The following is a 128,094-nucleotide window of genomic DNA, read 5'->3' on the forward strand; positions in this document are numbered from 1 at the left end:
TTGAATAGTTGAACTTTAGTAGCTTAAAATGACACTTACTGATAGCACTTTGTAGTTTGGCTTTCTTGAAGAAAATTGTACTTTCTTGATTGTTGTTGTTCTGGGTTTTGTACTCTCATGGTTGAAATGCACTTATTGTAAGTCGCTTTGGATAAAAGCGTCAGCTAAATGAAATGTGATGTAATGTGGTGGACTGGTGGGAGCAATGTGATACACAGTTGCAGCAGTACCTTCTGAATGATGGCGTCCTGCATCTCTTCCAGGTCCACAGAAGAGTCTGATTTTGTTAGCATCACCTTCACCACTTGCTTCGTCACAGGACCTAATGTGATAGTAATTTCATAAAGATGATCTGTTTATGTATCCATCAGCAGGGTTTGTGTATTTTGATATTTTAGAATTTAAGATTATAACTCACCACTGCAGACAAAAGCATATTTGTTGCTACAAAGTTGTGTTTTCCATTCACTGTGAGTTGTAGTCACACAGGAATGTCTGATTTCTTTTGGCTCACGTTTTTTCCAGTTGCTGAAGGAGGTCATGTGCATGAGCGTGCCATCAGACCACTTCCATGCTGCTCTGTACAGGCCGAACCATGTATAGCTATCTACTATCTTCCTGATTTCGTCATTCTCATAGTTGTTCCTCACACTGGGAAGGTCGATGTAGCGCTCCCTGCAGTAGCTCTGAGCGTTGGTCCAGTTCATGAGTGTACTCACGTAGATGTATCCAGGCTGTGGCAATTCTTTAAAACAAAAGTCATGGTGCATCTGAAGAAACTACACACATACATGTCCAACAATAGTGTCTAAAGCTAAACAGTAACATACTAGTATGCTCAAAGTGTTGTACTAATTTTTAGCTAGTGTAATGTATACCAAATTAGTCTACACTAAACAATTTGGTAAAGTTTAGGGAAAGATCAGGGTTTGGGTCAGCAGAAGACATTTATTGTCATGGTTACAATAATGCAATAATAAAGATGCGGTTGAGGTTTTGGAACTGTTAATTTTCGGTTTAAAAGTTTTGGAAATGAGCAGCTCTCTTCTTTCACCCCAACCTCCTCTGTTGTCTTTGTGGCTCCACAAATGTCACCTCATCGTCTCCTTTTCTCCATTACTACTGTGGCCACTAGTGGGTGATGTCACCATGAAACATGGCCTGACTTATGAGGTCATTTTTATGGTACAACTGTCTCACACAAGGGTTAGGTAATCTAACTACTACCAAGCGGGTTTACAGTCAGACTGTAGACAGTGACTTATTAAAGCAGTGATATCTCCTATGCTGTCTAATTTCTGTACTGAAAAAGAGAACGTGCATGATCAGGTGGCAATCCACCCATTGGTTGTGAAATGCTGCTCCGAAGCCTCCATTATGGCATTTTGCCAGGCACCACCTCGGTTTTTATGGAGCCAGAATCGATTTAGATACTGGAAATCTGACTGCTCCCTCGGCATGTCGATCAAACTTAACATACCTGCAAACATACCGCTCTTGGAGGGCTAATATCTAATTGTTTATAGAGTTATTTTCAGAAGGATCACCAGAACATTGATCAGAAGGAGGGAATTTAGCAAATGACACCATAATGACTAAAAAAATGTTGTGACTGTGTATTTCATGATAAGACGGTGATCCTCGAATTGGGGGCCTATTGGAGCCGGAATCTTTTTGGAGACAGCCTCCAGTGGTCCCCAGTGCTATTGCACTTCCTCTTTGGCTTTACTTTTCACAACCTGGACACTAGGTCTATTGTTATATATAGTGTTTGTGCATGAAAATGTTCACGAAGTAATCATGCACGCATATGTTAACATGAACAAATATGTGGTTCATTTAAAGACTTGAGCCTACATAGTTAATAGAACTGGTGACAGTATGAAGATAAATTATGGTTTGACAGAAAGCTATCACACTGTCATTTCCTATTTTTTTTTCAGTATTATACATTTCACATAGCAAAAAACAGATTTCTCTCCAACAAAGAAATTGCTTTTGGATGCTTGTTTCCATACTACAGTATATTTGATGAAAATAAGGTGACAGTAATGATCATACATGCTTGGCTTGTTGTTTTTCTCTTACCATTGTAGCAGACAAACGGGCGTTCGATGTAGCACCAAGAGTCATACCATCTCCCAGTACTATCTATTTCGGCACAGGAAAAGGTTCTATCGTAGATATTGGGCTCAGAACCGTACCACATTCTGAAGTCAGCCTGGCCTCCGTCGTAAAATCCCTCCCTTTCCAGAGACCACTTCCAGTTGTTGAAATCACCATACAGACCGATCCAAAATTCATCATCATCATCTTCATCCCACAATATGTGACTGAGCCTGACCATTTCCTCCATGCTATCTATGGTAACCAGGTCTGTGTACTTCTCCCGGCAGTAACTCTGGGCTTCAGACCAGGTCTTGGCATCTTTCACAACATGGTAAACTTGAAAGCATGAGGGGAGGATGCAGAGTCCTGTGGTCATGAAAGTGATATTGAATTTCATGAAATAGTTAGTAACCTGAACATATGTGTTAAAGGAAGCATTCTCAGTTCATATATGTATTGTTCTATTCACATTTATCCATTTCTATTTGAGTAGCCTTTGTCAAAGCTACATCAGCAGATATAGTGCAGTCTATAAATTGAACAGCAACATGTTGTTTTTTAGTGTTGGCTCTGTACTCGAGTTCATAGCATTTAAAATTACATGATCGCAGCTCTTTTTGTGTCTCCATCCGCTGCAAAAAATATGTCTGGCTCATTAGCTGCTAAATACAGTCAGTAATTATGTTTGGATTCATCACTGTGAGCGACCCCTTTGCCATTAGTACATTTTACAATAAACTAGTCATTTGTTAATGTGAATATATAAATCATAGTACTTCTAAAGTTTAAGATTTCCTAATTCTTAAACTATTTTGCACATAAATGTAAATGTGTCTCTCTCTATCTGTCCCTGGTCTCCTGCCTGCCTTCACACCTTTCTCATGTTCCCATCCGTTCTCCAATCTGCCCCACCAGACACCCCTCTGCCATCAACTCACTGTGTATATCTACTCCCATTTTGCCACAATTATTTTTTGCTTTAAAAGTATTCGTCATAAACATTCCTCACTTGGAGTTTAAACCTTCATTTCCCTTGACTTCTGTTTATTTTTCTAGCTTTTAGTCAATGCCTCCACTTTTTATACATTGCCCCTCTTTCATATATTTGTATTCATATGTTTGCAAAACGTTGGACCAGTTTGACCCTGCCAACACTCTGGAGGGGCTGCAGCAGTCAGTGCCACCACCATTGTTGATGTAACTGGAATAGAGTTTACATGGCAAACTTCTTAACTATTCAGATCAAATCTGTTCATATGAGCAGTTTACGAAATGTCAAATCCAACATGTTGACGTGCAGAGTAAAAATAGGAAAATGTGCCAACTACATTTACAGGGCCAATATGGAAAAGGAAAGAAAAATGCATATGTTTCAAACCCTGCCATAGACATGTAAATTAGTTTTCATGCATGAAATGGTTAATTCATACAAGTGAAACATTCACACTTGACAATCTAAAAATAAATCAGGCCACAGCTGCTAAAGTAGCACATTGTAAATCTAGATTAAATCTTTGGTTAAAATCCTATGAAGTAACAAAAAAACAAGTCAACAAAATCCTCACACTTACCAAATAAGACCATGAATATAACTGTGTTCCCCTCCATGGTATATAATGTTAGCAGCTTCTCAACAAAAGCAGACAATACCTGATTAGAAAGCCAGAAAAAAAAAAGTGTTTAATTGTCTTCGGAACCAAAGATTTAAGGATATGTTAGCTTTTTGTTTTGTGATAAAACAAGACAAAAAATTATGTATTTACAATGAACTTTAATGTGAATATTATCATAACCAGAGAAACATAAATGTGACATTAAAATAATATTTTACATGTTAAAGTGGTGATGTCTTACCTTGTAAAAAGTGGAATTTATCCTTCTCTCACTCCAGTGTGTTGACAGCTAGGATTAAGTGTCATATATATATATAATATATCTAAATAGTCAGTGCAATTCTTCAGTCAGGTTCATTCAGAACTTTACTGTGAAAGCATGTGTAGAGGTTATATGAGCAAACAATGCTTACTTGTGGCTCTGAAGCAATTTGACTAATGTAGTCATGTTTTAAGAAATGACAGAAAAGTATAACAGGTGGTTGTGTTGATGCTGTGTGATAAAGCAAAACAAGAGTATGTTATTCCAAGGAAATTTCACGCCTCATTTCACGCCAAAGTCGTCACCAAATGTTGTGCCCGGCACCTGATAGTCCGGGCTGTGGGGCACATGCCCAGTGGGTGATCCATCCTCAGACTGTGGCTGCTTCCTCAAACATGAATGTATTAAAGTTAATAAATTAACCAAAACTTGCAAAAAGGACATAAAAAGATGTCCTCCTTTGTATTTTTAGAATGTTTATCAATAGTTATATTTGTTGTACTGGAAAATTTGTTTAAGGATTTGCATGTTATTTACGATAGAATTTCTCTTATTTGATTAAAAACAAAGCTGCCCAAATGTTTCTAAACATAAAGGCTGTTTCCACTTTGCATCAACATGACTCCTGGCGAGACCGAATTACAAGTGGCCAGCTTTAAGCCGTGTACAGTGAACCCTCGCTATAACGCGGTTCACCTTTCACGGTCTCGCTGCTTCACGGATTTGCATCGTGCATTGAAATCACATTACGACTATATGTAACGTAGATATATTTAATGTCCAGTTCTATCTATTTCAATTGTAAAATAAAGGTTACTACTTCACGGATTTCACCTATCACGGTTTCTATTTGGAACGTAACCCCCGCGAAAAACGAGGGTTCACTGTATTCCCAAAATGTCCAGCCTAAATTAGTGTTTCGGTCCACCCCTGGTCCCAACTTCATTAGATTTTTCATAGACAGGTAAACATTAAGCATTGAAGAAGCTTCAATTATTACTAATGTAAAGTTTAGCCTGTGCCCCAGCCATCGCCTGCAGCCTCAACTACCCCTGGTATTCTGCAGTTCCTCAGTTCCTTCCACCCAGCCTCCTCTTCTACGTGCAGCTACTACCTATAAGGTACAATTCAAATTGTCCCCTAAAATCACAGTGAATTCAAAGCAAAAACCCAAATATGTAATTTTACTTAATTTTATTTTTTTTGCTTATCTTTGGTATTCTGGGGACCTGAATACCAGCATCCGGGCAGAGGCTTTATGAACTGACCTCAGTCCCAGCTGTCTCCTGCTCCCTCCGGCCTCTGCAGCTATCATCAGTCAACTGGAGCCCCCGCAGGTCACCTGCAGCTTCTGGCAGCCAGTACGGCTGCAACCCACACCTTCTGTAAGCCTTCTGCATGCAGGACATGTGGCAAACTAGCGCAACCCTAACCTCGATTCAAATACTTGCAGTTTATTTGAGTGGGACGCTGAGGTTTCGTGCCTCCATACGTTTGTACATGATGATAAGACAACTCCAAGCAACACCCAACACACGCGGCCACTGGTCTGTCCGTGGGGTGAGGGCGCCCTCTGGCGGCCAACTGCCATCCTCGCAGACTCCTCCCCCCTCCCCCCTCCCCCTCCTCCGCCGTTGCCATGACATCAGACGGCCAGAGGAGGCGGTCGACGCGGCTGCTGCGGTCACAAAGCGCGGCGCTGCTCACGTTCCCGGTCGGGCTCAGAGAAAGAACCAGGAGGAACCAGGAGGAACCAGGGAGGGAACCAGAGAGGGAACCAGCACAATTAACAACAGCACGAACACGGGGAGGCGACGAGCAACGAAAACAAAGCAGTTTTTGTTCCAAGGAGCACCTGAGTTGCCTTTTTTTGTTGTTGTTGTTTTCTTGACAAATCGGGAGGAACAAGTGAAAAACCGTTTGCGAGGTATTATTCTGTTTTATTTTAACGCTGTGAATTAATTATGTGCAAACATATATATATATATATATATATATATCCGGGCGGCTCTCCTCAGGTGGACCGAGCCTGCGGGAGGTTTGATGAAGTCGGGCATGTTTCAGTAGCGAGGAGCCGCTGCCAGGCCCGGATCACGCTAAGCTAAGGTAGCTAACTAACGTTCCCAACATCACGGAATTAAAGTAGATTTATTTATTTTTGTTGTTGTAAATCTAATTGCTCCAGTTTTATCTACTTAAAATGAAGGTTTGAGCGGCCGGGGGGGGAGAGAGGTTTGTAAGCACTAAGGCCGGCCGAGGCCCGCCGTGTGTCGGCACCGTGATTTAAACACGACAGGCCACGTTGGCCCGCAAACAAGTCAGCTGTCTGATAAATGAGGAATAAATGAATAAATAAATAAACACGTCTGACTGAACGAGGCTCGGTCGTAACGCGCTGCTCCGCGTTTCGGTGTCTTGTGTTTGTCAGACTTTGGTTGTTCTCGGGAAGTGAAACATGTCGTTAGCATCCTCTCAGACCATCACAAACCGGGCACGGTGAGCTGCGGACGGGCGGTGCTCGCTGTCGGAGGAGAGCTTGTAGGTTTGGTGTCTTTTTTTTATTTTATTTTTTTCTTAACTCCTGCTCGTCTCCCACGTTTAGTATTTTAGTAGTTTAGACAGCGACGTTTAAGTTCAGCAGAAAACAAGCTGAGTGACACTCGGTGGATGAGTTAGCTGACCGGGCTCGTCGCGGCTCCAGCTGACTCTCTGGATGTTTGAGGGTCCTCGACGCGGGTTGTTTCTTCTTCTGGAGGGTCCTTCTCCTCTGGAGGGTCTCTCCCCTCTGGCTGGTGTCTCCTCCTGGACAGTCCGCACCGATCTGGGGCTTTCTTTCCGTATTTGCGGGCTTTGTTGTGCAGAAGTGAGGGCCGCAGCAGCAGCTCTGACGTGTATTGATCGGCCCGACATTTGCTTCACACACGCGGGACCTGATTATCAGCGGCTTGTTTTCGTGGGGTTAGCGGTGACCTGCTGGGTTTGAACCGGACATATGTGTTGGCCTTCCTACGTGCGTCACCGACGCTGAAGCCGGTCAGGACCGGGGAGCCGGTTCTGCTGCCTGCTGGAGACGTTTAACGAGCATTAACCGGGGGAGAGGCGGATTTGTCCACCTGGTGAAGTTGAGGTGTTTCTATAGGTGAATAAACATGCAAGCAAGAACAAGTCAGGTGCTGGGGTCCCCTGTAAACCCCGTTTTACATTTCAGCTCAGTCAAACATGACTCTAAATGTATATGTGTATGTATAGGTATATATATCTCGACTGCACCTCCGACGTGGCTGCAGCCTGGTTTATATTCCTGGCCGCAGCATTTCTTTCTAAATGTGGACTCCCTGCCAATACATAAGAGGAAGAGGTGTGTGACTGCTCCAGGGCTTGTGTGCACAGTTTACAGGATCCCAGCTGGACAACAGGTCGGTGTCATACTGTTAGACCCGGTGCTTGATTTGTACCTTTAAGTCACCGAATGACTCGTGCTGATCTGCAGACTACTGTAACCAGTGAAGTACAGCATGCTTAATGATGATATTTGTTTAAAATTATTGTTATTATTATGACACTCGGACATGTTTTTATTGGTATGTTTTTTTTCTTTCTTGGACTCATGGTTATTTATTGAGTGGTTAGGAAACTTTGGCTTTTACCCTGCAGTGAATGCAAGGTGGTTGGGTGGGACAGGGAGTTGTGCAGATAAGGGTCTTTGTTAAAGAAGAGTTATCCAGCAGTTCAATAAGAGCAGCAGTGAGATATGGTTGTTGCATCACACGCACACTCGTCGTGCGGTTCACTTCATCTGGGCTTTGAGATGTTTGTTAACCTCAAATTTGTCACTTGATAAAAATGTGTTTAATGTGTTAGTCACTGTACAGGGAGTGGGTCATACAAAGGTCTGAGGCGATGTCATGGTGCAAGTAGGCCTATGTCATAGTAAACATTGCATGGTTAATCATTTACTGACAATGACCAGCATATTGTACCGCTGTTCAATGAAGCAAAAAAGTTCTGATGCCGACACGTCACTCAAACCATATAAAAAACACACTTTACCTTTCTGCAAGTGCCTGGTGTAACTATATTACTGTTAACTGCTAGCAATGGACTCTACAGTGGGGCTTAACAAACACGTTGGTATCAGGATCAGCTACCCTGCTGACGTTTAGAGGGAAAACTCTGTTTTATGGAGCTGTTAACAACTCCGAGACATCTGAAAGGTGACCCCGACTATACTAAAAGCTAAACTAAAGACGTCAAATAAATGTAGTGGAGTAGAAAGAACAATATTTCCCTCTGAAGTGGAGTGGAGTGGGATTGTAAAGTAACATCAAATGGTAATACCCAAGTAGAGTTGAAGTAGCTGAAAGTTGTAGTAAATAAACTGTACTTAGTGACTTTTCTCCACTGCCTGCTGCTGCAGATTGTTTTACAGCATGAACTTATGGGGCTTTTCATTACTTGGAGTGAACCTGTCCTCAAACCAGCTCTCCCCCAGATGACCACACCGGTCGCACCCGGTCAACAAACATGGGATTTATTTTCCATTTCTTTCCTCAGGTGGACAGTCCGTTGCCTGGTTGCCCGTGGTAACGCTCCGCCATGCCTTTCCCCTTTGGCAAGTCCCACAAGTCGCCGGCGGACATCGTCAAGAACCTTAAGGACAGCATGACAGTGCTCGAGAAGCATGACATCTCTGACAAGAAGGCAGAGAAGGTGAAGGAAATCTCACACTTGTTCTCTGTGGGATGTTTCCCCTCAGAGGTTACTCCATGACAAGCTCTGTTTCTGGGGTAAAGAAGAGTTTGAGGGCATTTTCTGAAGCTTGAAATACTGTGATGAGTGCTTTATTGTGCGTGTGTGCCTGCGTTGCGCTTATATATAATGGTGTGTTTAGGCGACCGAGGAGGTGTCAAAGAGCCTGGTGGCCATGAAGGAGATCCTGTATGGGACGAACGAAAAAGAGCCCCAGACAGAAGCGGTGGCCCAGCTCGCCCAGGAGCTCTACAACAGTGGCTTACTGAGCACCCTGGTAGCAGACCTGCAGCTCATCGACTTTGAGGTGAGACTTCTCGTCTTAGAGTAGAAAAATGTTGCCTGAATGAGACTGAGAGAAGAGGAAATAGAAGGGTAAACATTTAACACTAAGAGGACACGCTGTGTTCTTAGTTTATCTTCGCTGTGTATACACAGCAAGGATCTGTCCGGTGTCAAAAAGTTCTGCATATATTTAGAAAATGTACACTTTGGAAGTGAGAACATTGAGCTGCTCGTAACAGACCTGCCAGTGTTGATACGTGGGCAAACTGGTGTGTCCCTGCAATATGTCAGACTGGTGCCGTGTGCTAACTACTGCTGCAGGCTTCTCTGACTCACCCTATCACAGCATGACTCATTGTGTTGTGTGATATCTCTCCTTCTTTTACCTTCGCTCATCCTCCCTCCCTGTCCAAAAAAAAGGAAAGAAAAAAGGCTAATTAACCCTCTGAACCCCAAAACCTGCTAGAGGGTTTGAAAGGCATGTTTTCTTTAATAATAATTTAAAAAAAAAAAAAAAAATGCCAAAATTGATCACAGCCAGTAAATGTGAAAATAGAAATTATCGTTCTATCTTTCTTCAAACTAATGCTAACATCAGGAAAAATAACCAAATCTAACCTTAAAATAGTGATTTCTTTAAATTCACTTTACTCTACACATCTCATTTAAAGTTTTTCCATAAATCATTTACATGATATAGATTCTGTAAAAAACATGTGTGCGCATGTGTGTGTGTGTGTGTGTGTGTGTGTGTGTGTGTACATATTCGATCTTTTTAAAAAAAAAAAAAAATGGTAAAACTTATCTTTTTCCTTGTTTTATGATTCATGACATTATAACCGTGTTAAATTGCACAGAAGACATTATTGCGTCATCCCGACTCTACCCATGATTGTGCTGTTTCCATAGAGGTGCAGGACTTGCTGGTGCTTTGAGTTCAAATGTGGCAGGAGTTTAAAAACCAATAAAAATCCTTCTACTTGGAGTTCAGAGGGTTAAGAACTGCAAATCACAAGAGAGCAAAATAAAACTGTAAGCGATTCAACGTTTGAGACCGTTCTGTGCACATTCAGTGCATGCTGCTGAATTTTGGTCAGCATATGATGACATCTTTCTTTGAAACTTTATTTTGTGCATCTTAAAAGAACATCTATCTTTCCTCTCTGTACGTTGAAACACTTCAAATGAATTTATTGTTGCAGCATACATTAGTGTTTTAAGACATTAATTGGCTGGTTTTTACAAATCTGTCATGAGATGATGGCAACTTTAGTAAAAACACCACATCAGAGCTGATCTAATGTGGGCATGAAATTCTGCTTTATCAAACCTATATGTTTGTTTATATGTTTTTCTTTTTCTTTTGCCACCAGGGCAAAAAAGATGTGGCTCAGATCTTCAACAACATCTTGAGGCGTCAGATTGGCACTCGGACCCCCACGGTAGAGTACCTCTGCACCCAGCAGAATATCCTCTTCATGCTACTTAAAGGGTAAGAGCACATACACACGCACGCACAGACACACGCACACACACACACACACGCACACACACGCACGCACGCACGCACAGACACACACACACACACACACACACAGACACACACGCACACACAGACACACATACACAGACAGACAGACGCACGCACACACACACGCACACACATACACACACATACACGGTCCCAATGATCATTTAATTGTTTAATTATGACTATTGTTAAAAGAGGGACAAAAACAGGAAAGGCAATTGTAAACACACGTGTATCTACTTCAGTTAGAAGGAAAACACTGAAACACAACAGCCAGTGGTGACTAGGACTGCCGAGGTGTGTTGAGGAGGATGTATGAGCCTGCGCCAGCGTCATTTTCAACAACTGCTCTTTCACATGCCTGTTTCCTGAAAAACAAAACACATTGGTGAGCCTCAGTCATCACAGACGAGGGCATCAAGATGGGATGCACCGCTGTCACGTCCTCACATTTTAATGCTCCAGACTAGCAGCAACTTTATCACATGTACTCCTCAGACTGCCACATCTGGGCTATGACACACACAGACACAACGTTACACAACCAGTGGGGTTTTTTTTTTTTCTCGTTCTTTGTGTTTGTTCAGTAAAACCTAAAAGATTGCATTTAAAAATCTGTAACACACAAGTGTTCTGAGAAAACCTACAAATGTGCGTATGGTCCCGTTGTGATCGGACTAATGGGGATTTCCCTTGCTGTGCGTGGTACAGAGGATTTGATCTTTGTCTTGGCCTTTTTTGTTAAGCCAGCATTCGAGCCTAGGCTGCCTTCGTGTCACTGTTGTAAACACCATCAGATCACTACTCCTCATGATTCTTGACTGATGACTGAAGTATCCAACGATGGATTTTTGGTGGATTTCCCGCAACAGCCAAAAACATTTGAAGTCTGTTTTTAATCTCTGTGTTAACTACATTAATAATAATAAATAATACATTAATAAAGTAAATACCTACCCTACCCTACATTACGGCTAATTGAGGTGCTAAGTTAAAAATAAAACGGTGTCATAGGGCTGCCCCCTAAAATTCAATGAGTTGAATGATCGGCCGAAGACCCCTTGAGCAATTGCGTTGTTGTTTTTTTTAGTTTGTTTTTAAGTTCAGGGCTTTTATTGACACACACACACACACTGAACCCTGCATCCGTTTGAGTTGTTGCAATGCGGAGACAAAAGAGCATGCGGAGGAGTTTTTGATTGGCTCAGAGTATATATATAAAAAAAAGAAGAAGAATGAATAGTCAACTCTTATTATTAAACATTCAAATTCAGCTGAGACAGTGCTGAGTCGGGTACAGCACTTTTGTTTTATTTAGATTAGGCAGAGTGATAACCGACCACAGCACCTCACACTCAGCTCGTGTCACTGATAGAAATCGTTATCCTCCTATCGACTTGATTCTTCTCTTTAGACGACGTGGGTGTTTGAAGCATCACGAGATGTGTCATGAAAAACAAACGGGTTTTTATGGAAATACTGTATTTACTAAATAATTAGTTTGTTTCCTTTATTCATGACCCGACTAACACAACTGATGTGTGTGATACTGTAAACTTGATCCTTGTGTCAAGAAACCATCCGTTCTGAAATGCTGTTTGCTGTCAAGAGATGAGCGTGTGTGTGTGTGTGTAGTGTGTAGTGTGTGTGTATGTGGGTGTACAAAATGCTAAATGCTTCTCTTTGTATTTGTGCAGGTACGAGTCTCCAGAGATCGCCCTGAACTGCGGTATCATGCTGAGGGAGTGCATCAGACACGAACCGCTGGCCAAAATCACTCTGTGGTCGGAACAGTTCTACGACTTCTTCAGATACGTGGAGATGTCTACGTTTGACATCGCCTCGGACGCATTTGCCACTTTCAAAGTGAGTTGTCAGTTCGAGGTGTCTTTTTTTATTTTTTATTTTTATTATTGTTGCGAGTAATGCTTTGACGCATCTGCGACTCCTTTACAGAGGAATCCCGACGTGTCATTTCAGAAGTAACTGAATGACCAAACTGATGAGCTGGGAAGACGTCTCGTTTGAGTGTCCTCATTTTCTACTCGCTGCTGCTTGTTGGTGGCTTTCTTACATTGTATAATAACATTACAACAACGTTAACAGCTCAGACAGCCAGTACGTGCCGGCTTGAACAAGTCATCCTACGCGTATGACAAATCCGACCCACAGGAGTGTTTCCTAATGCTTCTGCTCCTGGTCAGGCTGACGTACAAAAAAAATACTCTGTTGGTTCGGTTGAAATTGATCACTTGAAACATGTTGCGTTAAAGTTAGTACTTCCTGTCATTTTATGCAACCTTCCTCATTACGGCAACGGTAAACACCGTTTTAAAAACCTGCCCTGACTTGTGGTTGGAAACAGGAAGTGAACAGCGGCCTCCCGCAAACAAGGATAAGCTCACATTTGATCAACCTTTTATAGTCACTGCTTCTACAACAAAGGATCCTCATTTCATTTCCGTTGGCACCGTTTCCGTTACTAACACATTATGTGCCGCCACCGCGTAATGCAGCGTTAAGAGATCGGCATCATTTTACGGAAGGTCGAAGGTCATTTGATCATGTGACGCCTCGCTGTCATCATTTCTACGGTTGCTAACTGCTTAACTTCAAAATGAAACCGGTAGCGTTGTTTTTCCCGGTGGAGGACGGCACACGTCAACAAAGACGGGTTTGGAGATTCGGCCGGGAAAGACAGAAGAACAGTTGTGTTGTAAATTAGGGACCTAAATGCACAACTTCATGAATCTGCCTTTAATTTTCAAAACAGAAAGTCATATTTGCTACACAAAGTCATGCTACGTTTCATATTTAATGTTGGCATTTACACCACTAGCAGCAGTGTGCTGATTGTTGGGGCGTCGGAGGAGCTCCGGGTTGAACCAGTGTTTCGGGGCAGCTGTGTTCCTCCTGATGGGCAGGGAGGCACCATGCATGGATGAAAGAAGGGCAAATCTGTAAAATGCTTAAGTCGAACTAACTGTGCAGTCCATTTACAGTGTTTGAATCTGTACAAAAGTAAATCTTGTGCCATGCAAACAAATGTTCACACCACTTCTTTAAAATACTAGTAATCAGATTTTTGTCTTGCCATTAAAGGGAAGATTTCTCTCACGACATTACCGTTTTTACTCCGTCCAACAAAGAGATTACTTTGCTGTTGCAGCAATAAACCCGACGTCTTATGTCTTTGAAAAGGATTATCGCTAATCACACTGCTGCCAAAAACATTTGTCTTTCTAATTTTAGGTTGAGGATTTGTATTTGTTCTGTTGAATTCCATTCCTGAGGATTAGCCTCTTTGTGCTTGTGCCGAGTAAAGAGCGAGTAAAAGGAGACCAGCGGGACCGGGCTGGGCATTAACCATTGACATCGTGGGCTTTGTCTGTTTCCAGGACCTCCTCACGAGACACAAGCTACTGAGTGCAGAGTTTCTGGAGCAACATTATGACAGAGTAAGTCCTCACTCAACCAAACCCACTAATAATTCATAGAGAGTGGATTCACCCACAGTGAGATAGACGAGCTTTATAATGCGTGTTAAATGCAGCCATGTCTCTTTACTACTGACCATTGATTGGCAGCTGAAAGAGGTATTCATTTACCTTTTTTTTCATTTACACTACACAGTAAAGTAAATGAATTGAACAACAAATTCATTAATTCCTGTATATATACTAATATTTGCAGTATATACCGTGTTTGTACACCTTAGGCAATTTATTAGTATTCAACACGTTTTACATTTCTATAACTCACAACTTCAGATGAACAGAAACATTTTCTTTTGACATGCCAATTAAAGCTCTCAGTGGCAACATGCTGAACAGCCAGATTGGCGGTGTCTTTCCTACCAACATCACACCAGCCATTTAGGACATCATTTACAGACTGAGGACACAAAGCAGTTGTCAGTCTCCGATGGGGAAATCTCTCATTTTCCTGTCACTCTGTTTTCATACAAGACACAAATGCGATTGTGAAATAAAACGCTACTAGACTCATGTAGAAGCACACACACACACACACACACACACACACACACACACACACACACACACACACACACACACACACACACACACACACACACACACACACACACACACACACACACACACACACGCACAACCTCACTCACTCGCTCTTTCTCTCTCACCCTAGTTCTTTATTGAATACGAGAAGCTGCTCCACTCAGAAAACTACGTGACTAAAAGGCAATCCCTGAAGGTAAGGACTCCCGGCTGAGGCAGTAAACAGGTCATATTTAGTGGTGCAAGTCAGTTCAGAGCTATTTACAGACGGGGTCTAGTCACGAGTGTTGGGTTTCTCTGAATCCCTCCGTCCCCATCACCGTGTCTAGACTGCCATCTCGTGGTGGGACCATAAAAAAGTATTTTAAGACCTCTTAATATCTTGTGTTTTCTTCACATGCTTCATGATTTCACTTTACATTTAGACCCTAATTTGACTTCACTATGAATATTAAGTCATTTATTTCTGCAGCCACAATCTGTAATCCAAATTATTACCTGATATCACCGTTGAGCCACAGATATTTGAATGACCTTATGATTATTATTTTCATATATTTGTATTATTGCATTGAACACTTCAACAGTTAAACACTTCTATCTATTCAATTATAGTCGTTTAAGAAACAGAAATTCAGTTTTAGGGTCTAATTCTGCATCACATTCATTAAAGGAAATCATGAACTGGGACACTCTGTCGACTCAAACTATGTTATTGAAATGAATCTTTATTCCTCTCTGTCTCTAAAACTGTGTAGTTATTGGGGGAGTTGCTTCTCGACCGGCACAATTTCACCATTATGACGAAATACATCAGCAAGCCAGAGAATCTCAAGCTAATGATGAATCTGCTACGGGACAAGAGCCGCAACATCCAGTTTGAGGCTTTCCATGTTTTTAAGGTAAAGTTAAAGATATTTGAAGGTTTGTGTCCATTTGGTGTTTCTAACAAAAGAAAGTGCTGAAAGTCAAAGGGAGGATAAGACAACTGCTCTCTGAGGTGCTGAGACGTCCACATGCATAAGCATAGTACAGCCACAAGAAATGCTGAGTTCATGCTCCTGTATTTACTTTACTAGACTTTCAACTTTATTATTTTTTCCATGTTGGTCAATAACAGGGTTCTGATAGCCGGTTTCATTTTGGATCCAGTCCCAAGTTGGTAAAAGAAGCGGGTTTATTACCCTCATTCACTCTTTCACTCTTTTCTAATTATCCAGCCTCCCTCTTGGACATTAGAGGCACCAGTAAAGGGAAATAGAAAGGGAAAAAAAACAATGTGAAGTACCTTAACTGTTTCAAAGTACTTTAAAATGCTGTGGGAGGGCACTCATGACGGAGAAGGACAAGTATTTTGTTTACATATCAGAGCCAGACTGATGCTTCGCTTTTAAGGCCGATGATGATATAATAATTCTATATAAACACGCATCTTTTGCAAAGTTTGCAAATTTAACCAACAAACTGCTTTAAAAGATTTAAAAAGAAAAGTAATAAGATTCAAATAGGATTCAGCTTCAGTTAAAAAAAACAAAACCACTGTTGAACTACAGAAAACCAAAGCCGAGTTGAACACATGTTCTTGTAGTTGTATCAAAGATGTGGTCAACATCTGCACATATACACATTCTTGTCCTCTCCCTGCCAGGTGTTTGTGGCCAACCCCAACAAGACGCAGCCCATCCTGGACATCCTGCTGAAGAACCAGACCAAACTCATCGAGTTTCTCAGCAAGTTCCAGAACGACAGAACAGAGGACGAACAGTTCAACGACGAAAAGACTTACCTGATCAAACAGATCAAGGACCTGAAGAGGCCTGCCCCACAAGAGGCCTGAGAAAAGAGGGCAGAGGTGCAGGGAGGAGCCACCAGGACCACGTCTGGACCACGTCCGGACCGCGTCTGCTTAACGGACCCATCGGCAGCAGCTGTTCTGGTTTCTGAACAAAAAATTGAGGAAACAAAAAGCAAACGTAACCATATCAACTCATCAGGAAGTTGCCTGCTCCTCTGCTCCTCAGAACATTTGATATTTTGTTTTCTTTTTTCAGTCTTTTTCCCTCAAAAGAAATAAGAGAAAATAATAGTTGCTGCTGCTTTCTTGCACATTGAGACATTTAAGGTATATTATAATGACGCAACAGTCCATCAAACATAGTGACGGAAAATGTCTGTGCATTTAAAGTAAGGCAGACATCCTGATACACACACACACACACACACACACACACACACACACACACACACACACACACACACACACACACACACACACACAAAGCATCAAAAGTAGACACGTTTACACACATGTATCACATCAGAAAACCCCCAAACATGCGTACATACATGCTGCAAGAATGTCAGCAAAAACCTTGTGACTGAAATGGTACAGGCAAGTTGAACATTGGTGTGTTTGCTGCATGCCTTGAAAGTGTGACAGATCCACGGCTGTACCCGACACCGGCTCTGCGATGGCCCAGCCCAGCTCAGCTCAGCTCAGCTCAGCCCAGCTCAGCTCAGCCCAGCCCAGGCACCCGTTCAGTGCCGCAGACTTGGAAGATTCATGCACATCATGAGCAACCGCTTCAGTTCGCTATCTATGCCTTCATCCGACAAAAGCAACAGTGGTTCATGTTTTTACCAGGGACGAGCTCTCAGATGCCATCACACAGAACCATTTACCTCCCGTGTGCTTTGTTACGACACGGCACTCGAAGCACATGGAGAAAGGAGGGAGCGATGCGAGGTGTGAATTCGGTAAGGCCCGAGAAATGGGTCTTTTTCTTGTGTTTTGGGACAGGGTGAACGTGTACATAATGCCTTTTTTTTTTTTTTTTTTTTTTTTTTTTTTGCTTTGTAGATTTTTGTTTAACCTTGACATATGAATATATATTATATATATATTACCTTAAACATGATGTTTTTGGTTAATTGTAATCAAATTACTTTCTAAACCACAAAAATACAAAACAAATTAAGTGACATTGTTTTTGCATTTCATTTTACTGCTGAAATGGTTGCTGGTGGGTTTCTTTGTACATAACTTAAAGGGCCAGCTCACATTTAGCTAACCTATAGGATATTAACAATTTGTACAGCGGAGGAATGTCACGGTATTAGCTCTGGATCTGTTAATCCTCTTTTTAATTCTCCATTTACATTTTGAGTATCTCTCAGACTGCTGCAAACGCGCAGGGGTGTGAGCAGTGCCGAAGGGGAGGGACGGGAACAGCGGAGCGTTAACTGAAACATTAAAGCCTGCGTGTTTGTGCACTTGGTGAGGTGCAGGACGATCAGTGTTACCCAACCAGAGTCGAGGGCGGTGAGGATATCCCCCGATCCTTCATTAACTTGTTTTTATTTTCCCCACCTCTTTTCTCACCATTTGGCGTGTGGCCTGGGAGTGCTGTGTGGCCCCACAGTGAGTGCTTCAGGGGTGACCTCGTTACGACCCGAGCAGCTCGCCGCATCATTCTGTCATTCTTACTTCCCCACTCGTCCTCTCATTCGAGCCTTTCACTTCAGAGGGTTTATAATTCCAGTACAATGATGAGTGTAAAGCATTGTGGGTAGCAGAGTACTTTGGGCATGTTGGATCGCCTCATCCAAAACTGATGAAACCACAGATTCTCCTCATTTGCAGTGAACGGCAGATTAATGGGACATAAACATTCAAACGGGCGGATGTTCAGTGCAGACAACAGCGCTACTCAAGAGCCCACCGTTCCTCCATGCGCATTGAACAAGCATGTTGCTCCACTGGCTGTGCATGATGCTGTACTAAAGATGTTGTACTGGAATTGTTTCTTATTTCTGAGTACTTAACAACATTGAAATGTCAAATTGAACTCCTGGCTGTACGCTGACTTCAGTTCCAGCATAGAGCGTGTGGGTGCTTTCAGAAGTGTCAAAGGCCTGGGCCCTACAATCGAAATAAAGAAAAAAACAACAACATTTGGAATAAAACACTGCTGTCGGTCATTTTCTTCCTGCGCACCAAAATCACAACTCATCTCAGATGTGTGTCAACAACGGCGTTTGTACATCATCTTGGTATATAAAGTAGAGCCTACTCCAGCAAACAGCAATATCATAATGTAAAAATACTATTGTAAGAAAAGCAATGCATTCATAACCTAAAATATAGGTACTTAACAGTCAAAATTGGAAAAGCATGTAGAATAGCTATTTACCAACAACAACATAATAAATTAATATTTAGAATTTGATCAAATTGATGTTTTATCTTATCAAGCTGGAACGAACCAGCATTTTAGAAAATCCCTTTGTTCTACAAAAGTCTCAGTTTATGTTTTGTATGAAATATATGAATCTGTAAAGTAAGTAACTTTAGAGTAAAGTACAATAAACCCTTTAGCCTTGTAGCGGAGTACTAAATATAATGTGAATACAAAGCAAAGCACTAAATGCACTGATTTATATTCCAACACTGCTTCGCCCTATTTTAATTTTAATACAGCGGCTGTAATCATTTCAATGGAAAGATCATGTTAAAACAAAGCAAAACATTCAGGATATTGTAAGAGGCCTGTTATTGCTAAATGTATGGAAGCTCAACTCTGCCAAAACAAAAATAACTCGATTTTTCTTTTACATGTAATTATTGACATATTAAGATTTTCGATCATGAAATAGCATCGTTACATTCTTCATTTACATCCATCATACACTCATACTGTAGTAACTCCACTATTGAGTTTCCCATAAATGTTTGCGCAATGGACTCATATGTTTGAATTATTTTTTTTTTTAGCTTCAATTAATAGACAAGCTTTTATATAAGACTTGAAACAAAGATATGTAGCCTAATGGAGGCAGGATATTTGACAGTTTATTGTCCTCACTGACATCAGTGCACTAAAACAGCAAACTTCACTGGGAATTTGGTAAATATAAACAACTATATATTAAAAAAAAATTAAAAAAAAAATTCCAATTTAGTCCAAGCATTTCCTGGATTTAAAAAAAAAAAAAAAAAAAAAAAATCACATCAGGACATATTGACCAACATATACGCTGATACATCTGTAATAGACCAATATTGTCTGATAAAATTAGACAGCTGATGGCTCTGTCATATCTGCATCGGACAGGTCCTCTTCCATGTTTCTACAGTAGTAGTTTAAACAGTTTGGTTCTCGTATAGCTGATAGAAGCAGCTTTATTAGAATAATTAAGTGGTTGAATGACCAGCATGCAGAAACGGTGAATATCAATCATTTTGTTTTGTTTTAATAGGGTCTACTAGACAGAAATCAGCTGACTGGTCCTTTAAGGGCCAACACAATAAAAAAAATAAAAAAAAAATCTAAAACATCACACTTCCGGTGGATAGAGACAAAAACAGACCAGCAGCCCAGCGGTGGGAGCAGACAACAGGGCGGCCCGTCGACGAGTAGAGAGGATTTGTTTGAGAAAGGCTTCCGCTGGCAGACGAAGAGTGAAACACCTGCAGCAGACAGACGACCTGCGCACCATGGTGAAGATCAGTTTCCAGTCTGTCACGGGACAGAAAGTGGAAAAGGAGGGCGATGGCGACAAGACCGAAATTCTCATTCCTCATCCGCTGGTGGGTAACGCGTCGCTTCCTCTTATTTATCGTGCTTTGCAAACACCGTTGTGTGAAAACGGTACTTATGTAAGGCGATGCCTGCTGTGTCCAGGCTCTCCAGCCGGCTCGCTCCGTCGGGCAGCCTGCACCTGCGCGCTCTTGAACACCGGGGGGGGGGGGGTTGACAGCACCCTTCGCCATTTGGTTGGAAACCAAACATGTCATTGCTGTGATGGTTTCCTCTGCGCCAGTGCGCTCGTTGCAGGCTTGATGCAAGTTTCTAGAATGTGCCAAAGCATTCTGTTTGTCCAGGACTGCACTGTGGATAACCATGCATTTTAACAATGAGAAGCAATCTGAGGTCGTTGTTATTAGTGATATGGCCTCTGCTGATTTTTTTTTTCCTTCAGTGCCAGTTTGAAACCTCCAGCTTTCATAAAGGTAGAATGCAAGAAATGCAGAGCTTTGGCTGGCAAAATGGCAGATACCCATCTGTGGTTTGCAGGCAGCGCATGCAAGATTATTTGTCACGGCTCTAAAAGGAGGCGAGAGCGGTGAAGTCCTGAACTTGGCCGTGGCAGCATCCCGACGTCGCCCTTTTATAGAAGATGCGTGGCAGAGCCACGATGACGACGAGCCACGGTGGAATAAAGACGGGACACCAGGCTGCCGTGTGAAGTGAATATTGCACAAAGCTGCAGTTGCTTGTGTGTGACTTTGAAGTGTGTTCGTCCCAATGTTACTGAGCAGGAGACAGACAGGCCTCATGGGGTGTCATGCTCTCAGATGGTGTGAAAGAGCCTCTATCTCTCAGTGGGATGGAAGAACACAAAGAGCTCGTGTGTGTGTGTGTGTGTGTGTGTGTGTGTGTGTGTGTGTGTGTGTGTGTGTGTGTGTGTGTGTGTGTGTGTGTGTGTGTGTGTGCGCGCGCGTACACGGTCGTCTCCTTGTCCTTATGCGCCCTCTGTCACCGAACGCTGCCACAAAGAACAGCATGAAACATGAAGTTCTGCTTAGATAGCACAGACACTGCTGATTTTCAGCACTCCGGTAATATTATAAAACAAAAGCCCTGCTTTCAAGGTTGTTGTTTTTTTTTTTGGTGACATGTCCACACAGGGTCGTCATCAATTTTCCTTGACGTTTCCTCCTAAAAGCCATTTCCCCGGCACACAAATGTAAATTTTTCACAGCTACGGATTGCATCCTTTTGTTGTTTGTTTTCACAGAGCCGGCTTTTCACGAGATCATTTTTACCTGCCTCGAATCACTCAGCGGTCGAGCCACAGAACGCGCAGAGCCACTTCTCCGCTGGTCATTATTATTGTAAATGGCAGCACACGCTGAGCAGATACTATCTATGTGTAGTGCCACCCTGCCAACACGGGTTGCGCGTGTGGCGCCGACAGATGGGCTGCGAGACCGGAGGCGTCTGGAAAGATTACTCATCATCTCAGTCAAGTTTTCATTACCAGGCTTGTCCGTCATCTCTTCCTCCAGCCAGACTCGGCGCTGCTAAATCCTGCTGGGAAATGTAGCCCTTTTATGTGAGCTGCTATTTTAGCAGAATTCGGATCATTTTCAGCCGCTCGTCACCGGGACGATGAGTAAGCTGGATTGAAGCTGCCAGGAAATGCTTTTCTGTTCCCTTTTTATGAATTAATACGTGCGTGCGTGTTTTCCAGGATGAGGAGGAGCTGGTCCTGCCGCTGCGCCCCAAGAAGTCTCCCCTCAACGGCCTCTGCTGCCTGACGTTCGGCCTGGTAGTCTTCATGGCTGGTCTGGTCCTGGCCTCCATTTACGTCTACCGCTACTACTTTATACCTCATGTAAGCCCTTACTATACTGTGCAGTGTGTCTCCGCTTTAAAGACGCATCGTTACTTTGTTCTACTCCAATCATTGCTGTGTCAAAAGGATGTTTTTTTTGCTGCAGACTTGTTGCTGAACTGGTGTTTTTAACCAAGTGTTGATGTGTGTGTGCAGATCCCAGAGGAGAACCTGTTCCACTGCAGGGTGCTCTATGAAGACTCGGTGTACGCTCCGCTGCGTGGGCGCCAGGAGCTGGAGGAAAATGTTGGCATCTACTTGGCCGACAACTATGAGAAGATCACTGTGCCCGTACCTCACTTTGGAGGCAGCGACCCCGCTGATATCATCCACGACTTCCACAGGGTGAGCACACGCGGAGACAAACGCGCAGCTTCTCCATGTACAGGTTGAAGACGGAACACAAAATGCAATACACGGTTAAATCCTTACAACAAATAACTCCAATTTAAATTCAGCCTACATGGCACCAAATCAAAAAACAAGGGTTACACTCTCCCCCCCTCTAAACTGCAGGATGTGTGATGTCATTTTATTTTTCTTAAAATGTATTTTATAAAATTGGTATTGGAAAAAAAAAGTACTGGTATCAAAGTCAAGTTATTGGTGTTGAAAATGTCTGAACTATACTCGTTGCAAACGGCGAGCATGCTACCGTGTTCTGTTGGTCGACACCAAAATGGTGCACAGACCACCTTGGCCATCTCTTACAGCCCTGCTGGCTGCAACTCATAGCAAACAATGAGAATTGAAACATTTGCACACACTCAAAAAAAAACCCAACAACAACTAACCACTCGCTTTGAGTTAAACATTTCGCTGCTTTATTTCCCAGGGACTAACCGCCTACCATGATATTGCTCTGGACAAGTGCTACGTCATCGAGCTCAACACCACCATTGTGATGCCGCCGCGCAACCTCTGGGAGCTTCTCATCAACGTGAAGGTAACACGGCTCCAACCTAGTGTCTTCACGGGCACCATTTATTCAAGAACCCCTCCTGAAGCAGCGACTTTGCTTTAAACTTTCGCTGTTACCAAATGCTGTGAACTGGTTCAGATGTTCGCGTTTGACTTGCTAATATATGCAGTTAGTATAACGAGGGGAACAAAACAAACCTGAGCACTAGTCTTAGGAATGAAGACCGAGTCACAACAGAAAGAAGCACAGCAACATGTACAATTTATTGAATTAGGGGGAGAAACCCAGTAGCTTGCCGTTTCAATAGACTGTATATTAAAAAAAAAGGGACATGGCCACTGTGACGTCACCCACGTATGTCCTGAAAAACCGTTTTGAAGCTCAGTGTCAGGTGGCTCTGACCCGTGCCATTTTGTCCGAGCCCATCTCAGCCTTACTCCGGCTAATCCAAAAATTAGTGACCATTTAAAGAACCGCAGTTTTTGGCACTTCTGTGTTGGTTTAATGTTTCACTCCCGGATGTTGCCGCTTGGCTGCTGTACAGCTTGGTCACTAACGGGAAGAAAAAAAAAAAAAAAAAAAAAACAATCCCTCGTTTGATTCATAAGATTTGGGTAAACACCGCAGACTTCAGCCTCAGAACTGGGTCTAAAGTACGTCTCCGCGGCGCCAGAGGGGACCAAGCTAACGTGCTAACAAAGCTGTCTCCGACTTGCGTTTCCCATTTATTCCCGACGGTCTGCCGTTGGTCGATGGGGCGTATCGTGTCAAATTTCACCAAGGTTGAAGTCGATTGAAAAAAAAAAAAAAATATGCACAGATTTACTTTTTTACACTCGCCAGAACAAATCCGCTGATTTGCAACATTTCCGTTGAAGAGTTCATTTTGCAGCAGTGTCTCGTCTTTACCGCCGGTGTGACCACGCGTCAACGTGTTTGCGTGTGAAGATGCTGAGTGACCGGCAGCCCTTCTTCTATCCCCGCTGAAAAATAACGCGTCCCGGTGAGCTCGTTGTTTTTGTGTGTCTTTCTACCTCGCAGAAGGGAACGTACTTGCCTCAGACCTACATCATCCACGAAGAGATGGTGGTGACTGGCAAAGTGCACAACATGCGTCAGCTGGGACCTTTCATCTACCGCCTGTGCAACGGGAAGGACACGTACCGCCTGAACCGCCGCGTCACCCGCAGACGTAAGTTGCCGGCTGATTTAAAGCGTCGACGGAAACATCTCTCGGAGCTGACGGGTGGTGGCACCGTGTTCGTTTTTTGTTTCGGGGATAGAAGGAGCTTTATTGTTTAAACTGCGATGTCGTTTTCAAGTTCAGCACGCACCAAACAAAGTACCCCCCCCCCCCTCTTCTCTGTGTCTCGCCCCGTTTCCCTCACAGGCATCAACAAGCGTGAGACGAAGGACTGCCACCACATCCGCCACTTTGAGAATACATTTGTAGTGGACACGGTTATCTGCGATGAAGCGTGAACACGACCGCCGTCCCGACCGCTCAAAGGCACATCTCCTTTCACTACACTGTAGCACCCTCCTGTGGATCCGATTACGTCTGAGTTGCACTTTACTTGTGATTTTGGTTTCATGTCCTTTTGTAAAAGGTTTATTTTGTATTTCATTACCTGGCTGTTTTTTCTGTTTTCTATTTCCCACAGGTAATATTTACCCTGATGTGTGATGCAAGACGAAGCTGTTGGTTCTATCACAGGATTTTCCATGTAGCAAAGTCCTTAAGCCAATAATAAATGATCCTTTCAAGACCTCTCCTCTTTCACTGTGGGGATTTGTATAATGGTTGCTGTTGTCAGGGAGATAACTGTCTCCCCATGTGTTGTCAAGGTGACTCCACTTTGTGGGTTTTTTTTGTTTTTTTTCCTGGTGCCCTCAAGATAACTTTGTGTCTCTTAGTTCTCCTCACAGTCATCTGTGCAAAGCATGACGTCTTGCTTTCCTGAGCGAACACTATCCACAGATTTCAGTTATTTATGTTTTTCTAATGTTCTCTGTAATGTAAACATGTAACTGCTGATGACTAGTTGCTTGCTTGCATCTTTATCCTCTTGCTTGCCTGTCGCTTCCTTGCTCCCCTTTCTGCCTTTCACCTTGTTACAAAGCACCAGTAGAACTTAGACGAGGCTGCTTTGGGCATACATAAAAAAAACAAAAAAACAAACAAATACATATATATATATATATATATATATATGTATTTTTTTTAAATATATATATATTTCACCACTGAAATGTGAAGATCCATATATCTTTTCGATGCTCTCGTTTTATCATTTCTCTTTTCACGTGCTGTTTTGTTTTTTTCCCTTACTGCTTTTTTGAATCATTTTACAATAATCTTTGTTTTCCTTGCATGTGTTTATCTATAAGAGAAAAAAGGCACTCTTAGAATGTTTTGTAAAACAACGTTAAAGCCTTAGTCCTGTCAGAGACGGGACTAAAGTCAAAACAAATAAAAGGGAGCATATTCTATGATATGTTAGCAAAACAAAGCCAACTTTGATCTGTATATTTTGTCTGCCAATGAAATCTGTCTGAATAAAGTAGTAAAAATGAATCGGGTATGTGTTGATGGTTCACTTCTGGATCATTATGCTGCAGCTGACATGTTTTATAGATGAAGTTAAACTTTTTTTTATAATGTAATGTTTAGACCTGGGAGCAACAAACAAGTTGCTGTAAATGACATTATGTGATTAAGGTTTGGATTATTGTAAATATTTCCATGAAAAATGTGCTTGCAGCTACATGATAAGAGCCTGCAGCGCCACCAGCTGGACATCGTAACATCAGCAGACTTGATTTTGTGTTTTCCAGCATCAACTTGGCCTGGTGATCACAGTGAAGGCTGAAGCTGGGAGTGAATGAAGAGGTTCATTTTACTGCATTAATCATATGAGTATGTGATTTATTTTTTGTCCTCCACATCTTTTAAATGAGCTATTCAAGTATAACAATTGAGTTTGCTATGATGGTTATTGGGATTAGGTTTCACATAATCAATTTAAGAATTGTAACAACTATTCAAATTTGGCAAACACATGAGCCATGTAATAGCTTTTTCAACCACATCTCACAGTCTTTGTCAGTAAATGGAACAACATAAGCATGAAGCTTTGTCAATGTGAAAGCAGAATATTAATGGTGCAGGGTGTTAGATATAATTGGCCTCCTCCTGACTCTGAAGAGTCAACATGACATTTGAGGAAACTAATAGATACCTTTAGATCATGTCGAGAGCTCCACAAAAAACTAATTAGTGGACCTTGACTGAGGATGGGGGTTGAAGATTGTTTCGGTCAACAGTTTTCCACACCCAGCTTTATATTTTTCTCTCTGTGTTCAAAGGCATCATTTCATTTGAGCAACTCGTTTCTTTCTGACATTGTTAAGTCTCCACGTACTACGACTTAAAAAAAAAAAAAAAAAAGCAGACAACGGATCCTCTTGAGCCTGCAGATAAAGATCAAACATGCATTCAACAAAGATAATCATTCTTCAAGGTCCACGTGATTTCTTTTTTCCTGAGGTTTTAACTACATAGTACAGTCATCATCATCATTAACAAAAAGAGCTGGTTTAGGTGTCATCACATAAGACTTTTAGTAGTAAATCGACCTTTAAGTTTAGATTATTTGTTATCACACAGAAACAAGCTGTTTGTGTCGCCTTCTACACAGTTTTGATTATTCTGAAAGAAGGTTTCTTCAGTGTTTTTAATTGTTTTGAGGTACCTGAACAAACTAATGAATTCATTTCACAGCTTGTTCTCATATGTCTCGTCCGTCAACACAACAGTCTCCCTCTGATCATTTGTGCTGTGAAATTGTTTGCTTCTCGCTTTAGTATTGCATCAAGTATAATTTGAACTTGTTTTCTGTGATGTTATCAGTATCGAGCTCTTGCATCATACCCACCTGTTCTACTAAACCAAGAATAACTGTTATTTTTGGATTTCCTCTCTTCATGCTTCTATGGTTAAATTCGATGACAAAATGTGTCATGTTCTATCAGCATCTGCAGCTGAACAGGTAGTGTGTGGAATAGTGAGTTAATATTAAGACAGCCAGAAATGAAGGCCAGTATAAATTCTGCTTCCCCTTAATGTCTAATTGCATTTGCAGTGATTACTTCTGGATCCTTTTAAATCTGCAGATGAGGTAATCTAGATCCTCACAGTCTGCTGGAGGTTTATAGGGATGCCCGTCCATCTGGTGGTGGCCTGGGACTCGAGCTGTTGGCTTCCTCTCTCACAAATAACACAAAAGACTGAGTCACATAAAAGGATTTATAACAGGAATACACCGGAGAGTCAACTGGTATTATTATGTAAAGCAATCAAAGGATATTATTAGAAAAAGATGTAAAAATGAATATATTGAAATAGGAGTTATTTACTTTTTTTTTCTCACCTAGAAGCATTTCTTTATCAAAATAATCTAAATGCATGCTTTACATTTTTGTGGAAAACATTCTTGACATGAAAACACAAATCTTTCGGGCTTCAGGGCATTTTGGGAAATCTGCCATTTTTTTAATATATTTTTTTTAATGCCAAGAGTGAAATGAGGAGATTTATATTATTCTAATTCTGTATCTGTCCAACATGAAGCTAGAACAAGGCAACACTTATCTTAGTTTACCATACTGCTACCCAGACTAACAAGTAACATAAAAAAAAAAACACATATTAGTAATTAACACATTATCTCTTGTTTGTTTGGTCCGTACAAATGTAAAAATGCTAAGTTGTGACTGTGCCATGATTGGTGTCTGGCTATTTCTGCAGCAGTGACTTCCTTACTGTAACAATGAGCTTTTTTTTGTTTTAATCAACTTTTGACAGAGACTAGCTGTTTCCCCATCTGACAAGAAAGTGAACTAAATGGGAATTTTAAGCTCTGTTTTCCAACCCCTTCTGGCACCCTGTGTTTCTCAAATGCATGATAACCAGAGAGGGGCTTTCCCCTGGCTGCAGGCCTTTCCCTCAGTCAGCTGTAAAATGGCAGAGCATATACTAAGCAGTCAAAAGATCGTTTGACATTTTGGGAAGTGCCCTTTTGTGCTGAGAGTCAGATGAGAAGATTAATGCCGTTGTCACTCTCGGGCTGATGCAGGGACAAACAACTAGGCTGGTTCAAAGAAAAAAAAAAAAAAAAAAAAAATCTGCCTGCCAACATCTTTAAAGTTCACTAAAAATATATTGGTATTGACGAAAAGTTGCAGTTTTCTGGTAATGTTGGGCCCTTCTCGTGGGGCCAGGCAAAGTGTTTCTCCCCGTTTCACTTGTGCCTTTGTACCAAACTAACTAACCATCAACCGTCAAACTTAGAGCAAAATGATCAACTTGTAGGCCAGCAAGCGGTGTTGCTGAAAAATACAAAATCCACAATGTCAAATGGGAAATCTGACACCATCTCATGAAAATAGTCTTTTGTCTACTGTCCTCTTGTCAGATCCAAGTCCTCTTTTTTCTTCCAGAAGGCATCGAAAGAAAAGTAATACAACAGTGGATCCAGACAGCAGTTCAGGGTGGCGAGACATACAAGTGGTAGCACATCAGAAGTTCTCTTTGTAGGTACACGCACTGACACAGGCAGGAAACAAATAGTGAACATGACCAAATTCATGGCAAAAATCAGCATCACCTTCACCTTGTTGTGGACCCTCGCAGAGTCACTGACACGCCTGTGCAAAGTCCAAAACACCATAACAGTGCATGCGATGTTGACTGCCAGCATGGTGACCACTAAGGCAAGTTGAAAATAAACTACAGCTGATCTCAACGCTGACTTTGAGTTAGCGGATTTAAAACAGGAAGATACATTTAGTTTTTTTGATTGTCTTACAAACTCCACACTCTCTGGGATATTCACCATCACCACAATCAGCCAGACGAGTGCAGCACCTTTCCAGGCGATGGACGAGGTTCGAAGATGGCGCGACCTCAGAGGATAAACCACAGCCAGCAGCCGGTCCACGCTGATGAAGGTGATGAACATGGAGCTGGAGCGGATATTGCTGCGAAAGAGCATGGTGGCCCAGAGGCAGGCCATGTTGCTGAGAGGCCAGGTGCCTGTGGCATAATAGTAGACCCTCGTGGGCAAGGAGATGATGAGCAGCAGGTCTGAGATTGCAAGGTTGACCAAGAAGATGGTGTTGGGCGATTTGAGGCTGTGGTGGCGAAGCAGAATCCACAGAGACACTGCATTGAGCGGCAGACCGAGCACCAAAATGCTGCCAAAGATCAAAGCATAAACCGGCTCCGGCTCGAGTACATCTTCCGTAGAGCTGTTCATGTCGACCTGACGAGGAAAAGCCATGTGTGTGTGTCACTGAACACTGCAGCCGATCACATTGCTCAGTGGTTTCCTTTTCTGCTTCTTTTGTAAGAAAAACTATGCGGGGTGAGATATGAAGGAACACAACAGGAAACCCAAGAGTTGTGGTCGCTGACACGTACATGAGTCAACCAAAGTACATTTAAAAAAAAATGTTTTATGCTATTTCTAAATGTAACATGTAACAACCTAAATAAGCATATATTTTAAGGATGTGTAATGTAGATAGTTTAGAAAGAATTGACACTTGTTTTTTTTTAATAGAGTAATTCCTTCAGCTTTACTGTAATATATGGAGCGTTTGTGGAAAGTCTGGTGACACAATGTTTTATAATGCTTTCTGTAAATTTATTGCAACACAGCTGTTCATATGAAAATTTGTTGAGATATTGGCGGAATGTGTGGCTGCAAAAGGAGTTTGGTTGTATGATTAAAATTTATAAAACTTATTGCCAAAAATGGCTTTCACTTAAAAAGGTATGTCAACCCATGTCGTGGTTTTGAGTAATAGTTTTCCTTAAGTACCAACATCTGATGTTGCATTGCATTTTTAGTTAAGGTAATATCACAATGCCACAGCACTGCACTGTGTGCTTCATCACATTCCCACAATACAAGTTGCCATGATTGGATATATTTGTGTTTAACTTAAAGGTGCATGAATTCATATTTTTATCTTAACGAGATCAACGTATGTCTGCATACTTAAATATAGGTCACTCTAAAAAGAAACCACCACTTCCTGTTTTGTTGGTACCAACGCTGCTCACAGAGGAAACTGCATGAAAACGTTTAATCTAACCCGAAACATAGTTGAGAGTTTGAGAATGTTTTTTCTTGTTGCATGCACTGTTTAACACACTCAATAAACACACTGATTCTTCTGTCCAGCAGCAGTTGTGATAAATAAACCCTTTTGTGCAGTGGTGTGGAACAGCTGCAGCTTCTTTAGACACCTTAATCTGAAAATTCTTTACGCCAGTAGACCCGCTCCTTCTTCTACGGAGCCAAGATGGTGACTGTTTCGGGTGAAAAGTGTCCAATGTTTCACATTTCTTTTTAGGGGACCTTTTTGACTGCATCATCCCGGTGCATGTTGCTGTACTTCACAGTGTGAACGCACTTATGCACTCAAAATAGTGAGTGTTAGTAGACAAGTACGACATTTGCAACACAGCAGTTGTGTCAACCCTTGTGCAAGAACATCTGCACTATGAACCAATACCAACACCATTTGCATTATGCACAACATGCACAATTGCACTGTTTTTAGCTGTACATATGCCTATTTGTCTTTTTCCGTGTTTGTTCATTGAGAGGAAGTTTTAACCGCAGTCAAAATTTATTGCATGTGTAAACCTACACATACCAACAGAGCTGATCTGATTCTGACTCCTCCCACCCCGTTACTGAAGCAGGACCGGATAGATAAGGCACCCGAGGTGGTTAGTTGGTTCCCAACATTAACATGTATTTTAGTATGCAGCACGGAGAGCCCAGTTAGTTTCTGTTCTCCCTTTGTAAGCTTCCACCCAGTGTGGTCACAGCCCACTCCATGCTGAGTGGAGCTTTATTTCTTTGTGCTCAGCCTCTGACTAAACTCACCTCTGCTTTATAATTTTCCTCCAGTCTCTCTTATTTTTCCTCTCTTTGCTTTTCGTCTATGAAGTCACATTTCATTAAACACCAAGTACATTTTTTTTTTAAGGTAAAACATCTGCAACTTCTCCGAACTTTGTGCCACCCTTGGTAAATATGCATCCCCTCGCATTGTTCCAATGATGCTGCATCTGATATTCACCATGTTCTGTTTCAATGCACCTGTAGTTCATCTGAGCTGATTGCTGGCTCTAGTATTACAGTCAGCACACAGGACTCATAGTGGTATCAATGTAATGTGAAGAAGCAAATTTCCCCAAATCTTAAACTTTTCATGACATTACTCAGATATGAGTTATATTTATATAACAGTTTGTCAAACAAAAAGTTAAATCAAATGTAAAGTTAGCTTATCCCCATGCTATGACTTACTGTATCCAACAATCTTTTAAATTTTACATTCATTTGTATATTATTAAATAGCTACTAAAAAAAAAATCACATCTAAGACGTGCCTCTGTGACTGTATGTATGAAATGGGTGGAATCAAATGCATAAAGTGTGTGTGTGCATGCGCACGTGTGTGTGTGTGTGTGTGTGTGTGTGTGTGTGTGTGTGTGTGTGTGTGTGTGTGTGTGTGTGTGTGTGTGTGTGTGTGTGTGTGTGTGTGTGTGTGTGTGTGTGTGTGTGTGTGTGTGTGTGTGTGTGTGTGTGTGCCTCTCACTGCTTGTACTGAGACGAGGAAAAAGACAAAAACTGCTGTTGTAACCGAAGCCCTCGAAAAAAGCCATTACAAAGCAGAGAGATCTAATTACATCACCAAGCTGACGCTTCATTCTGCTGAGCAGTTTATATGTGGCAAATACACACACACCCTCTCATCCTGTTTCACTCTCTTCCACACACACACACACACACACACACACACACACACACACACACACACACACACACACACACACACACACACACACACACACACACACACACACACACACACACACACACACACTCACTACACACACACACACTCTCTTCCACACACACACACACACACACACACACACACACACACACACACACACACACACACACACACACACACACACACACACACACACACACACACACACACACACACACACACACACACGATGTGCAGATGCAGGTCATAACAATGCACAGTTCATACCACAGTTGAGTGCAGCTCCTTCCAGGGACTATAAAGGGAGCTGTAGAATGAGTCCCACAGTGGACGTACATGAAGTTTAGTTTAAGTTTTCCTGATTAAGTGATGAAGATGCTTTTCTCTCTGGCCCGCTGTCTCATCCCTCTGCTTCTCTTGAACTTTGTTGGCTGTGGTGAGTTGATTCCTTTTCCACAACATGTAATAATTAATTTTATGCTAAGATGTCCTTCTGATTTCATCCACTGTCCTGAAATTCACACACATTTGAGGACTTGTTAAGATTCTGAAGTACAGAAGGACTTAACATTTTTGAGAAGTTTTTTTTTTTCACTCAAAACTAGCAGACGTTTGCTCGTACTTTGAAGAAGATGTTTTTTTTACTTGTGCATTCATGAACAAGGTGCTCATGGGGAATAGTTTGAAAGTAGAAACAAGCTGAAGTGTCCTTGTATTTCCAGCCTGGATAAGCTTGTAGGTGGGTGCACTGTCTGAGGCATTGTTCTGAGCATGTCCCGAGTATATTAAACCCTACTTGATGCTCTTAGCTTCCAGGTTTGGGTTCTTAAGCTCCATTATACTTGTTTGCAAGTCTAGTTTTGTTTTCAGGTGTCAAACTTCAGGTAGAAGGGATTACAAAACAGATGCTGGTGGTGACAGCAAGTCTCTTGGGAGACTACTCAGTCTGTAACTCTGTTCCTCAAATAGATTTTGCCGGAAGAGTTTTCAGTATTTTTGTCAGCCATCTCAGTGACATGAATGTTGAAATCCTTGGTAAATTTTTAGCAAGCGTGGTTTTCCTATTTGTATCCCTCATATGGACAATAGATCCACTTAAAACGGTCACATCTGAGGCCCAGCTGAGGCCTCCATCACACAAGCCTGAGGATATGTACTTCAAAAACAACCAGAGCTATTACTTTGCACTAATTATAGGTTGAGCTCACACAAACTATTCCGTTTTTTCAAGCGTCACCGTTGTCATTGTCTCTTTCGTGCGTCTTTGTTTTTGCCGACAGGACGGATTCTGAGGACGATCAAGGAGCGCGTGCGCGATCTCCAGCTGCAGAGAAACAAGCAGCTTCTCCTGACGCTCACAGGCAGAGGTCAGCAGCCTCGCCAACATGTAAAGGAGGCCTGGATCCACCAGCCGCTGGACCACTTCAACCGACGAGATGGAAACAGCTTCCCTCAGGTAGAGAAAGCTGAAACAGCGCTTTATGTAACAACCAAAAGGAAAGTTAGCTTTTCCAGCCAATTTATTAAACAAAGTTAGAAACCGATTTAATTTTCTTCAGTGGAAAAAGTAACTACACCCCTGGCATCACAGTCTAGAATCGTAGCCTTTAGCAGAAATAACGTCTCGTAAGCGTTTTACATAATTGTCAGTCTGTGAGATCTGGTTGCTGAAATTTGTCAGCACCCTTCCATGTAAAATTATGTCTGTTACAAGAAATTTGATGGATTTCTTGCAGATACTTCCTGTTGAAAATCCCCCACAGTTTTGTTTACTCGCCATGCATGAGCCAACATTTCTTCTGTTTGAGCCATTTCTCAGTATCTTGTTGAAAGGTCTGCTTTCCGTTTAACTTTGACCTTTGGACAGATGCCCTCCACATTATCTTTGAGCACTTTTGATATAATGCAGAATTAATTGTTAATACAATGACTGCAAGATGTCCTGTCCCTGAGGCCTTGAAGCAGCCTCAAACCACAACACTGCCACCACCATGCTTCACAGTATGTTTGATGTTGTCTTTGATTTGCATCAAACTTGTGTACTGTTACTAAAGACAAACAACTCCATCTGGAATTTGTCTCTACAGAACACATCATGCCACAAGGCCTGATCTCCTGCCTGTATGTTCATTGGCAAACGGCTTTAATGCTCTTTTGGGACAGCAAAGATCTTTTTCCTGGTGTGTCGCCCATGCAGGTCAAATTTGTGAATGGGAGGATCTTTTTTGTGCAGTGGTTGGAGAGCTCTTTAGATCTTGGCATCATGACACCACACACTTAAATAGCACAGAAAACAGCTCCTTAACAGATACTTAATGTTTGAGGTTTAAAGAAGAGCTGTTCCTGTCACTTCGTTGGCAGCTAATCTGAAACCTGATTATAATTTTATGGATCTGAAGGTGTCATAAATGTTGGGGATGTACTTATGTTTTCCATGTGACCCATCTGTACCATTTCCTTACTTTTTCGCTTGACTGTACATTTATACTTCAGTTTCAGGCATAGACCTGTCTAGTGTGAGTGCAAGGAGCAGATAATCACATGACACCGGCTTGATGTTTCAGAAATAAAGAAAGCAGTTGTGCACTGGATTTTGAATCTCATCTCTTAGATCTTATAACCTCCAGGGTCATATTTTATTTAAAGCATCAAATAAGACGCCATTCTACCTTATTTATGATGATTGTTTTAACTCCAGTAAAGCTGATAAAAAAAAAAAAGCTAGAGCTAGAGAGCTAGAGAGCTAGAGAGGCTCTTAAACAGCACATAGACAGCAGTCCATCCAGAGAAATGTGGGTTGGACGATGCTTTTCACTGCACCAAATCCACCAGGTAGAGACAAAATGATATTTTTGTCAAATGAAATGTTCATCTTCATTTTATTCTTGAAGCGATTTAAGGCTGCCAATTAGAAAATGTGTCCATTGCAATATTAAGTAAAGGATTACTCTCACTGCTTCTGGTTTGGGAGAAGCTGACAAAGTGGTTTCTTACTTTTTGTATGTTTTCTTTGTCTAAATCTCTCTGTCTTTGTCCTACAGAGGTTCTTTGTGAACGAGGCGTACTGGCGGCGTCCTGATGGTCCCGTGTTTCTCTTCATTGGTGGAGAAGGGCCCATCTTTGAGTTTGATGTTCTTGCAGGTACTTTAGGATGCAGCTCATATTTTAGTCTCTCTACATCTACACTTCCAAAGATCAGATAAGGAAGATGAAACTCACCAACAAAGTGCCCATCTGATGAGTGAAGCGTCATATTGTGATAGTAAGGTGATACCTGTTTCCAGCTGCACTAAACTGTGCTCAGTCAGGAACCATCATCCCTCACAAATATGTAAGTACAGGAGTAGAAGAGAAGGATGGTGCAGTTCAAGGCTCTACTATGCTGTCAGTTTATCACCATTTAAAAAAATACTGTGGTACATTTTACTATAAAGTTTTTTTTATGTCTCCATGCTGACGACAGCCATGGTTGAAGACATGATGGCTTCAGCTTGTCTCTGTCCCATTATCAGGAGTGCGATATCGCAAGAACCCCTTGTAGGAATTTCTTTAAGTTTGGCACAAATGTTCACTTGTTCACAAGGATGAACTGACTAGAATTTGAGGGTCAAAGGTCAAAGCTAAAGGCCACAGAGATTATGGGAAATTTTGAAGACCAAACACCTAAATGATCTACACTTTAATCATTTAATATGTGCCAGATGATTAAAAGGTTAATTATGACATGAACACTAACGATGTTAATTGCAGACTCTGAAGCACTACCAAGTATAGGCTGACTTCACACATCTTCATTCCATCATCTGCAATATTTTTGAGCAGTAGTCCAACATTTATCAATGAATCAAATGACCACGTGGAATCGTCTGCATTCAGAATAATTTCGTCCCCTTTCTCCCAAGAAAAACATACTTTACACACTTCTAGGAATTGATAGTGATAGGTCAACGCCTCTTCACAGAATTGAACTTCTTTAAAAGTGACTTTTAATCCTCCCACATACTGCAGTTGCATTTCCTTAAAAAAAAAAATACAAAGCACACAGAATCATATCTGCTTTAAACATATTTTCCCAGGTCACCATGTTGACATGGCTGAAGAGCACGGGGCTCTGCTTCTGGCTCTGGAGCATCGTTTCTATGGAGACAGCATTAACCCTGATGGCCTCAAAACTGAGAACCTGGCAGACCTGAGCAGCCAGCAGGCGTTAGTATTGGCTCTCTACCAATGTGTGTGTGTGTGTGTGTGTGTGTGTGTGTGTGTGTGTGTGTGTGTGTGTGTGTGTGTGTGTGTGTGTGTGTGTGTGTGTGTGTGTGTGTGTGTGTGTGTGTGTGTGTGTGTGTGGCTTTCACTCTTCTTTTTTTCTCACTTCCTCTTTCTCGTTGCATATGTATGTGCATCTGTCTCTTTCTAGTTAATTTATGTTTGCTCCGTTTTCACATTCCTTTTTTTCTATTTATGTGTGTGTATATCTTAATGTTTAAGTGTGTGTCACAATAGGGAGAACAAAGATCGACCATGTGTCTGGCATATTGCACATTATGGACACAACACAGCCAATCCGATTCAAGTCTCAGCACAAATCCTCATAGTAGACAAACGGGCATTTCACGCTATAAAGTGATCAAACAAAAAACCAGAACATGTTCTGTCCCAGAAAACCAAAATACATTTCCAGTACTCTCAATCCAAAATAGGGACTTCCTCCCTCAATCAGGACTGATGTCAGGCTCATTAAACATGTGAATCTGCTTCTGTCCCCGTCTCTTTCTCACCCGCTCTCGTTCATTTTCTTGTGTCAATCGATAAGTGTAAGAGAGGAAGAGTGTTGCATTTCTCCTTTCAAGTCTGAGTCTGTCTCTCCATTTCCATTTGTCTGTATGTTTGCAGGTATCTATAGACAGCGTTTGAACATTTGTGTTTTGTTACCTTCGGTTCAGGCTCGCTGACTTGGCTCTATTCCACCAGCACATCAGCCAAAGCTTCAACCTGAGCCGCAGGAACACCTGGATCAGCTTCGGAGGCTCGTACTCTGGAGCTCTGTCCGCCTGGTTCAGAGGAAAGGTACGAGACAAGGCTCGGAGATGAATCTCTGCAAGCATTCAAAGTCTCATTAGGCTTCAAAACCTCACAAACTTTAATTTTAAATAGCAATTCTCTAAAAGACAGAGATAACATTTCAGGAATTTGTTTACTTTTATCAGAAAACATGACTAATTCATTCTCTGATATATACACATAGAAAGATATTATTTTTATTGTTATGTACCATTTTTCAAAAACATATCGACATATAAGAAATACCTGGTGAGGAGCAGAATTATGGAGAGGCAATATTTCATAAAGGTATCTCTTTTATTCCCACCTAAAGGAGATAAGAAAGGACGTCCTGAACCTCCTCTAGTGTCTGAATTCATCACCTGCTTTCATGACTTTCACTTAGATATTTAGTTGGTATACTAACTGAAAGAAACTATATTAAGTTTATTGTTAACAACATGATATCTGGCTCTGATTTATGGTCACTGACATGCAATGATTTTAAGATTCTCCAACATTTGAGACAAAGTTAATTCAGTGTCTTCTGAGGAGGAATTATATTTTACCCTGTTTTAGCAGATGTAAAATAAGTGGCTGCCTCCAGTCTACAGTTTTTTTTTCTTCTATCAGTGGTACCTTCTGTGCTCCTTTACCTGTCTGCGGCTGTATGCCCATTAAATGTGAAAAGTAAGGTGCCTTAGTAACACAACAATGTGATTAAGGTTAGGAAAAGATGACGGTTTGGGTTAAAATAACTCATTTTAACTGTAACATAATGTTACATGTCAGGTAAAACATTTAGTTATGGAAGTAACTTATGTTAGTTGAAGGGAATCACTGACTTCTGCTTTCTCAGACTTAAACACGTCATGATTAAAAGTGCTGTTTATTCCATCCAACCACCTCCAACCTCCTAATTACATGGACTTCATCCCTCTTTATACTTTGTCACATAAACTCCATCACGTGACCTCCTAGCTCGACCCTGGTATTTTTCATACTGAGGCGAAGTAAAACTTGACACTGACGCAGTGTCCTCTAGTGGACCGACGGGTGTATTACAGTCTTTGGCACTGATACCTACATGACACTGAGTTCAGGTGGGTACAGTAGATTTGAGCAAATGTGGCCATTTTCATTGAAAATAATGTGTCAGCTAGTTCAACGCTGAGGCTCGTTGATGTGTAGGATTAATCTTCTCTTGGGACTGACTGACAAAAAGAGATAGACGATCACCAGACTTTAACACTGATCTTATCAGGTGTTACTCTGTGGAAAACAACCTTAAAACCCGATCTCATATTGTTTGAAAAATGCATTTCTTTTTCTGCATATGCCATACAGATTAGAAAATAGAAAACATTTGACGTTGCGTTATTGCATCTCTACTACTGTACATTAATTAATTCTTAGCTCTTGTCATTACTCTGTCTCCATTTTTTCTCTTTTCTACAGTTTCACAGCCTGGTGTATGGAGCTGTGGCCTCCTCTGCTCCGGTCAAGGCGACGCTGGACTTTTCTGCCTACAACAATGTAAAATGGCTCAATCAATAGTCACAATATTAACATCTGACCAGGATTAACATAAAACAAAGAAAGAAAAGGAAGAAAACTAAAACAAAGAATTACAGAAATGTAATTGTTTTTAATTTTCATCCTTAATTATGGTCCACATCCTTTTTCAAACCTTTCTTTTTGTAAAAACAAGAAATCTTAAAATGTTTTTTTGTCATTTTGATAAATTCTTTTGCCTTGAAACTAAAACCAAAAACTAATTCCACGAACCTCCTCTGAGGTCATTAAACCCCACAAACTTTCTAGAAATATTACCCAGGACATCAGTGTCCTCATTTGTTGCTACATCCTGGCATGTAGTACTGTTACTTGATACTAATTGGTCTGTGGTTTTAGTTTCCTTCTCACTCACAAATCTGCCATTTCCTGTGTTTCAGATTGTTGGCTTGAGTCTGAGGAACGAGGCAGTTGGTGGCTCAGAGAAGGTGCGAAGCTGCCACCTGGCTGTGCGTCATGTGACAGGCATTAAATTCCCGTCTGTCACTTTTTGTTAAATTCAGCCTCATCCTCTTCCTGCAGTGTCTGGCTGCCATTCAGGAGGCGTTCGCTGCTCTGGAAGCAGCACTGATGGCTGGAAATATCCACCAGTTGGCTGTGGACTTTGGCTGCTGTCAGATCCCCAAAGATCCTGATGATCAGGTGACGACTTTAGTATTTAACTGTTTTGGGGAAAATTAATGTGTGGTATACTTAACAAACGCTATTGTATAGCAGCTGCAGCACTGTGTTTGGGCATTTTTGTTCATTTTCTGTTATTTTTTGTGAGGTTTTTTAAGACTTTTTTTTTTTTACCGTGTGCATCTGTAGTGATCTCTCCACACTTGATCATTCAACATGTGACTAAACAGGACTTTGAGTTGCACTATTAGACAGAAGGGGTTCTTGACATGTTGGACGAAGCAAACTTCTATTATCACTGGTTCTTAATCCTTTTTTTAGACACCAAAACGTCAAGTAGCCTACCTCTTCCTCAACCATCGCATTTTAAATGTGTTCATCCTAAGAGATCCTAAAACTAGATATTATGTAACTCTAATACTAATTCAAGTGGATGTTGTTTGTACTAGTAAAATAATTTATACATTTAATCTATTTTGTCTTTTACGCTCAGTGGTGGAAAGTAACTAAGTAAATTTACTCAAGCACTGTACTTACAGTAAGTACAGTTCTGAGGTACTTGTACTTCACTTACATTTTATGCCACTTCATACTCCCACTCCACTACATTTCAAATGGAAATCTTGAACTTACTCCACTACATTTATTTCACAGCTTTAGTTACTTTTCAGATGAAGATTTAATGGATAACATAACAAGCTTTTAAAACCTAACACATTGTTAAAGATTAAGCCCGTAGTTTTAAACTTTTCCAACTTTGTCATCTTACAAACAGTTTAAATGATTCAACATCTCACCAAAAATCAAAGATTAGAAAAAAGTCCAAAAACTGGAAACAGATTTGTGGATCAGAACTTTGTTTGTTGTTCTTTCCTCTCTCAGTAATCACCTGATGACCGCTCAGATTGATCTGCTATCTCTGGATATAAAATATAAAGTACAAATCTGCTGCAGCTACAACCGTAAATGCTACTTACACAGGGCCAGAGGTCCAAACCAGGAATTTAACTTTAATACTTTAACTACATTTTGCTGCTAATGCTTGAGGAGGATTTTTTTACTCAGAACTTTTACTTGAACTTTACTTAAGTAAAGAATCGGAATACTTTTTTCGCCTGTGATTACCCTATACTATTCCAAATATTTACCCTTTATTAGAGCTACATAACACTTTTTATGTACTTTTTAAATTATTTTTTTTTATCCTTTATCTATTACTTTTTAGTGACTATTTGCTCTTTATCCAACCATCTAATTTAAGGTTATCTACTATAACTATTTACCCATCACCCTACTGTCAGATAAATACTTGAACTGTATGTTCATCACTTTATCTTAACTATTTCAGCCAGTGATCTACTTTTGGATATTACAACCATTTATCTAGCTTACTATTAGCTAAAACTGTTAACTGCAGACTGGATTCATTACCTTTAGCGATCTATTTCAACCATTTATTCATATATTTCCCTCATTTGCATTGTATAAATCTGATGTTACACATAAACTTTTCAATCAAATCATACTTTCTATTCTTGTCATTTAATGCTACTTTATTTTCTCTTTATTCTGACACCAACTTTCCAAAATGTTCCTGTGAGGAATGTTCCTGTAATTCTTTGTTCCGTACTTCCTTACTTTAGATTGAGCTGATGGAAAACGTGGCCGACATTGTCATGGGAACAGTGCAGTACAATGAAGAAGGGGTGCTCATGCCCATCAGTGAGCTCTGTGCTGTGATGATCAATAAGAGTGAGGGACATGTGGAAGAGATGGAAGCTTACAGCCGCCTTGTTAAACTTTCCCAGGTAGGGAAAAAGGTGATGGCCTCCTTTTCTGTGTTGATGCACATATGTTACCACCAGATGTCACTGCTGAGCCATTTTAATGAACTCCTCACAAGGTAAGGGCTTGTAGTCCCTCCTGGAGTTTAAAATGAAACGGCGCCACCATTAGGATTTATTTTACTTACTAGAAATATGCAGCAGGAACAGGATGGGAACAATGTCTTTTATGATTTATGTGGGTTTTTTTGTTTGTTTGTTTGTGCACTCTGCAGATCTACCGTTCAATCAGTGAGGAGCCGTGTCTGGACATCTCCCATGAAAACACAGTGAAGGATCTGATGGACACGTCTCTCCACTCCAGCAGGAGAGCACAGAGACAGTGGATGTACCAGACCTGCACTGAGTTTGGCTTCTGTACAACACACACACAAACACACACACTGAGCATCTCACATACAGTCAACCATCATTCTGTCTGTGTCCTGAATCTGTTTTTCATGTGTGTATGTGTCTGTAGACCAGACTTGTGAGGACACCACTTGTCCATTCTCTGGGATGTTGACCCTGCGGGATCATACTAAGCTCTGTGCAATGCTGTTTGGTATTTCCCAGCATTCCCTGCCTGCACATATCGCCTTCACGAACACATATTATGGAGGAGACAACCCCCCCACACAAAGGGTCCTTTATGTCAACGGTGAGACTTTATACATACATTTATTCCTTGACAGGCAGAAGAAGACGGCCTCTTGTTTCCTCATTATATAATAAAAGAGCGGTGCAGGACTTTATTGACCATTAAAAAGTCTGTATCATTATTACCGCAGGTGGGATTGACCCATGGAAGGAGCTGTCAGTGGTCCAGAACAGGACTGAGGAGGGGGAGGAGGCTCAGACAGTTTTCATTAAGGACACTGCTCACTGTGCTGATATGTCGAGAAGAAGAACTGCAGACCGCTGCTCACTCAGGAAAGCCAGGCTGGTATGTATGCCTCACTGACGTGTTATTACAGTAATCTCCATAACAAACATGTAGATCAACAAAAATCCTTAGTTCTCGGGCCGTTTACTGAAACTGTTCTGTGGCTTTCAGCCATGAAAACATCTCCTATGTGACAAAACATCTCAAATATTGAACCTTTAATAGAAAATATCAGCAACGATACAAATATATCAACCATATTTTATCAACACATGGTGGGTATTTTTGGTAACATTCTCTTGGTTGTTGAATTATAAAAGTAAAATTAAACTATATATTTATATTTCTAACACATTTCCCCCCGTCTTTTCACCTCTTAGGAGATCGAGGAGTGTGTGTCGAGCTGGCTGAAGGCAGCTGACCAGGAGAAGATGGAGAAAAGAAGGGTGTGATCAGATCACAATAGAACCTGATCAGCTCTTATCACGTCCCCTGAAACTGATAAGGACTAGTCAATAATCAGGCCTGCCTGGCTGCCTGGCTTCATCCTCCTCCTCCTCCTTGTCCTCCATTTCCTCTCCCCTGTTCTCCACCTCCTCGCTCTCCATTTATAAAAGGTTCACAGCACCACGGTTAATCTGTGTGGATTTCGTTTTACAGGTTTTTGTGTGTGCCTTTACAGATATTCCTTTTATTTCAGACTTTGTAAGGAATTTCATGGTTATTTTATTTGTATTGATTTTTTGAGACTGCTTATTCACTCATAAAAACAATGACTTTATGATTGTTTCCCACTTAATAACTTTATCCTGCTGCTGATAAAATGCACTGTTATGGTTTGTTTTTACAGTATTCATCAGTTGTCATAACCTTGTGGTGTCACCAGGGTGTGATATTGCTACATATGCGGGAAACCCATTTCTTGAGGCGCTGCATATCAAAGTTCAGAGAGGCGGATGTGTTGCTTTTGAAGAAATACAGTAAACCTGTTAATCTGACGTGTATGTGGATGGGATGCAGTTGTGTTGTTGTATTTGTAGCAGTGAGAGAAATCATGAAGAGATGGAGAGTGTTTGTGAGAGAAAGGTGAGGAAGCACCCAGTTGTCCCAAGCCCATCTGTTTCCGCATGTGTGTGTGCATGCGTGTGTGTGTGTGTGTGTGTGTGTGTGTGTGTGTGTGTGTGTGTATGTGTGTGTGTGTGAGAACGGCTCAGTGGGGGGGTCAAAAGTGGGAGGTCGTGACCCCGCTGACCCTGTGGGAGAGGAGATCATCAATCAACTAGGGGCTGGACAGAACAGCAGGAGGGGACACACACACACACACACACACACACACACACACACACACACACACACACACACACACACACATATACCTAGATAATGTAACAAACACCCGGTATAAAACACATCACAAGCACATTTGAATCAACTAAACAATCAATTATGAATCAAATAAGTGTATCTTGTAAACATGTATTGTATATTTCATTTCACACACACACACACACACACACACACACACACACACACACACACACACACACACACACACACACACACACACACACACACACACACACACACACACACACACACACACAAAGAATCACCCCCTCAGTTACATACATAAAGGCCTCGCAGACATTTACTGTTTTCCAAATGTGCTGTGTGTGTGTGTGTGTGTGTGTGTGTGTGTGTGTGTGTGTGTGTGTGTGTGTGTGTGTGTGTGTGTGTGTGTGTGTGTGTGTGTGTGTGTGTGTGTGTGTGTGTGTGTGTGTGTGTGTGTGTGGTGTTTTCTCTTTGATAATATACAAACTTTCTTAATCATGGAGAAAGCCACAGATGCTATCACACACCTGAGCTCATGGAGCAGCAGCCGATGGAAACTGCATTCCTCCCATTTTGTCCTGTTTCTATCAACCTTCATCTCTTTACTTTAGTAAACAAGCTCACACCCACAAAAAGACACACACACTCCCACAAACTCAGAGAGACGCTATCTGGATTATCAGCCAGCACTTGCAGAGCGACGGGGCATGCTTTTTCTCTCTCCACCATTCCTTCCCCTCCTCCTCCTCCTCCTCCTCCTGCAGCCTGTCCTGTTGATCAATGAGGAAGTTCTTAGGCTCAACTATTAATCAAGGCCTATCGGCTATCTGTCTGCCGAGCCAACCAATCACAGCCCTCTGACAGCTGGGCCATGAAAAATGCGGCCTGGTGGATGTAGGGGAGGTTGGGGGGGTGGGGGGGGGGTGGAGGGGTTTGCTGAGGTTGTGGAGAAGAGGAGGGAGGTGAAGGAGCACTCTATCTGATCCAAGTCAGGTCACGGCTGCACAACTGCACTTAATGCACTTACAGTTGATTCTTAACATGGTGATGGCCGCCACACACACACACACACACACACACACACACACACACACACACACACACACACACACACACACACACACACACACACACACACACACACACACACACACACACACACGGGTTGTGTGACTGATACAGAAAAACTCATTTCAATCAACACATTTTGTTCCTGATTTACATTTACATCAATTGGAGGTATTTTGCAGCCATGCAGCAACGACTGTTACCACTGCTTTCATTCGGTGGTGGTTAGAGTGAGAAAATCTGACAAAAAGTATAACGAACAGTGTTTTTATCGAGTCTTTGTAGCAGAAATCTCCTCAGTGAGGAGTACAATCTGTTGTCCAATAAGGAGTCCTGTCCTCACACCTCAAAGCTTCATCAACACACTACCATCCCTCTTCTGCATAATCACCATGCTCACACTCATCCATTCACATCTTATTGCCATGATTAGATTACATCTAATGCTATTACACCGCTCCCATCTCTCTCCCTCCTCTTCATGGATTTCTTGCAGATCTTATTAGTGTGTGATGCGGACCAGGTCTCCCCCCCCCTTTTGGATTTATGAACCCTCAGACTTCTCTCCTTTAATCTCACTCTCCTCTTCCACTCCCGCATGTGTCCATCCATCATTCCCAGGGTTGTCTTGGGCGGAAGAGTATTAATCCCTCCATCCCATCTCTCATTCCTCTGGACAGATGAGGAAGGTGGATGGAGGAAGGTGGAGATGGGAGGAGGGGTAAAGGGAAGGAGGCCTCAGATTCGTTTTCATAACATTTCTGTAGCATTGTTGGTGGGGAGGTGGGGGATGGGGGGTGGGAGGAGGCATTGCAGGTGATATATGCAGATTTACTCAATGATGGGTCACGGCTTTGATGCCTTCAACAGCTATGATGATGATGCTGAAGATGCTGCAGAGGTGAGCGTGTGTGTGGGAGGAGGGCAGAGGCAATAACTGCAGATGGGATGATAAACATCTTAGTGTGGGAGTGTGTATGTGTGCTGGTCACCTTTTTGCATGTTTATTGGGGTGAGTTTTAGCGTGTGTGTGTGTTTGTGTGTGCATGTGTGTGTAATGGAGTTCAGGCCAAAATCTTTCCCCATGCATTTCTTCAAAAGGGCAACAGGAACTGCATCTTATTACCTGTTGGTGCCTGCCAAACACACACTTCAAATACACACACACACACACACACACACACACACACACACACACACACACACACACACACACACACACACACACACACACACACACACACACACACACACACACACACACACACACACACACACACACACACACACACACACACACACAGTATGTTCAACAGAATCCAATAAGCTCTGGGAAATCAATTGGACAGATCAGGACATTTAATAAGTTTGGTCCTTACAGGCCTAATTCTGTGAAAAAGCAAACAAACAAATGTTCTATAAAGGAAAAAAAAGAAAGAAATAAACCTTTGACCAGCGGTCAGCGTAAATCTGACTGTCCTCCTCCCCTCCCAATCCAACCCTGTGCAGTGACAGGTAGATTAAGGGGCGTGATAGATGCCCCTCTCTGTATCTCCCTCTCTCCACCCCCTCCCCCCGCCCCTCTCACCCACACCCTTCCCTCCCCTCCATCCATCATGGCGGCTGGTGTAATTGCGGCTGCGTGGGGCTGGCAGAGGGAGCCTCCATCCATCTCCTTAACAACAAACAGTCACGAGGACGGATGGCGCTGCGCTCCCCAGTTAATCTCCATCTATAAGGGGTGGTGGTGGTGGGGAGGAGGAGGAGGAAGAGGAGGAGGAGGAGAAGGAGGAGGAGGAGGAGGAGGAGGAGGGATGGAGGAGAAGAAAATAAGAAAAATAAGAAGAAAGGTAAAAAAAAAGAAAAGAAATGGAGAAGGGGAAGGCAGAAGGAAGGAAAGAGGGAGGGAAGAATGGTGTGATGGCTGAACAGGTAGAAGCAGTAAGACGAATGATTCTGGGTTGGGGAGAGCGAGAGAAACTGGAGGGGAAAAAGTTTGCAAACAGACTGCAAGAGCAGGTCGATAAGGGTGGATTTGCTTGGCTAGTGTGCCAGAAGAAAACAGGAGAAATGGAGGGTTGGAGGGAGGGAGGGGGAGGGAGAAAATTTATGTCCACGCTGCCAGACGACCCAGAAACTAGAGAGGCACAGGCTCATAAAAATGCACTCTGCACCCCTGACTGCCCCCCACTTGTACCCCTCTCTGTTTCTTCTCCTCATCCCCTCTTTCTCCATCAACAGGCGGTGCAGGGTCATAGTTGTGTGATGTTTTTCGGGTGGTTGTGTGTCGTTACCAGAGGTCACGGCAGCCGTATTTTCTTAACGCCAGAGTCACCGAAGTCAACAAGGTTGGGTGGCCCTCTGAAGTCAAGTAAAACTAGACTTTTGTGGCGAGATGACCAAACTGGGGGCAGCAGCAGTTTCCAGAGGTGGCTGGTTTTCATGTTGCAGATGATGAATTACAATTTCAGAAGTGTCAACAGCTGGCAGTGTCACGTTTATGTTTGCAGCAACAGGAGCATGCTGGGAAAACCCTACGGGAAAAAAAAGAGCTGTTTAAAGAAGAGGTAAGTGTGACATCTTCTGTTTCGAGCTTCATGAGACTACAGCTAAATTTCGAGGAAATTCACACATGTACACACTCCTACACACACTCCTCTGCTTGTTGTTTTCCTGTTTTCTAGCCCGGGGCATCGCCTGCAGTGAGGCCAAACTTAGAAGAGGAGCACCTTGACATGGCCCTCCAGCACGCAAGCACACAAATCCACACACACACACACACACTCAACAGGCTTTGGTGAGTGCAGAGGAGCGAGTGCCTGAGCCTCGACAGGGAGTGACAAATAACTGCAGCAGCCCTGACATGCAGAACGGTCCCACAGAGAACCTGCACGACTGATACGCCACTCTGTGGTGCAGAAAACAAGCCGCTTCTTTACAGGCGGTCTCCACAGCAGGAGGCAATCACATAAAACCTGAGTTAACCTGAGAGTCAGCCTTCAGACGGGCTGTCTATGTTTTGTCTATGATTATGTTTTAATCAGTCACCACATGTGCATTTGTCTCAGCAAGACAGAATGTAAATGTTGTAAACAGCCTGAAATCACAGAAATGAGGTGCACGCGGCTTGATGTTCAAACTTATGGATTTTAGATAAATAGGGTAGAAATTTCACCAAGGGAACAAGGAAATCTTCCAAAGGCATCAAAAGGAAATCTATTTTATGTAGAGCAAAGACCTGTGGCTGTGCTTTGTTGCTGCATGCGTATATAATCATGATAATAAAGATCTGGTCTTTATTTCCTTTAATATTAATATCCCTTTCCTTTGACTTGATATGTGACATGATTAAACACAAGTCCAAATAGGCTTGATGTGAACACGTGAGAGAGTTATAAACAGTCCTGTCAACACCAATTACAGGTATTAAGTTGAAAAAAACAAAAGATATCTGGAGACCCCCAAACAGCTTTTTCAATTCAATAATCAGGTAAAAAATAGTTTAGGACTTTTTTTTTTTTTTTTATTGCTTATTGTATATTATTTTTATAAAACCAGTTCTCATAAAATTATACAAAGTTATAAATTATGAAGCTGGTAAAACAATAATGTGACCCCAAACAGAAGATTGTTTCAAATTAAACAAAACAGATTTAAAATGATTAGTGTTTTAGGAGGATGTTGCAGTCAATAAGGACAACAGCACATGTTGTGTTAAAGTGTTGTTATTAAAGCAGGTGTATTGCTTTGATAGAAATGACAATCCTTTAAGTGTTTGTAATGTAAATGAGCGTAATCTACATGTGTAGATAATGGCCTGTTACACAGATGTTACAGAGCCTGAAGATTTATGGTCCGATTAAAGTTACAGAATCTGAAGAAAAACACTGAAAGCTGCTCAAAAAGTTATTAACATTTAAGAATAACTTGTAAAATAAAAGCGGAATAAATCCGTGTCAACATGAGGTCTTCACATGTTGCACACTTCTGGGTTAATCCTTTTCATTCAACCTGTTAAAGGCAAAACACGCCTCGGATCGCCTTTTCCAGCCCATTGACGCAGCTTCACGGTTGTATTACCGACTCAGTGTAGGAGGGGGTTGAGCGCTGTGATCACCTCTGCAGGAAACCAGCACCCCGCCGAGTTGAAAGGCCCCTGGCTGCAACGACGGTGCTGGGCCCTCACAGGCGGACCCCACGGCCAAACACCGTGCCGCCCACGGAGACGCCTGTCCGGGCCTGCTGATCCCCGCCAAGCCGCTGCTGATTGAAGTGCGGCCGCCTGTTGGGCCCCTCGCAGCGGGACCGGGGAAAGAGGAGCGTTTTGGATAATTATTATGTTACTTTGGTGTCATTTACAACACAAGACTGGGAGTTTAGCTGCTGCCCCACTAACATGTGAAAGTTTTTTTTTAAAAGTTAAAATTAAACTTTCTCACTATGATTTTGTTTTCTTACTCTGCTCAATCAACGGAGAAGGAGGGCCAAAGAGAGACATTTGGGCTGCGTCAAAAGGCTGACCTTGAATAGACGTCGGCAAAAACAATAAAACACGTTGAGAGCTGTTATCAGCCAGTAAATTCCATGTCAGCAGCACGCTTCAAACTTATTTATGACCCTGTAAATAAGTTTTAAATAAATACATTTGACTACACTTAGCCTTAAAATGAACTCTCATGCAGAAAAACAGCATTCAAGCCTATTTATGGATTTGTTTCTTCTAGGTTTAAAAGTGCATCCAAAGTGTTAGATTTGTATTCAAACAGCAAAGATTTTGAGTGAGACAAATGTCTTATTTCCACGCTACAGACAGTGTGAGGCGGATTTAAAACACAGTAATTGATTCTCTATTTTCATAGATTCTGTTAAACATGCTCCACAGAGTTGCCGCGATTCTTCGCCCGAGTTGTGATGATAACGCAGCCGCAGGGGAGATGAGCGCAAAGGGAGGGAAAGATGGAGGGGTGATGGAGGAGGGAAATCAGCGCGGAGATAGAAACGATCGAGAGAGTCTTCTTCTTCTCCTCCTTCTTCTTCTGTAGCGTTTGATAAGGAGGAGGAGGAGTAAAGGAGGAGGGGGAGGAGGGATGGAGGGAGCAAAGAGGGGGGGGGGGCTAAAGAGACCCCGTCGCGTTTTGACCCTCCGAAACCTTCCCGCACACCGCCAACCATCACCACTCCTCCTCCTCCTCCTCTCCTCCTTCTCCTCCTCCTCCTTCTCTTTCTCTCCTCTTGAGGCTGAAAACACCATCGCTCATTCCCAGCCGTGACATTTTCCAGCCTGTCGCCGTACGCTGCGCGGACAGCGAGCGCAAGGAGCCAAAAAGGAGCTGTGTGTGTGGGGGGGTGCAGGATATACGCTGCTCTTGTCCGTCTTCCACAGTATCCCAGAATCCCGACGCTCTGCGATCCAGAGCGAGAGGCGCACCGGGCGGAGACGAGGCGCTGCAGGAAGCCGCTGCTGGACTGCACCGGACACGGCCCGGGCAGGACTGGATATATACGTCTCGGTGGGACATTTTACACCATTTACTGGAGCCTTGTGTTACTCCCTCCTCATCCACCGATCGCATTTAATAGGCTGCGAGACTTATTAAAGCCTTTATTACCTCTTAGCGTCTTATAAAGCGTTAGGCTTCCCCGCGATGAGCCGTCCATAAAATCTCCAGTCCCATCATCATGTTGTAATTTAAAACGCGATGGACTCTGAGTAAACAAGGAGCAGGTCTTGACCGCTTTCAAATCAGTACATTATTGCTTTTAAAAAAATTTTTTTTATTGCATCCTTACAGGCTTTACTTTTTTTTATTTTTTATTTTTATATTAAATCTGTTTACAACTTAACTCCTGCTACATTATGAAAAACAAAATGCGCTCTAATTTCCAGGACCCCAGAGACAGAGGAAGGGAGCAGAGCTCGCTGGACTAGCCGAGCAGCGCATCATCATCTCCGGTGGAGGTCTGGCTGTCGAGTCGCATGGAGAAGAGGGTAGGTCTGCTTATTATTTTTATGAGAGTGATTTAGACCCCAGTCAGCCTGCTTGGGATAGTAGATATATTTATATATCACTATCATAATGGACGCACATGGTTGGGAATCCTCTTCGTAGCGCACAGCCGGGTTTGGCTGCCAAACAACAACACAAGGAAGGCCCATTAGAAACAGACCAGCGGGCTGGTTCTAGGATGGAAGTCATGTCTGGGGAGGGGGAAACGGAACAAAAATGTATTTTTATGCAATAAAACTATTTAGAAATCTTTCTTATATACCACCAAATGTTTATTTGCATGCACTTTAATGATGCAAAGACACAAAACTTTTAAATCTGCCACCTTTAACCCGCTCTAATCCCTAATTCACGAGGTGAAATGCAGTTCAGAGGAGGCTATGTATAACTTGAAGTGCTCATTTGGATCTAAGACTTCATCCTCTCCTTAAAATAATATGACTTTATTGTTGTGTAATGTCAGCCAGTGATGTTGGCACATCAGGGTTAGAGAGTAGTGTGGGTCATTAGGAGGCAGAGGAGATGCAGCCCTTCAACTCAGTAAGTAGGTCAGTTTTTTTGCTACAGTGATTCAGAGGCATGGTGGAGGTGGAGGAGGAAGAGACTGACGGGCAGCAGGCGGACTGAGACCTCAGAGTGGAGGAAGGCAGTTTGAGATGTACAGTGTGTAAACAGAAAAATCAGTACTGTATGAGAACAGTGCAGGCAGAGAGGAGGTCAAACATGCACTGAACCACCTGTACACTCTGCAGCTTAAAGTCCGAACATCAATCCAGATAGTCCAAATCCAACAGCAGAAATAGCAATAGACAGTTTGTGGGTGCAGTGAAACATTTGTTCAGTCACAGGTTACATAAGGGGATTACTTGGTGTTAAAAGAAGCAGCAGAGTTACACGTCACTACCCCAGTCAACTCCACGTTGTTATATTTTCTACCGTTGCAATGTAGATTATTAAACAGAAAGCTGCAGTTTTTTTAGGGCAAAAATTCAAGAAAATCAAATGGTGTCTGGTGGTCTAATTTGTCTCTGAGGAAAACATAATTTATTACAGTTCCAGTTGTTTTGAGACACTTACGTGTTAAATCTGCAACAGGTAATGTGGTCAGTTTTCTCTCCATAAAATGTGAAAGTGATTATTTTGGAAAGGTCGAGTGCAGCCTGACAATTTTTTATACTTTAGGCAACTTAAAAAAATCTGTAATTGCATGTTAAATACTTCACAAAAGAAAACCTTTCATTTGAAGGCTGCCACTCATTTGATTGGAATTTTTGCAACAATTAGCTTTTCTTTGTTTTATTAAAGTGGTGAAAAATGATTGGATTTAAAGTAAATCCATCCAGTATTTTGTTGGATATTTAAACAATTTCCTAACGTAGAATAAAGTTCACATTTCTTATTAAATTCATTTACTGAGAAAATGTCAGAGTTTCTTTGCTTGTTTTTATTTACTGTTTCTAATGTGGAAAAGGGATGAAGTTTTACATAATAAATATTTTTGTTTATTATAATTCAAGATGTTTACAAAGTTAAGTAGCAACATTGATTAATTCATAGAAAAATAAGTTTATTAGTTGAGCCCAACTTTTACAAAATTCCTGACATGAAACAGAGCCGTTGGACCAAGTTATGTCTTTTACTTCTTTTACAAAATGTTGTGTTATTGTTAAACATGAAGTCAGTGCCACAGAGCTGCAAGACTCATGATGTGTCATTCCAGCAGAAGCAGCCTGTAAAGCCTGTAATAACTTTACGCCTACAATAACACAATTCATGTTGTCTTTCCATCTGAATCCTGTTTACCAGCTCCGTGACCTAAAAAAAAGAAAAGAGAAAAGGGAAAATTTGTGGAATTTGTCATCTCAACTCGTGCGCTTTGATCCACAGAAACCCGATAGGGGCCGTGCGTAAAGAGAGACGCGCAATTCGATAGCAGTGATTGTGTTAATAGCCAGCCTCCATAAAAACTAGAAGGTGTCCGGGGACAGGGCCTCAGAGCAGGTGCTTTCTGTGATCCCGGGCGGCCATATGGGACTCTGAAATACAACAATTTGATAAGCCGTTTAGGACAGTGGTTCCCAAAATGGGGTCCGCAGACCTCCAGGGGTCCTGGGGAGGGGTTTCCAGGAGGGCAGTGCATGCACGTGAAGGGGAATAATTAAATTTCTCTTTTATGTCACTCCCAGAACATAGACAGAATGTGCTTTTATGTTGGTTGTCACTGCTGGCTGTCTCACCACTTTACAGTTTACTGATGCACTCAAAAATAACATCAGAAATCCTCTCAGATTGGATACTAATGGACAAACACCTTAATGTCTATAAGATATCTGGATTTAATAGAGCTATATTCTTGTGGTGAAAATGACTGAAAATCTGAGAACAAGTGTAAAAAACCTTCCCTGCTGCTATACATTTCTGTAGTGAATCCTAGTAAACCTCCTGTTGCAGCCGGCCAGGGGAATAGTCTCCACAAAAAAAAACTATGCTAAGCACATCATAACTTTTACGGCTTGGTTAAAATAACACCGAAGTGAAAGGTGTCGGGGGGCCGTCCCACCTAGCAGGTGCTGTCTGTCTGTGATCCCGGTGGCCGTGCGGGACTGCGACGGGAGTCCCTTTAATCCAGCAGAAACAGAAACAGGAGCAAATCTGCTGACCTGAGCACCGTCGCCTCGGAAACAGAAGCTGCAGTGATGCACAATTTAGCTCCATAACACACACACAGAAAGAGAGAGAGAGGTGGAAACAAGGGAGTCCGACATGTACAATGTATATTCATGACATGTACAATCTGAGTGCTGCTGAGTGTATGTTTGTCTCTGCATGTGTGTCATTGTGTCTGTGAGCGTGCCATATGTGTGTCTGATTCGCAGTGTTGGAGTGTGTGTGTGTGTGTGTGTGTGTGTGTGTGTGTGTGTGTGTGTGTGTGTGTGTGTGTGTGTGTGTGTGTGTGTGGGCCCCAGTGAGCCTGTCACAGCGGGTCGTGAGGGACCTCTCAGCATGGCTCCTGTCTAGTCTGAGTTTAGGAAGGAGGAGATGATATTAGCAGCTACAGGCTCAGTCTTCCTCCGAGGATCTCATCTTCCTCTTTTCTCGTGTTCTCCTCTGCTCTTCTCCAAAGCGCCAAACACTCGACTTTTCAAGAACTAAAAAAAACAACCTGTTTTTTATTTTTATTTTTATTTTTTTATCTCTATGCCTTTCTGCTACAGCTGTTGAACGGGGTTTTCTGAAGGTTTCTTAATCCTGAGGGTGGTGGGATTTTCAGCGGTGTGTGAATCCAGCAGGTGAAGCTAAAACAACAACAAAAAAACATCTAATGAAGAAATGGGGATAAATGCACACATAAAACTGCATTGACATCCATGCACGTACACAAATACACACACACCAAATTAAAAATAATTGTCTAATTAATCAGAAATGATAATAAATAAAGCTGCAGCACAAACACACAACAAACAGTAACTTCTTATTCATATTAAAAGGGAGCACAAAATATCTTCAGCAGTTTAGACACACGGCGCTGTCCGACTGTGTTGGTCCTCCCCGACAGCTCATAATAAAATCACATCAGATTTGATGTCAGACAGCTGCAGATGTCGAACAGCTCTCATGTTTTCTGTCTCTCCATCTAATTGTGTTGCAGTATGAAGAGCTTGTGCACTACTCAGGGTCGGAGGGCATGTCAGTGGGGGGGTACAGGGACGATGTCAGGGCGCTTCCTCCCCCACAGTACGGACCCGCCATCCCTGACTCCCTCAAACACCACAAAGACCTGATCTACGGGTAAGTGTGGGTCTGAAACTGTGGCTGATAGTGGCTTGAAAAAAACAGTTTGAAGTACATGTGCACTTTTAGTAGATTAACATAGAGCATATGTGTGTGTGTGTGTGTGTGTGTGTGTGTGTGTGTGTGTGTGTGTGTGTGTGTGTGTGTGTGTGTGTGTGTGTGTGTGTGTGTGTGTGTGTGTGCTGAATATGAAAATACATGTGATGTGTTTACAGCTGTCTGTGTCATAAATACTGTGGGATAAAGTTTCTTGTAACACATTCTGTAAATGTATCATGTGTACACTATGTCAACTGTTACTGTGTTTATGTGTAGTATGTTAACTGTATGTGTGTGTGTGTGTGTGTGTGTGTGTGTGTGTGTGTGTGTGTGTGTGTGTGTGTGTGTGTGTGTGTGTGTGTGTGTGTGTGTGTGTGTGTGTGTGTGTGTGTGTGTGTGTGCGCAGTCACCCACTGTTTCCACTGCTGGCCTTAGTGTTTGAGAAGTGTGAGCTGGCCACCTGCTCCCCTCGAGACTCCGCCTCCCTCTCAGCCACCTCCCACCTCTCCGGCATGATGAATCACAGTGACGTGTGCTCCTCCGAATCCTTCAACGACGACATCGCCGTCTTCGCAAAGCAGGTGAAGGACAGTTTTGAGGGCCAATCAGAGCGCAGACGTCGGCTGATGTCGAGTTTGTTGTCAGATTTGTTATAATGATTTGAATTTATGTTGCAGATTCGTTCGGAGAAACCCATATTTTCTTCCAATCCTGAGCTGGACAACTTGGTATGACACGGCCACCAACATCACGCTAAAATATAAAACTCACTTTTTTACACATGGCATGGTGGAATATGTCATTGTGATTCATTTGTAACCTCCCCTCCACAGATGATCCAGGCCATACAGGTTCTTCGCTTCCATTTACTGGAGTTAGAGAAGGTAGATGGGATTGAAACATGTTTTTATCTCAACATTTTTGTTCATTCTTACATTTTCATGGCCTTTATGATAGTGGACATGTGTGGTAATGTGCTCATCTGAAGGCCTGAGATAGAGGATCTACATGTCAGTTGTTAAACAGCCCTATAGCTAAATGCTGTTGAAAACTATTGATATTTTACGATTTATGGGAATCTTTAAAGTTACATTTAGAAAACGGAAAGAAAGTTGATCAGGCTGTGAAAATCTCTTATTTTTATTTTTAGGATTCCCTCAGATGAAAAACAAGTTTCTTAATCTTGCTGCATACTACCAATGAATCTCAACAACACAGATTGAGACAGACAGGGTTTCATACATCACATACCGAAGGAACCAATCCTGTCAGGGCGGGGCTTCCCATTTCATCGAGCTCCAGGGGAGTGGCTGAAGGGTGGGTGGAGATAAAGGCGGGGCTTTTTTGCATCTCTGCAGATCAGCATATCCTGAATGAAGGCGAAGGTGTAGAGTTACATTTTAGTCACTTTAAGGCATTAGAATATTTATTTTCCTGGATATGGGGACAGATAGTCACCATCACCATTGCTAATGATGACTTTAAGCTGAAATGCATTTGTCTCTTGCTTGCAGTAAATTGAAGTTTGTTGATCTGTGATTGTTTCATTGATCACAGTTCAGTTTTTAGGTTAAATTGAACCGAATAGAGGGACTTTAAATGTGAACTTTAGGTACTGGTTCCAAAATGGCGTCAACAGTGTGCGATAATGAAAATAAATGTGTTTCCTAAGGTGCACGACCTGTGTGATAACTTCTGCCATCGCTACATCACCTGTCTGAAGGGCAAAATGCCCACAGACCTGGTCCTGGATGATCGGGAGGGGGGCTCCAAGTCTGACATGGAGGACTTCACTGGATCCTGCACCAGTCTGTCAGAGCAGGTGAGAAACTACCTTTCACGTGTTCCTCTGTATCCACTGGATATCTTTACGAGTTACGACATACGTGTTTCATGATTCCTTGTTCTCCCGTCAGCTGGGAATTACCCCGTCTTACCTCCAGCCTCTCTTCTCTCTGTCTCCCTGCAGAATGCATCCTGGTTACGGGAGCCAGATGAATGCGCCACAACTCCTCTGGGAACACCAGGCACCTGTGGCCTGCCGTCACACAGCACCGCAGACAACTGTAGTGACGCAGGTACACACACAAACACACATACTTATACACAGGTTGGAAAACACTGCGTGTGAGAAAACATTACAGGGAAACAACATGCATCAAGATTCATACACAGCCTGTTACACATGTAGAGTGTATTATAATAAAGTAAATAATAGTATGTTCAAAGTGGCTATAATTGTGTGTATTATATATGGATAATTTCATTTTCAAGCAAAAATTACAAAACTCACAGCTTCCAGCTTTTTAAAGTCGGCCACTTTTTCTTCATCACATATGACAGTAGATTGAATATCTCAGGTTTTGATGCATCAGTTAGACAAAATGATTAAATTAAACACATCAACAACCTCTGATAAACTGTGAATGCCATTTTATTCACTTTTTTAAAGCATTTCACAGACTAAACAGTTAAGCCAGTCATCTTTAAAATAACTGTCTGACTATTCGATAATAAAAATAATCAGTAGTTGCAGTCCTACTCTGATATGATGAAAGAGTGGTTTAAAAGAAAGAAAGAAAGAAAGATTCATACACAGCCTGTTACACATGTAGAGTGTATTATAATAAAGTAAATAATAGTATGTTCAAAGTGGCTATAATTGTGTGTATTATATATGGATAATTTCATTTTCAAGCAAAAAGAAAGAAAGAAAGAAAGAAAGACTGGTTTAATATTTGTTGCAGAAGAAAATTATTTTAATGCATCAGTCTGATTAGATTCCACATAAGTGCAGTGTGTATGGGTGTTCAATTCAACTTTATTCATACAGCGCCAAATCACAACATAGGTTATTTCATGGCACTTAACACATTAACGTCCTTACAGCAAGACGTTACAATATTATACAATATTGGTGGATCAGGATGAATGTGAGTGCAGATGTGAATCCAGATGGAAGGTCGTCAGTATTCACGCTGGAAGTCCACGTACATTATTTCAGCGTAGATTTAAAAGCTTCAAGTTGCTTCAAGATGATTCTCTTGTTGTTTATACGAGTTTGGTGATTGTACTTTGGTAAATGCTGACACATTTTGGTTTTACAACGGTCAAATTCAACGAGTAAAATTATGAATATTAAAATAAGATATCAGCACAATGAGCTTTACATTGATTGGACCCTTATAAACAATCATACATACGTAAATATGATGATTTTGAGCTCTTTTTCCTGCAGGCGATTGTCTGGACGGAGGAGTGGCCTCTCCCAGCACGGGAGAGGAGGACGAGTGCGACAGAGACCGCAGGAACAACAAGAAGAGAGGGATCTTCCCTAAAGTGGCCACAAACATCATGAGAGCGTGGCTTTTCCAGCACCTGTCGGTCAGTTTCGCCGTTTCATCTCCTCGCTGCATCAAAGTTAATTATCACACTGGAAAACAGTGAATGTGAGCAGTGATTCAAACCATCCTCACAAACAAAGGAAAGCCTGTGTGTAATGTACAGCGATGCATGAGAGAGTAATTACTGAAAGAGAGGATTTAGTGTGGGACAGAACGTCACTGACAAGAATAGACAGAGAGGGGAAGCGAGTGTATAATGGAGGTCAATTAAATTAAATGAAAAATCGGGGGATTAAGTGATTATGTGAATATGCTCGCTATTGAATAATTGTGGAAGTGATAGAAATGGAGTGAGTAATTGTTGGTGAGGTGGTTAGATTAGTAATTAGCTACTAAATGAGGCAGGTCAAATGTTGCTTCACTCCAATTATTACAGTGTGCGTGTGTGTGAGAGAGAGAAGGACGGAGAAGAAGTGGGGGGTTGCTGGGGTTGAAAATGTGAGTGCAGATGTGAATCCAGATGGAAGGTCATCAGTATTCACGCTGGGAGTCCACGCACATTATTTCAGTGTAGATTTAAAAGCTTCAAGTTGCTTCAAGATGATTCTCTTGTTGTTGTTTATGTGAGTTTGGTGATTTCTTTAACCCCAGCTGTGTGTGTGTGTGTGTGTGTGTGTGTGTGTGTGTGTGTGTGTGTGTGTGTGTGTGTGTGTGTGTGTGTGTGTGTGTGTGTGTGTGTGTGTGTGTGTGTGTGTGTGTGTGTGTGTGTGTGTGTTCTTGCAGCATCCGTACCCATCTGAGGAGCAGAAGAAGCAGCTGTCGCTGGACACGGGACTGACCATCTTACAGGTCAACAACTGGTCAGTGCACTCCTAGTCAATACACTAATTCCAGCCCCGCGGCTTCTCAATAATCAGTTAAAGGCTTGTGTTTAAATGTAAAGTGTGAACTTTCAAATTAATATGCTGCCGTGTCAATAATGTATCAGTGTGGTAGTGTGCAGCAGAAATATATTGTATTTAACAACTCTTTTTTTTATTCTGTGCATATTCTGATGGATAAATGTTAATTAAATAAAAGGTAGCACTTTTACAAGATGTCACAACACAACTATAATCTGCTTTATTGGAGCGTATCTTTGAACAGAAAAAAGAAATGTCAGACGAAGCAGTTTTTTCTCACAGCTGCAGCACCATAAAATCCACTTTACTCCACGTTCATAAAACCGAATTGCAAATCAATATCCAATAATGAGATAATTTACTGCTCCCAAATTTCTCATTCAGGTACACATGCGTGTAGACAGATTAAACACACACATTTCCATGTTGCAGATCAAATGGTTCCTTTGGAATCGTCTATTTAATGTGCCTACATGGAACAAAAGCCAAAAACAATGAGGTGTCTGGTGCATGTTACGCAATAGATTTTGACATTCGATAGCTTCCATGTTTTCATTTGTACCCCTGCTGCAGCGCACACAGACACAGTTAGAGCAACCCAATAAATGCCGATCAATCAATTATCACAGGGAGGATCGATAGCTGCACTGCCTTAACGTTGATTTACTCTGCCCTCTGAAAGGGTTAAGTGGTTGTAAAAGGGAAAAGGTTAACAGTCTCCCGGTCCGCCTTTTTCTCCATTACCCGGTGGCCTTGTCCATCTCTCTCTCTCTCTCTCTCTCTCTCTCTCTCTCTCTGAAAACACGTTCTTTCTTTATGTCTCGTGCAGGTTCATCAACGCAAGGAGGAGAATCGTCCAGCCGATGATCGACCAGTCAAATCGCTCAGGTGTGTGTGTGTGTGTGTGTGTGTGTGTGTGTGTGTGTGTGTGTGTGTGTGTGTGTGTGTGTGTGTGTGTGTGTGTGTGTGTGTGTGTGTGTGTGCGCAGTCGGTCTACTTGCTCTGTAAACCTCTCCGTGTGTGTATATATATATGTATATATATATACATACATATATATATACATATGAGTGTGTGACAAGGCGTGTGTTGTCTCACAGGTCAGGGTGGCCCCTACAGCCCAGAGGGAGCAGCTCTCGGGGGCTACGGGCTCGACGGGCAGGCGCACCTCGGCCTTCGAACAGCAGGTACGGTGGCCTGTAGGGAAACACTGCTCTCAGTGATAAAGAATAACTTCTGTGATTCGATCCTGCTGCTTAAGCCTGATATATGTTATTCATTTAAGCTATTACATTCACAAGATAAGCCTTTGTTGCACTGGGTGACACACTTCTTTATTATAATGTACACAAACACTGCTGTCCTGTCACACTGCTGCAAATATTCACCACCACACGGATGGATGGATTCATCCGCGTCTGAAAATAGTCCCCGAATAATACCACTTGCTGCTGTTTGGGTAAAATAACTGCAGTGCCCTGCTGTGTCTGGAAATGGTTGACTTATTTATTTCAAAGAAAGTATACTTTTTTTTTTATGATTTATGTCTGAGACTGAAAGATGGGCAAGAGAAGTATTAAGAGATGTTAATTTTTGTCTTTTTTTGGTATTTGTTGACAATAAGAAAAGTACAGAATATTACCAGCCATGTCCTTTAAGTGCACTTGCAGTTAAAGTTAAAAGTAGCCCACAAAAACAAAGTCTCTACTGCGAATGTTTCTCATAAAGAAAAATGATGAGGCCTTGAGGGGACAGGGCTGAACTGAGAAATCTTATAAAAGATGTAAATATTTGTACTTTACATTAAATACTATAAATATTTATGAGGATAAGTAAAGTGTGACTCAGCAACTATTTAACGATAGGTCAACTGTGGTTTCTGTTTAATTTATGAAAGTACAGGCGACTATTTTCATTGGGAAAAGTCTGTGATTTAAATGTAAACAAAAGAGATTGCTCAACAGTTTCAGACTCAAACTTCTCAGACATGTTTTTAAATATGCATCAGAAGACGAAAACGATGTTTTCTCATGTTGTTAAAACCTCTTAAAAAGCAGCAGCCTGCCATTGGATCAATCGATGCAAACTAATGCAGTGCAGCCAGACATCCTTCAAACTCACAACATGTGGGTATTAAAAGTACATCTTGAATCTTTATTATTTCAAGTGTAAATAAGATGTAGCTTCAATGAAGATCTGAAACAAACTGATACAGAATATAATGTCTCAAATAAGATGACTTTTAACAAAGTTTTTGCTGCTTCAGGGGGAAACAAAGGGTAGAGTCTGTGCCGTATGTTGAGTTTAAGTAAAGCAAACAGCAGAAAAATAGGTCCATACTTGAACAGACCTGTTTGTTTCGAGTGCAAAATGTGTGGAGAACCTGCAAAGTTTGTGCTCTGTAATGCAGGTCCCAACATGATCTACTAAAGTAAAAGTACTGATTTAAGAAAGATAAAATCCTCTTCTCCGCTCTTACTTCCACACTTGTTTAGGATACTGTGGATGAGGACGGTCGGAGGCAGATTATTTAAAATTTCTGCACTATTGCTGCTCTGTAATTCTACATTTAGGTGCAGCCAAACAATTATTCGTTTTACTTGTATTTCTTTTCATTTCAGGTCTCCAGGGAATGTCCTCTCTGCAGGGGGACTACCCCGGCGCTCTGCTGTCCCAGCCAGGCTACCCTCCGCACCCGGGACCGTCCCTCCACTCGTACCCGGCCCCACACCCTCACCCCGCCATGCTGCTTCACCCGCCGCCACACGCACACCCTGCAGAGTCACTCCTCGCCCAAGGACTGGACATACACGCACACTAGCTATGGGGGGAGTAGGTGTGTGTGTCTGTGTCAGTGAGTGAGGGAAAATTCATGTATGAATGTGTGTGTGTGTGTGTGTGTGTGTGTGTGTGTGTGTGTGTGTGCGTGGGTACTGGGATATGTGTGTGTGTGTGTGTGTGTGTGTAGTTGTGTATGTGGAATGACGCATACAGAACACTATTTAAAGAGAAAACACACATGACTCCGAAAGTTTACATTCCCAACTGAAAGACACTGACCTCAATGTAGCTCTTCCACTTGTTAACACACACACACACACACACACACACACACACACACACACACACACACACACACACACACACACACACACACACACACACACACACACACACACACACACACACACACACACACACACACACACGCGCATGTAGACAGAAACATGACACACACTTCAGTCTGGACCCACAGGTTTAAGCCATACCTCTTTCAGAGTAGAAGTGCTTCCTCCTCTTCGAACGTCTCCACTGTGTGCTGTGGGTGAGACACATGCTTTAAACTACACTTCCCATCATGCCTGCTGAACCACAGGAAGAAGCTCCATCGGATCGGAGACAGATGAATATTTGTCCCTAGACTTTTTGCGGCAGCACATGGACGTCACCGGATGGGACTTGGTCCTGTGAACACGCCTTCTTCCCTCCTCCCAGTCTTCCTTCACACGTTGACTGTCAAAGACACACACACACACACACACACACACACACACACACACACACACACACACACACACACACACACACACACACACACACACACACACACACACACACACACACTGTATTTAAAGCTTTTTTTTAGTTTTTTCTTATTCTATTTTTATATTTATGTGTGCCACTCCAGGCGGATGCAGCTTCACGTGAGCTTGTTGAAATGTTAGCGCTCTTCCTCAGCATGAAGCTAAACACTATGAATGACTTCCAGTCTGCCTCGCTCTCGTACCACTGACCTCCTTAAGACGCCAGCCAGCGTCCGTTAGTTTAGGATCTTTCCTATCAACACGCAAAAACACGCAGCAAACACTACACTACACTGAAAGCCATTTCAGCACAGACACACACCACACACACAGACTTCTGTAAGCATTTCTAGTACCTTGTTGTGTGAGGGGAGCTGCAGCCAAAGGACTCTTCAAACATTCGGCTCCCTCTCCGCCCTGCTCGGACTGCTGAAGTATTTCTGATTGATAATGATGATGGGAAATACAGTTAAAATATTAAAATGTTTTTTGTAAGGCTTGTCACTGGTCATCTGTTTGAATGTGTGGTGTGATTCCACCAGCAGCTAGTTCAGTCATAGTGATGCAGTTTACATTCATGAAAGAAGCTGCAATCAGTTTTAGAGTATTTTAATTAATACCATTTATTTATATAATTAATATCATTAAATCAAAACTCTATGCTACATAGAATTTCTCCAGGGATTGGTGTGTTCAGTGAAGCAGTGGATAAATTCAGCATCCTCTAAAGAGTCAGTGAGCATAAATGTGCCTGATTTCTGAGTGTGTATGAAGACTGCACGCCACACAAGTAGGAAATGAAAGAGTGCAGAGACATCCCCAAGAAGATATCTGGAGTAATAGTAAATTTTAGAAAAAAAAGTTGAACTTTTATAATTTGTTTTGCGCCATTATTCGATTAGCAGAAAAGGTCATGATGATTTATACTGCTTAAATTATAAAACCTCTTATTGAATTATGTCTCATTTGCAACAGAGACTTGAGTACAGCAGGGGAAACTAAAGACAACAACATGACCAGCCAAACAAACAGCATTACAAACAATCACACACTTACTGTATCTAAACATGTTCAAATTCAGCCAAATGGGATGAGAGTTCAAAATTGTAACGTTATTTAAAGTATTGAAGGCTATTCCCCTTGTTGATATTCTTCTCCTGGGATCTGAAGTACTGTTTTAAATTCAAGACGACATATGATATATGGAGGCAGTTTTGATAATAGAAAATTATAAACAAAATGTACTGGTAGTTCACTTCTTGTTGCATCAAAGTATTTTAAAGGGAAATGAACAGCATGAGAGTGCAGTCATCACACAGCCATGATGATTGACTGGATGATGTTTTTTTGGTCCTCAAGACCAGAAAATATCATAAATATTTGTTATGATATTTTATATCTTTATCTACATTTTATGGCAGTTTTTAAAGTTAAAAATTAAGACTTTTTTTGGGCATGTAATGTAAGTTTAGGTTCACGCAAAAGAGTCTGATGAACATTATAGACAGACTGCGGTCCTGCCGTAGCTTTTGTAGATGAAGAGCTTTGTATCATCTGCATATAACTTTATATACATGCTGAATTGATGACACTGTTTATGAAGATTGTAAATAATAACGCACCCAACACGTAGTACAGATTGTCGTACTATAATGAACAAAAACATGACAGAGACTTCATCTTCAAGCTTGGGCATTAAACCTGCATGTTTCTACAGCTAATGAGACTGTGTCATGGAAATATTTGACTTTTGGTTACTGAGAAGGTTCCACTTTGTAACTGTTTCTATTAATTATTAAGGTTTGTACCAAATAACACTAGACATGTTTCTATATAAATCTGCACTGTAACCTTTTAGTACAGATTTCTACAGGTATTTTCACAAGTCTGTTAGAAAAATCATCAGGTTCCCATCCCACACCAAACATTATCACGACCAGAGAAAGATTAGGAACTCAAGAAAGCACTGAACTGCTCTGAAATCAGTATGAAAATCAGTGTGTAGTGTTTATTGTATCAGGGTTTTTACTTAAAAGCAGGTATACAATCAAAGTCAATGGATCTTTGTTTGTTTGAAAATATATTACTGAGCTTCAGTGCAGGGCAGACAAAGCTCAGAAACGGCCTTTTATGAGCAAAATACTGGTTGTTTTTGATTTTACAGAAACAGAAATGTATTTATCTTTAAAAAAAAAAAACTTTAGCACACACACCTTCCTTGGAAATATATTTGAGGTGCTCAAATGGTTGATTTTTCTATTACTTTCAGACCTAAAGATTTACCAAATTATGCAGATATATACATACTGTATGCATTCTCTGTATCCGGCTTCCAATCTTTAATAATTCCTTATTAACGACAGACAAACAGTGCTCCAAAAATCTTTTGCAGGTGCTAAAAACCAGACAGCAAAACGAATGAAAAAAGCAGCCTAAGTAAATCAAGTGTGCTCCTGATTTACAACAACCCACTCCATTTAGAAAAAATGTGACTTCTGAGGTATTCAAACTTTCATAACAAACATCCATTCACTTTCAAATGACTTTTTCTTGACAAATAGGTGTAATGTTCCTCCTTTTTTATAATCATAAGTCATGTCACTCCGACGATCTGTTTATCTTTGGCAGGTGCCTCAGGCTGCAGCTGCACAGATCTGTCACACAGGCTGGATTATCACAGGGAGGAAAGAAGTCCGATTTTTTAAAATGCTTTATAGCACAGACCAGAGCACACAGTCTTCTCTACTGTCCGTTTATCACTTCAACTCGGGATGATATCGTGCATTGACAAATACAAACTAGCAAAACCTCTACATGTTCACCCCTAAATTTCCTCTCGCAGTTCGAGATGCACACGTCGTATCAGTAACCTTCACCTCTCTTCTGCTCCGCATCTCTTTAGCCATCAAACATCCATACATAATTCCACCTCTTGCCATCCTACATCCTCCCACAGCACCCCGAGCACACAACAAACACTAGATACCCCACCCTTGTCCTGCCCCCAGTTGGCCTGGAGCAGTGGGGGGGTCAGGGGCCAGAGTTCAGACAGAGGTCAACAGGAAATGGCTGTTCTCCCTGGCACCCAGGTCCTGACCTCAGCACCCCTCCACTTTTCTTTTCTCTTTGTCCCTCTATGCACTCACCTCTCGGCCATGTTGGACTCGACCGGCCCCTCACTTTTACTCTTTCACCTCCTTACAGGTTTGTTTGCCTGGTAATCTTTTTCACAACACTGTCATGTAAAGCAGTGCGACCACTTTTGTTTCAGTGTGACCTCCAATGTGACAATTGGAAATTGAAATCAGTTTTTTCACAAAGGTTGTTGTGGGAAAGAAAAAAAAAATAATGACATTTTTCATCAGCTTTTAGATTTCTAAATGTCAAAATATCAAATGACTAAATGCTCGGTCCGTAATCAAGAAGTATGCACATGGAAGACTACACACTGCCTATAATTAGAATTATGTTGTTGGTTTAAACCAATATAAAAATGAAAAATGAGTCATTTAAAATCTTTTATCTGTTCAAGAAAAAGGGGGTGAGGGGAAATAAGACAAAAAAAATATAACAGGAAGTGTTTTTTCCATGAAGTGTTGTATATAAAGCAAATCAATTTACAATTTCTTTCTTAGATCAGATATATTGGTGCAGCCCAATATTACGGCAAAGTGTGCAATACACCAATCAGCCCACTAGAGGACACCGTATCAGTGTCACGTTTGGCTTCGCCTATAGCGGGAAAAGTACACGCATGTGTGACCAGCACATTTTCATTCAATGTGGTACTAAGAGTGATATAGACCTCATTGGGAGGAGTAGGGTGGGGGGGGGGGTGAATAAAACAAACACAGCAGTTTCATCCAGGAGGCTGGCGTTCAAGTCTGTCAGAAAGCAAAGGTCAGCATGGACTTTTTAAAGTAATGTATGTGCGACGTATTTAACATTATACGTAAAATGACTTGTTTTAACCCCAAACCATGATCGTTGTCTAACCCTAACCATGTGGTTTTTGATGCCTAAACCAAAGGCAACGCTTTTCATGCTTATTTGGGCCAAAATGTGAGACTGTCGCAGTGTATTACACCCTTCAGTGGGATACTGGGTTGATTGGTGTCCGCTGACAAACAACAAGAAATATCGTTACAAAAATGCCCAGGATGCATTTGCAGTAATTTAGAAACAATGACACTATAGTTTACATTGACTGGGGGAGGAATACCTTGGAGCACTTAAAACGTTTTGAGGGTAACATGTCAAAATGTATGGTTTCTGTATCACAAGTATTTGCTTAAAAAAAAATGTTTCAGACTTTTTGGGGAATATGCTCTCATCATGAGATGAGAATATTCCTGCCAGTCTCATGTCTGTGTGATGCATAAAGACTGGTAACTAAGGGAAACAGCTACTAGTACCTTTAAAGCTTAACATTTGATTCATCCATACAAAACCCAAAGTGTAAAAACATGTCAAACTGTTTAATGGTACATATCTCTGTCACATAGGAAGATTGACCTAAATATGTTTTCTAAATATGAAATATCAAAATGGGTAGTCTTTTTTTCCTGCTGAACTAGTTGATCTACTTTAAAATGAAGCACTTTATTCACATTTGTTCAAAAGTAAGCAGAAAAATCAACAGTCTCGCTTTAATCGTACATCAGTGTGCAGGCCTCACATACAATATAATTCAAAATCATATAACCTCAGATTATAATTAGCTTGGACCAATTGCCAGCTTCGTCTCTCACCAACAGACTCCATTGGGTGGAAATGACACTGCATAAAACCTGCCTTCATGTTGACGAACAGAATGAAAAAGGAAGCCAGAACATGCTGGTATGTGTTTACGTGTAAAGTGTGTTTACGAGGTTTAGAAAAGGATTTGTAATGTAGCCTGTGGAGGCGGGTGTGTGGTACACCAGTAGATTATTGAGCCGTACAACTTCACAAATCAGCTACATTTTTAGAAAATGACTAAAGAAAATATAAAACAATTTTTTTTTTTAAAGGAAATGTATTTTTATAAAAATCATATATGATGTAATGCTGTATAAAATGACAACAGTGTGATTGGCATGTGGAATGAGCTCCATTGCAGCGCTGTTACATGTTGGCCCCGTGCGGGGCGACTTCACGTATATATTGCACTCGGTGTATTGCTACACTCCTCATAATGTTTCCATCAGTTCAACTCCTACTGGTTTGAATTTGACCATTCAGGCTGTAAAAGCAAAATGAACACACATGTGTGTAATGTGAAAATGTGCACACCTGTGTGTGTAGCTGCATGAATATATATGTGTGTGTGTGTGTGTGTGTGTGTGTGTGTGTGTGTGTGTGTGTGTGTGTGTGTGTGTGTGTGTGTGTGTGTGTGTGTGTGTGTGTGTGTGTGTGTGTGTGTGTGTGTTTGTGTGGGAGGAGGGTTTCTCTGGCGGTCATTAATCATTCAATTACACACCTGTCAGAGTTCAGACAAGTGGGAGAGAGCTAGGGGAGGAGGAGGGAGGGAGGGAGGGGGAGGGAGGGAGGGAGTAAAAAGAGAGGGAGGGGTAGAGAAAGAGAAAAGAATGGAGGAATGCGGACGAAGAGCACAGAGGAGCCCCAGGAGGGTCAGAAAGAGGAAGAGAAAGGGAGAAAGTTTTATTGTGGCTGTGTGAACGAAGCGCGACAGAGGCAAGCTGCTGGATGGTGACAGCCTCTGAAAAGGCTGCAGTAAAGACAAAGACACTTACATGTAGTATGGTGGGGACGAGTGACAGATGAAGACATGGCAGGGCAGGACAGTAAAGATGCCGTCTGACTCGCTGCACTTCATCCAAACTGATTTAAGAGGAGCTTAAAGTGAGGCAGGTTTGGGTCACTGTAAGCTCAGTGTGTGTATGACAATAATCAAAACCAGACAGAGCAACTCAACAGTTTTTATATAATGTAGCATACAAATGCAAATGTATTTTTTATTGTTTTATTGCCAATAAAGTGTTTGAATGGTAGATTTCTCAAAAAAAAAAAAAAATGGTCATCCCAAACAAAATAGTATTTTATTTTTCTTTGTTGAATATAAATGTAACATGTTTATTTATTTTTTTCTCAAATCCTTATTACTAATGCTAATGGAAACTTGAGCAGTGTTTTTGCAAATATGTGGCCCTTTTTAAACATTTTTATTTTAGTTTTTTGTGGTGTCTGCAAGAAATTACCGTACCACGCCTTGTACCACTGTCAAATTTTAATCTGTAAAGCAACTCACTATAATTTTAACATAGTGGAGAAAATTAATTTAACTTTGTAATCATATTACTATATAGATGTGTTAAATAACATTAAATCTAAATTTTCAAGCAAGCAAACTGTCGTTAATCATCTTTTAAAAAAATATATATATATATATCAGTTTTTTCCTCAGTAATAGTTGTGGACACTGAGGAAGTAGTGCCACCGTATGTCTGTACTGTATGTAACTCGTATCTCCCCTTCTGCACACTGTATGTTTATGTGTATATCAAAGCAGCATTTAATAGTCTGTATTGGTGTGCGTGTTCGTGTGTGTTGCAGTCCCCATGTTTAGCTGCAGTACCTCAAATGCCTCAGGCCACAGCCATCTGTGCCCCCCTCCTCCTCCTCCTCCTCCTCCTCCTCATTCTCACTCTCTCTCTCACACACACACACACACACACACACACACACACACACACACACGCACAAACTCCTCCTCGTCTCTGCACACCCCCTCCTCCACTGCCACTGCCATATATCTAATTTATGGCAGTGGTGAGTGTGTTACACACTCATGTATGCATAATATATCACGTGTGAAAGAAATGCGTGTGGGAGAGTCAGTGTCTGACATTATGCACTGGCCAGTGTGGTCCAGACCGTAACTCTCTCCTCAATGCTTCTCCAAATTTTACCTGTGTGTGTGTGTGTGTGTGTGTGTGTGTGTGTGTGTGTGTGTGTGTGTGTGTGTGTGTGTTTGCATGCTCGCGAAATTATTCAGCGTGTTTAACTCGGTGTCTTTCACCAGATCTAAAAGCACTGATAAAGTGTATGAAGAGAAAATGGGAGCGTGTGTATATATATATGTGTGTGTGTGTGTGTGTGTGTGTGTGTGTGTGTGTGTGTGTGTGTGTGTGTGTGTGTGTGTGTGTGTGTGTGTGTGTGTGTGTGTGTGTTAAGGCCCAGCTGTTTCTGGGGTTGACATCCACATGCAGGCAGAAAGCCAGATGTCTCATTAGGCAAATTTGATTGGCCCAGTCATTTCAAATGCAGCAATGAGACGGTTCCATATGTGTGTGTACATGAAGCTGTGTGCTCACATTTACATAAGAGGCCCCCGTAACTATTTACATGTGTACATGCTCGATGTATGTGCATTCATTAACTATTGTGGTACCATTTGAATGTACAGCGTGTTAATTACAGCGTAATTGAGAAAAATAATTGCTTTACAATAACGATTTAAAACTGACCTTGTTTTAAGTTGTTATGGAAATTACAAGAAAAAAAATGACTAATCACGATTAAAATAGATAAAATGTTATCTTATTGCCTCGTCACTTCCTACAAACATTTCAACTGCCTTTTAAAATCTCACTTGTGCTCCTTTAACTAAACTAACTGTGTGCTCGGACTTTATTTTCCACTACACCTGCTTTAAAGTGCCATAACCTTAACTGTCCCCATACCAGTTTACTTTCAGGTGTTCTGATTCTCACTTATTTACATTTACATATTTCATTGCTTTAATATCAATGGCTACTTTCAAGTACTTTAACTTCTACTGTCGCTTCAACTGCTAGATGTGCTTCCACTTCAACTGCAGCTTCAAATCGTTAACCTTTAATTTCCACTACCACTTCAACTCCTTAAAAAGCTCATTAGTGGGGTGTTAATTTAATTTATTTAAGTGTTCCATCTTCATCTTTACTTATGTTTGATGCCTCATTTTTATTTACCCTCCCTCACAAGTTCCACTGCTTGTTTCACTCCTTCAATTGATTTCACTGCTTCTTCTATGTATTTTAGGTTTAGTTTATCTCCCCTCAGTGCTTTAACCGTCGGCCTTTGTGATCCAACTTTATCAGGTATATCTTCTTAATTGCTTTGACTTCAACTATCATTGCAACATATTTAAAGAGCTTCACTTCTGGTCACTTCACATCCTTTAATTCCTGATGTTTATAGCTGTCACTTTAGATTGTGTCAGCACTCAAACGCAACCCTTCATTCAACTACTTTTAATGTGCTGCTGCTGATCAGCTCTTTTAAGTCCTTTAATTTTAGCTGACATTTACAATTTTTCCAGCACTTCATCTGCACCTTCTGCTGTAGCCACTTCAACTCCTTTTAGTCCAGTGACTGTAACTTCTATAACCTGCTTCAGTTTCAGCTGCCACTTCAAGGAAGCTTAAACCCACAACATGTACAGAATTTTAAGTATTGTATGTTAAGTTGTTTGGTGTGTGTAAGAAAAATATCCAAGAGCAAACCTGCTTCTGAAAACTGCAACCAAGAGGATAAAAGCTGTTCATCTCAGAGAAGGTGTAATGCTGCCCTCTAGTGGTCCAACGGAAAAACATATATTTCTGTTGTGTAGGCATCACTTGAGAGGCCAAAACGATGATATAATGTCTGTTATAATAATATGTGTTTCAGCAACAGTGCATGTAATTTACTTATTTCCTGCCTGAAGAGCAGAACCAACAAAACGTGCATGACTTCATTAATTTCATTTCATTTTTGGGGTTTGTTTTGTAATTTTGTTGTTGTTTTTTGGACTGTCTGTTCAAGGAGCAAATTGGCATTGTGCTCTGATAAATACAAGTCTACTGTTTGGGTACTTGTATTATTTTAGTCCTCAGCAACTTGAGAAAGATGTCTTACTTTTCTGCTACGAGCTCAATGACCTGCAATTAGAATATTCTGAAAAGACAAACAGGGTCTGCATCGTTCAGAGCTTTTTGCTTTTCTGAAAACAGCCACAAGTAGTGAAAAAAGCAGCTACAAACTACACAACACACTTTTTTATTTCATTACTTTACTCTCTTTTCAAATTTATTGTCTATTATCATAGTAATGTATTTTGAAATTTAAACCTGTATAAATTGAAATATCAAACAATTCCAACTCAGGTGGTACCTTACAAAATGTCAGGAGAATCAATTTAAGAAAACAATGAGGTGTGACAAAGCTCCTGTATAAGATATAACAGAAATTTGCTTATGTTTACTGAAAAAAAAGGTGGACTGATTGCTGACGACTAGCCACGTTATTAATCGATCAATGTGATCAATTGTTAGACGTAAAGTATCCGCTAAGAGGAAACACTGTTCCTGTGATATATTTACAGTATTAAATTACTTGGATTTATTTAGGTGCCTAAATAAGCATGAATTCAATCACTTTTTCTATAAACACTTCTGTTCTTTTATGACAGTAAATTCAATGTAATTTATTCCAGTGTGTTAACAATCTCTTTGACACACGACCTCAGAGCAGCATCCACTTGTAACTCTTTGGCTTCAGCATGGACTTTGTAATCAGTTGAACTACAGTGATATTTAAGTCCTGCCGATAAAAGGTGTTCAGTAACTTGCAAGAAAAAAGGTAACATTTTTGAAAAGTCCTAAAAAAATATATATTTCCCCGTCTCTCCTAATCACCCCTTCAGGTTTATCAAAGTATTCCTAACAATCAGGTTGGCAAACATCCCATTAGACATATATATTACTCAAATAAAAAGCTTTCTGTGCCTTTTTTTAAGGAAGAATTTACCTGTGTTTAGTAGAATTTTGACCCAGTGAGAACATTTTAAGCAACTTTGACCTCCTGGCTGTTTTGGTTTTCATCTCGGCTCCTCTCTTTCCTCTCCGTTACAGTCCTCTTCTCCTGCTTTACAAACAGTCTGTCTATCCTCCTGTTTGGTCATTACTCCCTCTTCCTGTGTCACAGGTTGACAGTCTGATGTCTCCTCCCTCAGTGCCTCCAGCGGCTCCGTGATGCTTTCTGTCTGCTTCTGTGACTCATCAACACCAGCACCTTCCTGTTCTCTCCCACCTTCCTCGTTACCCCCAGTTTCTGTGTCATCTCCCCTGTCCCGACACACCTGCCTGCGGATGGTCCGTCGGTGCTGACTGCGACGCGATTGGTCGCAGTGCAGAGTGCGCCGCCGATGCCATTGGTTAAGAGACTGCTGGGCTTCCACGCTGAGCTGACGGGCGGGCAATCGTGGCTGGAAGCTGCTGATGTAGTAGAGAGAGGCGTACAGAGTCGTAAGGTAGTAGCCGCCTGTTGATACGAGAGAGAGAGAGAGAGAGAGAGACTGTGAAATCCTAAACCTCCATTTAGAGACCCAGACTGGGTCTACCAGTCAACCCAGTTATTCTTAAGTCAATTTACTAAGTTTGGAAAATCCTACAAAATTTATTAGACACCTCTCGGTAGTTTCAGACTAGATTTAGAAACTTTGAACACGAGGATGTGTTTGAGTAACGAAATACTTTAATGGCACCAACCAAATTTCTTCGATACGATCTAGTTTCAAAGAGGATTTATTTTTGGTAATACATTTTGATACCGAGTCTGCATTTACACATTTTTATTCTAAAACCCACAAGTGTCTCTTTACGTGGGACTAAATCTCAGCAGTGTCAGTAAGCCAGCACATCATTTCCCCGACGGAAGCTTTGCTTGAGCAGCCCACCAGTGTAGATAAAATCTCTCAGGTTTAACTTTAGTAAATGTCACATTAGAACGCCTTTTCACTCTTTACCAAATCATGTTTGGTCCAACACCAGCCTGCGCTGCATGCACTTCAGCAACTTAGGACTGCAAACCTCTCTGTACACAGCAAGCTAGCTTGCCTGTACTGATGGCACATCGGTAAACTGCAGCATCTAGCAATACTATGCATGTGAGGTGTTTGGGGAACGTGTGTATATTGTAGCCACAACCTGGGTTACACTCTCCCGCTCAAAACTACAATAAAAACAAAAGACTTTTACTGTAATTTGGTAATCACATTTTCTTTTTGTTAAAATGGATTTAATAAAATTTGTATAAAAAAAAAAAAAAAAAAGTAGAATTCAGGAATTGGTATCAAAGTCAAGGTATCTGTAGTGTACAGCTGCCACATTCAGACATTTCTTTAAAGGATACCCTGACCTAGTTTGAGTCTTACCCTCTCCCTGCAGCTGTGTGGGGTCCAGCAGCTCCATCATGTAGTCTGTGTCCAGCTGTAAGGTGAGCAGGTCACTACGGAGCAGCACCCACGTCAAGCAGGGCAGGAAATCATCTGCTCCAAACGCTGTACCTGCACCAGAGTTGAGTTTGACTTCAATGGGATACAAACAACTAGAACCACAATAGTAACTATAAGAAAACACCGGCAGGCTACCTGAGCTAGCATTGGCACTCATGCTGTGATAGATGCTCTTGCAGACTTTGAGCAGGATCTGGACCTTCTTGTTCGGGGAGTATGCCTCGTGCATACTACTCCACCTCTGTTGGATCCTCTCCAGGGTGACGGAGTCTGGAACTCCAACTCCCTCCGATCCTCCGAGCTCCTCCACCTGGTTCCTCTCCAGCACACGCAGGTTGCTCTGGAGACGCTCGAAGCTGCCGTCACTGGTGTGGGAGGTGTGAATGCAGGTGTAGAGGTGGATGGCGACGGGCTTCAGTGCCACTTTGTGGAGGGAAAGCTCCACCAGGCAGTCTACAGCAGAGTCAACAGATAAGTCAGGAGCAATGAACTAAACAATGATGCACTGAGTTACAACATGTTCTGTCAATGTTGTGTATCGTCAGTATTCACCATAAACTCACTCACCAATCTCTGAGTTATTTAAGTCAGTGATGCTGTCCAATAACGCCTGGATTTCTGGATAGTCCAGCAGTGTCTCCCTGATTGACATGAGTGATGACCTCGCTTCCTGTAAGAACTCTGACCCCGTGACCTCGCTGCCTTGAGTCCCTCTCTTCAGCATTGTCTCCACAAATCCTCTCACAGACTCTGCGAACGCGCCGCCTTTCCGCTCGCTCAGCTCCTGCACACGATTGATTAGTCTTTTCTTCGGGCACACCAGCCCTCCTAGTACCTGGCCCACCGCCGAGAGCCGGTGGATCACCTTATCGGCCAATCGGTGCGCTGAGGGGTGGTGGTGCACCGGGTTTGGCATCTGAAACTCCTGCTCTTCCTCGATGCTGCTGATCGACAGCGAGTCCAGCTCCAGCGACGGGGGGTGGAGCAAGGAGGAGGGCCTGGGCGGAGGCAGCCAGACTCCATCCTCGATCCAGGAGACCCTGTGGGGGGACTGAGGCAGGGGGCTGTCGTGGAGCTGCAGCTCGGGCGTCACGCTTCCAGGGGTGGAGGGGGTGGATAGAGGCAGGCTGTCTGTGCTCGTTCTGTGTGGTAAGGTGGTGTCAGAATCTCGGCTGGGCCTCCGGAGGACCACCCCGGCTGGAGTGTTGGGGGTTGGTGGTGAATCAGCTGACCTTGCTCTGATTAGACCTGGACAAGGAAACATGAAGTACAAACACCACATTGGCAGTGAAATCAAATCGGCCCACTTTAAAAAAATACATTAAGGAGCACAGAGACCGCATTTTTACTCCAATCACAAATAAAAAAGAGAGATTTTCCTACTTCCCACTAAGATTTAGCAATGCAGACAGTTTTAGCCTGATAAGGTTTGATGATATCTGTTTCGATTAAAAAAATGAAAATTTCGACTGAATAAATATTCCCTGTTAAAAAGGTATTGACAAACAAATCACTTTTCCTTTAAACTTTTCAAAATAAAAGTTTTTCCAATTCGTTTTCAAGTGCAGTGAATCTCAAAACCTGTGAGAGTGAAATTAAAATGCACGGACAAACATTACTACATGTAACAGAGGAAATATGTTTTCTTAATTTGGGTCATCTCAATATTAGTGCAAACTTCTAAAATGATCTATTCATGTATAAAACTGAGCTGACCTGAGCCCTCTGTACAGGCAGCGGAGGATTCCTGCTCCAACGAGATGGCTCGTTTGCTCTGTAACCCCGCCCCCGCCCATTTTCGGGTGGTGCTGAGGCGTCGCTCTCGTCTGTTATTTGAAGGCTGTGCGGCGGTCGCCCTGTGGGTCAGCCAGTCATCTCCATGCTCATGGAGGTAGAGGGGATTGATGATACACAGGGCGCCGTTGGTGGAAGTCAGCTTTGGAAAACATAAAAAAAATTAAGAATTAGGAGGGCGGGACTCACTAAATACCACGATGAATGTGAAAAATAAGCTCTTTTCAATGCAAGTTGTGGAAGCATCAATTAAGCTGACGGTCACTTGGGAAGTAGACCACACTGTAAACACAATGCTGACACATAATCATCTCAAAGTTGATATGACAAACACATTAGTCCACTGTTTGGCATGCCAGGAGACACAGAGCAACCTTACCTCATCTGGAAAAATCACAGCCTTGAAGTCAGAATTATAACGTAAATATTGACACGAACTCTATTTTAAGATGGAAACTCACCGCTTTCATAGAAGCTGAAAGCATTAAGAGTTAAGAGGAACCTCGAATATACTGGATTCTTCACAGAGTATTTAGAAGATGTTTTGAGCTCAACATTTATAAATGAGCAAGTTCTGCCTTTTAAATTATAATTGAAATTTGAAGCATCTGTTTTCGAATCCATTGACGAGAAGCGAATTTTAGAATAAACTCGGTTGAAAGAAAAATAAGATTTTAGAAACTGACATGAAATGGAAAGTTAAACTAAATGCATTTCAGTATTAAGTTCATTATGTAAAATGTGAGCTTCCTTCTCTGTGTGGTGTTTGATATTTCGATGCTTCTCCACCATCAGATGTTCTGGTCAGCTATCTGGCTTTTAACTTCCTCAATGGTGCAAACAAGGAAGTTGTTTTCCCCTTTGAGCACGGCCACTCCTCCCTCTTTCTCACGATGCCACATACCTGTATGGAGCACATCATGCTGCTTGGCTCCCTGTGTGTCATTTCATCTGTCTGGTCCTCCGGCGGTGTGGAAAGCCACGTTTCTTCAGAAGAGAAACACATGAAATGAGACAGTTTCCTGTAAGTGCCTCTCTGGTTTTGTATTTTTCTTAAAATATAGATTCTGGAAGAGGGAGGCTCAGAGAGGCAAAGACTCACTGGGTTCAAGCTGAGAGAGACGATCTGTTTTTGTCTCGTTTACACTGTAGATCCAGCGAGGAATTGACAGACAAACAGCCAACACATCCCTGATCACAGAGATCAAAGAGAGGAATGATAAAAAACTGATTAAACAGTTGGATTTAAGAGGTTTGCACAGACCTTAAAATGGCCAAAGTTCTTTCAGTGTCCAAAGATTTGCTGATTGGGCTTTTAACTAAAGTTAGGATGGAGTAAAGATGTGATTCACTTCAATTCAGTTTGATTTTAAAAGTTTAAAATCAGCAACATTGTCCCAAAACATTTTACAATCAGAAAAGAACATATAGGAAGCAAACACAATGACAAACAACCTTATTATTAACAAAAACGTTAAAGAAATGCAGCTACTGAGCCCTATAAGAGGCTACATATACATATGAGGTCAAAACCACCATGCAACATGGTCCCGCAAAGAGACCCACGTTTAAATGGAAGTTCAAACACACACAGACATCAGTGATATGTCAGTTTCTTACCTGGTCAGAGAGTAGAAGAGAACCAGCTGAGCCAAGTCAGAGAAAGACAGACAAGACTCTGACAGCTGGAGGACTGTCACAGAGAAACAGAGAAAGAGTGGGCAGGCAGAGGGAAGTATTAGTCTAAAATGTTCTGAAGGAGAAGAAAAAAAAATACATTCCTGGAAACCTGAACCATGAAGACCAAAAGGGGAATTCTGAAGATAAACATATCTTCATTAGCTATATTTCCACACTAGATTTTCAAGACATTCAAGGTTTTGTTTTTTTCAAGCACTGTGAGGTTCATAATGCTGAGCAGGTTGCTGCAGGTCAGGAGGGTCAGATGACTCTTTAACATGATCCTATTAGATATAAACATGACAGATGGGAAACTGGATTACACACACAAAAGAAATACTAGTAGATCCATGTTTGCCTGCAGATAGTCTGTACCTGTGCCGCTGCTTTTGATATTAAAATCGAGGACGTCTTTATCCGGTGCTCCAGCAGACACACACAGGAGGCTGGGCTGAAATGTTGCAGAGTCCCGCACAACCAGGAAACTCTGCAGGGAAACACACACACACACACACACACACACACACACACACACACACACACACACACACACACACACACACACACACACACACACACACACACACACACACACACACACACACACTGAGTCATTCAGCTTTCTGAAGTGTTTCCGAAGCCTGTTGAACAGGTTTCCTCTTAATGTTCACACTAGCAGGTGACATGACGTGAATCCATGGCAACCAGGCGGCGTGAAGAGAAACAAACAGCTGGATGGACCAAGACAAAAAACAAAAAACTGCTAGTTTCAAAGTGCACTTTAAATAAAGGGCATCAGGCCTTCTGTGACAACACTGGGCTGATTTGATCTCGATGACAGAGCGTCATGCACACAGCAAATTTCCTAGGGTTCATGAATGCTGACTAGAGCTGCGGCGTTTGTTTGCCAACTCATACAGCTCTATGAACACTGGTTTAATCCTAAAGTGGCACAGGATCTCTCACCTTTTCCATTTTCCGTTGTGTTATATTAGTGCTTCTGCACATGTATTAAAAGTAAAACCAGAAACTGAGCCCCACGAGCAGAACTGATCCTTCGATCAGATCAGAACAAGCTGCATCCGCTGAAAAAAATACAACTGAAAAACGATGTTAAAAAAGACAGTAAATGGGCATTGACCTTGAGACTGTTTAGTCCAAATATTTTCAAGGTCAAGAGTGAATTTTCATGTTTATGATTTGATCAGTTTCTTCTATAGAGATGCTCCTAAATGTCTGATTGTACTGAGAGCAGTTGTGAAATGTGTTCTTCACCTCTCTTTTGAAGACAAAGTGCCATCACTGCAGAATAACACCTCAGGGGTCGACTGACTCAATGTTACTACCCAGCCTCACCTACCAAACACCTCACTAACACACAGGATGCAATGCTAACACTAACACTATTAAACACTTTGCTCTACACAGGAGAGACACTAGTGTGCAGTATGTCACTGGGTTTATCAAGTGGACACCACTCACACTCACCACCTCTGCTCTGTCCATTTAGACTGTCCATCCAGTCTAGTATGACTTGTGCCTACAATGGCAACGTTATCTTTTCTCAATCAATGGTTTGTTTGTTAATCTCTTCATGAATTATTACTAAATTGGTTTTCTAAAACTAAAATGTACAGTAAAGTTTTGGTTATTTTTATAACTTGGTGTGAATGTGAACTCAAGTACGCTTCTTTGACTGCATAAATGTTCTCTTTGTAGGTGTGATCACATTATTCTGTTAGAAACAGAGACTAAAAGAAAATAATGCAGCTGGTTGAGACATAACTTGGGTAAAACAAAGTGCATGTAATTCAATCGTATAATAAGATCACCACAACTGAATTCCAGAATTGCTTTCACACACCAGCAAACATTTATAAACACACACACACACACACACACACACACACACACACACACACACACACACACACACACACACACACACACACACACACACACACACACACACACACACACACACACACACACACACACACACACACAGGAAATGGCTTTTGGGCTTTCGGTGTGCACTGAAATAAAAACTAAAGAGTTCACTTCAAGGTACCAAGTTTTGTGAGACACGCAGCGAGGCAGTGGAGATTATGAACAATAATTTCTCCAGTGATTCATAACAGCCACCAAACTGTCACTCATTCACTGTTACCAGTGGAACAGAAATGAGCCAATTCCCTTTTTTGTTCAACATTTAAATCAGAAATACCAGTAAAACTACAACCTCCACAACACATCCTCCTCCCACATCAACAGTAACAGTAAAGTCAATGACTTGCTGCCAGTCAGAGTTTTGCATTTCTGGGTAATAATCTGAACATCACGCTTTAAAATTAAAACATATTTATATATATAATAAATACATGTTCCTCTTCTACTCACATTCTCTCTGTGCAGCAGACATATCCACTGTGTCATGTCATTTCCCTGTTACGCACACGCTTTTATTCAACACTGCTTCTGCATTTAGCCAAAAAAGCCGTTTGTTGTGTTATCGGATGTCAAACAGAAAAAGGAACTACTTTCAATGTCGTATGTGAGCATTCAGTCTGGCTGAGAACAGAAGTGTGTAGTTTGACAAAATTTCCGTGTGGCACACAAACATTCATGCAGCGTTTTCTTTTTTTCATATCACACTTGGATTGGATTAATTGACGAGGAGCAAACTAACCAAGTGCTGGCAGGATGATATGCTGCAAGCTGGGTTACATGAGTGGAGCAAGGAGAGGAAGAAATAGAGAGGATCAGAGAGAGGACACATGGAGAGATGGGGAATACTGATGAAAAAAAAAGAAGCAAGTCAGAAATCTCTGTGTAAATACCCAAATCTGTAAGTCAGCAAAGTTAAAAAGAAATACATGCTTTCATGAGTTATATGTAGTGAGATTTCTTTAATGCAACAAAAGGAGTAGTGGGCCGGGATCGAGACCCTCTGCTCTTTAAGGAGGAGCTGGTATTATTTTAATGATGATCTAAATTTGGGATTTTTGCCAGAATAAAAGTACATGCTTCAGACTAAGTGCAATGTCGTCTCCAGTATGGAGGCTGTAACTTTTTCTTAAAGCTTTGCACTTTGCTAAATGAATTATATGTAAAAGACTCATATAAATTAATAATAATTTTTAATATTAAAAACAAATTAACATGAATTTCCTTGGATGAGTGGATCAATGGTCCGACTCAGTCCAAGGAACCACACTAAAGACCAGACGCCATGTAATAAAGGTATAAGGCTTGAACTAGGTGATTTGTTCTCACCCCAGCAGGTGTCCCACAGAGAGCAGCGTGGGCCCCCTCTCTACCCCAGGGTGCCGCGGGGCACCATGCCTCCTGGCAGCACCTCAGCTTCTCCAGGAGCGACAGCTTCCTCCTGCTGCTCCTCCACGGGATGGCTGTCATCCCATTAACTGAAGTGTGGACTGCCCTGGACACAAACATATGAATATAAAGAACAGTGTACACAGACAGCAGATAATGTAAAACTGCTGATGCCTCCGGGTCAAAGATTGAGAAATAATTCAGGTTAAACTTACATTTTTTTTTTTTTTTTAATTGGAAGTTTTGAGTTTCCTTTAGGGCTTCTGACTTTTTGGACATTAATTTTCAGTAATAAATCATCAAAATCAATAGAAGACTTAGAGAGACTTAAAACAAAAACGTATGTGTGGAGTAAAAATAGTCGATACTCACGTGTTGGGCTGGCTCACTTAGTTCATGTGTCCGCCTTCTTCTACGAACAGTTTCTGCTCATATTGCAATCTTCTCTTTGTTGAATTCTTCCTCTGTGAAGCCACTTTGTTGCTCAAGAGCTCAAAATACCATCAGAGCTTAAAAAGGAAGCTCACAGACACATCCTCAAGACGTTTCCTGGTGTAATGCGCTGAATTTTCTGTGTCTCAAAACGGAGGTTATTTGTCATAGGGCTGCCATGTTTGCCTCTTCTGCGTCTTTCTCACATTTAATGCAGTTTAAATTTTCATGTGAAAATCTTCAGCAACTTCCTCGCCCTCCCCTAAAGCCTGCCTGTGGTTAACCCAGCTCTGTGAACAGTGACAAGTCACTGCATCTTCTGTAAAGAGCTACAAGGGCCTATTTCTTAACTTGCTGCAACACCCTTTCTGCTCAGAAGTGATGAATTTGAATATCCTGAAAATTGAGAACAGACACTGGTTTTAAAAACGCTTCACCACAACTCTGAGATCATGTCTATGTTACAGATTTAATCTTGCACCTGCGGAAGTAGTCCACACTAAAATGCATTAGTTGGAGATGTTAACATACAAAATAAGAATAGTAGAAGAATAAGTAAAGAGACACAGGAGCTCGACTTCTTGGCTGCACAGAGGGAAGGATTTGTTGCAATTTTCTGTCAAGTACATGCAGGTTAGTTTTCTCACTGTTCATCCCTTCTGCCTTTCACAGAAACCAGTTTGAGGTCTTGTTGATTGGTCAACATTTCTGTGGCAACAAGCCTCATGGTTTTTCTTTTTTTGAAGCAGCACTCTCACACTTTCTGCTTATGGTTTCCTGCTAGTGCCATGATCTATAAAGTGATGATGAGCAACAGTCAGCTGCTGCCACCAATGAAACCGAAATAGAACCCAAAGTAATTCAGCAAGCTCAGCAGTGTCCTGTCAAAACAGATTAAAAAAAAAAGCCAGGAGCAAAAGGCATTGAACTCGGCTTTTTTTTAAGTTTCTTTTTTTTTTATTTACCCCAGTTTTGCTTATTTTGCAAAGATAGTTCTTAAAATTTGTACTGTTTAAGATGAAGACAAGCAATATTTGTCTTTCAGCCATACTTGGCCATGCTGTGGACACCAATAGTCTGAAAAATCAGGGTTCTTTACGCAAATCTTCAGAGAAGTGCTCCAAAGTGAAATCCTGTCATCTACCTCATTCCCACAGTGTCAGGTTTCTACCACGTTTTCGTTTCGTAGAGCTGAATCACCTTCTCTCTCACAGTGTCAACAAAAGTGGATATTATCAGCTTTACAAAGGTAAAATTTATTGCAGTATTTTGTATTGGTTTCTATAATATTACACAGATGTTAATTTTTTTGTGTCCACCCCAGTATTAGTATTTATTTTATTCATAGCGCAACAATTCATGCTCTTACAGCTGTCACAGATATTTTACCATAAAACTGAGTCATATTATATCATATTACAAGTAATTGTAGCGACCCATGTGTTTATTCTTCTTGTGTCTCTGCAGGACTTTTTCAATCCCCACAGAATTATAAGGAAAAATCAAATAAGGAGCTACACTAAGGTCTTGCAAGAGCAAAGTTAGTTATTTTTTGAGTATTAGTTATGAGTTAGTTGGAACATAACTTGTGAGACAATTGTGTTAAAATAAATTACAGAAAACCAAATGGGAGAAAAACATGAAAAAAACAGTTATTTAAAAATAAAGACATTTTCGATGTTCCACCATAACGGAGTCATTGCCATGTTCCCAGGATCTCCCAGTCTACATACGTGATCTCCAAAGGTCGCTCTGCAGAATATAGCACATAAAAAGATGAGAGATGTTCCCCAGCTCTGTATACTTTCTATAACACGGGCTATTGTGGCTAGGGTTAAAGATAACCTGTGGCGCATGGACACCACATGATCAGCCTGTTGTTATAGCTACATCACCATCAGTTCACCTCTCAGGAAGTTTACTTTTATCAGGCCAATCAGGTTTTAGCCTTTAGGAAAAAAGATGACAAATAAAAAAAGCCTTGGTCATCTTTTGAGGAAATTAAAATCACATAATCATCAAATAAACAGAACTGTAGCAGCTCAGCCCGCACCACTTCATCAGAACAGTTCATGAATTAATTTGGAGATGTCACTTCAGGTTTCGTTCAGTGTAGCAAAGTCACGACCAAACAGCGTCTGTTTCAGACAGAAGGGTCGTAACTTGACCTTCAACTCGTAGAAACATGCGTTTCTGATACATGACCAGTTCTCGGTACTGTGGAGAAACCTGCCCATGCAAAGAGAAAGAGAAAGAGAAAGAGAAAGAGAAAGACAGCTGGTGTGAACTAATGCCAAAAGAAAGGAGGGTACAGTAGTGTCAGTAAAGTGCAAATGACTGATATAAACAGTGTAAAGCACAGAGACATCAAATGTCCTGTGAGTTTTTAAATGTTTGCAGATGAAGTATTAGAGCGACAGACACCCATCAAAGCTTTCCTTTCGAACACCAACACTACTGTCATGACCTCCGGTGAAGGGCCAACATCAAAGTGTGACATCACTAGAGTAGCTTCAATTAAAAAGGAGGCTTTTCATCTAGTTACTCCTCCGCTTGGGGCTCCGGTGCCACCGAGGCGGAGCTCGTCTTGGCTGCAGCTCCTTTGCTTTCACCGGCCTTCTCTTTCTTATCCTGACTGTCGATCCTGGCATGCTCCTGCTTCACCAACTCCTCCAGCTCCGCCTGGAGAGGAGTGAAGGCAAGACAACATGACTAAAGCACAGAGAGACGGAGGACACGCTGGTGACAGAGACGTGATGGCAAGAAAAATATGAGATAAACAGCATATCTCTTCAAAAATCTTGTTAAAAGGATTTCTTTAAGAGTCGTCCATGAGAACATCTACACCACTCTCATGTCTGTGTGCTAAACAACAAAGGGAATCAGCTAACCTGGTTCACTCAAAAGGTCAGAAAAAGAGCAAAGGATCTCTGAGAGATGATCGTGTACCAACCTTCCATCCCAACAGGTCAGCGAGAGCCAAACAGCCATCGTCACAGGTACTGATGTGAGCTACATCTCTGCAGAGAGGAAAACGATCACAGGTTACAATCTGTAGGTGACTTCTTTTATTTTGTTTATGACATTAGACACCCATCTGTAAAACTCACTTCTACTCGTAGTGCGTTTTTAGTGGCATGCATTGGCCAAGAACACTGGACATTTTACATTTTAATAGACAATTAATTGACATAAAAAAAAATTAGCAATTTATTGACATTGAACATTGGAACATACAGTATATATAGCCACCTTTTTGGTGCAAATCCAAGAAAATTTGGTGCAAGAAATCACCTCCTTCAAGATGCCAGGCTCTCACTCATTTGGCTTAAAACCAAAATGACAGTGACAGACCTCAAGCAGCTACAATGAATGATTTATGACAATCAAAACCCTTGAGTAGCTGGGAAATTACTGTGTGAGATACTGAGCCACTACATTAAGAGTAAATTTGTTCCACTATCCTTAGTTTTGTAGGTAGTACAAAGGATCTATCTACAAAGTATCTGTTCACTTTTGGATTTTCTAAGTTCTTCATTTAACTCATTATGGTGGGTAAGTCTTTGGCACCCTCAGGTGGTGTTGTAGTAAACAGCATGATGTCAAACTAATATACTGGTCCATCTCTATTCCACTCATTATGATCTAATCTGAAATCAGATCTGTTTACATCTCTGATATAAACTGCAAAGGGGGTGGGAGGGGGGGGGGATCGAGCTGATATAGTAAAACAGTAATAATCTCCATATCACCTGTATGCCTTGTCGGAGTCAAAATCCATCCCTCCTCCAAAACCGAGCAACCCGAACATCGGATCAGCCTGCACAGAGAAACACACAAACACATCATGCTGCAGAGAGAATTCAAGAAATAAATATATGACAGAAAAGGCAATTAGGTTAAATGAAGCTCAGGGTTGATAAAGTGGTGATGGCTCACCTGCCCTGCTCTCTCCATGTTGATGAGGAGTCTGGGGCAACTTTTTGAAACTCTACATGACAGAGAAACACAGGACAGAACAACCTCTTCACCACAGTGATCTACAAGAGATTCTAAAAGGTGGCTGAAGCAGCGTCTTCCTCAGAGACTTTTCAACAAAGCCTGAATCTTTCATAATGCAGGACGGTCTCACGGGCAGTATACACCCAGATTATTTCTGCTTTCAGACAGGAATGTGAAACTTGATTTGCAGTACCTGCCGACGAGGCCCGCAAAGGGTTGGACCTGCAGAGACGTTCCCATAACGATGAGAAGATCGCAACGAGGAAAATCCTAAAAGGCAAATAAAGACGTGATATGTATTTCTGTAAAGTGATGACATCACATCCCCTCAAATTATGCCGGCATGCTCACAAACCACCACCACGTGCTCACCATCTTCATTGAGGTGAAGAATCTGACCGGCAGATTCTCTCCAAAGAACACGATATCTGGGTGAAGAGAGGCAAACGACACAGAGAAACAAAGACATTATCTAGCAGTCATGTTTCAGTGAGATTTAGTTATGTGCAGAGAGGTCAGAAGGTCTTGTAAAACTAAAATGATCGATACGAAATGACACAGACAGAGACAAGCATTCGACTGACCTGGTTTGACCAAACTGCTGCACTTGTCACATCTGGGAATGTCATCGGAAAATATCTTTTCTACAAGGCAGAGAGAGATGGTTAAAATCCCAAACGGCTGGAACCACAACAGCAATATATATATCAATAATCCCGAACAAAACGACACCTTTCATCCAGTCCAGGTTGTACTCCTTGCGGCAGCAGAAGCTGACACAGTGAGACGTGTAGAACGTTCCGTGGGCTTCAATCAGATCGTTTCCTTCGAGCCCGACCACTCGCTCCAGGGTGTCGATATTCTGAAGGAGCATGCGCGGTCACGTCAGTACAGAAATAGTGACTTCATTGATGTGAAGCTGAGTGTTTTGCCAACCTGTGTGTAGCAACGACTCAGCATCCCCTTGTCCTTCAACATCTTAATGAAATAGTGACAGATTGTTGGCTAAACACGGGAAGAGGAAACACCTGTGAGTTTTCTATGACAAGATAAATAATCAGCAATGATCAGGTCGCTCGTGTGTTGTACCTTAAACTGTCCGGGGTAAAGCTCCTTCGCCAGGGCAAAGAACGGCTCCGGATGTTTCTGGGATACAAGAGGGAGAAAAGGATTACATTTTTTTGTAGAGGGAGTGGTCTGGACTATCCCATCTTGTGGTACAAAGTTGAATTACGAGATGGGATGGGCCGGTGCTATATGGTTAACTTCTGTACACTTCTGTGCAACACAAAACATAGAAATCTTTGACATAATGTCAACGCTGCTATTTTTTCATATCCTGTGGACAAATCTAGTTAGTCTTGAATGTTTTAAACTAAAAATCGTACATATTGCACCTTTAATACCACCTGCAGATGACAATACTGGAGTAGCCAATCACAGATCAGTATTTGTGTTTGTGTTGCCCAATATGAATATGAAAACCATTTTTGGAGAACATAATGCATAAAAAGATAATTGGGGTGAATTAGAAATCTTCTTTTTTACAATTATTAAATTCCTTGAGAGGTTTACTGTTTTATTGCACTGATGTCAGTGTGGATAATTAACTGTTAAGTATCCAGTCTCCATTACACATCATCACAAGTGTTAAAAGTGTTTGTGTTTTCTAACCACATCTGAGGGCTCACTGCAAAGAAAGTTTGTTTACATATACTGTATACACAGTATATAAATATGTAAAATGTAGGTCTATATACTGGATTTTTCACCTCCTAAATGCCGGTATCGCCATCTGACTCAAAAGTCCAGTAACAGTTGGGCTGAACTTTACACTACTATGGAAAAAAAGGGAACTCAAACTCAAACATTCAAAAACTGCCCAGGATGTTAATGACCCTGAGAAAAGTCTCATAGACGGCTTCATCCTTCAAGCAAATCCAACACAATGTTTCACACACCTTGAAGTAATCTATCTGGAAGATGGCCTCCGGGTAAGGCAGGTTATATTTTTGCAGGTTTGCATAAAGGCCAGTTCCTGGCGAGCGGAAATCTGGGATCCCAGCAGCTGTGGAGAAAGATGATGTTAAAAATATTGATTAAGAACTTAATCAAATAAACATGTAAAAATAATTATCATTAAACAGTTTATTATAACTTGAAAATGTTCATTCTGTGATATTAAAGCGGAGTTACTCACATGTGGATATTCCTGCTCCGACCATGCAGATGATGTTTTTACCTGAGTGGACGCAGAGAAACCCGTCAATCAGTCGGTCATAACTGCTTTGTGGTAACATGTTTGTATGCAGCAAGTCGATCCACTATGGTCAGATGTAACGTTCGGGCTCAGTGGAGGAAGGCGAACACTCACATTTTTCGCTGTTTATGTATCGCGCCACTCCGTCCAGAGTCAGCTCATCCAGAACTTTGTCTGCTGAGCCGAGGCCCAGAGTGCTGGAGAAGATGTTGCGTAGGAAGTCCACTGAAAGGAACACATGAGAATCAGGGAGCAAGATCAACATATTAACACGTGTGTGGTCAGAAAATCAAGTCAGAGTCATCAGGAAGTAGAAATTCAGCTTCAACATGACACAGCAGACAGCACTTATTTCAACACAGTGAGACATTTTGCATCACATGGGTCAACACAGGCCCTACATTTGTAGAAAATGTCGGTCCTGGCGGGTATATTACATACATGTCAAAATGTAACGTGTCTTCTCACAGGTAGGTACTCGCCGAAGTCGTGTGTTGAAGTTTTGCTGACGAGAAATCCGAACAATACACTGCAGGACATCAGATCAGCTCTCAGCACGTTAAAGAAAACAAAGACGCACTTTTAACTAAAAGCACCCGTTGGGTTTCTGCTGTCTGATCGCTGACTGAGAGGAGAACAAGTTGATAAAGAGAGCTGGTTGTGTGAGATGGTGCCAGTTCTTCTCTGTGGGAGCCCGGAGAAAATGCAGACGTCACTCTGGGCCGAGTGAGTTTGATTTGTGTGCAGCAGCGTTGAGACCCAACTTGTTTGTCGGTTGCAGCCACGTGTGAATTTATTGCAGTGTCCTTGAAGACTGGTTGAGGTGAATTGAAGTGCAGTGACCCGTCATTTATCCCTCGTGGACCTTTTGGGTTCTTAGTAACGGTCGGGGTGGCGGTGGACTACGTGATTAGCCCCTTTTGGATAAAAATGACTTTTATTCTGTCTGTAATGTGTATTGTTCTGGTTAAAAAAAAAAAAAAAATACTATCATGTAATAACTTGTCTGTAGTCTCAGTTGCCACAAAAACCAAACGAACCAACAACAGGAATCAAATGATCAAATCAAATAATGATCCAATAAAATCACTGAATGTTACTCAACAGTGAAAATGTAAAAGTGATCTGCCAGATGTGGAGTTCACAACCCGACAGGTGTCAATCATATTTCTACACCAGACAGCACCACCTGTTATATGTGCCATGTCCATGTCCATGTCCATGTCCACCTACTCTGTGTCGGTGTCTCGGCCTCCTCTTCACTGCTGTCGTCCGACTGCTCCTACAGAGGAAACAGATCATCTGTTTAAATACAATTGAATCTTCTCTGCCGGGGTCAATGATGATATTAAAAGATCTGAAGTCTAGTTTTTGATCATTTGGAGTCATCAGTGTTTTATTACATGAAGCGGATTCAATTGGTCTGAAATTGACATGGTTTCTACACTAATAGTCATGAACGGTTTGTCTTACCTCTGGCTCCGGCGTGACCTCCTCCTCTTCTTCTCTTTTAGGAAGTTCTACAAATGTAAAAATTAAAACACGTCAAACTCAACACACACTTCTTGTAAAAGATGTCGGTAGCTGCAGAGCTAACAACGCTAGCGGAGCACCGGTCCGTCGTCAAAATTGTAACTCAATTTACGGATCCGACAGCCGTCCTACCTGATGCATCAGACATTTATCCGTCTACTGAGACCCTGAAACCACAAGGGTTCGGATGACAATGAATTAAAATCCCAAATTTTAACAAGTTGTGGCAGATACACAGCTCAGCTGACGTCTTGTTGTTGTCCGTCAAAAACACGGTCCGTGTTCATTATGACCCAACTCACCGCTCATGATTGGTTCCTACCACAGATCAGGTTATTTAATAGTCTGGTAAATACATTCGAAAACGGAATAAAATCATTAATATAATCATCAAATCACTTTTAATGAACAGGCCACACGTGAAAGGTTTATAAGAAATTGTTCCCATTATTACTTAAAGTACTTGGCAATACTACCCAACATGAAGTGAAACGTGCGACCAGATTACACCACATGATCTTTTCACACCAAACTTAGCTACCAAATCACTGCAGATAGTTTCTTTACATACAAATGTAGTAGCAGTGTCTTCAGCCCGCTTCACTTTTGTCTTCCAGTCTGACTGGTGTCTTCATCCGTCCACTCTGGGGTGTGACACCGCTGCAGTGCAAGGCTCACGCTGGATTATGGGCTTTAAGTTTCCTAACATGAATTTCCACAGTGAAGATTAGAAATACATACGGCCACTCTGTGATGTGTGACCACATGGTTTGCATTGTCTGTTCAACATGTAAAAGTAAGTAAAAAACGTAATTCACAAACAAGCATGAAATTAAACAATTAATTTTTTATTAAGTACATTCATATTTACATTCAGCAACAACTGTTTGAGAGAGAAATCATGTCGCATACATTTAGATTTACATCATAAAAGTGTACACTTATCTGGGGTGAAGCAACAAACTTGAGTAACCAAAGTGTGACAACATAAACCTCGGATGAAAATGTTCAAGAAACCCGAGGTAGTAAATGTTTGTTGCAAACGTGCAGGTTTTTTTTCTTCTTCACATTGTTTTATTTGACTGTATGTGGACGGCGTTCGATCAGATCTGAGTCCGTAGCTGGTTTATACTGATGAACACGAGGTGTGATCGCCTGTCGGTCTCAGATCGGCACCATGACGTGCACAGAGCAGGGGAAGGTTATAACCTCCTATCTTGATCGAAAAAACAGCACTTGAGTCACACATGTTTTTGGGAGCAGTGATACGTCTGCATTTACAATCTCACCATGAATCTGAGACTTGAGCCGAGAGCGCAGCTCAAATTTTTGTCAAATATTTGGGGAACAGAAGGAATTAGAAGAGAGCAAAACCCAGTGAGTTCGGGTTGTGGGGAGTGTTGATTGTGTTGTTACGGGCGAGAGACTCGTGTGTTTTCAACTCACAACTGTGATTGAGCGTGTTGTCTTGTTGGAGAACCAAACTCCACTACCGTTGTTCGGACTGAATGTTTTACCTCAGACGCCTCGGTGTAAACATGTGTAACTCAAAAGTTGATCAAGTGACGTAACTCCTCTCTCACATACTGCAGTTGTTGACACATGATCTCAGAGCAGAGTTCTCGCTGTTGTCTCTTGATTCCTGTCCTGATCCGAGCGCTACCTCTGTCTTTGTACGAGCTCCTCTTCCCCGTCTCCTCCCACCTGCCTCAGGTTGTGGTCGTAGCCAGTAGCTGTGATCTGGCACTGTGGCAACATCTCCTCCAGCAGGATGACGACCAACCCGGGACTCGAAATCCCAGGGAGGGAAGACACGTCCAGACGCTTCAGTCCCCTTCAGCACACACAATAAAAACAAATGGAGGAAGTTATTATAGCAGTGACTGGTGATACTAACTCGGCTATGTTATACATTTTGGTTGATTACTTGAGATTCCTGAGCGCAGCTAGGCCGCCTGTAGTGATGTGTGGACAGTGAGAGATGTCCAGTTCCTCCAGAGAGTCCTGGAACACATGAAGCCTGGCCAGGAACCAGTCGTTCACCTCAGGACAACCTTGTAACTTCAGAGTCCGCAGAGATCGTTGCTGCTCTGAGGGGGGGACGAATCAGATCAAAAACTAAACTTGCATGCTGAATATCACTGAAATAAATTAACAGCAGATGTGCATGGAAAAGTGATCCTGAGAGAGGGCACAGTTGGAGCTCAGTACCGAGGTTCCCCAGTCCTGTGTAGTTGATGACAGTGTAGCTCATGTCTACTTCCTCTAGAGGTGTGTCTTTGTGATCCAGGAAGTCCCAGTTGAACTTTCCCTTCCAGTCGGCACGGAACCACTCAGACTGACCGACGTACCTGAGGACGCAACACAGATCATACAACAGCTGGATCACGGCAGCACAGAAAGTGCAACACCAACACTGACATAAAATAAACTGGTCAAAAGAAAGTTTCTGAAAGTTTTCAGTGCATTGGACTTATTTGAAGACATCAGATACAAATGTGTAAAGAGTTTGTAAATTATTGGCTTGAATACTGATCAGTGTGTCCAGAAACAAGGACAGAGGCACTTACCTAAATCCTCCCCTCATACTCAAGATGTAATACGCTGATGCAATGTCTCGCCCATACAAGTTCTCGGTGTAGCCATAGTAACTGTGAGGGACAGCAGAGAAAAGTCAGTAATGTCCAAATGTCTGCAGTAACTTGACAACTGCAAACTGCATCTTAAATGAACTCAAAGCATCCAGTAATGACCATTATCTCAGAGTTCTTGAAGAACTGTATGATCATGACCATAACAGGCACAGTCAGCTGTTCAGATAAACATAGATTCATAGATTTTTGTGGTGAGCTGAGTGACAGTTTTGTTTTAGCAGCACTGGTCCGTTTAACGGTGTCCAACAACGGCTTCAATCGCACCTTGAGAGCTGCAGCTGTACATTTTTATACCTGCTGAAATCTACCCAGCAGCAGCAGCAGCGGTAAGGATGGATCTCTTAAGGTCCAACACGGACAAAATGTGTCTTACAAGTTCTTCTTCTGAAGCTGGTTCCTCATCAGCTGGGACCTCCAGCTCAGGAGCATCTCCACGTCATAGAACCGCTGGGTGAGGTAGAGGAGGAGCCTCGTGTGCAGAGGAGGAGATGCTGAGCTGGAACTCCATCGTCGCCTGGCAACAAGGAGGAGAGCTGACCGCTGGCAACATCTGTGTAGAGACTGAGGATGCAGACAGAGAGGATGAAAAGGGAGGAGGTGGACATGACAGCGCGTTTTACTGCTCACTGACTTGTATAGGAGACTAAAGACACGCAAAGCTACAGACCCGACACGCTTCCCTTTAACGTGCATATGTGCTGTATGTAAAACGTACATCAGCTGCACACACAAACACAGTAAATAGCTTTTAGCTCACGTTACATGCAACGTGTTTAGCAAAATCCCGACAACAGCGCACGGCTGTCCACGGAGTGTAAACACGGTCTTATAACAGGCTACACGGACACGTGTGAAGACGGAGTAACGTGTTTTCGTTAGTCTACCTAGTTAGTGTGTGAAATTTGAAGGGCAACTCACCATGAAGACGGCCGACATGACCACGCTGGTCGACGGAACGTTGTTTGGGACAAACCTCGCGCTTCCGCATTTGGCAGCTAGTTGGAATTCTTCGTTTTCACCACAAGGTGTCGCTCAAATACACGTTTCTGAGCCTGAGCTGACCTGAGACACAATGTTTAAATTTATAACCGTCTGGAGACAAACCAGTCACAAACATGAAGACATGAAGACATGAAGACAAAGTGTTTTCCACAACCAGTGGTGGAAAATGTATTCAGATCATTTAGATAAGCAAAAATAATGATACGATGAATGACACTGTTACTAATAAGTGTTGATCAACTAATAGATTGTATCACCTGTGCTAATATATTTTATCAATAGTTTAATTCACAACACAGCATTTTTATTTTATAAGCTATTCATTTGTTTGTGTGCTTAATACGTAAAGTAACTTGCAATGAAAGCTGCCAAGTGGAGTGAAAAGTAACATTTTTCCTTCCAAATTTAAGCGGCGTTGAACTTAAAGTAGGATGAAAAGAAACGCTCAGCTACCTCAAATTTGTACTCAAGTAAAAACACTCCACTCAGAGATCCATACAAGCAACTTCAAATGGCTCCATTCTCCATCACAAACTGTTGACTTTATATTTTCACCAACTATTTTAAAATGTCTGCTGCCGTCTGAGACTCTCGTGTTTTCTTTCTTTCTTTCTTAGACGCTCGATCCAAGCAGAGAGTGTCTTTCAAATCATCTGCAATATGCCGTCCATCAAGTGTGCATAAATGTCTTTCGCTGGTGTTTTCTTTCCTGTCTACAGATGCCTGATGGGCCTCCTGAAGAGGCTCAGGTTCACTCAGTAGCTGCAGATGATGAAGCTACACGACCACGTCCTCCACCTCTTCAGGGAGCTGATGTTGACCATCACTCGGGGAAAACAATCACACACCTGAGCACAAACAGAGTATGCAGACTATATGTGTTTGTGTTAGCAGTGTGTGTGTGGGGATGCTTGTTTTTATATCCCAGTGGGGACTCTAACCTAAATGCACACTGACCAAAATTTAGGTCACCACTGGTAGAGTCTACTTTGTGAGGGTTAAGACCTGGTTTCAGGGTTATAGTTAGAGTTAGTCTTTGGTTAAGGACATTTGGTTTTGAGTTTGGCATTTAGTTGTGATGGTTGAAGTCAGGGTAAGGGGTTTGGGAATGCTTTAAGTCAATGAGTGTCCCCACAGAGAAAGTAAAACAAGAAACATCCATTGACTATATGTATATGTGTGTGTGTGTGTGTGTGTGTGTGTGTGTGTGTGTGTGTGTGTGTGTGTGTGTGTGTCTTTCTATCTTTGTGAGGAGTTTTAGTTATGAACCATATTTATATTTACGTGTGATGGTTAAGGTTCGGTTAAGGGGCTAGATAATGCATTATGTTAATGAGTGTCTGTGTGTGCTTGTAAAGTTAACTGTTGTTATTTGTGATTCTTCTCATGCTGAGGCTCAGTACATTCTGCTTACTGTCATCAGCCATTTACACTCATTTATGTAATTAAGGGAAGCAGATGAGATAACAGGAGTAGAGACTGTAACCCTGAAACAAATATAAATGCCATATTTCCACTGTTATTCTGTGTTGCTTTTATGTGTTAACAATATGACTGCTACTCCTTTCATTACATAACATTTGGCTAATCTACTGGGAGTTTGCTCCAAATTTGCATGAAATAGGGATGGAAACTTGGCCGCTGTTCTTCTCCTCAGAGAAGTTTCATAATCTCCAGTTCATGTTAGGACACCTGATGTAAGAGTGATTCTTCTCCTTTAAGGACAATACATCAGTGATGGACTGCACATGGAAGCGATGATGGGCGACCCAGCTGGCTCCACTAGAACAATGGCTGTCACTAAAATGAGGGGAGACTTTCTTTGTCACACAGGCTCTCCTGCCAAAGATCATTAAGATGGACAACACTCAGACACCCTGTACTGAAGACAATTAGTCGCCATACAAAGTCTGATGCTGGTTAAACTGCTGTTTTTAAATGGTCTGGTAGTGGTGGGAACATGACGGGCTGCCGAGACCAAACCAACAAAGATTCCACCAGGAGCAGAGACCTGAACTCATTCATCCAGGAAAGCAGCCATATAGAGTTCAAAGGTAAGCTTGTTAACTCTCCTCTCCCTGTTATTGTGATGCAGGTGGTAAGGGTGGAGGTTAAGGGCAGCCACCGGTTGGTCGAATGACCTGGAAGCGACGGAAAAAACCCTAAATCTCAGGAGGAAGGGATCGCCACAGTCACGGAGTACATTTACCATCATAACATGCAGATGAGTTGGCTTGCTCTCTGGGGATGACCATAAAATCCCCTCGTCAATCCTGTTTAAGATGAAGAAAAACGTGTGCAGATGGAGGGAACCTTGCTTGGCTATTGACTTGTGAAAAGAAACACTGGCTGCATTTTTAGAGTTTAATATTTCTGCTCTGACAGGTTGATGGATGGGTTAAAGAGCCTGGAGGTTGCAGAGGCAATCGAGAGGCAGCCAGCAGCAATGAAACGTGTCTTCGTTGACAGCCCAAAACCCCTTGAAATGCAGGATCTGCTGCACCTCCTCTTCAATGTTTGTTTCTCAGATCCTGGGAGCAACAGGAGGAGAGTGAAACCAAGATAAATATTGGGTGACTGATGAGGTGGATAGGTACAATGTATTTTCTTTGCTGTGCAGTGTTTCAAGTGTTTAATACATTCATACTAATTGTGATTGACAAGGGTGGATCAAAAAGTTCAGAGAACCTGTTGAATGACATGTTCATGAATGTTCCTGTTGCGCAATAACCTAGAAGAGCACAATTATGACCATGTAGGTGCAAGAAGTAACTTTCATGCATAAGTATGTAAGTTTAGGTTGCTTAATTATCAGCAGTGCCTGTGATACAAGTGTTTTTGTGAGCATTTGTATGTAGGTCTGGCGATTTGAACATGGACCTGAAAATTGGGCAGAGAGCAAACATCTAATTTTGTGTCAAACTCAGGAAATCGGAAACGGAGACCCTTGAAATGCTTCAGAAAACCTACAGCAATGAAGCAATGAACCCGGCGAGGTGTTTTGAGTGGCATTCTCGTTTAAAGTGAGACACAACATCACTGGAAGACGACTAGAGGTCAGGGAGACCATCCGCGAGCACAAACCTGGAAATGTCCTCAAAATCATCATGTCGCCATCCGGGACATTGCTTAGGCCATAAATGTGTCATCTGGAACAGAGCAGACAATCTTCAGCTGCACTTTGAAAATGTTCTGTGCTGCTGCCAAGTTTGTGCCCAGGCTCAACACCCTGTTGAAGTCTGCGAGGATCTCTGCCAGCAAGCCTGGAACAACTCAAGCCCCATTTCCAGAATAATCACAGGTGATGAGAGTTGGATCTGCAGCTTCAACCAAGAGACCAAACAGCAGTCCTCACAGTGAAGGAGCCCACAGTCTCCAAGACCAAAGAAGGCACGTCAGATCAGAAGCACAAACAAAACCATGCTGGTGGTTTTCTTTGACATTTGCGGGGTTGAGCGCTTTGAATTCATCTTCCAGGGTCAGACTGTAAAGACTGAACTCTACTGTGACGTTCTGAGGCGTCTGAGGGAAAACATTCCCGTGCTGGCATTTGTGTTCTCTAACATTAAAACCTGTCCAATCGCAGCACGCTGAAAACGCACAAGTTTCTTGCCCGCAGTAACACATGGTCGTTCTCCACCCTCCCTACTCACCGAACCTGGCTCCCTGCGACTGCTTTCTGTTCCCCAAAATGAAGTTCAAGCTGAAGGGTCGCTGTCCCTCCACCAATTCACCAGTCCCTCCAGGAAAACACGATCTTGCGATTTCAATAATTAAATCCAAATTCAATCAATCTCCAATTTTTCCAAATAACACTTTATTGAAAAAAAAAAAAACTAATTTACAGTCAGTAAGGCTCTTCAATCTCTCATCATCAAACCAAGCATGGGCCGGTTAGGGTTCATGGGAAATAGGGTCTTATGAGAATTAGGATGAGGTAGATGAGATGGAGTATGATACAGTTGTAAGAGATTACACTTTGTTTTTTTGTGCACTCAGTATGTGTTGATTTAAACAGTCTGTTTGATCAACTGTTTTTATGTCGAAAACCGCCACTAAAAACAAATTCCACGCTTTCATTTCCACTTTCAGTTAGTTTCACTGTCTCCCTCATTACTGTGCCCATTTCCCAGAGACAAAGATAACACTTTACAATTTAATAGACGCATTTACAGGGAGGTCAGAGGTCAAGTGGTGTCTGTGGACCTTTTTGCTTAATGAGCAGGAAAAATCTATTATTTGGTTCAATGTCAGCCAAAGTAGATCCTTCCTACCAAAGACACTGAAGTCACATTATACATTTTCAAAACACATTGGACATTGATAAGTATTCTCCCATCATCCTTTTGGTGTCTGGGTCAATCTGTTTAGCTTGTAAGAAATCAGATTGGTGTGAAAATATTCATGTTCTGTCTGACTCAATCACCCCGAGGCACACAGCCTCAACCTCAATCTGATGCTCATGTATGTTGTATTACATCTCATATGTCAATATTGTTTCCGCATTCAATTTCCCTCCAAGCGCTCTGTATTTTCTCTTTAATACCATCGGGAGGGAAGACGGCCTGAAAAATCACTCGCCTGACAGATGTGTCACTGACAAGCATACCCAAACCACACCCACTTTACCGATGCACACACACACACACACACACACACACACACACACACACACACACACACACACACACACACACACACACACACACACACACACACACACACACACACACACACACACACATCTGCAAACACACGTGCGTGGACCTCCCCAAGCTCATCCCATATACGTTTGACGTGACAGATGGCTCACACCTGCTGGTACACACAATTAGCAAATGAGATCATGGCTCGCACTTTTTCTGTGTTTGCAGAGGACTAAGGTACAGATGATAGCGAGATAAACGGAGAGGTTTAGTAGAGGAGCGATCAGGTACTGTATGTTCAGTGCTTTAGTCGACCGTATTGCAACAGTGATCATCATGTCATATTTAAAAGTAACCACATGGTAGATAGATGGAAAGATGGAGGAGGAGACAGCATCAAAGTCTGTGTGCAGCCAGAGCAAATCATATTACTGAAGGTTTGGTTCAATGAACATATGGACTAATGAAATGAAGAGTGACTGGCAGAGGAAATGAATGAAATGATTAGTGGGTGGAATAGATGGGCTGCTTACTGGACCAGAATCGTAGTGCTTCAACGGTAAAGGTGGATCATGCTTGTACTGCCCTCATGTTCGAAGCGCCTGCCAAATAGTTACTGCGTGTGTTCACGTGTGCCTCGACCCTCATTAAGGTTGATGAGCATAAATTCTGATCTGTTTGAGCTTTGGAAAATAAATATTCCTCATGCAGTTGCTGTTGAAAATATCTCGAAACCAATCGATCTCTGTCAGGTTGAGATGTGATTATTTACATCAACTCCTGAGAATATTCATGTGCTCAGATCAAAAGCTTTTTCTCTCCGAAACTCATCTTCCTGTATTATTGATGGGATTTTTATATCTTTTACGTGAGGTTTGATAGACTGTATTTATACATTTGCTTATACTCATGAATATTTGATTAGGCTGTGACAGACCTTTGAAAAACGAGCCATGCAGTAGCTTCAAGTTCGAGGTCAACAAAGCGAGTCTACATATACTGTACACGCTGCTGTTTAGTACCATAAGGAGAAAGTGTTTTCTCTCAAATGTCAGCAAAAGGCTTTAATGCTGGAGCATTAGCTTTTCAATGTTACTTAAAGTGCCATTCAACAGCCAAGAAGAGTGGCATTACATCAGTTTCTTGAAGTGTAACGATTACATCCTCATCCAAAAAGCTGCACAATCAGCGATGCAGTTCATCAAAATTGGCCAATTAGGATGATTTTATGAGGAGAATACTCTGACTAACCACAGCACTTTGCTCTGACAACTGATGAATCTACATTAACCCACAACATCCTGTTGACTTCACTTCTTATACTTGTAGCTTGGAGACATAAAGCTGTTCTGTCAGGATCTTTTTACTTTGCTTTTTGTGAAACTAACCACACAGCAACTCTTCGGCATAGCATTATTGTTTGAACTGGTTAATTTAATGAAGAAATTTTGAGAAAAGTCTCAACTTCCTTTTGGTTCACCGTTGCTGTCTATGTGGTATGTGGATTTTTTTTTCCCCCCCCAGAAAGGAGCGTGGCACTGACAGCCTGCTCTGGATGATGTATTGTCTGATGAATCCTGAGTCCCGCAACATTTTTAATTTTTTTAATTTTTTTGAGCCTTTGGGTTTTTCTTTTTCTCTTGGCGAATCTTAACCTCCACAGACAGCTGCTGATATTAAACAAATCTCCTGATATTTACATGTTGAGCACATTTTGAAGGTAATGATTGCTGATCTCCTTCATGAGCTTTCTGGACCCAATTTTTAATAATAATGGGCCAAAAACAGATCCTTAAGGTACCTTGTGGTGAATTAAAAGGGGTTGATTTGAGACCTTTAGTGCACATCTCTTCTTTTCTATCAGACAAATATGACATATTACATACATACCAAGTGATTAATTGAGGGATAGTTGGCACGTTAATAGATGATTCATTTTCATTCTGCTGCTGTCCCCACTTTACTACCGTGATATAAATCCACTGTTCCCTCCCCTTTCTTGACAGACTATCACTGAGTTCACAGCAGTTTGCAACATATAGGCAGCTTTAGACCTCACCAGTACAGTTCTCTCACAATTACGAGCAGATCATTTCAGCCCGCTCCTGTCAGATGCTCATTTCTCCCACTATGTTATTTCTCATGCGAGAAGAGGCAGAGCTGCTTCCAGAGTCTTGTTAGCAGATGAAACCTGAGGTTTCCTAATGTCTGCTCTCCTGTGGTTGCCCACTTTTGTACTGAGTTGCAGTAAGTGATGACCCTGTGGGAAAGCCATGAGCCACTGGTTGTCTCTCTCGTTCTTAGTGTCTTTCCTCTGTTTCTGTAGAGATGTAGTACAGGCACATCACATTGACACACACACACACACACACACACACACACACACACACACACACACACACACACACACACACACACACACACACACACACACACACACACACACACACACACACGCACACACACATGCACAAACCGCTGCAGCTTTCTCGAGACCGTTAGCGGCTGTCAGGGTTGTTTTGTTTTGACCAGCTCCCATAAGGCCTGCAGAGTCTGTGAATCTCCAGTGTTGGCAGGAAAGCCATTAGTGAGCGGTCGTACTGGGCCAGCTGCTTAACGCTCACACTGAGGGACATCGAGACACTTGGAGCGCGACTGGAGGGAAAAAAGGGCGAAACGAACAAATGACCGAATCAGTGCTTAAAGTTCACATATACAAAAAGATTGTTATTTAGTTGACCCCGCACTTCTGAATACCATCTTAAACTCTAATTCAGCAGAAAACAGGGTATCAAATTTACATGATTTATTTAGATTGATAGGTACAGTGTTGTCATGGCCGAACCAATTTTCCTTTCCTGAAGCAAAATGTACCCACAATACACCCTAATTGGCCTCACACACACACACACACACACACACACACACACACACACACACACACACACACACACACACACACACACACACACACACACACACACACACACACACACACACACCTTCTGTAATTAAGTGTTCATACCATCTTTGTGCTATTAATGTGATGTCTTATCTGTTGTACATTTGCTCATCTTTCAAACACCCTTGCCGTGGCTGTGTGTACCTGGACGAGAGCACATAATCATCATTTCGTTATCTCTCTTTTCCATACATTTGTGCTAATATCCATTGACAGAATTAATTATCATGGTGACGAACGGCATGTCGACCCAGCCCCATAGTCATACCCACACCGCACAATTATGCACAGCACCATTATCTTGTCGGGAGATGTCACTCGGAATAGCGCCTCAGCCAAAAATAGCATAAAGCTGAACAGAGCATGTCATTGGATAAGAAGCGGTATTGACTGGGAAATGCTGATCCACCTAAAATCACGGGTATTCGCTTCACGAGGAGTTGAACACACACACACACACACACACACACACACACACACACACACACACACACACACACACACACACACACACACACACACACACACACACACACACACACACTGTGCCGTAACAGATACAAAATCTGGCTCCTGCACGTGCAAACACCATCAAATGCTGCAGATTGGAGATCCATACTCTCTGGGGCCCTCAGTGAGACGCTCCCATGTGGACGTGGACCATTAAAAAAGACTGGAGCGAGGTTTGGGTTGGGTTCTCTTCAGAGAATTCACACCAGAAATAAAAGCTTTCTTCTCCGAATGCTTTGAACATGCTGACTCACAGACTCATGAAAAATCCTGTGAATTCTGCTCTGTTTATTGAGTTTATTGAATTATGGGTTCATTGCTACATACAAATCCTGCACTGTAGTTATCATGTAAAAAGAGCCTCCTAAATATTTCCCCACATCTCTCGTGTCTCTGTAAAACAGTGACTGTACATACTGTAGGAATATTCCCTTTACGTTGGAGAGTTTTCAAAGTGTCAGCTACATAACAGCGGATGAATAATGCAAAGGAAATGAAGGGTTTTTTTCTGCACTGCAGCTACATGAGCTATGATACATCAGCTGTAAGTTGTAAACTCATGCTAACCTCAAAACTTCTGCTTGACTTGGCATCTCTCTGGGTGACTTCTGAATTGCTTCTTGCATCCAAAGCACTGAGACTTTGAGTTTAGTTGGCTTACAGTATATGTTGTGTGTGATGCTACTAGTCTTAAAGCGCCATCTCATGTGAATTAAATAAAAGCCCTTATTTATGATAGATAAGCCTTAAAGGGCAATGTCTAAAATGTATGAATTAATAAACCTTTTTATTTAATTGTATGGTGCATTCATTCACTGTTGTCATAAATGATTTAATGACTTTGACATTACACCTAAAAATAGATATTGTTAATTTAGGGATAATGTATTATACATTTCACTCATTTGATATCCTGTCACAGTTACAGATTCCAGCTCTTCTCCAGTTTTCTCTCTTTTTTTTTTTTTTTTTTTTTTGTCATGTCTTTTTTTTTTTACATCCTCTTCATTTGCTCTTCTTCAAAACAAAGATATCTTCTCCTGCCTCACCTCTGTCGTCTTCCATAAGGCAGCAGGTGTGCAAGTTGGCTTTTTTTTTTTTTAAGGTGTAAACTCGGCCCTATAGCGTTATCATTTCTATTCACGTTCTCTTCTAATCTTCCTTCCCTCTGTCTTTGTCAGCAGAATATTGAATTGAGTCTGTAGTAGTGCATAATAAGAACACGTACTGTACAGCTCCAATGCACACACACACACATACATATAAATACATGTCTTAGAAAAAAAGAAAAAGATAGAAAGGGGGGACAGAGAATTCAAAATGATTCTCAGATTGAGCTGCAAATCATGAATAACTAATAACATGTTCATATTCTGGCTGTACACTCGTGGTGTCATCAATCATGGCCCTGTCTTTTTACTCCCCAATAGCTTCATTAAGCTGATAATGGACTCTGTGCTGCATGTCAATGAAGCAATATCTGCTTCAAACTATGATTAAATAACCTCTCTGAGCAGCCAGACTCACTTCAAAGTGTCATAATAATGTAGCTGATAAATGTCTTTCATGGGTACCGATGTGTTTACTGTACACTACTGTTGTATGCAACATAAGTAAGTGTTATGTCACACTCTGCAATATTCTTATTACATAACAGGTCTATTTTTATCTTTTAATAGCAATTTTTTTTTTTGTTTTTATCAAATCACTGCATCTACAGCTAGAACAGTGTCATTTCAATTTTAAAGTCTGACTGTTACTAATTTTTCTATAAAATCTTCAAACATGTGCTGTAAGGGAGGCTACACACACATAACATCCATGTCTTAAATTTTGTAAAAATGACTTCACACCTTGAAGTTGACACCTTTGGTGTCAGACAGAAGCATCTGAAGTACTTTCAGGGGGAAATGAAGTCTGAACTTAACTCTTATCCAAAACCTGAACCGGACACGTGAATTAAAATCAGGCTTCTGCAAATTCTTATATTTTTCCCTGAAGCATTGAGTTTCCATCTAACCAATAAGCAGCAACCTTCCAGGACATCACCGTTGGTTTGTGAACTACTGTTTCAGCCGTCGCCATCTTTTTCTTTTGGAGCCAGAAAGGACCATATTTGTATGAACTAGATCTGACTCTATCTGAGCCGTTAATATTTTGTTTCATTTGTGTTGTTAAAACCGCTTTGTTGCTACTTTATAACTCCACAGCTCACAACCCATGTTCTCACCAAAACAATTAGTCAATAAACAAGATTTTTGTTCCGCATGATGCATGGTCAGATTTATTTTAAATCTAAGACATTTTTTATTTCCAGAGAATAATTGAAGGGATGAAGGAAGAGAAGACCGAACAGAAAGAGAAAGTCCGGATGCAACAGCGAAGACAGCAACATGGAGGGAGAAGAGAAGCTGTGAATAATCCAAGAGAAAAGTGCAAAAGAGACAGAAACTGATTCAGAGAAGGAGTCAGGCAAAACATGAAGGCAACAGTAAATCCAATCAAGTTCAAAACTAGGATTTCTTGAAGGTGGAGACAGGTAGGTCCATATTTGCATCATCACTGCCCTCATAGAGTTGTAAGGTATCCCTGTTTCAAACAAACCTACGGTGTCAGGCATGTAAAAATATTTAAACTGGCATTGATAAATGCATCAAATATGTTGCGGGTCGACAGCGAGCTATTACATAATGCCAATATTTCTGTCCATAACCCCAGCCACCCCCTCCCTCATCCCTCATCTTTCAGGTGATAAGCTGATTACTGAGATAACCACCTCCTGTCATGGTCCGACACACAGCGGGAGGTCTGATGAAGCTGAGCCAAGCTCGTGTCTAAAATAATGATGGATCCTGCTGTCTACTCTGAGAAGTCAGATGAAGATTATCTGACTAACAGCTCTCCCAAAAATAATTTTGATCTTTAGATACTCGTGGAGATGCCCAGAATAACATAGTTAATTCTGGAAGCTATATGCAGTATCCTCCAAACAACAGTAAAGAATTAGTCAACATTTATTGCAGAAAAAAGTCATTATTTTTACACTTTTAAGACCCATATTCTTTCCTAATGCTGGTTTTATGAAGATACTATACATATTACATGTACATAATTTGGCATATGACATCACTCAGGCCTCATTTGAGGTAAATAAACCCAAATTTGATGCAGGTTTGATGAAATACATTATTTTTGACCCCCACATGACCAACTCTGTCCATCACACAACCGATGCATCATGAATATATAACATTCATTTCAAATTCTTTCTGCGTCTTTAGTCTCCATTTGTCACTGTCTGATGTCCCGAACACTGGGTCCATTTACAGCTTGAACGTTTTTCATCACTACTTTCGATCACTCAGTATGCGGCTGTCACATCAGTTCCCTTGAAAATTCCCAAAATAAACTGTACAAAGCAGCGAGCTCTTTGCTCACTGACTGGAAGTGACAACAGCAAGATTCCTCTGAGACAAACTATGATTCGGAGCTTTATAAATAACACTAACTTAATTTGTCGTTTCACTTCTGCATATAAAAGAAGAGTGATATTATTTTCAATAATGATACACATTGATAGTGAATCATTAGGGCTTCTTCAGATTTTTCTTTTATTATTAAAAATGGATAAAAAGACATGTTTACACTGTACATGCTTCTCGTTGGCTAGCAATGTGACTGATGACAGTTGACAATAAGTTTGAGTGTTTTTTCCTGCTGACCCGGCACCCCGACCAACCCAGGTTACTAATAAATGTGCATATGTTTGTCAAACAGCTTGAACATATCCAGACAGATAAAAAAAAAAAACAGTGCCACAATAGTATGTGCGTGTCTTAATTAGCTTTTGGACATTGTGTATGTTTCCGTCATGGAGGGACAGTTTGTTTTGTTTGAAGGTGAGTCAAAAACGGAACCTTTTTTTTATTATTACCTGCAGTAGATGGGAGTTGGCCATAGATTGTGTATAAAAGTGGAGGCCAATGCGTAAGTGCTTTAAGGAGCATTACCACTAGGGGTCGTCTCCATAGGCTCCCATTCAACTTCTCGTGAAATACAAAGTCACCAAATTTTTGGACCATGTCATTTTGGTGTCATTTGCTGAAGTCACTCCTTATTAGTTTTTTGGCAGTCCATCTGAAAATAATACCATTGTTAATTAGATATTCAGCCTTGAATTTTAACCAGCACCGAAGTGTTAGTACGCATCCAAACTAAGATGACTGAGATTCTTGCCAGCCGCGCTGTCTGACCTCCACACACACACATACTGTAAGTGGGCTTAAATAAAATACTCATACAGCTCCTGATGTTACGTACCAAATGAATTAATTTCTGATCAATCAAAGTGATGAATGTAAAAGTTACAGTAATGCCACTATCTAGTACTTTTTGTACTTAAGCGTGAGCACATGGTTATTTCTTGGAGACAGTATGTACCAGAATAAACCCGAATGTACCAGACATACCAGAACGAACTCGGTGGTTCATTTTGGGCCAGCACTAATTGGTGGATGGAAGCAGACATGCAGGCCTTGAGCATACATTGTCGGCTACCATTAACTACTGACATTGTTAGTCATGAATGTTCCCAAAACCCAATTCAGTTTTACCTTGAGCTAGAGCTGGTCTGAGTGCTTTAAAGTTGAGGTTTCAAAACAGGCTGTCTAGTCGGTGTAACTTTTATACATGCTTTAAAAGTGAAACAAAACTGACCTCAGATCTATCTAATATACTCAAATCGAACCTGAGGTGAACTGGTTCGTATAGAGGACTTCTACACTGCAAGGGATTTCATATCAAGTAATCAGTAAACTACTTTGTATTTGATTATTTCTATTTGTATTCTATCTATTCTAGATGATCCCATGTGAAGCACTTTTTAACTTTGTTTTTTAGTTATCGTTCAATAAAGTTTTTTTTATTAATGTTGAGTGTTGAGTGAGCGAAGTTATGTTTCTGCATTGTGTCGATGCAGAGAGCTAAATATTCGCCAAGAGGAGAGTAATTTGTTATTTTTACACTTGGAGAAGTGTTATATGTCATTTTTATGATTCACTGATTCTTACTATGACAGCTGGATGAACTCTACACAAAACACAATATATCAAAATAATGTTTTAAGATCCCACAGTGTATCTCATCCGTTGTGACAGGAAAAACAGCTCTGCACCACAGCATTACTCATTATGAGGGTTGTAGGGTATGATTGGCCTCATGCAAACAGATAGCAATGTAAATAAAGGCAGTCGTCATCCACACGCTCAGCTCTCTCCCACTTCCCAGTATCGTTATCTATCCGTCTTGTCTTTATCCTTCATACCCTTCCCACGCAGTCTTATCATCGTCCTCTCCTCCTCAGCTCATTCATTTCCTCTGACATACCCACAATGTCTCTCCAATTTCCTCTTTCACCCTTCACCCATCCGTGCACTCATCCATCCTTGCAGCTCAACCTTATGCATTTGCCTCGCCGTCCTCTTCATCACTCCTGCTCTCTCGTGATTTCATACCAATAAAGTTTAATTAATTTGCACTTTAATAATAAGCATCAGCTTCTCTTTCCCTCTTCTCTTCTTTCACTCATCATCATCCTCATCATGATCCCACTGCTGCTCCACCCATGCACGCCATCAGTGCTTCCTTTATCATGCTGAAGCACAAAGGTTGAAAGCTAATTTATGAGGCTCAGATTTAATACATGCTCAGCCATGATGTTCATGTCATGCGAGCACCAGCTGGGAGTTGAACAGCTGCAAAGAGGAAGCACAGTGCAGCCATCAGCCTTTCTACTTATCTTTCTCATCTTCATCTACTGTGCCTCGTGATCTTCTGTCACCTCCTTTTGTCCTTCCTGACTTGTCAGTCTCTTAAAGTTGAATTAGTTCTGTGCCTCTGTCCTTCCTGTCTGCTCTTTGCTGATGTTGTGCTTCTGTTAGCTTCGTCAGACAACTATTTTGAGCATGCACTGTGGCGGTTTGCAGCCCATTGTGAGGCGGATTTGATGAGAGTGAGCACCTCCAAATCGGCCATTGCTCTCTATGGCTTGCTCCCTCTGGGTTGGCAGTGAGTTGCTGCCCCAAGAGTTCAAGTATGTCGAAGTATTGTTCACGAGTGACAAAATAGATGGAAAATGGAGCAAGACTGAGGCGGATTGGTGTGACATCGGCACGAAAGTAGGCCTTGTATTGGGCCGTGAAGTCGATCGTCACCCCAGTCTGCACGTACAGCTTTGGGTATCAGCGGAAAAAATTAGATTGAAAATACAAGCAGTGAAAATGAGTGTCCTCCAAAGGGTGGCTGGGTCTCTGTTAGAAACAGGGTAACGAGTTGAGACATCTGGAGGGAGTTCGGCATGGAGCTACGGCCACTTTGCTTTTAAAAGAGCTGTTGAGGTGGTTCTGATCCAGATGTCTCCTCGTCGCCTTCTATTTGGGTTTTTTCTGGCACATCCAAACTAAATTTAAAAAGTAATATACTGTACATCGAATAAATATGATTGCTTTCAGGGCTAAATTCTATTCAATGTTTTTTCATGGTTGCCACTTATAGAGAGGCAGCATTGTGCCCAGAAATAGTATGTGGTTACTGAGACAAATACAATGGAAGAATCAGTCTTAATAATTCAGAACGGTGTTTGATTCTTTTAAATGTATTTTGGCTTCATGAAGACAGAAAAGGAAATAGATTTTTCTCAGAAGGAGCCTTTTTTCTGTGTCCATTCAATGGACCAAATTGTTTTGTAAGAACATGTAAGAAATGTTTGGATTCACTTGGATTTGTATGTTGTGAGATGTGTCCTCTTGTCATGTTTTTGAACAGGATAATTCTTAGTTTGGTTGTCCCTTGCTTTCTTTCGCATCAGCCTTATCTGAGCAGATCAACTCACCACTGTACCCACAACAAATATAGGTATTTATCTTTACATTTCAAACACAATGAAAGTCTAATGTCATCCTACACATTATTACAACGGCGAATACTACATCAGACATATCATATTTATCGATTTATTTTTATTTCCTTTCTGATCTGATACTAAGTAAAACCGACGGAGGTATCCTGGATACCAGTACAAATTATTTTGTGTAAAAGCTGGATGTGTTTAGAAAGGGGAAATAAAATAAACTGACAGCTTGAGCTACTCGCCAGCTACTGTATGCTAAATCTTACTTAGCTTAGGCTAAGGCCTCTCAACATGGGGGAATCAACAAGTTACATATGCTTGCTTTTTTATGCTGGCTGTTGTGTTATTCAAATTTGGATAAAATATGTATGTATTTAATTCTAAATACATAAATAGACTAATACCATAATAAAGGTATAAATGAATCAATAATCTATCAGCTGTCAGTCAAAACAAATGAGACCGAGCCAGTGAGCATCACTGGCTGCTCATTGACGTACAATAATTGAAGAAAGGTTTGTTACTTATGGAGTAAATTATATGAAATGGACACATGGTATTAAGGTATATAGAGTATTGGCAACAATACAGCCATTTTTGCACCACAGTCTTTGAAAAATAACAATACAACTGAATTAAGAGGCATTTTATTTATTAGACGTAATTCCAGTGAGGAACACAAATCGCACTCCAAGATGAACTGGAAAGTGTCAACCCTAATATTTATACAGCTGTTCAAGTTGGTTATAAAGTAAGTAATGAAATAAATAAGTGCCACAATAAATTTTTTTGCTGGCATATTTATTTAGCCGAGTTCTGCCTGGGTGTTGCTCACAGATTCAGTTTTCTTTGCTGTGATTATAGTCTGGAAACCCTGTTTACATTAACGTTAGCACAGTGATGTTGAAGAGCAGACCAATCAGTGATTAGTGGGGGTAGTCTAACTTTTTATAAACGTAGTTGCAGTGGTAGTAAAATTTAGGCGCAAACGTTGGTCTATGTTGATTGTTTAAATGCTGCTCCATTAGTTGCAAAATTAACCCGAGATCTTCGCTCAGTAGGAAGCTCTGGTCTGATATTGATTTATACCAATTTGAAATGACATTCTGTAGTTTTAAGAATGTGAAGGACTCTTATTGTTTGAACATTAACATGCAAACTCTATCCTTGACGGATGTGAATCACTGATAAACGTGATAATCATTGATAAATCTTGCCATAGCTACACGATCTCTCTTTCTGAGTTTGGATATTAAGCCTTTAATATTAGAATAGAGCCTTAAACAGAAGCATTGGGATCGAAGTATCAATATTTCATCATAGATCCACATAAGACGAACGTCTCAGCAGACTTGAATATCGAGGCATCAACGATTACAGAGCTTCACCATTCCCTTATTAGTCCCTACCTGTTTAACGAGATGAGAGGGTTTTGGCTGCCCACTCGCTCCAGAAATGATTTACACTCCCTCATCTAGTTTGTATATTTGATGCCACAGCACAAATAAAATATAGTGACTTTCAAATTAACCAAGCTGAATCCTGGTGAAATCAGTCCTGTTAATAATGCACGATGAGGGGAAATCCATCTTAAAATCTGATGCAATTGTGTAAAATATTCATGGTAAAAACGATAATATAATGATGCCGAGCAATGGCAGCACACACGCACACACGCACACACACACACACACACACACACACACACACACACACACACAGACAGATAGACAGCTGTGTATGCATCCATGCATATAAACTCACATTCCCGCCTAAACACACACCATCTGTTGGATGAGTGGACCCGGGCTAAAGGTGTACACCAGTGACTGACAGTATGGAGTCATACTGTCCTTGCTGATGGCCTGTCATCAGTGATTCAGCCTGGAAGGCTTGTAAAAAAATGTTTTTCCCCTCGGGGATTAATAAAGTAACTACCTAACCTAACCTAGCCTAACCTAATATGCTGGAGCAGACTATAGCCTGCAAGTCAATCATTTAATCCTGCTACACTTTCTGTTTACACATTTATACAGTATAATGTACATATTTAATGTGATACAAGTGTGTCATTTTAATTATTTATTCGGCCTCCGGACCGACAAACATTTGGAAATGAATATGTATTAATGTTTCATATTTATGGACTGTATTCTGACAGATTGAATGATCTACATGGAGTGATTTCACTTTCACCTCAGAGCTGAGGTCAACCCCACACGAATCTCATTAATAGTTCTCCTGGTTCCTCTGACATGCAGCGTTTTCCTGTTGAAGAAGCAGCTGACTCATCTGTCCATGCTCATCCAACTTCCATCGCCCGAAAGAGGAAGAATTATTGATGGCGCTTTGGCTTATAGCTGCAGCCAAAGTCAGATGACTAACTGCTGATGCTGACAGACTTGCTGTGAAATTACAGGGATGGAAAGTGACGGCTAGTTCTTACTTCGGTACTTTTGAAATTTTCAGCAGGAAACATTTGTTCTTTGGGACGCAGTACCAGCGACTTCAGTCGAACACAAATATTTGGTAAAATCACATACAGCCCCCTACATTTCATAACAATTTAGACTGCCAAGTTAGAAATAAATGTGGTCTCTACTATGATGACATTCACAACAATGTGGCAGCTGCGTATATGATTTCACATAGTAGCTACTTGAACATGATGTTTGTGAAAAATGCATATTTCCTTACTTGCTGTAGGTTGGATGAGAAGATTGACTGAGGAAGGACTGGAGCCTCCCAGCTGACACCAAGTGAGAGGTCGCCAGTCAATCACAGACTCACACCTGCAGGTAATTCAGAGGTGTCAGTGAACCTGACCGGCATGTCTCTGCACTGTGTGGGGGAGGTCAGAGCACCTGGAGGAGACCGACGCCAACACAGGGAGAACATGTGAACTCTGTGCAGAAAGGCCCAGATCTTTTCATGCTGTGAGGCAGCAGTGCTAATCACTGCGCCAGCCCTGTCTGTTAAAGATATGGCTAGCTAAAAGGTCCCTGGGAGGTTGCCAGACAACCAACAGTGACGTCAGGAGGTCACTGTGCCTGGGTAAGAAATAGACCAGAACAAAACCCTCATGAGACCACTAACTGTAATTCTGCCTCCATGTTTTTTTAGTACACTTAAAAATTATTTAACATATATATATGATATGTGAGCTTTAGAGGAGACCTTTCAACAAAGTCAGGCTAGTTGTTTGAAGTGTTTGTGCTGAGCTGAGCTGCCTGCTTAGCTTTTCATTTTAACAGACAGATATTAATCTAATATTATCAATCTCATTATCTAACTCCTGAATATAAACACAAGGAGTGATGAGAAAGTTTGGAGACAGCACCATGATGTGCACAGATCAGGTTGAAGCTACTATTCCATGTTATTTCTTTTGATCAACATTAGCACTTGAGTTACACACATTTTTGTGACTGCTGGTACGTTCGCATTTGCGATTTCATTTGTAACTTGAGCAAAGAGTGCACATCAAGGTTTGTGTCCAATTTTTGGGAAACAGAAAGACGTCTCACAGAGCCAACTCCCCTAAGCAGTGGTGGTGGATGTGATCATTGTGTTGTTGCAGGTGACACATTTTGAATGCGCTTTAAGCGGGTGAGTTGTTGTTCTGTCAAATTGCCCTCGTGCTACAGTTCAGATTGTTCGCGCCAAATGTTTTCGTTCAGATGCCTCAGAACATCACAGTTGAATTCAGTGTTGACGTTCTGCCCCTGACAGTCATGCATACGAACAGACTTGATCAATGAAAACAAGTCACATCAAAATCAAGATAAGTTAACACAAATCACACAAAAGTCTTAAGTAGAGGTTAAAGCGGATAGGCCCGTGAAAATAAAGAGGTTTTTAAATGGCTTTTAAACAGTGATAAAGTGGTTGACGACCTAATATGAAGGGGAAGGTTGTTCCAGAGTTTAGTGGCTGCAACAGAGAAGGTACGGTCGGCCCGGGTCGTCATTTCAGATCTAGGAACAACTAATAACTGTTGGTCGAGAGACCTGAGTGAGCGAGGTGGGTTATAGAGCTGCAGCAGGTCGGACAGATCGGCTCCATTTAAACACTTGAAAACAAACATTAAGCTTTTGAAATCAGTTCTGTACTTGACAGGTGGCCGATGAAGACATTTTAGGATTGAAATGTGTTCACGCTTAAAAGTCTCGCTGCAGCATTTTGTACCAATTGAAATCGTGATAAAGGATTCTGGCCAATTCCAGCATGAATTACAATAGTCCAATCTAGACGAGATAAATGCATGAATAACATTCTTAAGGTCTTTTGAGGAGAGAAAGGACAAAAATCACATCCAGATTCTTAACATGAAAATTACAGTGGGTTGGCATGGGGACAAGACACAATGAAGGACTGTTCGGTGTAACAGCTGAAAGGCGAAAGGGATTGAGCAGCAAGATCTCTGTTTTACCTTCATTGAGGCATACAGCATTTTGCGAGAGCAAGTTTTGATATCAGCCAAGCAGCTCATTAATGAATTTACAGAGGCAATGCCAGATTTCAGGGGAAGGTATATTTGAATATCGTCGGCATAGAGGTGATAAGAAATGTTGTGTTTTTGGAAAATGGATCCAAGAGGAAACATGTAGAGTGAGAACAGACGTGGACCCAAAAGGGACCCCCTGACCTGTGGGGGTACCACCCACAGGTCAGGGGGGGCCTGTTAAGAGGAGCAGTTGTTTGCTCATGTTAACAGAAAATGATCTGTCATTCAGGGAGGACTTAAAGCATTGTAGGGCAGAACCTCGGATGCTGACGGAGTGCTCAAGGCGGGAGATTAAAATTTCATGCTCCACAGTGTCATAAGCAGCAGTGAGATTGAGTAAAAGGGAAATGGCGGGATCACCAGCATCAGCAATGAGTAAAAGGTTGTTAAAAACTTTTAAAAGGGCAGATTCCGTGCTGTGAAAGGTTCTAAAACCAGGTTGAAAAACATCACAGATGCCATTAAAACTGAGAAAAGACTGAAGCTGCTGAAATACAACTTTCGCCAAGATCTTGGACAGAAAAGGCAAAGTGGATATTGGTCTGTAATTTTATGGGTCAGAGGGCTCCAAATTATCTTTCTTAATGAGAGGAATCACTGTTGCATGTTTAAAATAGACTGGGACTAAACCAGAAGACAGACAGCTATTGATAATTGACAGTATTACATGGTCTAATTTTATCAAAAACCTTTTTAAAGAGAACTGAGAGGATGATGTCAGAGTGGCACATTGTAGTTTTTAGTTGGTCAAACATTTTAGTGAGAGCTGTGAGGAAACGGGTTCAAAGTGGTCCAACACAGCAGAGGAAGTGAGAGAATTAGTTGGATCAATGTAATGGGATGTAACACCAGACCTAAGTTTTGAAATTTTATCCTGGAAGAACCTAAGAAAGGTGTCACACTGTGCCGGATACATACTTGAACATGTAGGGATTGGGGGGTTGATAAGAGAGTTAATGGAGTTGAAGAGAACTGTTGTCCTGTCGCAGTGATTTGCAATTAAGTCAGAGAAGAAACTGTTTCTAGCTGACTTCACTGCATTCAGATAGTTTGTGAGAGAGTTCCTTAAGATTTCAAAGGACACGTGGAGTCTGTCTTTCTTCCATTTTCTCTTAGCCCTCCTGCACTTCTGCCTGAGTGCCCGAGTGGCTTCATTTAACCAGGGCTGAGGTTTCAGCTCGGGGCAGTATGACCTCATGGGGGCGACACTATCCAGAATTACAGAGCAGGTGGAGTTAAAAGTTGTTCAAATATCTTCCGGAGAAAGATGCGATTGGGGAGTTTGATTAAAAGAAAACAGTGGAGTGTCTCTAAAAGAATTTAAAAATTATTGTGCGGTGTAGGAGGTGATAAGACGAGAGCAACGAACAGGAGCAGGAGAGAGAGTGTCTGAGCCGACAGTAACAGCTTCAAAAACAACAGGCTTGTGATCAGAAAACGTTGCTTCACAAATTTCACTGATGCTCACAGAAATGCCAAAAGATATGTTCATGATTGTGACCAGAGACGAGCTGTTCAAGATTAAAAGAGTCAATCAGGTTTAAAAAGCCATTCACCATTGGCTTAAAAGAACAACACACGTGAATATTAAAACGACCGAAAATTAAATACTATCATATTTTGGAAAGATTTCAGCTAAAAACTCAGAAAACTCCTGGATGCCATGCTTACCCTGAAGGAGTACCAGTTACCTGGAGACGCTGGCCATGCGATTGCAACATATGACTTCTATGTACTTGATTATTTACAATTTATATTACTAGTATGGGATTATGATATAACTATAATAAAATTTTAATCAGCTAGACAAACATACTTTTACTTTTGATACTTTTAGTCCTTTGCTGATAGTATTTGTAAACATGTATGAATGCATTGCTTTTATTTGTAATTGAGTATAGTTAAGGATCTCCCCTTTCTCTCTCCTCTTGTGTCTTGTCAGCTCTCTGCTGGACTCTGACTAATGAAAGGAAAACACGGCACCCTGACTGGTCCGATGGGTTGTTGTAATTTAAAGGCCCAGTCATGAGAGATGACCCTTCAGGTTTTGGTCTCTTTGTTCTTTCTCTGCAGGTTGCTATGTATTTAAAGTGCACCGCTTGAAGAACGTCATGAGAGCAACTCATGAGCACCGAGATGCAGTTAAAGTGACGGATTGGAGCTTTAAAGCCCCTGTAATGATCTCTCATGTTGAAGATTATATAAGGAGAGTGTATGTCGATTAGATGGATGGTGGATCTCTCTGGTTTGTGTATGCGTGGATGGAGGCGGGGACAGAGGAGTGTCAAGTTCAAAGGGGACAGGGATGGGCACATGCATGTGTACTTGTGTACAGATATACTGCCTATATGTATGTGTGTATGCGCGTATACAGTGGGTACGGAAAGTATTCAGACCCCTTTAAATTTGTCACTCTTTGTTTCATTGCAGCCATTTGCTAAAATCAAAAAAGTTCATTTTATTTCTCATTAATGTACACTCAGCACCCCATCTTGACAGAAAAAAACAGAAATGTAGAAATTTGTGCAAATTTATTAAAAAATAAAAACTGAAATATCACATGGTCATAAGTATTCAGACCCTTTGCTCAGTATTGAGTAGAAGCACCCTTTTGAGCTAGTACAGCCATGAGTCTTCTTGGGAATGATGCAACAAGCTTTTCACACCTGGATTTGGGGATCCTCTGCCATTCTTCCTTGCAGATCCTCTCCAGTTCCGTCAGGTTGGATGGTGAACGTTGGTGGACAGCCATTTTCAGGTCTCTCCAGAGATGCTCAATTGGGTTTAGGTCAGGGCTCTGGCTGGGCCAGTCAAGAATGGTCACAGAGTTGTTCCGAAGCCACTCCTTTGTTATTTTAGCTGTGTGCTTAGGGTCATTGTCTTGTTGGAAGGTGAACCTTCGGCCCAGTCTGAGGTCCAGAGCACTCTGGAAGAGGTTTTCTTCCAGGATATCTCTGTACTTGGCCGCATTCATCTTTCCTTCAATTGCAACCGGTCGTCCTGTCCCTGCAGCTGAAAAACACCCCCATAGCATGATGCTGCCACCACCATGTTTCACTGTTGGGATTGTATTGGGCAGATGATGAGCAGTGCCTGGTTTTCTCCACACATACCGCTTAGAATTAACGCCAAAAGTTCAATCTTGGTCTCATCAGACCAGAGAATCTTATTTCTCATAGTCTGGGAGTCCTTCATGTGTTTTTTGGCAAACTCTATGTGGGCTTTCATATGTCTTGCACTGAGGAGAGGCTTCCGTCGGGCCACTCTGCCATAAAGCCCCGACTGGTGGAGGGCTGCAGTGATAGTTGACTTTGTGGAACTTTCTCCCATCTCCCTACTGCATCTCTGGAGCTCAGCCACAGTGATCTTTGGGTTCTTCTTTACCTCTCTCACCAAGGCTCTTCTCCCACGATGGCTCAGTTTGGCTGGACGGCCAGGTCTAGGAAGAGTTCTGGTCATCCCAAACTTCTTCCATTTAAGGATTATGGAGGCCACTGTGCTCTTAGGAACCTTGAGTGCTGCAGAAATTATTTTGTAACCTTGGCCAGATCTGTGCCTTGCCACAATTCTGTCTCTGAGCTCCTTGGACAGTTCCTTCGACCTCATGATTCTCATTTGCTCTGACATGCACTGTGAGCTGTAAGGTCTTATATAGACAGGTGTGTGCCTTTCCTAATCAAGTCCAATCAGTTTAATTAAACACAACTGGACTCCAATGAAGGAGTAGAACCATCTCAAGGAGGATCAGAAGAAATGGACAGCATGTGAGTTAAATATGAGTGTCACAGCAAAGGGTCTGAATACTTATGACCATGTGATATTTCAGTTTTTCTTTTTTAATAAATTTGCACAAATTTCTACATTTCTGTTTTTTTCTGTCAAGATGGGGTGCTGAGTGTACATTAATGAGAAATAAAATGAACTTTTTTGATTTTAGCAAATGGCTGCAATGAAACAAAGAGTGAAAAATGTAAAGGGGTCTGAATACTTTCCGTACCCACTGTATACGTGCCTGTCGATGTAAGTCATCCTGCTGCTCTTGCTCTCTCTCTGAAAGCACTCGGCAGACACAGTCCAGCAGTCCTGTAACGAGAGCTCCTGTCTAATGTCCACTGTCCCTCTGTTCCTGGGCATTATGTAAGGAAACACTGGGGCCTAATTTATTCAACATGCTCTTTGACATCATCCTGGATTTAAAAGTGCAGTCATTTCAACAACTGTAATGATAAAAAAAGATTTCAAAGTGTTATTACAGACATGCACCATAGACAGTTTATTTTTAGCTTCTGATAGGTAACTGGAATTGAAAAAAAGATAAATCCTGAACAAAGCAAAGCGAGATTACAACATGTGAGCTCATTGGAGAGACTCCTCTGGAAGCAGAGTAAAAAGGAAAGAGATCAAAGGCACCGCTAAAGTCGACTAAAAAGGATTTTCTTCATTTGGCAGTTTAGAGCTGTAATTTCAGTTTTCTGTGTGCTCAAAATCTCCATCATATTAGGACATTTTAATGATTCATTTAATGTGTTAATTTGGGACTGATTTAACTTGTAAGCGTGAATTTTACATTTTATCAATGAGGCCGCTGTAGGGGAGAAATGATGTAAAGCCTGAGTTGGAGTGACATCATGGCTAAAATAATAGGCTGACTCTCCCAGAGATGGTCAATAATTAATAGGTGCTTTTAAAGATGGAGTGGTTTTGGGGCACAGACAGGACAACAAGGACTAATTTCACACAGGCTGAGCAATCACAATTAATATTAATATCTCAACAGCGACCGGTTGCCCTCACATCTCATGTGATGAAGGTGCTGGAGAGGCTGGTCTTGGCCCACCTCAGGCCGCTGGTGAAATCTTCTCTGGACCCTCTGCAATTTGCGTACCAGCCTCGTGTGGGAGTGGACGACACCATCATCTACCTGCTGCAACGAGCTCAGTCTCACCTGGATGGAACCGGTGAATCTGAGAATCACCTTCTTTGATTTCTCCAGTGCATTCAACACCATCCAACCACTGCTGCTGAGTGAGAAGCTGCGGGTGGTGGGGGTGGACATGTCCACCGTCTCCTGGATCACTGACTACCTGACAGGCAGACCACAGTTTGTCCGTCTGGGCAGTGTGCTGTCTGATACGGTGGTCAGTGGTACTGGAGCTCCTCAGGGAACTGTTCTGTCCCCCTTCCTGTTCACCTTGTACACAACTGACTTCCAGTACAACTCAGTGTCCTGCCATCTGCAGAAGTTCTCTGATGACTTTGCAGTGGTAGGATGTATAAGGGATGGACGGGAGGACGAGTACAGGGCAGTAGTGGAGGACTTTGTGGAGTGGGCGGGAAGAAATCACCTGTTCCTGAACGTGGCCAAGACCAGAGAGATGGTGGTCGACTTCAGGAGGAAGACGACGGCTCCACAACCGCTGAGAGTTCTGGGAGAGGAGGTGGACATGGTTGAGGAGGACAAGTACCTGGGTGTGTCCATCGACAACAGACTGAACTGGAAGACCAACATCAACGCTGTCTACAAGAAGGGGATGAGTCGACTCTTTTTCTTGAGGAAACTTCGATCCTTCAATGTGTGCAGCAAGATGTTGGAGATGTTCTACCAGTCTGTTGTGGCCAGTGCTTTGTACTTCGCTGGGGTCTGCTGGGGGAGCAGCATTGGAGCCGGTGACACCAACAGACTTAACAAGCTGGTTAAGAAGGCCGGCTCCATCATCAGCTACAAACTAGATAGTCTGGAAAAGGTGGTGGAGAGGAGGACGCTGAACAAACTATTGTCCATCTTGGATAATCCTGTCCACCCTCTCAACCACCTGCTGCAGGGACAGCGGAGCACTTTCTCTAAAAGGTTCCTCCAGCTCCGCTGTCACAAGGACAAATACAGGAGATCATTCCTGCCCACTGCCATAAGACTTTACAATAACTCACCTCTGGCAAAATCCATCACAGTACAATAACACTGTTGACTGTGTTTCTTGGTTGCTTGTATATTATATATATAGATATATACTTTACTGTATGTATATATATACATATATATATATGTTGACTGTGTTTATTGGTTTGTTGTATATAATATATATATATAATGTACTGTATATACTGTGCATTTTATATTTTATATTTATATTTTTTACTGCTATTTTATTTTATTGCTTTTCTATTATATTATTCTATTCTATTATTTTATTCTATTGTTTCTATTATTGGAAACATTCTATTGTATGTATGCTGCTGTGGCGAAAACAATTTCCCCTTAGGGATTATTAATAAAGTATATACCTACCTACCTACCTACCTACCTATCTGCTGTACAAAAGCAGCATAGGGATTTTTTTTTTTTTTAATAAATCACTGGTATTAATTTATATTTATGACTTACGCAGTATGTAGAGTAAGCGCCTGCTGGAGACATTTAGAATCAGGCTGCTTTAAAGGGCATGTCAGGTTGAATATACCATACTTGTGCAACGCTTCACAACCTGCCATTTGACGCCTTTATAACATCATGTAGGTCACATAAGAGCTTTTAATGTGATCAGCAAGAAAATACGTTCACACACAATGGAAATGTTGTGATATTGTATTTTTAAAGTAAATGTATAAACTAAAAATTCACATCCATAAACATGAGTGAAAATATCAGTTGGATTTATATGGTTATCAGAGTCACGAGGCTTCCATGTGACCATAAAGGGAACGGTATATGTGGTGGTGTTTAAAAAGAGCTGTGGGTTCCTGGCACGTTGTTCTGTTTACATTAAGGTTCCTGGGCTGTGTATCACTGACTGATCTTTACGACTATTTGTAGTCGTGGAATTTCTTGTTATTCCAATGGAAATAATACAATTTTGTCACTGCCGGCACCTCCGGTTTATTCTTTGCTATCACATCCTCATACATAATAAGACATTTTTAACTGCCTCAGTTTCCCTTTTGCATGACAGGATCTCAACATTTTTGTGTATACATGACTGAAAATATGCCTCTGTTAACCTTTGAGACACTGTGATGTACATCTGTTTCTTACAGTAAAACTTAGCTGCTGCTTTCTTGATTTTTTTTTTTCTTTGATATTTTTTTTATTTGACTGGTGGCTAAGAATGCCAACTGATAGATTATTTCTTGAGCGAAACCTACAGAGATCTCGGCCTTGTCCCCATTAGTAAGGATACTTAGCAAAACAAATACAAGTCCTGTACATTTTGGCCTCTCATCTACTGTACATGTAAATGCAGTTTTTGTTCACTGAAACTATGATTTTCTTTGAAATGCCTTCCAACACAGATTTGAAAACATCTGGTCTCTGTGTATCCTTGTGGACGTGTAAAACGTAATGAAAACAAAATGAGAAACAATAACAACAATGACGGATATATACTGGTTTCTTTACATTTTCTTCACCACTTCACCACTAGCAACCACACGTTTACAACTTAACTATGAATGAATAAATAATTAGCTCCTTTTTAAGTCACTACTGGTAAAGTAAAATCAGCTCACTATGCATACTAAGAACGCTCTTTTCATCGTGTGTTAGTGTTACAGTAAAAGCTATATTTATTGAATCCTCCACTATTTGTTTCAGCTCAGTTGTGTTTGCTGCCGTCCGTTTTTAGAGTCTCCCTGCTCATGTCATGAATAGCTGTTACTAAATAATTGATAATAGCCTTTTTATTACAATAACCATATGGTACCTTTCAACCAGAGTACACTACAGCAGAGTACTGCTGTACTAACAATAAGGATAACCTTCAGGAACTTTGGTATTAGTACCATATTCTCATTTAGTCCACTACCTGACAGTCATACTTGATGTTTACTTTGATATTCTGCTGCTTTCAAATGAAAGTTGTGATCTAGATGCAGGAAATGCAAAGGTGTAATGAAAGAGGGAAAAGATGAGCTCTCTGGGAAAATGAACATTTTCCTAAGACGTATTATCAAATTAGAGAAAAATTACAAAATAACTAAAATTGCAATATATTAGCTTCACATCCAACATAAACTGAACTTCCAAAGCAAACACCATTTTCGTAAACATCAGCAAACAAGTCATAACTCAAGAACTCAGAGCATTCAGAAATGTCAGAGGTTGTGAATACCTCAAACACGGTAAACTCCATTTGAAGACAGCATCACAAACACATGATCAGCTTATAAAATATGTTGTACTATTAAAATAAACACTGCACAGCCAGACAGGTGTTTTCAGTTAAATTACTTAAGTTAATAACTTGTTATCTTGTGCATATGACATTTTTAAAAGTCATCTTTCAGGACCTCGGTGGCTCCATAATTTAACACTGAAGAGTGACGTTGCTACTTTTACAACTAGTAAAGGATCTGAGTGCTTTTTCCACTGCTGGGTGCCTCTCAGCTGTAGTAAAAACAAAGTTCAGGAAGTAATTTAAGGAAGTACAACACTGTCAAAATGATGTAACAGTGTAATGGTAATGTACACTTTTGTTTACTGGGTGATGTACATCTCACGTACAGGCTATATATTCCAGATAGACTGCAGGAGCATGAAGGGACTGGTGCTTGAGGAAGTGTCCAGACGTTGCCTGGACACGGTGTCATGCCACTGAAGGCCTGCCAATGCTCCTGCCAATGCTCTAGTTTGCATATATCATGTCTTTTTGAGTATGTACAAGCAAATTGGTGCCAGGATCCCCTTCAATGCTGTGTAATGTGTTTGTGTGTGCGAGTGTGTGCACGTGCTGGTAATGTGGGTGTGTGTGTTTGTGCTGGCGGTCAAGGAGGACGCCTGGGAGGACTGGTGTTTGATTGGCGCATGCCGCCGAGATCTGCTTCTTCCTGTTAGCGTACGCATCACTTCCTCTCACCCTGCCCAGAGCTACTGCCTCGCCATCTCACAATCACTCTGACACAGTTCCTTCCCTTCTCCTTATTTTTTTCTTCTTCTCTTCTCTTCTCTTCTCTTCTCTTCTCTTCTCTTCTCTTCTCTTCTCTTCTCTTCTCTTCTCTTCTCTTCTCTTCTCTTCTCTTCTCTTCTCTTCTCTTCTCTTCTCTTCTCTTCTCTTCTCTTCTCTTCTCTTCTCTTCTCTTCTCTTCTCTTCTCTTCTCTTCTGACTTTCTGTCTTTCGTACTTGTCGTCTTGCTTTTGAGCCTTTCTTTAAATATACCTCCCGATTCTTTGCTCCTGTTTCACATTTCTTTCTCCTTCATCTTCTACATTTCTATCTTATTCCCACTATCATGGTGCTCCTCCCCCTCCCCCAGTCCTTCTCCATTTGTCTCTCTCTGCTCTCCCTCTTAACTCTCTCAAGACCACTTTTGTTTTAACAACATGACAGACAGTCCATCATCCTCAATGAAGCATTTCTTCGCCACTCGCTCCCAGTTTCTGCCCCCGTCAAACACTCCAATAATTCCCTCCCCTTCCTTAACCTCTTCCTCTTTCCATATCTGCTCTGTATTCAGTCCCACAGCAACCCCATCCTCCTCCTCTGTCTCTTCCTCCCTCTCTTCCTCACCCCCTTCTTCCTCCTCCTCAGCTGCTCTCCCTGAAGACAGAGCAGAGTCAGCCAGGCAGAACAGCCAGCATGTTCCCATGTTCTCTTACTCCAGCTCTGCGGCTGCAGCAGCCCTCTTAAACCTCTCCATTTCTCTCTGCATCACCCCCCTTTCTTCTCCTCCATACATCCTTTCCTCCATTATCTTTTCTGAGGTTCTCTTTCTTACTTTTTCTTACTTTCTTCTGTTGTGTAACTTTCCTCATTTTCAATTAATCTTCTCCTTCTCTTTGCACTGTGCTCCTCTTCCTCTTCCTTTTATTTACCCCTCTAGGCTTTATCCTTGGTCCTTGTATCTCTCCTCTGTCTTCTCCCACCCTGCCAAACATTCCTCGAGGCCACTGTTGTCTCCCTCTTCCTCCAACTCTCTCCTCTCCTTTCCTTTCCCCTGCTGTTTCTACCATTATCCGTATGGTTTCCACGCTTCCTCTTTCCCACGGCTTTACACTAAATCTACGCTGCTCTTTTGTTTTTGTGATTCTCTGTTTTTATTTACTCCTCAATTCTCATCATCTCCTCCTTCCCTTCTCGTACAGTTTTTATCAGTGTCACATATTTATGGTAATGCTTTTCTTGCCTATTTCTACTTTGCCCACAGCCCTGTCACATCGTGTGCAGCGGAATTTTGAGGGGCAGTGGCTCTGTCTTAAAAAAAAATAAAGAAATAAGACACGCTCATTTAAATAAAAGACACACAGATAAAAGCACATATTGGAGTTGTAGGAAGTGGCTGCGAGACATCTCACTCAAAATGATTGAGCTGTTGGCTAGCTGCTGATTCCAGTTGCCTCTCAGCAGTTTGTCTTTAAACACTCTTCGCTCATGTTAGCTCGCTACAGTCATGAATTCGCATGCTACAGTCATTTATTATTAGTTCCATGTATCTAATCCCATTTGATGAGACCCCTGATGTCAGTTTTTTTACAGGCATAAGAACATTTTTCACACACATAGGCAATTCAATTAAAAAGCTAAATTCATTCACATGTACTTGAGATAATTGGTGCTGAAAGCTTGGCGAGACAGAACTTTTAAGAGAGAAGTTTTATCAAAGGATAGATGGTTTCATATGCTGTGCACAATGTAAAGCCCCTTGAGGCAAATTAGTGATACTGGGCTTTATGAATGAAAATGACATGACTATCAAATGAAGTTAAGTCTAGGGCTGAATGCATACAAAATGGAAATTACTGTTATTATGAGTGTTGCTTCATATTTGGTGAAACTGAATGGTTCAACAGTCAAGATAATGTTGGAAGCCTGATGATCACTGGCAGAACATAAATTAGTTTGGATTAGATGTGATCCAGCATGTTTAGCTGGGACCATGACGGTGACTGCATCATGCTGTTTGTGAAACACAGAGGTTGGAGGTCTGCTGATAATGGGCTGCATGAGTGAAGGAGGTGCAGAGGTGACATTTATACATGACACAGTGAATGTTATTTTACATCATGGACTGTATATAAAATGGACGTAGTCTGTAGGGTCTGAAAAGTGAAGCCAATTCTGAAGTGCCTTGAAGTGCACTACCACTGATGGCCACTAGGGGCAGGCTCCAGGAAACCTCTGTCTCCAATAGACTCCTATTCAGTTCCTCTTATTAAATACAATGGCAATAAAAAATTTCCACATGTCATGTTGTCATTCACTCCTTCTGATCAGTGTTCTGGTGGCTCTTCTAAAAATAATTCCATGATTAATTAGATATGAGGCGTCAAAGAGAGCTATGTTTGAGGGGCATTTCTGGTTTGATTGATAGTCCAGAGGTACAGTCAGGTTATAGATATAGGTGGGTGGGCGTAGTGTCCTCATGTTTGACTTCAGAAAGTCATTAATGACTTCATATTTCATGAGAGAAGTTGTCGCTGTTCAAATGGGAGACTATTCGGAGGCAGCGTTGTTTTGGAACGAGTCCCTAGTGGCCCTCAGTGATATTACATTTTAAGCCCTTCACTTTTCAGACCCCAAAGCAACATCTATTTACAGTCTTTGGTCAGATTCAACCCTTGGAAAGTCTTCATATGTTTGTGTGTGTGTGGCGATGGACAAAAAGCGATGGCCAAAATGCCAAACTCAAGGCTTTGAAATTCACAAAACAGTGTGTGACGTCACTGTGGATTGCTGCTTTGTTTCTACATACAATTACTGAATGAAAAGGCAGCTCCCAGGCTCATGGACTTTCTAAAATGACAATATTCAGAAAAATGTGCAGGAGAAAGTAGGAGGTAGTACTTTGAGGCCTGTATTGTCAATGTAGTCTACCTAACCAGTTTCTTTTTTAATTATACCAGTTGTAAGATCATTTCATTTGTCATAATTATAAGATGATATAGATTTGAATCATTTACGATCTTAGGGAAAGTGCATGGAAATGTTCTCAGTTTTATACATACTTAAAATGGACTTCTCAGTGAAGTTGGGGACATCGTGTCCAACAGTTTTAAATAAACAAATCTACATCTGTTGAACAATGACCCGAAAAACTGAACACATCTCAGATGTGCCAACAGTCTGCACCCATGCTGTGCTTTTGGTATTCACACTGCCTTGTTCTCATTTCTGCACTTATGCAAATGATCAAGAAAGTAAATCAAGAGCTCTACGTGTGCATGAGGTGCAGACCCCCTGAACCATGAACTAAGGTCCTTTTTCCACTAACATGCAGCTGTGCTGATGAATGGCAAAGCTCACAGGGTGATTTAACAGATACCGGGTGTATTGATCCATGTGGGACGAAAGCAGTTTCAGATAATGGCCGTGGTGTTTCAGATGATAGTGGTGGTAATGGATATGATGATCAGGGAAGAAGAGTGGTGGCTGTGGTGGGTCATGATGAGGACGAGGAGTAATAATAGCAATGATGAAGGCTGATGTGGATATGTGGATGGCTTCAGTCTTGGATTTTGGCAGAAGGAAGATGACGATGTGTGTGACTGCATGCCAACGGAAGTGAAGGTGATGTGAAAGGATAAGGAGACAATAACGATGAGGATGATGATGGTGAATATGAATCCTGTGCATGTGTGTGTGTTTCAGGAAGTGACGCTGAGCAGCAAGCCATCTGTCGGCAGATTAATCCTGGCTGTGCTTAGAGATATTACCGGCTGGCTTATCGCCGTGGCAACAAGCCTTCAATCCCAGTCCAGCGCAGCCATCATGTGACCTTGCTGAGGAAGGTGGATGGGGGTTGGACACGCACACGGCTGTCCACACACAAACACACACAGGTTTACAAATATGGCACATACATTCATAAATCCCATTTTTCTGAATGTACACATGCTGTTACATGTACATGAACTGTGCACTCAATGGGAGGGAGACACACACACACACACACACACACACACACACACACACACACACACACACACACACACACACACACACACACACACACACACACACACAAACACAAAGGCACATACATGCCTCCTATCCTCTCATGATCTAAAAGTTTTAATCCCGCTGAAAGGTTTGAGTGTCATTCATTGAGTTCAGAAATGTTATTACAACTACCAGCTGCGCTGCACACAACTCGCTACAGATATGGTCTGCTATATATAGACCTGTATCAATATGAATTGTGGCCACCTTGGTTTGCTTTCCTTCACAGCACAAAATGCTTTTTTATTTCCTAAATCCCATCATTCCCACGTGGTCGCACATCCACCCACTCACGTTTTCCACACACACACTGTACAGGAAACAATACAATCTCAAACCCACAAATGCACGAACACACTCGCTTATAGGTCATAAATCAGCAGGCACGAGGCCAGTTCAGGCTTGATGTAACATTCAAGGTTTTATTCAGTCTTTACATACAGTACACCAGTCAAAAATATACAGTGGACCTTCAACAAAGGTCCGTCACGTACATCATCAAATCTGCACTCAGTAACGACAGATTTTCCGATGAAGGTTACAAAGCGTGAGCGTGTTTGAGTGTGTCGTTCTTCTTTTTAGTCCATGTTTTTACCTCCATACAGATGACTATAGAAGCTACGCTGAAGAATGACAAGTTCCTAGGGCTAAAATCTTTAACTATTTTCTCTTTTAGAGCCCCTAAAAATGTATCACCACTACTGGATGCCAAATATTGGCCACATTTGACATTGCTCCCCCACTCCCTTGACACCATTCATCCCTCTCACTGTTGCATCTGGTTCATCAGACAGTTTACAGACACACGTCATGACATCAAGGTGATCTGGTCTGAGTTGCTGGTCTCAAGAAGGAGTGGAAATGTGAGGTATGTTATTCCTCTGCTCATAATCTCCCTCTCTTCCACTCTACAAATCTTTAGTGGATTTTCAGATAAGCAAACTGAAGCTGTTTCGGGTCATAATCTCACATCCAGGAGCGCGTTTGCCAGTAGGTGGTGGCAGTGCTGGTGAGAGAGAGGGAGATGCACGGCGGCTATTTGGTCAAATCCGGATGTTGGTTTAAACTCCACTCTGCCTGTATCTGCCACTCAGCGTAATTAGATGAAGTAATCACAACTGATATCATGGCAGATTAGCGAGAGGCTGAGAGGTCCACTCCTGGACCCTGAAATGGTCATAATCTAGCAACAGCAGCACCAGTATCATACAGGGCTGGACGGGTGAGGGGGGGGGGAGCTTTATATATATGTTTAAAGGAGCTTTATATCTTACATCTCTCTCATTCAGTTAAACAAAGTAAAAGCTTTTCATTTGAAACAAGATTTAAAAATTTTAATTTAAATGCAAAAACACGTTCAATGCCTAACTGACTGCATATGAATGTGATTAATCTTGGCTCTTGAATGCACATTGTACTCTTTCAAAATAATGTGCCTAGTGAAGTCAGAATTTTTTTTTTTTTTTTTTTTCAAACTATGGCTTTTTAGTTTGTAATAAGTAAGAAGAATGAGTAAGAAGCCCTTGAATACAGAGTGCAAAAGGGGCGTTTTTCAAAACATATTCAGTGGCCACCAGCTGGCCCATTGGACTGGCTACATAATGTGATTACTAAATGAATCTAAGGGTCTTCTGGCGGCAGAATAAAGACTAATGTTTTGGTTCAGTGGGCTCTATGTTAATGATTGAACAGCTCATCTATGTGCTGCATTCCTGAGGACTCAAATTGTTTGCTACTGTTCTGCAGTGCAGCGTTTCATGAATATCATTACCTGCTTTAGGCTTTATGCAGACCAATTTAATAGTAACAGTCAAGAGTTACAGCTTGATTTTTTTTTTTTTAAGGAGACCTTTTAAGGAGTGCTACATGACCTGTGGTGTGTGGGCAGTAGTGCGCTGGACAGAAGGGAATGTACGTGAGTAAATGTTTTTGGTAAAGAGTCCAATCCCAGTAGCACCAACAGGTAAATAATCAAGCTTGAGAGCAGTTTTTCTTGGGTGGGCTTTACAGTACAAGATTAGATGGTAAATGGAAAGTATGCTGACGGTTTCTATGAGTGTTAACGTAGCAACAGCTTGGTGTAAAAAAATCAGCATTGTTTTCTTTCCTGAGTCTGCTGGCAGTGTACTGAACCCCAATAAGATGTGAGCTTCACTGAGGATTGAAACGTTGTGAATTGTAGGTTAATTCGACATTGTGCTGGGGGCTAAACCCTGGAATGTTGTGGCGTCTGACATCTAACGCTTGTTTTTTCTGTCTACCCTGTGTTTTACACTAGATCTTTTGAGTTTACATATCAAAACATCTTCTATGACTGATTATAAAGGTATATATTTATGTGCAAATTTCTTAAAATAGAAGAGTAACTGTTTGTAGTGGTTTTCAAAATCTTTTGGGAATTAAAATGTAATAGCTAATCATAACATCACTGAGTTGGTATTGTCTGCCTGGCTCTGTACCGTCTGAAGAACTGGGTTCTAAATATACACACTTGGCATCAAGACATAACAGCTTCACTCCATAGTTTGGACTAAAAAAAAGTCTTTCTTTGAAGATTCTGTCGAAGAAAACATAGAAACATGCTTATTCTAGCCATTACACATGCAGTTAAAAAAAAATCTTTGAAAATTATTCAAATTTTGCATATCACTTTGGCAAGGGAGGAGATATGACATTTTTTTTCTGCTAGTCTTATATTTTAACACTCTAACCTTGATTTTACACGTTAAAAAACTTTTTTTTTGTTCCTTTACATAAAAAAAACACCTTTCTTTTTTGATATGTCACTGCACAAAAAGAGCAACAGACAACAAAATGAATCCACAACTCAAAAATATAAGCAAATGAGAAAAACAAAGTTGCATAATTCATTTCACATTGACAAATAGAAAAGCAGACTGTGGAGAGTGGTGGACTGTTGGAAGAACCGGGGCCTCCTTTTATTTTGGAAAATGGGGGACCCACTAACTGCAGGAGTCGTGAGTCAATAGAGGATGCTGGACACATGTAAACCGAAGATAACAAGGACAATTGTATGGCCCTCTGCATCCTCACACTGTGTGTGTGTGTGTGTGTGTGTGTGTGTGTGTGTGTGTGTGTGTGTGTGTGTGTGTGTGTGTGTGTGTGTGTGTGTGTGTGTGTGTGTGTGTGTGTGTGTGTGTGTGTGTGTGTGTGTGTGTGTGTGTTGTGTTGTGTTGTGTTGTTTGTGTGTGTGTGTTTGTGTTTCTGACCTGAATGAAACCAAACAGACAGCCAGAATCCAAAAAACACAAAACTAAACAACCTGCTGTTCCTACATTCAGATTTACTTGTTTTTTTTTCATTCATTAAAAATAGTACTCACACCAGCATTGAACTGTGCTGTCTGGAGATTAGATCAGTGCAGCACAGCAGTGTCTCTCAGCGGGAACCTCATATAGTACAGGACATTGGCTTGGCTTTTAAGCCCAAGGTCAACATTTAAGCTTTCGCTAGAAGCACACGCTCACAGTATGTAAGGGGTAGCCAAGGGGTTGCTCAACCTCTATTATTAGGCATTCTGGCATGCCCTGTCAGTATGTTTGGCCTTCCTAGTCCATACAGTAGACCGCACCGATCCCACTGAGTCCCATCTACAACCTCAAAGGAGACTAAATCTGGGGATAATCACCTGTAAGAATCCCAGAGATTATAACAGTGGTAGTGAATGGAGGGAGACTTGGGGGTCTTTTCTTGTGCTACATCAGCTGTTATTGCAGCTCAAAGACCAACTGTAGCTCTGGCTACGGTGTGTTTATGGTGTTGAGTCTCACACTGCCATGTTACGTCAGGGTATTTCCGGAGCAGTTTTAATGGTGTCTGATGACACATATTTAGACAGAGAGAACGAAGA

At 41.6% G+C, this 128,094-nt stretch overlaps 8 protein-coding genes across 11 annotated transcripts; 4 read left to right on the plus strand and 4 right to left on the minus strand.

Moving 5' to 3' along the window:
• Positions 1 to 5,663: 5,663 nt before the first annotated feature.
• Positions 5,664 to 16,816, plus strand: cab39 (calcium binding protein 39). The gene is made up of 9 exons (XM_069697567.1): positions 5,664 to 5,911; positions 8,539 to 8,694; positions 8,876 to 9,040; positions 10,392 to 10,510; positions 12,247 to 12,415; positions 13,948 to 14,007; positions 14,717 to 14,782; positions 15,345 to 15,488; positions 16,235 to 16,816. The coding sequence occupies exons 2-9, from the start codon at positions 8,581 to 8,583 to the stop codon at positions 16,421 to 16,423; spliced, it is 1,026 nt and encodes a 341-aa protein (XP_069553668.1). The 5' UTR covers positions 5,664 to 5,911; positions 8,539 to 8,580; the 3' UTR covers positions 16,424 to 16,816.
• Positions 16,817 to 19,931: 3,115 nt separating this feature from the next.
• Positions 19,932 to 25,487, plus strand: itm2ca (integral membrane protein 2Ca). Its single transcript, XM_069693305.1, has 6 exons — positions 19,932 to 20,176; positions 21,844 to 21,987; positions 22,144 to 22,332; positions 22,823 to 22,933; positions 23,951 to 24,101; positions 24,300 to 25,487. The coding sequence occupies exons 1-6, from the start codon at positions 20,084 to 20,086 to the stop codon at positions 24,389 to 24,391; spliced, it is 780 nt and encodes a 259-aa protein (XP_069549406.1). The 5' UTR covers positions 19,932 to 20,083; the 3' UTR covers positions 24,392 to 25,487.
• A 1,717-nt stretch (positions 25,488 to 27,204) lies between these two features.
• Positions 27,205 to 29,229, minus strand: LOC138616390 (lysophosphatidic acid receptor 6-like). The gene has a single exon (XM_069690634.1). The coding sequence runs from the start codon at positions 29,227 to 29,229 to the stop codon at positions 28,369 to 28,371; it is 861 nt and encodes a 286-aa protein (XP_069546735.1). The 3' UTR covers positions 27,205 to 28,368.
• A 2,941-nt stretch (positions 29,230 to 32,170) lies between these two features.
• Positions 32,171 to 42,686, plus strand: prss16 (serine protease 16). Its single transcript, XM_069691000.1, has 13 exons — positions 32,171 to 32,231; positions 33,076 to 33,251; positions 34,837 to 34,936; positions 35,872 to 36,001; positions 36,736 to 36,859; positions 38,291 to 38,368; positions 38,788 to 38,835; positions 38,930 to 39,049; positions 40,672 to 40,836; positions 41,088 to 41,229; positions 41,333 to 41,512; positions 41,643 to 41,797; positions 42,118 to 42,686. The coding sequence occupies exons 1-13, from the start codon at positions 32,171 to 32,173 to the stop codon at positions 42,187 to 42,189; spliced, it is 1,551 nt and encodes a 516-aa protein (XP_069547101.1). The 3' UTR covers positions 42,190 to 42,686.
• Positions 42,687 to 49,218: 6,532 nt separating this feature from the next.
• On the plus strand, positions 49,219 to 116,447 carry meis3 (myeloid ecotropic viral integration site 3). 2 transcript variants are annotated; one of them, XR_011310845.1, is made up of 14 exons: positions 49,219 to 49,647; positions 50,025 to 50,126; positions 53,798 to 53,937; positions 54,386 to 54,560; positions 54,657 to 54,707; positions 54,813 to 54,863; positions 55,652 to 55,801; positions 55,949 to 56,057; positions 57,218 to 57,363; positions 58,107 to 58,183; positions 59,055 to 59,113; positions 59,326 to 59,412; positions 60,847 to 61,147; positions 116,438 to 116,447. XR_011310845.1 is itself a non-coding variant. In XM_069696813.1 (13 exons), the coding sequence occupies exons 2-13, from the start codon at positions 50,115 to 50,117 to the stop codon at positions 61,044 to 61,046; spliced, it is 1,257 nt and encodes a 418-aa protein (XP_069552914.1). In that variant the 5' UTR covers positions 49,219 to 49,647; positions 50,025 to 50,114; the 3' UTR covers positions 61,047 to 62,294. The 2 variants fall into 2 exon arrangements, 1 of the variants encoding a protein (XP_069552914.1); XM_069696813.1 differs by lacking the exon at positions 116,438 to 116,447 and having other exon boundaries at positions 60,847 to 62,294.
• On the minus strand, positions 68,706 to 81,840 carry rinl (Ras and Rab interactor-like). Of its 3 annotated transcripts, XM_069695934.1 has the most exons (11): positions 80,252 to 81,840; positions 79,820 to 79,985; positions 76,919 to 77,030; positions 76,484 to 76,556; positions 75,966 to 76,054; positions 75,768 to 75,850; positions 74,786 to 75,005; positions 73,637 to 74,317; positions 73,205 to 73,522; positions 72,989 to 73,120; positions 68,706 to 72,096 (listed from the first exon to the last, which is right to left on the minus strand). In XM_069695934.1, the coding sequence occupies exons 2-11, from the start codon at positions 79,958 to 79,960 to the stop codon at positions 71,654 to 71,656; spliced, it is 2,292 nt and encodes a 763-aa protein (XP_069552035.1). In that variant the 5' UTR covers positions 79,961 to 79,985; positions 80,252 to 81,840; the 3' UTR covers positions 68,706 to 71,653. The 3 variants fall into 3 exon arrangements, with proteins under 3 accessions (XP_069552035.1, XP_069551952.1, XP_069552121.1); XM_069695851.1 differs by having other exon boundaries at positions 79,820 to 81,840; XM_069696020.1 differs by lacking the exons at positions 79,820 to 79,985; positions 80,252 to 81,840 and adding an exon at positions 79,233 to 79,640.
• On the minus strand, positions 81,862 to 88,376 carry sirt2 (sirtuin 2 (silent mating type information regulation 2, homolog) 2 (S. cerevisiae)). The gene is made up of 16 exons (XM_069697303.1): positions 88,239 to 88,376; positions 88,047 to 88,093; positions 87,807 to 87,855; positions 86,688 to 86,798; positions 86,514 to 86,555; positions 86,275 to 86,381; positions 85,403 to 85,459; positions 85,250 to 85,318; positions 85,046 to 85,175; positions 84,898 to 84,957; positions 84,686 to 84,741; positions 84,507 to 84,583; positions 84,251 to 84,302; positions 84,064 to 84,131; positions 83,265 to 83,331; positions 81,862 to 82,993 (listed from the first exon to the last, which is right to left on the minus strand). Exons 1-16 carry the CDS (start codon positions 88,252 to 88,254, stop codon positions 82,853 to 82,855), a joined length of 1,149 nt encoding a protein of 382 aa, XP_069553404.1. The 5' UTR covers positions 88,255 to 88,376; the 3' UTR covers positions 81,862 to 82,852.
• On the minus strand, positions 88,934 to 91,726 carry dmac2 (distal membrane arm assembly component 2). The gene is made up of 6 exons (XM_069698456.1): positions 91,679 to 91,726; positions 91,134 to 91,321; positions 90,677 to 90,757; positions 90,318 to 90,457; positions 90,034 to 90,196; positions 88,934 to 89,940 (listed from the first exon to the last, which is right to left on the minus strand). The coding sequence occupies exons 1-6, from the start codon at positions 91,694 to 91,696 to the stop codon at positions 89,766 to 89,768; spliced, it is 765 nt and encodes a 254-aa protein (XP_069554557.1). The 5' UTR covers positions 91,697 to 91,726; the 3' UTR covers positions 88,934 to 89,765.
• Positions 116,448 to 128,094: the final 11,647 nt, after the last annotated feature.

Source organism: Brachyistius frenatus, unplaced genomic scaffold (genome assembly GCF_029030835.1).
Source record: "Brachyistius frenatus isolate BFR_SWC_R1_liver_20210118 unplaced genomic scaffold, ASM2903083v1 Contig_1, whole genome shotgun sequence".
In the NCBI taxonomy this organism is placed as follows: Eukaryota; Metazoa; Chordata; class Actinopteri; family Embiotocidae; genus Brachyistius; species Brachyistius frenatus.

What these genes read in the sequence shown, in the direction of transcription:
- cab39 (XM_069697567.1), top strand. Translation starts at nt 8,581, where the DNA reads ATGCCTTTCCCCTTTGGCAAGTCCCACAAGTCGCCGGCGGACATCGTC. An exon ending in CTCTTCATGCTACTTAAAGG is followed by an intron (nt 10,511 to 12,246) that starts GTAAGAGCACAT and finishes GTATTTGTGCAG; the next exon opens with GTACGAGTCTCCAGAGATCG. An exon ending in TGGAGCAACATTATGACAGA is followed by an intron (nt 14,008 to 14,716) that starts GTAAGTCCTCAC and finishes CTCTCACCCTAG; the next exon opens with TTCTTTATTGAATACGAGAA.
- itm2ca (XM_069693305.1), top strand. Translation starts at nt 20,084, where the DNA reads ATGGTGAAGATCAGTTTCCAGTCTGTCACGGGACAGAAAGTGGAAAAG. An exon ending in TTCTCATTCCTCATCCGCTG is followed by an intron (nt 20,177 to 21,843) that starts GTGGGTAACGCG and finishes CGTGTTTTCCAG; the next exon opens with GATGAGGAGGAGCTGGTCCT. An exon ending in AGCTTCTCATCAACGTGAAG is followed by an intron (nt 22,934 to 23,950) that starts GTAACACGGCTC and finishes TCTACCTCGCAG; the next exon opens with AAGGGAACGTACTTGCCTCA.
- LOC138616390 (XM_069690634.1), bottom strand. Translation starts at nt 29,229, where the DNA reads ATGAACAGCTCTACGGAAGATGTACTCGAGCCGGAGCCGGTTTATGCT.
- prss16 (XM_069691000.1), top strand. Translation starts at nt 32,171, where the DNA reads ATGCTTTTCTCTCTGGCCCGCTGTCTCATCCCTCTGCTTCTCTTGAAC. An exon ending in ATGGAAACAGCTTCCCTCAG is followed by an intron (nt 33,252 to 34,836) that starts GTAGAGAAAGCT and finishes TTTGTCCTACAG; the next exon opens with AGGTTCTTTGTGAACGAGGC. An exon ending in GCCTTGTTAAACTTTCCCAG is followed by an intron (nt 40,837 to 41,087) that starts GTAGGGAAAAAG and finishes TGCACTCTGCAG; the next exon opens with ATCTACCGTTCAATCAGTGA.
- meis3 (XM_069696813.1), top strand. An exon ending in CACAAAGACCTGATCTACGG is followed by an intron (nt 53,938 to 54,385) that starts GTAAGTGTGGGT and finishes GTGTGTGCGCAG; the next exon opens with TCACCCACTGTTTCCACTGC. An exon ending in ATCCTGAGCTGGACAACTTG is followed by an intron (nt 54,708 to 54,812) that starts GTATGACACGGC and finishes TCCCCTCCACAG; the next exon opens with ATGATCCAGGCCATACAGGT.
- rinl (XM_069695851.1), bottom strand. Translation starts at nt 80,158, where the DNA reads ATGTCCAAAAAGTCAGAAGCCCTAAAGGAAACTCAAAACTTCCAATTA. An exon ending in TGCCTGTACAGAGGGCTCAG is followed by an intron (nt 74,318 to 74,785) that starts GTCAGCTCAGTT and finishes TTCCTTGTCCAG; the next exon opens with GTCTAATCAGAGCAAGGTCA. An exon ending in CTTAAATAACTCAGAGATTG is followed by an intron (nt 73,523 to 73,636) that starts GTGAGTGAGTTT and finishes ACTCTGCTGTAG; the next exon opens with ACTGCCTGGTGGAGCTTTCC.
- sirt2 (XM_069697303.1), bottom strand. An exon ending in TCCAGATAGATTACTTCAAG is followed by an intron (nt 85,460 to 86,274) that starts GTGTGTGAAACA and finishes CTTGTATCCCAG; the next exon opens with AAACATCCGGAGCCGTTCTT. An exon ending in TTTACCCCGGACAGTTTAAG is followed by an intron (nt 85,319 to 85,402) that starts GTACAACACACG and finishes TCCCGTGTTTAG; the next exon opens with CCAACAATCTGTCACTATTT.
- dmac2 (XM_069698456.1), bottom strand. An exon ending in CAGCTTCAGAAGAAGAACTT is followed by an intron (nt 90,758 to 91,133) that starts GTAAGACACATT and finishes TGTCCCTCACAG; the next exon opens with TTACTATGGCTACACCGAGA. An exon ending in AGTATGAGGGGAGGATTTAG is followed by an intron (nt 90,458 to 90,676) that starts GTAAGTGCCTCT and finishes TTGCGTCCTCAG; the next exon opens with GTACGTCGGTCAGTCTGAGT.